The following is a 144,179-nucleotide window of genomic DNA, read 5'->3' on the forward strand; positions in this document are numbered from 1 at the left end:
GTATTGTTGTCAGTTCTTTTGGGTTGGTGACACCCTTGTTTGTCACAGCCTACCAATCGCATCTCCATAGCTACACTGACTAGCTTCACATCTAGATGCTTCTTCTATAGTGTAGCTACACAATCCACAATGACACATGGCATGTTCAACATTGAGATGTTTGGCATGCAACCATACACACCATTCTTTATGCAGTCGTCTTTCAATTGACCAGTCTTTGATCCAGGTGGACTTTACTTTTTGCATATTTCCTTCTTCTTCCCTTTGGCCTATCTTTTGGGTTTATTCCCAAAGGCAAAGGATGACTGACAACTTAAGAGGGGGAAATGCACATCATGTACAGGATTGTAAGTTGTACTCATTGAACACGCTTCCACTACATAGTCACTATGCTCACATACACACACATACCACTCTGATTTCTTTTTAGTTTTCTTTTTCAGTTTTAGATTGTATCATATACACCAAACAAAGCACAAAAGGTTTAGTACATGCACCCTCTACTTACCCAATGCAATTTAAGAGGGGGTGTCAAGGATGGTATAAATTGCACCATTTAGATAGGGCATTAGAGGCAAACCCTAACCCTAATCCTAACCCTATGGGGTTCACATGTATATATTCATGTTCATGTTCATGTTCAATACAACATAGTGTATAGGTAGCTATATTGTGTGCGCTTCTCTCTCTGTCTCTCTCTCTCTCCCCACTTTTTCATTCTCCACAACTTTATGCATTGAGTCGTAGGTTATATTCAATGATATTGAATCAAATTTGGGATGATGTATTGAAGATTTTAGTTTTTTTTTTTGAAAACTTCTCCCACAATGCTAGATCCTTCATAATCCTTCAAATATTTTTACAAGGTCTTACTCAACACTTCCAATGCCCACTTTTCTTGTACACTTCATCCATCAAACATAATCTCCTTTTACAAAAGCATGCACTCATTAGAGTATCTTTCATGTATAGTGTTTTTATTTGTAACTTTGAAGTCTCCTCATTTAATGCTGAAGTTTGCATCTGAAGTTGAGGGGTTCCTATTTAGCTTTCCGATATTGCTTTGTAATTCTTGAATCTTTTTTTCAAGATATTCATTCCATTTTTCCTTCTTAATCATCATGATATTTAGATCATGTGTTCTATGACTTTTCCTATATTTGATTTGTGCACCTTTGCTTCTTTATCAGCTTTGTGGCTTCTTGATTTGCATCAATGATATTATCCTTTTGATATTATTGCATAATTTTCTCCATATTTATTTCAATAAATGGCACAAAGGATGGATTTTTATTAAGAAACCTATCCTCCTCTATTTTAGCCACCATATCTATTCCTCTTGATTAAAGGGTCTTATGGATTTGCATAACAAATTTCTTGAAATATATTCAATTTTAGTTTCTTTTTCCCTTTTCAAATAGTCACAATTTTGCCACCATAATCTTGTTTGATTGGAACCAAGGTCTTCCTAAGAGTTGTCAAATTTTCTTCTTCCTTTTCTATCTTGAAGAACAATTATATTAACCAGATTAGGGGGTTGCATTTGGCACATTCCCACTTTAAAAGGTCCACCACCAAGCATGAGTCATGATCTAATAAAAGGTTTAAGCACACCTAGAAGATTTTAGAATCAAAGTAATTGGGGGAAGTAGAGAAGGTTTAATGATGATATGGGAGTTCCAAATTGTGATTATTGTGGTCAGGTGGGACATAAGCAAGGACCTGACTATGAGTTATGGTGCAAGCATAGAGGATAAATAGGGATGCCCACTATTAAATATTACAATAGGGAAGGCCCAAATCAACACCACCTATAGTAGAGGTAGCATCTCTTATGTTGACGATCTCTTTTCCTTGCTAATCAAATGCTTGATTGTGCAAGCTATTGTCCAAGTGCTACTATGGGTTCTAATGGGGGTGGGGGAATTGAGCATTAACATGCTACTAGGCTTATATGTGGTCGTAGATGTACCAACACATGGTGGAATCAACACTAAAGAAAACTAGAGATTGAAGGAAATGTTGAGTTGTATTAGAAAGAGGTGCTCTTGGGCCAAGTACAAATAGTTGATAGATATGTGCCACTGACTCCATCAAATGCCAGCTACCCTATGTGTTCTCTTTCCCTTTGGTATCCTTCATTAGAATGTTTCACATGCTCTTCTTCAGTGGAACTCCCAAATGCCATGTGTCCTTCCAAAGGACCTTAGTCTTCAACCCCTTTAGGAATCCCTCTATGTCCTAGGTAATCCAACAATAAAATCAATGGAGATACGTTCCCATTTGCCAAATGGATGTCCAAAGGATGTAGCAAACTGCCTACCTTAAGATATTCAACTTTATTGATCTTGAATTTTGGGCACTTCAATGCATAATCTTGGATGTGCTTGTGTATTCCAGGCCAAAATCGTTGTCTTTTTAAAAGTGCTCCTAAATTCTTGGGTGTCTTGGATTAAGGCTATCATGACAATAAAAAAGAATTTGGTGACTTATCTCTTGTAACCTTGCAAATGCACCATCTCTCACTAACTCAACCCCAACCCAACATGGTCCCACCTTTGTAGAGCACATATCCATCTTCAATACTATATTTTAACCACTTGAGTCTTATATCACCAACCTATGGCATGTCACCATTTCCATTTGACTACTCAATGAAAGCTCCTTGACATGTTGGATCCTTCCTCATAATTTTTGTCCATATTGTGAAAAAGCTAGAATCAAAATCACATTTTCCTTTTAAGCACTCTAGGAAATCATTTTGTAATTGAGTAAAACTAATTCATTAACCATTGGCATTTGGGATAGGAGTTTGCTACCACATTCTCCCCGTTCTAATATGTTAATTGGATATTACTTTTAAGCTTTGTCTAATTACAAATCCATTTGATACTTTCAATTTCATTGAGCTTTCAAATGCTACTAGTTAACTCATTTGTAAAAGTACCACCCCAACAACATAGTCATTGGCATTTGTTTCAATCACAAATGGCTTGTTAGAATCTACTGCCTTTAAGATAGGAGTTGCAACTATAACTAATTTTTAAAGAGAAGTTGACCCTTCATCAAAATAGCCATCTTTGCATACTTCCCTTAAGTTGACCCATAATCAAAATAGCTATCTTTGCATATTGTTGGATGAATCTCCTATAAAATCTAGACAAACCTGAGAATATATGTAATTTCTCTAGGTTTGTAGGATGTAAACATTCCAACATGGCCCTTAGCTTTTTGGGATCCATATAAATACCTCCTTGGGATAATGTGTCCCAAGTACTATAGTTCTTTTGCAAATAATTTGCACTTAGGAAAACAGAGCTGTCTCTAAGCAATTGGAACACTTTTCTCAAATGTTCTATTTGGCTTTTTCTTGGTTTTACTATAGATAAGGATATCTTCTAAGAATACTACAAAAAACTTTCCTAAATATGGCCTTAATACACTATTCACAAGTTTCATAAATGTTTGTCTAAACCAAATGATAGTAGTCTGAATTGATAATGCCCATACCTTGTACAAAATGATGTCTTAAGTACATCCTCTTCTCTAATCCATGTGTGGTGATATCCATATCTTGTGAGGCATAGAATATTTATTTACAATTCTAATCTTATTTGGAGCTCAATAATACATGCACAGGTGCATAGTACCATCGTTTTCCTTTACCAATTATATTGGTGAAGACCAAGGTGAGCTACTTGATTGAATTTGGCAATTCTAAGATATTCAACTAGCTACCTTTATGCCGCACATTCTTCCATTGGACTAAGTCTATATGGTGGTTTATAAACAAGGGTAGATGTAGGAAATATATCCATTCTATAGTAAACCATTAGGAAAATCAAACAGAAAGACATATTTAAATTGAACCATTAAATCATTGAAAGAAGCATTATGTTTTTCAACAAATCTAGTAAAGTTCACTTCTTTCGTATGTAGACAAAAAAATCATCAACAAAAATAAGTTTTGATTCCATCAAACAAATAAATGGAGAATTATGTACATCATGTTCTCCCTAGATCTGGAAAAATCTACCATGTTTTCCAAATAAGATGGAGCTATTTAAATAACTCCATTGCAAGCAATGCCCAAGATTATAAATAAGTGTAGAGTTGTTTTGATTCCATCAAACAAATAAATGGAGGATTATGTACATCAAGACAATAAATAAGTGTAGAGTTGTTTTAATTCCATCAAACAAATGAATGGAGAATTATATACATCATGTTCTCCCTAGATATGGAAGAATCTACCATGTTTTTCAAGTAAGATGGATCTATTTAAATAACTCCATTGCAAGAAATGCCTAAGGCTATAAATCCATTCTCAACCAAGAACAGCATCTTTTCTAACGAGATCCATAGTTTGGAAATCCAAGGCATTTTTGATAGCCTTGAATATCCCCCTCTACACCATGTATCATGGTGGCCCAAAATTTCTTATCATTGCCCTTTTAAGAGAGACCACATATTTATGGGACTCAAACTCTCAAGCAACTTCAATTTCGTATAACTGACAAGTAGTTAAGAAATAATGTATGGCACAATCATTGACCATAATCCTTACCTTTTTTCCCTTAATATTTCCATGCATCCTCATTGAATCATGAGGACAAAAGGTTTGTTGCCACATTGTCAATGTAGGCAACACATATGGGTGCTATCCCTCATGATAAACCGATACTCATATGGACTTTTCATTACCTTCAAGAAATAACACTTGCATCATGTGTGCTTGTTTTGGCGAATGTTTATTCGGGTTTTATTTACTGTCTTTGATTTCTAGGGCCATTCCAAGTAGAGTGGTCTTTTCCTAAACATTTAAAGCAAATATTTTCGTGCTGCAAATTTTCATAATCCTCTATTTTTAAAAGAGGATATCTTTTTGTTTAAGTTTCTTGGGTTGTCATGTCTAAGAAGCCCCCTTCTTAAAGTGCTCCTTCCTTTTTAAATTGGGAAATTTATTGAATCTGTGAACAAGATTAGTTCATTCCATAGTTCTAATTCTAGAGTCCCATCCTATCATCAGTTAATTCTAGATCTAGAATAAGACTAGCTCATGCGAGTCTCCCTGTCATATCATCATTTATTTGTGAACCCCTTCAAAGGTTTTGGAAGAACTTATTCTCACCTCAACCTTATAATTGTCTTTCAAACCCCTCATAAAACCTCTTATTGTTTGGACTCAGCACTGCCCTTTAATTTTAGGATTGCCTCTCTATAATTAGCTATACATTGGACTAAAGTATTTTTACCCATATTACAATTATCCCAAGATTCCCATGTCCTGTCTAGCTCATTTCTAGGTAAAGATTCTAGAATCTATTTGAACTCATCCTAATACTTTGGAATTTTATTAGTTTCACGTATTTGCACCATTTCTTTTCTTTGATCATGCTATTAAAATTGCTACCATTAGAAAATTTCCACTCCTCTCTTTGGACTTTTTCCAAGGGAAAGGTTGTCTTCCACGACTTGATTTTCAAGAGCGGTATTCTTGAGTTAATGGAAATCTTGCCATTTTTGCAAGAATGTATTTATAGCATCTTTGTTCCTTTCTTTTTCTTCCCCAGTATAAATTGGTGGCTTTAATTCCTTAAAACTATTTGAGGTTTCTCTAAGTCAAGAGGTAGATGCTTCAAATGGATGTGAAGGATTTATTGTTTTATAAGAAGAGTTACTAAATAGCATTGGATAACTTAGAGTTGAATTCATTTAGAGTTTTTATGAGTCATTAGTAGACTCCAACTGTGTTTCTACAGTAAGGGTTCAATTTTCTAATTTTTTTGAGCTTCCAATAAGGAATTCCATAATTACCATAGTCTACCTTTCCTTTCCTCACCCTTTCCTTATTTCAAAAACTACCTTTCCTTTCCTCACCCTTTCCTTATTTCTAGTAATCAATCTTTCACTTTTTGGACTCATCATCATGAAATGAGATTCTTCCAAAAAAGGTAAAGAAAAAATCTTTATCTCGGAAGGAACAATGTGATGTACACTTTGTTGTTATTTGTTCAATGTCTTAGAGGTTGTATTTGAAGTTGAACCACTATTAATTTGAAGCACAATTTGATTGCTCAAATTTTTTCTCTCACGTCAATTCACCATATTCGAATCTCCTCAATTTGATTCTCCAATCCTTTGGTTTGAAGTCAATGAAGATAGTAAGTTGGAAAGGCTAGGACATACAATGGAAGGAAAGAAAGAGAAATACTTGAAGAGGAAGAGGGGCAGAAAGGCTACCACATACATTGGAATGAAAGAGAAATTTTTGAAGAGGACAAGGGGTAGAAAGGATTGAGTAATGTGGCTTTTTTTTAATATAAAGGGCTAAGGTAACTTTGTAGACTTTGACTTTATCCATCATTACCCATGTATTCAAATGGCGTGATGATGTTTATGGCAGCAGTCAAGTGCTCACTCAACCCAAGTTTTTTGTTGGCCTTTTAACAATTGAATTTGTCTTGATTGTGACATTTCCGTATCAATTGATTTTTTACAGACTATCCCAAACCATAATGACATCTGCTTTAAAATGTAAGGCATCTAGGCAATCATCTTTCAGTTTTCGTATGAATTTATCTTTCCTTGTTTGCTAGTTTGAAAGATAAAGCCCCAAAAATTCCCTCTATTTTAACCTCCATGTCGATCTCATGCTGCCTGAGTTGACCCGTGTGGAGGCATTCTATGATGGCACTTTACTTTCTTTCTTTTTTGAGGAGATTGCAACCAACAAGTAGTTCAATTAATGAAAGACTAAGAATTAGGTTGTCCACAAACCCATGGTTTAAAATCATCGAACATCTTTGGGGATACTCCAAGCTTCTTTACATTTACGAGTACACATGCAACAATCAATGTCACAATCTTTGACTCAAATCGACTTGACAATAAGAACTAAATTTGTTTTGTGCTACAAGATCGGCTCACGCTAATGTCTGTATTGAGAAATGTGATGAAGATGAATGATCCTCTCTATCATGGACTTAGGCAAGCTGGTAGTCTAACTGAAGAGGAATCTCAAGAATACCCCCCGCACAAGATGTCAGTGGTGGCAGTGGTCTCATCAATGGATCTTCTCAAAGGCCCCCCTCACTATGAAGGGTTCATCGTCGATGAGGAGTCTACATAGAGTATGGTAGCGTCTGTTGTCTGGGAGACTCATTCGAGCCAACCCCAATGCCATGAGGAGGTTTAGCGCCAACCCTTATCTAGCATCCAAAGGTCTAGGAGGATCAAGAAGGCTTCATGCTGGGTAGCAGGCTCACCTTGGTTGGGCACAATGGGAAAGTGGCTCAACCAAATCTTTTGGAGCATGGAGTAATCTCCCTACCAAGAGGTATGTGCGTGTGCCCTCTCATCTAAGAGAGGCAAGTACACGAATGATAGACAAACTCCATCATTCCTAAGGCAACTTGGCTCATTTTGGGAGGTCACACCTTCACCATCTTATAGGATATAAGGACCAAGGGCCTTTCTAGCTGAGTACAAGACTAGAACACTCCTTCCCGACTGCGTCATGTTCCTTTAGTTGAGGATAATGTTTGGGAGACAAAAATCAATTGCCACCTATATGAAAGATGTTGGTCTTGAAACTTTCCGGTTCATTAGAAGCAAAAATTAGGACGTGCCAAACAAGAGGCTTCAGCTCATTGACATTGAAATTATGCCCTGATATTGGAGGAAAACATACAGTTTTCACATGAATGTTGTGAAAACGTACATCTCACTACCAAAACATGAGAATTGGCACTAAAAAGGAATCATTACAGACATCCCAACAATAGGGTGAAGGAACAAAGGTGAAACTGTAAAGGAATTATGGATGATCAACCCAAAACTCAAAAATCACTAAATAGCACGATTGCATCATCTAACTTGAGCAAGGATGCTTCCAAAACTGTGGCAATACGGCGGATGCGTTTAACTTGCTCGTGCTGGCTTTGAGTAAGAGTGACATGTGGTGTGTCCCCAGAAGACTTTGAATGATGAAATTGTTTCAAGACATCCAAAACCTGCACACATGAGCAGACTGATACATGATAAGGCTGCTCATGCTGCACAAACGAAGTCTTATTTTTCTGCTCTTTCTTGCTGCAAATGCATAAGGTGACAACTCTCCATTCTAAATCACTATCACTGGCACGCAACAAAATCACGGAGATACTTGTGCATCATTGACGGGGGCAACTTGTTCCATTAAGAATGATATGCATGCCCCATTGAAAGAAACAATCAGTCTATAAACACCTCTAAAATAGGACAAACTAGCTTGTTAGCTTTATATTTTTACAACAGAAGACAAAATGGCAATGAAAACAACGTTCAGAGGTGACAACAGGAAATAAGTATCTTATCTCATGCACGCCAACATTGTATTACCTTAAAGAAATATTAAGATAAAGACACAATAATGATTAAGATATACCTCTTGTTCTTGTTGCAGTTCGTGGGCAAGCCGCTGCCCAACATTAGATGCAGCTCGGAACATGTCTTCAAGAATATGTTCTACTACACAAGGATAGTTCACCCGCCACAAATAGATGGTTTTGGATGGAGCATGATCAGGTGCCTTTGCCACTTCCTGTATAGCCAATAAACAAGTGCATTATATTTCTTAGCAGAAGTATGGACAAGATAGTTTGCCCTTACTGTACATATCATGCAGAAGGTGACTAATATAAACAATCAATATATACCCTTGCACAATAGGTTTATTATGTCCATGTTACACTGATATGACACTCATAAATAGAATAAGTATTTCATATTCAGCACAACAGTTGGGCATTCATGAACTACTAGCAATACAACAAAAAGGGTATATATATTACATAATGAGGATGATAAAGATATATAGCACATTGTTACAAACACACGATAGAACTGATGAAAAGAGCCCTCTGAAATGTGAAAAGTTTTGCCTGTCACCATAGCGAAGTCAACCAGGAAAAGAAATGTTGGAGAATAACGCTCCCATTGTTCAATGTGTAAGGCCCCCATATGAGAAGAAGCTAGAGAGCACTGGGATAGGGTAAGAACTTGGCCATCTATGGATATAGCATATGGTCATGCAATAGGGGCATGGGTGGCTACAGAAAGGGCCCAACCCATAAATCTGTACATCAGTCATCTGTCGCTCTGACAGGTTGGCTGGTGACATGGAAACCAGATCAGCAGTTCACATGGCTGTACGTACACATGCCAGCTGATGATGTGGCAGCAGCCAGGGCTGATGTGGCAGTTGGCAGGGCTGATGACATGGCAGCCTGCAGATGATGTGGCTTCCTGGCGATGATATGGTGGGGGCACAACTACAACACCTAATGAAGGAAATCAATAATGTACAGACTTTGGAAGCCGCTCTATAGGCTAAAACAAACCCCAAGGGCATGGTACATAAACCAATAAGTGCTTGGTATGAACTGGTTTGTTTAGAAATCCTTGACACCAACCTACATCTCTTTGGGAAGAAGGTATAGGACTTGGGCTCATTGTTTATGTTAATGAGATAATGCTCATATGGGACCATGAGAAGTTCAAAGAAATTCAGTCATCTTAAAGAGAGTTTGAGATGAATGACCTTGGCTTATTGCATTATTTTTCCAGATTGAGGTGCATCAGTGATGGCATATTCATTTCATAGTAGAAATGTTCCAAGGAGATCGTTGAGCCTTATCAGATAAAGCATTGCAGCCCATCTGCAACTCCAATGGAGGTCCATGCAAGGCGGTCCAAGGAGGACGAATTCCCACTATTAGAAATCACGAAGTATCAGAGGTTGATTGGCAGCCTCATGTATTTGTCTAAGACAAGACCCGCCATCAGCAAATTGGTTTATTGTGTTCATTCTCCACCAATCCAAGGGACAGCTCAACAGTATGGCATCAAGTACATTGCACAAGAGGATTCTATGACTCAGATTGGGCACACCAGAAGGTCTGCTGAGGATTTTTTCTTATGCAGGTAGAAATTGTGTTTCTTCTTTGAGCGAGAAACATCAACAGTTGCACTTTCTTTTGACGGAGGCAGAGACAGAGTACCAGGCTACATGCATTGCCACATATGTGACGCCGTCCGGCCCAGATGGATATTGGATAATATGGATTCTTGTCAGGATGATGCGACCATCCTATATTGCAATAGCTAGAGTTGCATTGCCATTGCAAAGAAGCTAGTGTGCAATGTTCATACAAAAGAATTTCTAGGTTTGCTACTACTTTGTAATAGAAAAAATCATCACCAAAGAGAATACTTTCCACGTCTTCACAAAGGCACTCAGTGGTGAGACACATGAGTACTTGATGAAGCTATTTGGAGCCACTTGGAACCAGATCACTGAATAAACACAAATTGCCATTGAGAGGGAAGGGCGGGGGGAATGTCCACCTCAATGTAGATGCTCAACATGTAAGGTCCCCATATGAGCAGAATCCAAACATCATTACAATAGGTAAAAAACTAAACCATCTTTGCAGAGATATATACATTGCATATGGCCATGCAATGCATGGGTTGTGCAAACATTGCACTAATGAAAGCTGCTATTTATGCATATTTAGATCAGCCATTTGGCAACTAGATCTGGAGTCCAAGTATAACATGGCAATAGCCAAGGTTGATATGGTAGTTGGCAGATGAATAGCAGCCTTCGGATGAGTCTTGACACAGTTGCTTGCAAACGATGTGGCCACTGGCAATGCAATCAGGTTCTGACATGACAGGTTGTCTTGCATACGTGGCAGTCGGCTTGCACACACAGGCAGGCAGTCCACACATGCGGCAGGTCAATCTGCTTGCTGGTTGGTTGACCAGGAGCCCTTTCATGGACAAGGTGAGGGTGGAGGCTGATGTGAGGTGTGTGCCGGAAGCCTGGGCACTCATGGCATCCCCCTACTTCCTCAAGCGATACTGATGATGATCTATGGGAGGCCGAACACAACCTTTATGGGACCACAGCATTATAAAGATAGCAACTGCTAGGCACATGTGAAGTGCCATGCAGTTGCTCAAGAAACTTTCCGCTAGTCTTCATGACTAGGGAGAAAGGGGGGAGGGGGAATTTGCACACTTTTATCTTACATCTCAAAGGAAGAATGTTATCATTAGCATTTTAGCAATGCCCAAATCTATTTCTTGAGCTCTATGCTTTTGAACAGTCATCATTAAAGACACAGCACTCCAAAGCAAGATATGGGCTGTTTCTCAACCGTGTACACCATTTCTCATAATCAATAACCACAATGTCAAAAAAGAAAAAAAAACCTGAAGTTGCAAGTACTCCTCCTTCAACAGCCTGTACAGAATTTCCCTAGTCTCCTTCAATGCTACCAAAGCAATGTCTGAAATCTGCATTACACATATAATACACGTGCTTAAGCCTTATTCCAACACAAAACCAGAAAGCTACTGTCATTGAATTTCGATACAGTTTATATATCCTTCAGCTAAGTCGTTCCATAGGTAATTGCCTGCTTCTGCTCTAGCTGTCCCTTCATAGATAAAAGCCTGAAGATTCGGCAACTCTCCTTCCCATACCGTTGAAGAACAATACCTTCCAACTGCACAATCAGTAGGTTATACATATAGAACTCTCACACAATCCAGAGGCAAAAAGGCATTAGCATTAACATTATTGGAAACATTAATCAGAGCACACAAAAGTTCAAGTAAAGGTTTTGTACTCATGCCCACTTTCACAAGACTTTCAAACTGACCCACAGGTCAGAAACATACCTCAAATCTGCGAGCAGACTCGATAATTTTGTACATATCTGACAGTCTTTTGTAAAGGATACCATGTTGACCTCTGGATTCTTTGCGACGGCCACAGCAAAACCTAGTTATTTTCAGAACAATGCCGTAACTGAATTGACAAGGATATCAGGATACTAATTACATACTGACTGCTCAGGTCACCTTGACGACTTAGGAATCCCAAGGACTCAGCACACATCATATGAAGAGCCATCCTGATTCGCTCCATTGTCATTGTCCGCCCCTCGGGTAATGTCCTTACTGCCTGTGTAATTGCATCCATTGATAACGGTGCTGTGAACATCCAAAACACAAGAACCACTGTAAACATTATGCACAACTATTCCAGGACTTGAAATTAGTTCTGGTAAGCAGACAGGAAATGCCAGATAATCACAAAGAAGGAAGCTTCTAGATAAGGCAGGGCCTAAGCCATTTTGGCAGATGCTTTCATGAAAGTAATCGCCTAAGTCTCTGCCTAGGCCTCCTCGAGAAGAAATGGGAACCTGTAATCATCTAATGTGTCTTCCATAACCACCATTCGCGTTTTCATTTGCAATGGATCAAACCATCTCCAAAGTGGAAATGCTTATTATTATTGACTACTCCATAAAGCAACAAGCTTTTGGATTGGAAAACTCCTTGCTCCTTAAAAAGGCAACCTGCAGGCGCTCCTGCCCTAGCCCTTTAGCCCCACCCAGCCTTTCTCACAACTCTCACAAACACTCTAACACACACTCAAGCTTGCATACGGTCACTCATCACACACACACACACTCAGAAGCAAAAGCACATTTCCCCACTAACACTAACAAGAAATCACTGGTATGACCAGGACTGTAAAGACCCAAATAAAGGCTGGAAAACACCAGACACAGGAGAGAAGAAAGACAAAGCACAAACATATACACAAATGGTAAGGAGTAAGAAAAGGTTGTTTCTCAAGAACAAGCAACTTGAGAGCTGTGAGGAGCTGAAACAAAATCCCAGAAAGTTCTATCAGAAATTGCATGGCAACAAACCTCAAGAGAGGGGAGCACAATGGGATGTTATGATACGATTTTTAAACGTCTTTATGAAAGCGATGGGGAAGAGAAAGTCAACACAATTACATTACCAAAGCATCAAATGCAACTGAGGACGTGGGTAAAAGCCTGAAAAAGCTAGCCAATCGGAAAGCTCCAAACACACAAGGGCTAGTAGCGGAAATGTTGACATGGGGAGGCAAGAAGACAAAGAAAATGCTTACCAGGCTTATGAATATGGCTCTAGAAGAAGGATTCCCTTTAGAATGGCAGATTAGTAGAATTGTGCCAATTCATAAGGGGGGGACAGCAAGATGGCAAAGAACTACTAGTCCAATGGCAAAGCTATATGGCACTATCCTTGAGCAAAAAATCAGCAAAATGGGAGGAGGAACAAGGGGTCAAAGCACAATCCTAGGCAAGGTTTCGTCCCAAACACTCAACAGTTGATCATTTGGTGGCCATAAGAGCTGCAGCAGCAGGAGCCAACATTAGAAAAAGGTTGTTTATTGTTGCTTGTTGATTTCAAGAAAGCCTTTGATACAGTTCCACGTAAGCTATGGGAAAGGCTGGAAGAACTTCCAGTCCCTCTAGAACTCAGAGAAGCAACATATCGACTCTATGAGAGACTTTTAGCAGAGCTAGCACAGATGCTAGTAGATGGATCATGTTCCAAGAGAGAAGATGTCATAAGCAGTGATATAAGAGTGAAGCAAGGATGTCCCCTCTCACCAACACTTTTTGGCCTTTATATTGATGATTTGGAAGAGTGAATGAAAGCACATAGCAAGGAGGGTGAAATGAAAATACATAGCAAGGAGGGTGTGCAGATTGCACGATACGATTTGCTAATGCTTATTTATGCAGATGATGTGGTATTCTTCGCAAAGAGCAAGGAAAAGTTGCAAGCACGCTTAGATGTTTTGAGAGAATTTTGCAGACATTCAGAAATGCAGGTCAATATAGAGAAGACAGAAATAACGGTGATTGGAACATGTAATAAACAGGTGGATGTTACCTTCAAAAGAGAGACAATGTTAACAAATATATATATCTAGGGCTGAATGTCACGGACAACTACCAAATGAAATGCATCATGCATGTGTGGAGGAGAGTACTGGGAGGTTTGAAAGCGCTCTATAGCTAAGAGTTTCCAAAATAAATGAAGGAAATCACACCCGTGGAATCGGGAAATGAGAAAATTCCTATACACTATGTTGTGCAAACAGTAATCCTTTTGCACCAGTTTCCTCACACCTAGACCCTTAACACCATTGTGATTGGCAATGTCATGTCCAAGATCTACGCATCGGTGCTCAATACACAAGTTAGCCACCTTGCAGAGCTCCAAGGATTTAGGGACGAGGGACACGCAAGCTTTTGAGCCGATCATTCCCCTCTGAATCACATACTCACACTCAGAGCTGTAATTGACGAGGCCAGAGCACAGAGAGGATTTATTGCTCATTTGTGGATTTCCACAAGAAGCTTTTGACGCAATGCCAAGAGCTCACCTCATCAAACGCTTGCAAGGTCTAGGGTATGGTTTACCATCTGGGCAGTCATGGCACTCTATGAAAGGATCCAAGGTTCGAACTGGTGGCACACGGTGGACAAAGGAGAAAATGAGTATTATCGAGGTCAAACACGGTTGTCCGTTATCACCAACCCCTTTTAGCCTATACATTGACTAGCTCGTGACTTTCATCGTGACACTAGGGGGGTAGGCCGCTCTCTTGCTAGATCCTTGATCCAGATTCTCCTATGCAGTTTATGTGGTCTTACTCTCATCTTCAGCAAAGGGCCTCGAGCGACACGTCAATGCACTCCATAACTTTTGCGGGCACATGATCTGAAGGTCAACCTTGGTAAAACCAAGGTCATGATCTTCGACACATCCCAAGCAGCCATGCACAGAGAGCACTTCATGTTGGACGGATAACCGATGGAGGTTGTCGCATCCTACACATACTTGGGGACTCTTTTCTCTGGCCTTACTTTCATAATGCGACTAGCGATGTGCAAGCCCGACTAAGTAGAGGATACGCCGTGCTTGCTAGACTTGAGCAACACTGCTTCCACTCTCATTTCCAAGATCCCCATACCAAGTCTCTTCTCTTCGACTCCCTGGTCCTCCCAAGGTCATGTATGGCAGTCCTGTTGAGGGCCTGACCTATCAGAGGTACATTAAGCTGGAGAGGCTCCAGATTCTCTTATTATCATGGAAAATCCGTAATAAGTTGTCGATCCCACACTCGATCGTTTTCACTGAGTTTGACCTCCACTACAGCTTGGCACAGCGTTCCAAGTGATCACATATCTCTATAGAGTCAAAGATTATGGTTCCTTGACCTTAGGACGATGCAGACTGCAGTGGCCGATCTTATCTTCATCCATGACTTTAGCAGCTGAGGGCAATCAGAGGTGTTGGTATGCACGTACATTACCGACCTTTCAGTATAGCCTTGAGGTCCTTGCTATTCTGCCCACTTACCACCAGGCTAACCATGTTATCCGAGAGGACATCTTACACCTACACACATTCAAGACCCGATTAGCCCCCGAGTGAAGCTCAGCTTCTACAGGGACCACTGCTTGCGAATATCAAGGGAGGGCTTTATCGACCCACTAGCCTATACACGGATCCACCACCCCCATTCTTTGAGAATATCGATCGAACGGTTCTGTGTTTCATCACACAAACTATGCATTGAGAGTGGCCAAGTTGATGCATACCAAGAGAGGGTCGCATCTAGACTCTATGTGATCTGCAACAAATTAAGTGAAGAGCACACTGCTTTTAGATGCCCTGAGTACTACAAGACCCGAGATTGTTACCACTAGTTTTTCAGCAATGGGTCAGACCCCTTTCCAGCCTCCTGTATTACCCAGATCAGAGATGTTTGGGGACTTTCATTCATAAGGCCATACAACACAGAGACCATCTACTCAGGGCACATAGACGAGATCAAAGTACTCAACCAAACTCCACTCAAAGTGTAATCACTATGTTTGGCAACTTTCATCATAAGGCCGTACAACACAGAGACTACTTGCTCAAGGCACACAGATGAGATTTAGGGTACTCATCCAAATCTCACTCGGAGTGTGATCACCGAGTTTTTCCAGCCAGATACCACGAACCAATACGCCCCGAGGAGATGGCGTAGCCAAGGCCCGAAGCGAGTCGACAAACTCTTTAATGGGTTCATACACACATCAAGCTCAGGGATCTTCCCTCCATGTTCACCAGACTAGAGACACGGCCGATGGGACAATGGTATATGTCCAACAAAGGGCCCAGCTAGGAGACCACAGTAGACCACACACACTGATCATCGCCAACACTCTATCGTTGGATTTATACCCATGCAGCCTCGTACATCACCGAGGCAACTCATGGGCTTTATCCCTCTACTAGACCACCGCAGTGATGCCACACCATAGCTTTCATCCTCTCCATGGGCTCAGACATCCTTTTTGTACTAGTGTTTCAATATTTATGTTGCACCTGTCTTGGCTGTAGATGCCCAACTAGAGGCTCACTCATTCAGCTTATTGTATCTCGTTTTTCAGTCTCATAGACCCTATAGTCTTCGAAAGAATGTCAATAAACTCTCCCTCAAAGCATGATCATTGAGAATTTTCAGCCAAGCAACATGGACTAGCAGGCCCCTGAGAGATGGCAAAGCTGAGGTCCAAAGCGAGAGACACAACAGACTCACCAGTGGGTGGATGAGTAGATCAGCCTTGGGGACCTTCCCTCCATATCACCAGACTGAAGAGACGACCGACGGGGGTGACAATGGCACTTGTCCGTCATAGGGCCACAATTAGGAGACTACAACGGATCACACATACCATCCGTTGTCAATTTTATGCCACCGCAATACCGTACACCGCCGAGCTCCCCCTTGGCCTTGTCCCTCTCGCCAACTTCTAAAGGATCATTGCAATGATGCCACACACCACAATTTCCACCCCCTCCATGGGCTCAAACATTTTCATGTATTAGTGGTTCTATGATTTATGTTGTACTTGTCTAGGGTGTTGATGCCTGCTTTGAGGCTCCAGCCACTCAGCTCATTGTATCAGGTTCTCTCTCTCTCTCTCTCTCTCTCTCTCTCTCTCTCTCGTCGCCTCCCATCATCTCTCCCTCCCATCGGCCTCCTGTCGCCCGTCACCTAGCCCCCCAGCCTCCCGTACAAGCCATACAGACCGTACAGCCGCCTTCAGCCTTCATTGTACAGCTGCCGCCGCCATCCGCACAGCAGCAGAGCAGCCTTTTCGTCCAGGTCTTCCAAAGCAGAGCAAAAGGGGAGAGATCTAATAGACCTCAAACTGGGCTGATCCCCTGGCCCAGTTTGAGGGGTTAGCTTCAGCTAAGGGGTCCATAGATTGCACAAGCTACCGTTATGGAGTCCCCCTCTTTCCCTAAGATGAAGCAATTCGCCACCACACCAGTCAGCAAGCCCTCGTACTCTAATATTGCAGCCTCATCAGCGACACCCAGCCTGTATGCACTATACTTTAAGTGAGGGTTGGATCAGACCCGCAGGAGCAAATCTACTATCTACAGCAAGAAGTAACAGAGCTCAGGCTTATGGTAGCAGCTCTTAGGAAGAAAGTGAAGGAGATGGAAAATAATGGTAAGCAGAAGAACATTGCTGAAGTTCTACAGAAACGCAGCTCATCTCCACTAGCACCAACACTTGCCTCCACGGTCAAAGAGATGATTACCACTCAGGTCAGTTCAGCCAAGAAAGAGATGGCTATTATAGCCAACAACAAAATCAACAAAGCAGATCTTTATACAGAGGGTAAAAGAGCAGGAAAACATAGCAAAAAATAAGAAAATATTGCGCATTGGGGGGTTGCCAAAGGATTGCCTCGGTTGTCCGGTTGATCTCTTTACTGAGGGATACATAGAAGAAGAAAATCTCACGTGTCTCAAGAAGGAGATACCACATATAGAATGGGATGAAACTAACATCAGTTGTCTCCCTTAGCACAAGTTTATTTCACAAAGAGGGTAGGAAAAACCAAGATTCTCCGACAGACAAAGAAGCTGAAAGGTACACGGATATGGATATCTAAGGAGCTCACTCTAACTCAGCTCAAACAAAGGAATGTTAAACTTGCTAAAGTGAAGGATGCACACAAAGCTGGAAAATGGGCAGTTTATCGTGATGGACAAGCCTTGATTCGTGATTACAAATCTAAACCCAAAGACTCTCGGTCTTAAGCTGATGTTATTAGAATTAGTAGCTAGTTATGCATCTAAATAATTGGGGCTGAGTTGCCTTGAGCACTCCTTCAACTCTCTGGATACCGAGATGTATTTGCAACTTTTTAGGTGTGTACCTTGTCCCATAGACCGGTGAGGTCTCCCATGGATGTTAATAGATATTTCTTTTCTCTCTCTCTCTCTCTCATTGCAGTGATCCTTTGAAAATGGCAAGAGCCCAGAGCACCCCTTACCAATTGTCAATGGATACACTTGGGAGTCAGCCTATAGGGAGGAGATGAGGGAGACAGGTGGAGTACGTGGCTCAGGAGGAGTGGCAGTCCTGTATAGATCATCTCTCATTGGGGCGATCTTAGTGGAGAGGAGAGACCCACACTCTAGGTTCCTTTGGATCCGATTACGATGCACGACTAGCGATCTGCTACTTTCCATCGAAGACATCACACTTCGCCAGGGCAGTGCGAGAGGAGGCTAAGACATCACCATACAGACCTCTCCACCAGGATATCATGGATTTTTCGAGCCGCAGAGAGGTTCTCCTAGTTGGGGACTTTAACACGAGGACGGGAGCACATCAGGTGCCATTGGTAGATTTTCTAGAGGATGTTATTTCACTTCCCCCGACATAGATCTCGTTGACGCTAGCATTTCACGAGTGTCCATTGATAGACGGGCCCCTGTTACCTCCTATGGACATGCGCTCCTGGATCTGGGTACGGCCCATGATCTCATTATCTATAAGGGTCTTGAGTGATGGCACTCCTCTAGTGGCTTCACCTACTTTCCACATGGAGGGGGGTCTAGCGTGGTTGATTATATCTTGGTATCCCCTAGGAGCATTCACATGCACTTCTCACCACCTCCCCTTGGGGCTGATCATACATATCTCTTCTTTAGTATCACTACTCCTCGTCTTGCTACACACCTACCACACCACCTAGTTACTCTACTTATCACGACATATACTTCGATCACATCCTCTCACCGAGATATTCTGCACGACTCTACACTCTACTCACATATATTGACTACACACTCTCCTAGAGGATCGGGCCGCTTTGATTAGCCGATCGTTGAAGCAGTTTATCTCGGTTTCCCAGGCACATGGATCCTCAACACTATCACACCTATCCACAAGGCAGGGGATCCCATGAGTCCAAGTAGCTATAGGTGGAGGTCAGCCGCTATGCAAAGATGCAAGGGCTCAAAGTAGAGAGACAGGCACGCTTATGGCGCGATCATGGGACCATGGACCATATACTTACACTCAGGAGTGTCATAGAGGAGGCCAGAGCACAGAGACAGAGGGTCTAGTGCTGCTTTGTGGATTTCCGCAAACCGTTCGAGCATGTCTCATCAAGTGTTTGCAGGAGCTGGGCTATTGCCAGGAGATGGTTTGGGCTGTTATGGCACTTTACGAGAGGGTTTCCGACAAAGTTCGTATGAGGGGGGATGGACAAATGAGATCATGAACACCATCGGGGTCAAACAAAGTTGCCCACTTTCTCTAACCTTGTTTGGCCTTTATATAGACGAGCTTGAGCCTTTTATGAGGACCTTGGGAGGAGCTGGTTGCTCTCTCGCCAACTACATGCTCCAGATTCTATTGTACGCTGATGATGTGGTACTCTTATTATCGTCTGCTGAGGGGCTCCAGAGACATCTAGATGCACTAATGGCTTTTTGCGATTCCCATGACCTGGGTAAAACCAAGGTTATGATCTTCAACACCTCCAAGGCAGCTGCACACAGAGAGTAGTTCATGTTTGATGGGGCACCAGTTGAGATTGTCTCACCATACACTTACCTTGGGGTTCTATTCTCTGGACCTATCTTCACGATGAGGCCGGCGATGCAGGCCTCATCTAAGTAGAGGATACACCTCCCTTGCCCGACTGGAGAGACAGTGCTTCCATTCACATTTTCAGGGCCCATGGACCAAGGTTCTCCTTTTTCCATCCTTTGGGCATGTACAGCAGCACTTGCTGGGAGCCAGATCTATCCGACACAGTGTGGACTCGAGTGGACAGATTACAGGTTCTCTTGTTGTCACGGATGATCCACACAATGCCATTTGTTCCTCATAAGATCATTCAGACTGAGTTCGGGGCTTCCCCCCGCTCCTGTCTCCATGATTTAATGAGACACTCCCTATGTCAGACCGCCTCATGAATGAAAGCAGCCAGGCATCTCTGATCTAGGTATGAGAGGAGTCTGGAGAGGCCTTCAAATCCATCTCTGAAAAGGAAGTGGTATCGTCCATGGATCTCATAGTAAATTGAACAACGAAAGACGAAGTGCTCCTCTAATTCCACCTTGTGCCGATCACATAATGTGCCAATATGACTCTCTTTGGGGATCTCATTTGCTCGCCCACTCTCGATACGGAGTCGATGCAATGACACGTGGAACTATCCAATGGCAATCCTTAGTGAGTGTGGTAGGTGAATTTGAATGTACCCTGGTGGGATAATGAAACCCTCGTCAGAACTGCGCAGGTAGTAGTCCCGATAGAAACTGAGCTTCACAGGAAGCTCTGTCTATGCCAACCAGGTCCTGAATGTGTGTAGTTGTAAGAGATCCTCCCGGATGATAAGGTTGAACTCGTTCCCCCGAAACGGGACAAACGGGGCATCAATGTTGTACTGAAAGGGTGGCAACCTGTCTATATGGAAATCCAATCTCTCAAAACATTTGCATGTGTGAGCATACCAACATCTCTGATCACCCTAAGTTGCCAATGCCATAGAAGATGCTAATGCCAACTAAGGTAGCCTGCGTCGCCCTACAGTACAGGAGCCATATACTCGTACAGGGTATAGATAAGTGATAGTATGAAATGCCGCATCTAGCTGCAAGCTTACCTGGTCCATCCCAGAGTATGATCACAGAAATCTTCTAGTCAAAGCATGTTGTCCCCCCAGCCACAGATAGCAGGAGAGGCAGGGACCTTGAGATCAAGATGCAGCACACTCGACAGAGACAGATGCACAGATCACACTCACCGATATTTCTTCCATTTTCAGACCTGGAGTACGCCGACTCGAGTTACCGTGGCACTCGTCAAGCATCAGATAGCTACCAAGAGGGCACGACGGACCACTCATCTAGATAGCAGACAACGATCTATCGCGGGCTTCGTGCCTACACTACCTAGTCCATCATCGGATGCATCTTCACGTTTGATCAGACTCCATCTTCCATGGGGGCGATGATGCTAGGGATGTTTTATGACTAGGGTGACATGTATGATGATATCATTGACTATGTTTATACAATTTTCTCTAGCATGGGTTAGGATGCTTGCTTAGTAGCTCCACCCTTTTGCTCATTGTATCAAGTTTTCTATCAGTCTCATAGACCCATCGGTCTTTAGCAGACTTCAATAAACTCTCTCTCTCTCTCTCTCTCATGAGGAATTGAATACGCTTAAGGAAGGCACTAGAGGAGAAGGGGACTACTGCATGCAAGGCACTAGAGGAATTTAAAGCAGAGAACGCAAAGCTTAAGAAGGATATGGCAGCCCTACAAGTCACCATGCAAGGGAAACACGAAGGAATCTCTCAGCAAATAAGTGCAGGAAAAGCAACGATGAAAGAGTGGACTGAAGTGGTCAAGAAAGTCTCATCAGCCCCTAAAAAGGAATTCATCTCTGATGCATTAGAGGAGGCGAAAAGAAGACACCATAGATCAATAAATGTCCGTGTTAGAGGCCTACCAATGGGAGACACCCGATGGTAGACGCCAAGGCACTAATAAACAAAATGGGCATCAACCTCACCTTTTAAGGGGCATGAAGAGTAGGCAAGGATGATGCACCGTCGACGCAAACGATTGTGAGATTCAGGACAGCAGCAGATAGGTCCACTTTTATGAGCATCAGAGCAGCACTGAAGGGGACAAGGACATATCTAGATGATGATCTCACGCTTTTACAACAAGAACACCACAGAGAAGGGATGTTCCGGGTTATGGCAGCAAGACAGGAAGGGAAATGGGCTGTTTATAGAGATGAGGTAAGCACATGACGGTGTCGGTCTTTGCACTTAGTTTCCTTCCCATTACCCTTATAACCCTCATTTTGACCTGGTTCTCACATGGACCAGAAATACTCAATCTTCACCACTTGATTTCCTGGCCTTCCCAAATGGTATTCAAGCTCCTGAAAACTGTTAGGGGGGCACTCAGCAGGTCCTCGAGATTCCCCAACTTCCAAACCCCCCTTCCTCTGCAGCAGCAGGAATTACCTTAGAGAGAGATGGTGTGCCGAGAGTTCATGTCATGATCTAGAACTCTGAGGTTTTAGATGATCATGTATTTCTCAACCCCCTGATGGGTCCCCTTATAGGCAAAGGATGGAGGTCACTAATTACCAGGCCAGTTGCATGTTGCATACAATTGCATAACCTTGCACAAAACTACCCCAGGGGTGACCAGACACACAAAGAGACGCCCAGACTACAGTTTCTTGGAGGAAACTCTACAAAGTATGGGCTGCTGTAAGCAGTGGATTTTAGGCATTTCTTCACGGTACCACCGAACTTAGAACCAAATTTCCAATCAGAGTGGCAGAGGAGACAAGTTTCAATATCGAAATAAGTTTGCCAGGGCTGCCCGCTTGCTCCCTTTCTCTATCTTCTAGTAACCAAGGGAATGAGTCACTTCCTCCATTCCCAGACACACATTACTGGACTTCATCTTGCCACCAAGAATGACAAAGACCTTCTTGATTGCGAGTTTGAGGATGACAGCCATATTCATTGAGTTCTTTCTCAAGAATTCATGAAGCTTCGAAGCAACATTGATGGATTTTTGCCTTTCAACCATGCACACATCATGTGGCGCAAATCCATTCGATCTTGGGTCAATTATATAGACATGCCAAGATGGGAGACTATGCTTGTGGTTTCAGATAGATAGAGAGTCATAAATCCATTGGATTTTGGGTCAGTCGTGCTGCAGACACACCAGGATGGAGACCCGAGCTTGGTTTATTTGGGATGCCATGTAGAACTTGGAGAATATCAGGGGGAAGCTACTCTATTGGAGCTCCACTACCTAGACTTAGCCTCCAGAGCCTTTGTGGTGAACCAAGTTTTATTAGCTTATGCATGGTATATCATGTCCGATGGCGCGCATGATACGAGAGCCAGGGTGGCTTGCAGCACTATCATCTTACTTAGACATGAGGAAGGCCTCAACATTATCAATCCTAACATCTAGTTCAAAGCCTCGCTAGGTAAGTTTGTCATAAAAGGACTCCTGCTTGGCAATGAATGTCAGAAGGGTTCCTCACTCAGTATATTCAGGTATGCACTTCCCATTGGCTTCCCACTACCAGGGATACGTGCCCCCATGGTTCCTCACTCTAATGTTAGCCCTTCTAAGCTGTGCTCCACCACTAAGGACTTGGCTTACAACTCTCACGTTAACTTTTTTAACCATACTTCTATCCATTATGAGCTTAGTAAAAGGCTATTGTCCCCACATTATGTGATATGACAAGAGGTACCCCTTCTCTCCTCCAATATTGGACAGGTTTAATGCAAAAGAAACTATTAACGCTGCCCAATCCAGTGCATTTGGAATATAGATACATTGCAGTAGCTAGTCATGCTTAATAAATCGAACATGGATGGATGCTACTTAATGGTAGAAAGTTCATACATTGTGTACATTCCCTAGTAAAACGTTTTGTATGCTCTGTCTTGTTTTAACACCTACCATAAACCCATTCAAGAGACAATTTCAGGCCAAGCCATTTACAAAAATGTTGTAGATATACTTCTAAACTTCATCAGTTATGTGTAACTAGACCTCCCTTAATTTCAGACTGTGAGGCCAATATTAAGAGTACAGCAAGTTCCCCCAAAATGTTACTCTCACCTGAAATTCTTTGTTTGGCATTGCTCTCTGTGTTTCGTGTTGCTTCCAGCATGGCTTGAAGTATAGCTCCCGCACCAATGTCTAGCCTTGATCTCACGTGATTGACACAGGCCTGGGACTCCAACCACAATCAGGGAAAAGCCTTCAGCCTTGAGATACATTAAATAAAACAATACTGGAATCCCACCTTTCAGAAAGAGCTCGATGAGGTACTTGTTGCCGTCTTTAGTCATTCAGTTTCATGGAGAGTAGCTTTTCAGGAAAATAACAACATGGCAGACAGTGATGAACGCCAACAAGGAAGAATTGCACGGGGGAAAGAGGCGGGGGGGGGATCTCTCCTTGGCATTTGGTGAGAGGCATCCATATATCATATTGAGACAGATACCCAGAGCAGCACCTCTACAAAGGCATAAATTCAATATGGAACATCCAGAAAAGTTTTCTGTTCACCTGATGTCTTAGCCTCCTCATAAACTCTTCATAGTTGACCCGCCACAGGACCTCTTTTTCATCAATTGTGGCCATTGTCTTCCCATCCATTGCCAAAGCATCCCTTTTGCGCTGTCAATAAATAAATGTTCAATTCAATTGCAAGTACAGATTGTGCATAGAGTAAGAAAAAGACAAAAAATAACTAATTTGTTGAAGCAAGCACCTTTCTTACCCCTCTCACTTAGAGGATACTGGATTCACATGAAACATGGCCATGATCCTTCATGTAAAGGCAAAAACAATGCGGCAGTCCTAAATTTCAGTCACAAGGCTATGAACCATTGACTTCTTTATGTACAGCATGAACTAGTTACTATCACATCTCCCCGCCGGTAATTCTCCAATTGAAGACTTTCTTGTCTGTCTGAGGCATTGCAGAAAGGCACAGAAGGCCACTTCAGCACCTACAGGTGTAGATAACATACAGTAGCAACAAAGGGTATAGAAGATTGAAGCAAGATCTAGTTTATATTGCTCTGGACTTGCATATGCCTCTACGGACATCGATATAAGAAACAATAAGGACAACATTTGGACAATCCAGAGGACTGAAAATATGATGCATGAAAACTAGTTGAGAGAAACAGGTAAGACTGCACAGAAAATAGTTGAGGAAGAGCCACTCATACCGGTATGTATGCAGATAAAGAGCTTTATAACATAGAAGTAATACAATACTCAGTCAAACTAGAAACTCTACAAGATTTGATAGGCCAAATGTATTAATCACCTCCATGGGACTTCAGGAAATTATTTAAGATGACAAGACCGTTAAGAGCGACAATCCTATAGCTACATATATCCTGTGATTGAGATCAAAGAGAAAAAGCGCTACGTTCTGAGGTACCTCAGTGCAATGGGTGTGTGAGGCCTGTAATGCCTGAATCAGTCTCATAAAGGGCACTGTAAACCAGCTAGCCCAGTTAATTGGTGATGTCTGCAGCCATGGTATTCAAGCCCAGGGCAGCCAAGATGTGTCTTGTCCCCTATCTGTATTTAAATCCTAACAGCCCTCATTTCACTCATTGTGGGCCCCTTTTGTTTAAGGAAGAGGAAGAAGTAAAAGATCATGCGTTGACTTTGTTGCAAACATTTCTGATCTTGCTAAATGGTGCCTGCAGCATGCCAACATACGTCTCACTCAAACTCAACCCCTCAGGCTACATCATAGAGTCAATGGTACATTGTTCCACTAGGCATTTCCCGCAACAACAGATTTATATATATCCTCTGAGGCATATGGAATAGATTATATAAGAGCATGTTAACTTAGAGCATTTCTGGAGCTTGTAGGTATTTGGAACAGGTTATGTTATAGGATGTCTCAAGCAGCCGAGGAGCACCAGCTTGCTTTTCTACATATCTCTCTCTTCTCTATTTAAAAGCGAGAACTGGAGTTGCCTTACAAAGACTTGCCTCGCTGCTCCGCTAACCAGGTTCTTCCGCATAGCCACAGCTTATCTCAACTGTATTGTTCATATTTCTCGTTATGCTTTTTGTCTTCAAATGTCAGGAATTTTCCTTGACTTTGGTATAGGTTAACAAACTACGTTCTAGCCATGAAAATGTGATAAGCACAATAATCACTCAAAGGTTTCCTTCTGCATCATAGAATTACCAAATGCTGACCAAATTTTGGAGAGAAGGTGACTAGGATTAGAATATTACAGCGAAGGGCATATTCCAATACATTCCTGGAAAGCAAATTCACTGCAAGGTATATTAGCTCCTCTTCTTTCCTCAGCCTTAGGGTTGATACATCAAGCATGGCAAATTATGTTTTCCCCCCTTATGCACTTCGAGTGTGTCAAGATATACTCTGTCTCTATTTGAGATTGCTGCATCCAGATCTATGTTGTGTTTCCTTGCACAAACAATAGTAAATGATAAAAAGTACGTCAACCAGTGTATCTAACCTTGTGTCCACTTTTTCCATCTGTAGCAGAGTTTCTTTTATGTGAATCTGCTTCTGAGCTGTTTGCAATTGATGGAGCCAAGAGAAAGCGTTCTGCGTCCATAGGAGCGGCAGCAGCCAGTACTCGGTTCTCTTCTGTCTCAATGGCCAGCTCCATTCGAGCCCGCTGAAAATTCAAGTCACCCCAGATAGTCTATTATAACACATTTATGAACCTGTGTCTGGTCTTCATCATCTTTCGACCATTCAACAGAGAAATATTTATATTTTTAAGAACAAAAAGCTCAGTTTATCCCATAAACAGCATGTATCTAGCCTTTACAATACACCACCAAACAAAGTCTGAAAAGCAAGCAACCAAGACATGAAATCTCTATTATTTCTCAAAGGATAAGGGTAGTGTCAGCCATGGTGAAAGTAGCCTTGATTATGCATCCATGAGTATACCCATGTTGCGACATAAGACAACAAGAGGGAATGACTCTCTAAACCTCAACCGATTCATACAATTTTTATACAAAATGAATATCATGCCAAGATGCAATTTCGGCACATACTGTTATTATTACTGCAGAAGAAGCCTGTATTCTAAAAGATAAGCCTGAGCAGTTGGCTTCTTTTCCGTCAGCGAAGCCAGAATATTAATAGCTCAGAAATCTAAGAGCTGGAACATTCAAACAGATCGTGAGTAATGCATCTCTCACCACAGTCAAAACATTCAAAAACAGGTTCGTATTTTGAAAGACCTGAAAACATGAAGCTGAAGGCTATCTATTGAGGTCAAATTCCAGGCCGAGGAGGTTGCAAAGGAGGCCGCAATGTCATATTAAGATTCAAAGTAAAAAGTTCCTGGATTTTTGTCATGTTCACAACAATAAAAACCCCAAAACATTGGCAAAATCTTCCTGTCAGGATCCTTTCTCTGCAAATATCTTTCCAGAATCAATGGAAACGGCTTATAATCTCTTTGTCTACCTCGCTAATAGAGGGAAGCAGAATTTTCAGCACAAATCTGTTTCATCTCTCTCCATAAAGGGGGTTACGTGTAGTTCTGTATAGCTTAAGAGCAAATATGCTACCACATCCGCCTCTATCCATGAGTATATAGGAAGGTGGAAGACATAGGGTAGGTTTGCATGCAGGCAAGGCACCACACAGCATCTGAAGTTCATATGGGGCAGCAAGGATTGCCAAGAGGCCATATGGCTGCCACCAGCCCCAGAACAGCCATGTGGTTTTTTTCCTTTCAAGACAGCCAGCGGTCCATGAAAGGCCCCTCAAGCAAGAAAGGCAGATCCATGCAGGTCAGGGTCATGGAGAGGACAACACATTAGGTGCAACCACTCTGCAGCTGCCAGGTGGAAACAGACTGATGTCAGCAATGGCAGGACCTGCAGCAAAGTCGGGTGTGGGGGCCAATTTCCAGGTCACCCTGGGCAGCAGCAAAGTTGGGCTGATTGGTATAGCCTCAGCCCCATATAAGTCTGGTTGGAAAGGAGGGGTTGTACACTATAAAAGCAGGTCCTCACTCTTGATCTCGCACCTTCAACCTCCTATGAGAAGACTTCAGCATTAAAAGGATTACATTCCATTTCTCCAGAGTTATTCCTATCATGTGTCCTTCAGTAATTTGAGCTTTGTGAGGGCCCCACTAGAATTTCACTGGGAGTCTTGGTAGCTTTGATGTCATGAGGCAGCCTAGCACTTTGATCTAGCAATAAAGGTGCTGTAAATGGGACGGAAGACGCTTGCTGGGCCTATATCCAATCTCATACTGACATGATGCGTCTGAAGGTTAGGCTCAGGAGCCTGAGCTCGACGGCCCCAACTCACTGTGTGATCTTCCCTTCTGAAGTAGTAGTATGTGATCTCCTGCTATAAAGGCCATGTCCAACAATGGACCTCATGAGCCTGGATTGGAAGTTGGTGATCTCATGTACAAAGAGAGCACGAATCGTTGTGTAGGCCATCTCCTGGTGGTTCTAGTGATGCCCTATAGGCCATGGTATGTGCCTTGTAGGCATAAATATAGGCACTTGTAGTGTTAGTGCCTTTTAGGCCACATAGGACACTTAGTCCTATGTGACACCTAGGACACTTAGTCCTAGGTCTAGGTACTTGTACCTTGTACTCCTTTTTTTTTCATTATCCTAGTTGACGTGACAGCTAAGACTCGTGCGACTCTTTGCTACCTGCACTCTCTCTTTCATTCAATCCTTCAGTGGTATCAAAGCCAAGGTCTACACTTGTCTTCCAGCTCTCCTCAGCCCCTTGAGCCCTCCATCACTCATTGGAAGTCTGCTCCTTTGCTGGTCGTTCCTGCTCCAGCCCCTGTTCGAGGCTCTCCAGCTGCTATCCAAGGCTCCCAGAGTCTTTTCGCCTCCATTTTTTGTGCTGCAGATCCAGGCGCCCAGCTCCCTGGACCTACATTGCTCCTTGTGCCTCCCTTCCGTACAGTCCGTACGACTGTATGGACGTTCGTACAGATACGTACGGATCTCACGTCAGATCCCGTACGTCTTCTACAAGTGCCTGCGCCGTATGTTGTACTTGTTCCACACCTACTTCTTACTACGCTCCATACTTGCATTCCGTACAGCCACATACTTGTGCCGTACCTACGTTGTACTTGCATCATAACTCCGTACAATCGTACTTGCAGCTGTTCCGCACAAGATACCTGCTATATTCCGTATGGGTATTTGCAGTGTTGGGGCTTTTGCAAGACATTGACAGATTTGGGGTTTTCAATACCTTTCATTTCCTCTAGTTGCAACTTCTTGCAAGAACACTAGAGTTTTGGGATTTGGTGTGCAATTCCTTGTTTGATTGCGGTACATTGGGTCAAGTTGCGGGACATTGAGTCACATTTGCAGGACATTGGGTCAGTTTACAGGACATTGAGTCACATTTGCAAGACATTGAGTCAAATTCGCATACATTGGGTCACATTTGCAAAAATTTCAGCAAATTTTGGGACTTTTCTGCATTTGCCCTCTTTTTGGCCTATTTGCCCTCATTAAATTTGGGGCTTTTGCCAGATTTGCTGTTTTTGCAGTGAACATTGCCTGCCACAGTCACATTTGGGTCAGATCTGCATTTGCCCTTTGTTTTGGGTTGGAAATTTGCAGATATTTGCTGTCATTTTTGGACAGCCAGCTTTTGCAGTGATAGCCTTGAGGTTTTTGGGTTTTTAGGTCTCTTTCAGGGTATCACATTTGCTATGGCTGGGAACAATCAAGATCTATTTGGTGTTCTTCGTGAAGATGATAAGTTGGATGGCACCAACTATCCAACTCTCTCTAACCAACTCGAAGCCTCCGCCAGGGAAATACTGTAGAAGCCCGCTACCTCTAAGGTCCTCCAAGGGCGGAGCCCTTCCGCGTAGATCCACTCCAGAGGCGGTCGAATGATGACCAAAAGGCGGAATCGTTTGGCGCTGTGGCGCCATCTTAGACGAACACGTCACCCTCCTTCCACTGCTGCTGAAGAAGCTCCGCTGCTCTACTACTGATCCAGTCCTGTACCTGCTCCTAGGACTGATCACGAATCGTCTCCCAAACATTTTCATTCGTCCATTGCTCATTCCCGTCACTGGTGATATTGAAGGAATACCTAGGACCATCATGGGGGGCAAGGATGGATACCTTACCCTCCGCCCCCTTTCGGAGGAAGAAGATGCTGATGTCTAGGCATGCAGGGAAGGAGCCAATACCAATTGCATCCAAGTAATCCCAAGGTCCTGCTCGGTAAAACTCCAAAGGTAGAGCTCTAGGAGTTGCCCTTGGGTGGGAGGACAAAGATGAGGAGTCAGAACCAGAAAGAGGGGTGATGGCTGTCGAAAGAGTTGGAGTGGTGCTGGCCGTCTGCGGGGAAAGGCCTCTCCCCTCCATCGGTCCAAGGGAGATAGGTGCGGAGGAGCTCTGTGCTGGCTTCGGGGCCGCAGGCGGCACAGGCGGATGGGGAGGTTCCCACGGGATCATGCTCGAGGGAGAGGGGGGGGATGAAACCAAAGGTGCCGGGGGGGATCCCGTAGGGGGGGGAGGTAGGGGAACCGAGGAGGAGGGGGGAGGAAGGGGGGGGCGGGGTGAAGGATGAGGGGGAGGCTGGCTGACCTTCTCCTTCCCTTTCTCCTTCCCCTTACCGGGCTGCTGCTGACTGGTGACCACAGGGGTCTCTTGCTAGAGAGGGGAAGGCTTTTTTGTTACTGTTTTGTTTCCTTTCCGTTTCCTTTTGACCCCAATCCAGCCTTCCCCTTCGAAGGGGGTGTCAATGCCTAGCGAGGGGGATCCTGAGTTGCCTGGATGGGGGCCATCTGAGGTTCTGTCCTCGTGAAGCGAGGGCAAGAGCACGCCTGGTGCCCGAAGCCGTGTCATCTCAGACACTGATCTGGGCGACCAGTGACCATAATGCGCTGCGTCACCACACCTGTGTCCGTCTCAATCTCGAACTCCGAGGGGATACTCTACGGATCTAGGACTGCCACTTTGACACGTGGCACCCCTTGGGCTGCCGCCGCATCGACGAAGGTGTCCTGCATGAGCCAGCCAAAGTGCGCCCCCAAGTCCTTGATGATCGGGCGAAGCTCTGTTGCGAGGCCTGGGAAGATGAGGATAACTGGATGGCGGGGAATGCGGAAGCAGGCATCGAAGTCCGCTACACTGAAACCCCTATACCATGGGACCATAAGGATGATCTTCCCAACCACAGAGGTAGGGGACCGTCTGATCATATCGCTCGCAGCCTGTGCTGAGGAGAGCTTGAGCCAGAAGATACCACGTCCCATGAGTGCGACCTCCTCAATGTGGCTGTCCTCAAGGTAAAGGGTGGACTGCAACCATAAACGGACGTCTGGGAAAAGTTAGTCGCGGCCTGCTTCACTAAGGAGACCTAATGCTCTGTCAGTGTTATGCGGTAGGCTGAAGGAGGGGGGGTCCGTCTGGGCCACCGGTTCCGGACTTACGGCCGCCATACCGCACCGACAAACTATGAAAGCTCCAAAAGGCGGAGGAAAGGAAGTGGCGGAGGCGAGGGAGGGAGGAATGGGACGGAGGTGGGGGGGGAAAGCGCGAGGGATGGAGATGTACGAGGAAGCAGGGGGAGGAGAGGCGGTAGAGTGGGGAGAGAATGGCGAGGGAGGGGAGGAAAGGAGGAGGGAGGGGGGGTGGCAGCGCGGCGCAGGACGGGGAAGGGGAGGGAGGAGAGGCGAGGGTGTGGCAACGCAGCGCGAGGGAGGGCGGGGAAGCAAGGAGAAGAGGAGGGAGGGGACGGGCGGGGGGGGTGGCAGCGTGGCGCAAAGGTGGGGAAGGGGGAGGAAAGGGGCGGGGGGGTGGTAGCGCAACGCGAGGGGGGGGAGGCGAGGAAGGATGGAGGGGCCGAGAAGGAAGGAGAGGGGGGGCGGATGGCGGGTGGAGAAGGAGGAGAGGGGGACGGAGGGAGGCGCGGCGGCTGCGAGCAGAGAGGCGACAGAGAGGGAGGAAGGGAAGGGGGGAGGGGGCTGCACGGCGCGAGGGAGGTAGACGGGAGCGGGGGGTGGGGGGGTGGGAGCATTCGCAGGAGCGACACTTTCCTGCACGTAGGAAGCCTTCACTTTCACACACGAGAGTGTTTGTGTCTCTTGCATATGTTCATGTACCATCTCAGCTGAGACATAAGCTTGATGGCAAGGCAATCAAATGCATATTTATTGGTTACAGCCAGGAGAGCAGAGGGTATCGGTCATACCAACCAAATACTGGGAAGATTATTGTCAGTAGAGATGTAATCTTTGCTGAACATTCAGCTTCTCCTCTTGTGGACTGCAAAGCTAAGCCAGATGTTGACATGTTTGATGCCTTTGAATCTTGGTTACCTCTGCGTTCCTCAAAAGAGGACTTTGACCAGCAACATGAGCCTCCTGCAGGCCCTCCACCAAGCAATAATCAGCCACTACCCCATGCTGATTTGCAGGTTTCTCTTCCAGCACAAAATGATCCCACTATTCATGATGCAGTCATTGAAGAAAGAGCTGTCAATAGACAGCAAAGGCAAGTTCCCAGATGGCTTCTTGATACATTGAGGGACAGAAAACAAGATCAGCCTTTTGCTGCCCGGACAAGATCAAGGAATAGAAAGCATGGTCACTTTCTTGAGTTTGCACTCCTTGCTACAGCTTGCAATGAAGAGCCTCTGTGCCATAAAGATGCTTTTGACAGCAAAGAGTGGATGGATGCAATGAGAGCTGAGTCACATTCCATTGCTAAAAATGACACATGGGAATTAGAAGATCTCCCTCCCGGCAAGCATGCCATTGGTACCCGGTGGGTCTACAAATTAAAAAGAAAATCTGATGGCAGCATAGATTGATACAAAGCTCGTCTTGTTGCAAAAGGGTATGCCCAACAACAAGGCATTGACTTTGAGGAGACATTTGCTCCCACATCCAGGATTACTACCATTAGATGTGTCATTGCCATTGCAACCCATCATCATTGGCAAGTGCACCAACTTGACATCAAGACTGCTGGGGATCTGCAGGAAGAAGTATATGTCACACAACCTCCTGGCTTTGAGGTTGTTAATTCTGAAAATAAGGTATGCCAACTTAGAAAAGCCCTTAATGGTTTGAAGCAGGCACCCAGGGCATGGTATGCCCAAATTCATGCACACTTACTATCCCTTGGTTTTCAAAATAGCCCCACAGAACCCACTCTTTATGTCCGCAGGAGTGGATCTGATTTTTTAGTGCTGATTTTATATGTGGATGATATGCTCATCATGGGCCCAGATACTCAGCAAATTGCAGCTTTCAAGGCTGATTTGCAGCAGATTTTTGACATGTCAGACATGGGACAGCTCCATTATTATTTGGGCATTCAGTTTGCTCATGTTGAGGGGGGTATCATGATGTCTCAGTCCAAGTATATTGGACAGCTCCTTGATCGTTTTTAGTTCGAGGATTGCAAACCAATCTCTACTCCAGTGGACCCTAGCTTCAAATTCTCAGCTCATGATGGGAGCCCACCATGTGATATCACTCTTTATCAGCAGGCTGTTGGATGCCTTATTTATTTATGTCACACCAGACCTGACTTACAATATGCAGTATCTCAGCTCAGAAGATTCATGCACATGCCCAGTTCACAGCATTGGCAGACAGTGAAGAGAGTCTTCAGATATCTTAGAGGCACTCAGGATTTAGCCCTCTTCTATGGTGATCAGGGTTCACTTACCATGCATGCTTACACGGATAGTGACTGAGCAGGATGTTCCGACACCAGAGTGTCACATACTGGCAATTGTTTTTTGCTTGGCAATTCATGTATCTCTTGGGTCAGCAAGAAGCAACCAACAGTTACCACATCGGGCAGTTTTCACCGCTACAGTAGAGTGTGTTTGGCTTCGACAGTTATTTACAGATCTTGGTATTCGCCAGACATCCTCCACTATTGTCTACACTGACAGCCAGAGTGCTTTGGCCATTGCGCGTAACCCAGTGTTTCATGCGCGTACCAAGCATATTGAAGTTCACTATCATTATGTTCGGGAGTGGTTGTCAGCAAGAGACATAGAGTTGTCCTATCTTCCCACAGAGGACAACATAGCAGATATGTTTACAAAGGCACTTCCTCGTCCCAAGTTCGAAGTCTTCCGACAGGCTTTACACTTGGTTCCCTTTGTTACATGATCTGACATCCCTTATACATTCATAGGTGGCTATATTCTTTTGGATGAACATGTGCCACCATGACCAGAAAATACAAAGTATTCTGAGACGTTTCCAGAATACTTCAGCCCATCCCATGGAGGGGGGTTTGTAGGCCATCTCCTGGTGGTTCTAGTGATGCCCTATAGGCCATGGTATGTGCCTTGTAGGCATAAATATAGGCACTTGTAGTGTTAGTGCCTTTTAGGCCACATAGGACACTTAGTCCTATGTGACACCTAGGACACTTAGTCCTAGGTCTAGGTACTTGTACCTTGTACTCCCTTTTTTTTCATTATCCTCGTTGACGTGACGGCCAAGACTCGTGCGACTCTTTGCTACCTGCACCTCTCTTTCATTCGATCCTTCACGTTGGTCCTGGTAGTCAATACTTGACTCATGTATAACTGAAATCACCTTCAAATCTCGCAGTATTTTGGGCCACACATCAGTATGCATTCCTCTGTCCCCACCTTATGCACACGTCAGTCTCATAACTCAGCAGTTCTGGGTCACGGCACTCTCATACCTTGCCTAAGTACGAAACCTATGGGATGAGATTTAAAGGTGACCCATGGTGCTCCTTACCACATGCAAGAGGCGGATTTGTGTGTACCTTGGAATCCATTGAGCAATGTAAGTTTCTGTCTACTTCTGGGACACAGTAATTTGCAAATAATCCAAAACACTTGTGACTTTTCCGGTTGAAAGTTAACACCATTGAATGCTAGCTTTTGACTTTTTATGACTGGTGCTTGTAGATTTTCATTTAGATGTAGGGACGAAATTAGGTTTTAAGGACCCATGAGAAAGTACAGGCTGACACCCTTTGTATGTTAGCATACAAGTACTTGTTTCATTCGTGTGGCAACATAGCAAAATAGGGCAGTGTTAAAAAAGATTTGTTCAGTTGTAACTGCCAACATATCTCAAATGGGGTCTCTCAATTGTAAATATTTGCATAAAATTTGCTCTTTAGCACCTGGGGTAATGGATATGTCTAAATATTCTTTTTCGCAGCTGAGTATATGAAATGCATCACTTGACCTTATATGTACATGTTACTTTGTAGTTGCATGTCATGTAGGTCCTATTAGGCACTAGATTTTGTGCATCTTTGAGATGGCCCCTCGTCTCTTTATGGCCTTTTCTCACTAAGATAAAATAAATTTCCAACAATTTTTCTTTACATTTTAATCAGTCTGATCATGTCAGTATTGTGTCACTTCATGAAATGGATGTTTACCTGCTTTTAGTAAATTTCATAAGATGAAGGCACACAAACAGCCTTTATTTCTTTACTGTGGATTAAAGAGGGATAGTGACATCACATTTATGCAGCCAGGGGGTGAAAGGTTGGTTTCTTAAGGTCATTAATTATATAGTTTTTGTATATCAACCAAAGGTTTTTACACTGTGATGCCTTCAAGAAACCACATACCGTTTGAGAGTGTTAGTGAGGAGGCATACACAAGAAAATTGCCATTCTTATATAGTATCTGGAAAAAGATGGGAGCAACAAAAGCTTTGTGCATTTTAATCAGTCTGATTTTCAAGTAGCATGCATTTTAATGAGTCTGATTCACAAGTAGCATGCACTTTCACACTTCAACAATAGGAGTACACTTTCCATGTTACACAATCCAAACATGACAATATATTTTTTGAATTAATCATTGTTTACCACAGAACTGCGGCCACGCTTTGTCTCAGCAAGAGGTTTTGGTGCAATCACTGGCTCTGGTGCAGGACAACGTTCAATATAGTGTGAACGCACAAGATTTGCGAATGTATCTTTTAATGGCTTTTCCACTTCAGCCGCACCTACGAATAACCAAAAACAGACAATTGACTGGAAGTCAAATTCCAGGGTTGAAACCTGAAAAGCTTTTGTTATTTAAACAAGGCTTGAAACAAAATACTTCCAATTAATAGCAAATGATATTGGATTGGATGTAATACCTTCTGCATTGCTTTGAGCTTCTTAAACTTCCTTAATTACAAGATAGCAGGAAACTTGTGCTTAGAAGTTTGGTGTCAAAAGAAAGTCTTCACAAGCTATCCGATATTGAAGCAGGTTTGGAAGGTAATGCATTAAACGGATTATCTTTTTTTTTTTTTTGGGCAAAAAGAGACTTCTATTAAGTATTAAAGAAAACCGTTAGAGCAAGCTCCATACGGGATACACCATGCAATGCATGAAAAGATCAAGAGCCAAAAAGAAAGAATTGGGGCTGATAGTGCCATCTCAATCCGGTAGAAACCTCCGAGAAAAAGGGAGAACCCCTCCAAACTCGAAGAAATACAGTCCTTCTAGAAGAGGCTGCCCGTGAAGGGCCCTGCATGCTAGCCCATATGGCTATCAAAGTGTGAACCGTGTCAGTCCAAATACCCGTGAACACCTGTGATGGGTGTATCTGGGTGCCATCCAAGGCATCTGTACATCTGGCTCTCCAAATGTGCCAAGAGGAAATGCTAGCCAAAATCTCCCAAGAGGTGTCCACTGAAGCATGAGAAGCTCTGAAGGGAGTAAGTGGTACATCCTGAAGAGAGCAGGGCTCTATCACCTACCGGCCGACCGAGAGTGCCCAAGAAGAAGGCTCACCCTCATAAAACACCTGGGGCCCCAGTAAGGGATAACCATGCGACCGAGCCCCAAGCCATGAAGAAAGGGGAAGTATGAAAAATGCTGAGTATCCAAGCAACCCCTTTCCAAACAGTCCTCGTCTGTCTGCAGTCCCAAAGGCAATGTCGCACTGACTCCTCTGCAGAATGATAGCGAGGGCAAGTGGAATCAGCCCCAAATCATGATCTCCACAGGTTCACTGCAATCCCTCCATGAATAGAAAGCCAAAAAGAAAAGAGTGATCTTTCTATTTCTGAGGGATTTCCAAAGCCTCCTCTAGAAATTCATACACAAATCTGCGGTGATGAATTAGCTATCCCAATGGGGGGCTCTGGAGGGAATCCAATCCCTACTATTCAGCTGAAATCTCCTGGCATTACCAACCGTGAAATGAAATAAGGGAATCCCCCTCTCGGTGCCCATGATCTATTCACTCCCACTCTCTTGGGTCCCACTGCAAGTACCTGATAGGTGCATCTCCATAAGCACAATCTGCAGGATCCCAGGGCCAAGAGCAGAGGGTCGGGGTCTAAGTACCACTGAGAGCCCGCTCCATGGTCCACAAAACCAACAATCCTGACAGGCTGAAAGGCAAACTCTAGAAGAATATCATCCGTGGATCTAGAGAGTATACCTCCATCCCCAACGTCAAAGACCAGTGCATCTTCCCTGAGACCTTGAAGAGCGATCACCTCTAGAGGAACTGCTGTCCTAAAAAAAGCTCCCATCCAAGTGGTGGAAGTAATAGGCAACTCAACTGTCCATTCCACTGGGATGGCTGCATCTATCTGCTGAATCCTGCGTGCTACCCCTTTGACGTGACTCACGGACTACAGTCTCTGATCCTCAGGTAGCCTGATAAATGTCTTCCAAGTGCCTACTGTGCAGGCGGGGCCTCTCTCCCATCTAGACCACTGCATGTAATGGGAAGTGCCCAATGGTCTGCCATGCTCATCAAGTATACTATCGTTCCAAATGATTGGCTGCCTATCAATCTCTTCGAGGGTAGAGAGCGGAACCCTTCGAAGAGTGTTCCTGAAGCTCCCCCAAGCTTTCAGGATGGCAGTGATGAGAGGAGAGGCAGGAGATCTGAGAGGGGCGGAAGTAAAAATCCAGTGAGGGCTGTCCACCCAATCATCTCCCAAGGTTGGTGTGCAAGCCTGAATGCGTCCAAAAAAGAAATCCTTCCAAGGTTCTTGCCTAGGCATGAGTCCCCTCACCACCACCTTACAAAGCAATGCCTTGCACTACAAGTCCGGGTCAATGATATTAAGGCCCCCTTCACATGTAGGGAGAATAATGGTCTCCCACGCCACCCTCGCTGCAACATCTGCCGTGCCATCAAGTCCACTCCATAAAAAATTCCTGACTAGTCTAATGAGCTGAGTATTGCAACCCCTACACTAGCACCAGTAAGAACACACAAACCATTGACTGTAATAGATTACAAGAACACACAAATGGATTATCATTGACTGTAATAGATTGCAATATCTCGCTCATAATGTGATTTTCCATGCAATTTGATTATCGTCAAGACCAAGCACCAACTATATAGCCATACATAAACCTTACTTGGAGGCATTGTAAAACATATGGCTGATTGTATCAAGGCCTGGCTCTCATTTGTACCAAAAACCATTGTGCTGTATTTATCCATGATTTCTTCCCGAAGATGAGTTTCTATTAAATAACAAAAGAGCAAAGGCATGGGCAGGATCATATTAGATATCCCAGTGCTTGTGACATACCCGTGCTACTTCCTTTCCCATTGAGTGCACCATCAAGTACTAGTCCCTTTAAGGTGGAACTGGAACCCTCATGAGTTGTGTAACCCATGCATACATCATCAGACATCTCACCCTCTGTTCAGGTCCTCCACCCTTGTTGATGTAGGCTAGTCTCACTGGACCACCAAGTAGATATATTTTAATTTTGTGGCTAACGAGCTAAGATATTCTATATGCTGGGTATGCCACATCATCACCTTAAGGAGTCACGATCTCTGTGTAACAGTTATTGTTAGTGGCTCAATTGTATTTCAACCTTCACTCTCCTTTCACGTGTGCTCTCTTCTCACCTTCAAACTGTTATGAGAGGCAGTTTAACCTACCAGTTTGCACCATCTCCTTCAGTATTTGCAATTTCGGCCATAACCAGCTTCTACATCCTAGATCAATTTACAATACATCTCCATGCAGCAAAATTATCCTCTAAGATCGAGCACACCAATTTGATGCCAAATTAAAAAAATTGGGGCTTTATTTTGTCAAACACTAAATCAACAGAGCCTGGTTCTCATTTTCATTTATTGAACACTAGGATAATAGTGTACACATTATGGCACACCTCTCGAAGATTTCATCCAAAGCTAAAATTTCGTATCAACTAGTAAAAGTATGAAGGCATGAAGAACTGCACAAGTCATTACAATTGCTGCCACCCTTTGGTACCTCTCCTAAAAAATAAAGAAGAATCTTCATTAGATTGACTCCCGTCAAAGAATGTTAACTTTGGTTAACTAAAATAAGTTTTGTCGTTTTACTTTTGCTTTGCATTGGTAAAAGAGAACTGTGGGGACGCCCACAAGGGACTGGACTAGTCCATGAACTAGGAATGCATACATTTCGCTAACCTTTAATGGGTTGAACTGTTGGTGTTTGTGTAGGACTTGGAAGATGCTAAAAGGCTGATAAATGATGGAGCAAGTGCCAAAAAGCAGGTCCCACAAGGGAAAAAGCACCAAGAAGATGGCCCCTATTAATGAAGGCCCCACAGGGTTCTAAAAGGCCTATAAAAGCTGCCTTAAGGTAGGCAAAAGCACAAAAGCTCAGCTTTTGTAAAAAGTAGCTTTAGAAATGCGGGTCTAGTTTTTTTCTTGGCCAAATTTATTTCAGGAGAGCCTCAAAGCTCCAATGTCATTCAAGAGTTGTACTTAGCTTCATGCTCTTCTCAGAGCCAGTTGTGCAAAGCTATTCTCTCTTACAATAAAGACCTGTGGGGAGCGGGCCCATCTTTCTAGCCCCTAGTGCTGTGTATTGTCTTCTTCTCACTCTCCCAGTCTCCTTCCTCTGCTGCAAATCACTTCGCCTGTTCTTCCATGCCTTCATAACTGTGATACGATTGATTCCAGCACAAGAATCCTTTTCTGTTTCCACGTATGAGCTGTCTAGAGAGAGAGAGCTTGCTGCCAATTGTGTTCCAGCCATCAGAGTGCTGCCTACCTGCTGCGATTAGGCTTTCCCGCCTTCGAAAGTGCTCCAGGTCTGCTGTGAATGGATCCAGGAGGTCAAGGCCCTGCTGCAAAGGCCCAAACTATGCTGTGAATTGATCTAGGAGGTCCAAACTTAGCTGTTTCAGTTGTATCAAAGCCTAGGCTTTGCTGTTTTCCTTAACAGCAACGATTCTAGGAAGGCCCAGCCCATCAACTACTTTAAGGAAGGTTGCAGTTATCCAGCACAAGGCAAGTTTATTCATGAGCAGCCCCAGTTATGGCTATGGTGGAAGGCAGTTGAAACGTACACTAACTAATCTCTCTGGTTTCTGTCGATTCACGGATGAAATTCACAGGCGCTGGCATCGTATTTTTCCTCCCAGCCTATCTTGTGGATTGCATGCATCACAAAGATACGTAACTTTATTTCCTTCATGCCTATCCACAAGCCCTCAGTTCCCTAGATGGTTCCCTCCGCCACATGTCATCATTCTAGACCTTTAGCTTGGTACACCATTTACCCCTCTCTTGGGGCACAATTAAAACATTTGCCCCTTGGCATTTTTACACATTTAGGTGCACCTAGGCCTGAGCACTCAGAACCACCTAGTCGATGCCAATACACCCTCACCTAGGACCTTGGCAGTTACTTCCCTTGACCATTTTATTTACGCACATAAAATATTACAAAAGTCGGTCATCTAAGAGAAAATGCCCACCGATCTTTCCGAGGTCATGCTATCTCGGCTAGAGCATAACATTCCTTCCCTCTTCAAGCATCAGCGTCCTCGATGATGAAATCTGGGAACACTCTCCGTAACTCGTATACGGATTCCCAGGTAGCTTCTGATAGAGGTAGACCATGCCATGCAACCAACACCGTGGGTATCTTCCGATTGCGCACTTGCATTGTTCCTCGGTCCAGGATTCTTGTTGGTTTGCGTCTTGCATTGTTCTCTATCTCCTGAAACAAAACAACACCTTCGATTAGTGAGTCACCTGTATGCAAAAATTTCTTTAAACGAGAAACATGAAACACTGGGTGCACCTTACACCCCGGTGGCAATTCTAATTTATAGGCTACCTTGCCTATTCTTTTTAGAATTAACCATGGCCCACAATATCGAGGTGATAACTTAGCACACTCTCCTGCAGTCAAAGACTTAGAGTGCGAAGGAACTCCGAGAAAAACTTTTTCTCCTTCCTTAAATTCTCTAGTGGATCGGCTTACATCCGCATACGCCTTAGCTCTATCCATAGCTTGGCGGATGTTTGCTCTCGCAAGTGCTAACATCTCCCACATCTGAACCACAAAGTTCGCGGCACTAGGCACTTTCTGAGGTATTCCAACTATAGTTGGATTCGCTGGCCTATAACCATAGTTCAATTCAAACGGACTGAACCCTGTAGAGGAATGTTTTCTATCATTGTAAGCAAACTCCAACAATGGCAACCACTTGTCCCATGTATGTTGCCTCAATGACACATATGCTCTAAGCATATCCTCTAAAATTTAGTTGATTCTTTCTGTCGTTTCTGGATGATCCCCACTACTCATTCCCAACTCAGTCCTTAGTGTCTCAAATACCGCAGTCCAAAAATGACCGGTAAATTTGACATCTCTGTCTGACACTATGGATTTAGGTAATCCATGCAGACCAAATATATGTCTAATAAACAAATCCGCCACTTGCGGGGCACTAACAGATTCTCTAGTTGGAATGAAGTGAGCCATCTTGGTAAGACGATCAACCACCACAAGGATAGAATCATATCCACCTTGTGTCGTAGGCAGCCCTACAATAAAGTCCATGGAAATGCTCTCCCACTTACTTAATGGTATCTCCAAGAGCTGTAAAAGTCCGGGTGGCTTCACCCGCTCTGCCTTACATACTTGACACGAAAAACAACGTGTCACATATTCATGAATATGCTTTTTCATCTTTGGCCAAAAGAAATCTCGCTTTACGTGATCATATGTCTTCTCGACTCCTAGATGTCCCGCACATGGGCTATCATGGCACTGTCGAATGACTCTCTGCCTGAGATCATTCTGATTAGGTACTACTACCTTGCCATTTCTTTTCAGCATACCATCCCTTATGGCATATCTTACATAAGTTTGGCCTTTTCTGGATGCCAGGTCATCCTTTTCCCCGGGTTTCAATACATGAACCTTAGGCCATAGGCTCTGGACGAACTCGTCCACCTTTTGAGTTTCTCTAATCTCGGCCATTAGAGCACTCTCTAACACCGTGAAACTCATGTTATGCATAATGCGTGACAACGCATCAGCAACTTTATTATCCTTCTCTCTTCTGTACCGAATCGTCAAATTAAACTCCTGCATGAGCTCTGCCCACCTAGCTTGGCGGCCTCTCAAGTCAGGTTGTTTACAAAAATGTTTCAGAGTATCATGATCAACATCCACATAAAACTCTGATCCATACAAATAATGTCTCCATGTTTTCAAAGCATGGACAATAGCATACAACTCTAATTCATGAGTTGGCCAATTTCTTTGAGAGGGAGAAAGCTTCTTGCTTTCAAAGGCTACTCGCCTTCCCTCTTGGAGGAGAACTGCTCCTACCGCAATGCCACTTGCATCGGTTTCCAGGAACAATGGTTTCTGGGGATCAACTATTTTTAACACCGGTCCTGTGACCACAGCTTATTTTATGGTGTTAAAACTTTCTTGTTGATTTTGTCCCCATTGAAAGGTACTTTATCTGAGGTCAGATTAGTCAATGGCGATACTATTTCAGAATATCCTTTGATATGCCTTCGATAAAATTGGACAAATCCCAAGAATGATCGCAAAGCGGTCAAACTCTAAGGGATTGGCCAAGTCAGTATCGCAGCCACTTTCTTTGGATCCATTTCTACCCCCTCGAGTAATTATGAATCCTAAATATTCAAGTCTAACCATACACAATATAGTTTTCTTCTTATTTACATAAAGACTGGCTTTCCTCAAAGTACTAAACACTATTCTTAAGTGTTCGCGATGCTCAGTAATACTTTTACTGAATACCAGAATATCGTCAATAGAATGTACTACAAACTTTCCGATATACGGACGTAGCAAATCGTTCATAAGCATGACGAATGTAGCTGGAGCATTGGTAAGTCCAAAGGGCATTACCAAAAACTCATAATGACCAAACCAGCTTCTGAAAGCGGTTTTATGCACATCCTCGGCTCTAATACGGATCTGATGGTAGCCACACTTAAGATCTATCTTACTGAAAATTACGGCCCCATGTAATGCATCTAGCAAATCATCGATCCGAGCCATCGGATACTTGTGCTTAATAGTGATATTATTCAATGCTCTGTAATCTATACAGAGGCGAAAAGTATCATCTTTCTTCCTCTTTAATATCACTGGCGAAGCAAAAGGTGAAAAACTGGGTTGAATCTGCCCCAGCTTGTATTCTTCCAGTTGTCTTCGCACCTCAGCTTCTTCTGTAAAGCTTAATCTATAGGGAGGTCTATTTACAGGTTCTGCCCCCGGGATCAGCTCAATTTTATGTTGAACATTCCGCTCTGGAGGTAACCCATAAGGTAACTCATCCCTAAAAGAATCAGAGAACTTCTCCGATCTCTCTTTAGCCAACTCGGCCATTTCCCCATCTTGGGTAGCCTCAGTGCTAGCTGATGCATCATCAATCGTACAGACACATAAACTCTTTCGGAGTCTTCCGAATTTCCATGGCTGAAATCAATGGTCCTCGAGGTAAATCCTTTTCACCTCACAAAACATATTCTACCCTGTTCATCTTGAACTGGTAAATATGCTTTTTCCAATCAATGGCTGGATTTTTCCAAAAATGCCAAGCCATGCCTAGGGCTATATCTACGTGAGCAAGCCTGGTCAACTCAAAGTACAGCTTCTCAACATAGTCCTGTATTCGAAGTTCCAACTGGGTAACCCTTTGGTCCCATACTTCAGTTGAACTTCCATCCGCCATCCTGACTGTATAAGCATAGTCAGACGGACTAGTTTTCAACTTGAGCCTCTTAATAAGCTTCGAGTTAATTACATTGTGCGTTGACGCTGAGTCAAACAACACAATCACATCATGATTGACTACTTGCCCTTTCATTTTAATCAACTCGAGCTCATCGAAAACCGTATACCCCGTTGCTGCGGGCTTTGAAAGAATATTATCACGTGCACCACTTACTAACTTAGTAACAGACACACTTAACAACACAGGTACTAACCTCTGAGAAGGTCCCGCCAATTGCATCTGCATATATTCCGCATTGGAACTCTCCTGCATTTCCGCGTCGCATTCAGATATTATCATATTGGCCGTGCGACGGCCTTTGTTTAGTGGACAATCTTTCCACTGATGTCGCTAAAGGCAGCCAAAGCACAATCCTTCTTTTCTAGCTTTCTCTTTTTGCTCAGGGGTCAACGAGGACTTTGACCACAAGCTCAGGCTGCCATTGGAGTTACTTTTCTTTTCACCCCAACGGTGGTACTTGTCTTTGCTTGTCCCTCAACTGGCTTCACCTGCTTGGTTTGGCCACTTGGCTGCGAGACACTTGTCTTTGAAGTCCATTTCCTCTGAAATCTCCCTTTTTTCAGGTACTCATGCTGAGTCCCTGCCTGCACAAACCCACTAGGTCTGCATCTAGCATCCTCATAGTTCAGGGCTACTGCAATAGATTCATCTAATGTAGTCACATATGTAGCCCGAACTTCCATTTTAATCTTGTCGTTCAGTCCATAGATATAGTCTTTCAACTGAACCGACATAGGGAGAGGGTCTGTTATTTTCATAACACATTCCCTGAACTTGTCAGTGTACTCTGCCACCGACAAATTCCTCTGGCGAAGGTTTCTATAAGCATCCCAAGCTCGGGACTCTTCGTCAGGTGGAAGGAAGTGTTTCTTAAATTCAGCCTTAAACCCTTCCCAGGTGGTAGGGGCAACTTGATCTTTCTGTTGCTTTATCCACCATCTATCCGTTGCCTCAATAAACAGGTGAGTGGTCTCGCGGATTTTCTTTAGATCAGATCTGATTTCACAAATGGCGAAGGCTTCTTCCCACTTGTGTAACCAAACCTCGATCACATCAGAACTGCGCTCAGTCATCCGACCAGCGTACTTCTCCGGTCTATAGTTGGCAATATTAGGTACCTTGACCTTCGCACGTTTTGATGAGTGTATACTGGGCTCTCGCTCTGCTGGAGCTTTGCCCTTTTCATTTCTAGATGGTCTAGCCGACAAGGCTTGCACCATCTCTCTAATTTCATTTTGATCAGCGTTCACTTGAAGCTGCTGGTTCATGATCTGTTGTAAGGCATCTTCTAGTACAGAAATCCTACCCACCAAAGTAGGTGTTGTGTGATGGGACACTTGTTGCGTAGATCGTGCTCTAGATTCACCAGGATTTACCCTGGAATCCTGTCCCTCTGTTACCATTGTTTCAAAAGGGAAAATAGTTTTTTTTTTTTTCACTTCGAATTTCCTTCAGCTGTACAGGAATAAATCGATTGCAAACTCTGATGTACAAGAATAAATCGACTGCAAACTGGAAACTAAAATTTATATCAAAGGAAAAAATAATGCTCCCTGGAAACTCCACGTAACGTAGATGTCCCAAAAACCTGCTCCCTATTTCGGAATGATACGCTATTTACTGCTTTGAGGAGCTGCCTCCAATCTGATACGAACAAGAGATTTTCGGTCGGCGTCAGACAATTGAGACTACTCAGCAGCAGCTCCTTCAGTTTCTCGACAAGGTCACTAGAGGTGGGTCTTGGAGGGAGCTCCAAATATATTGCTCTACCCGAAAACTCAACCCAAAAATTGATCGCCAAGGCTCTTACAACGGGTAGATTTCCCAGTCCCGGCTAAGCCATACATTCCAAAGACGGAGACTCGAGACGGGCTGTTGTGTTCTGATGTTTGGGATATCGATTCTAACTAGCTACAGATCAGCCGTAAAAGTCGATCTTTTCCCTAGCCGTTTGCAGGTTTGCACGCTTTAACACCAGTCCGCCCCAGCTGTCGAGGAGTTTCACAACTTCACAACATTTGCCAACATCAACGTGCCCGTACGTCGCCCATCACCATGCCTTCTCTAATTTCCCAAATCTCTCAGACGTAGTCCCACGCAACGGAATCAGCCTGCTCTTCTATCACCTGCCTACGGGAACCTTGCCCTGTGACAGCTGTACCCGCTCCTGCTCTCCTGTAGCGAATCCATCAACGGAAGCCCGCACAAACAGAGCCACCTAAAACACACGTCGTTCGCCTCACACGCCCAATACGTCCTGCGCCTTCTTGATACGTAACTCGTATGAGTCCCCTCGTCCAGCCTGAACGCTAACCTGCTTTGATACCAAATGAAACGTACACTAACTAATCTCTCTGGTTTCTGTCGATTCACGGATGAAATTCACAGGCGCTAGCATCATATTTTTCCTCCCAACCTATCTTGTGGATTGCATGCATCACAAAGATACGTAACTTTATTTCCTTCATGCCTATCCACAAGCCCTCAGTTCCCTAGATGGTTCCCTCCGCCACATGTCATCATTCTAGACCTTTAGCTTGGTACACCATTTACCCCTCTCTTGGGGCACAATTAAAACATTTGCCCCTTGGCATTTTTACACATTTAGGTGCACCTAGGCCTCAGCACTCAGAACCACCTAGTCGATGCCAATACACCCTCACCCAGGACCTTGGCAGTTACTTCCCTTGACCATTTTATCTACGCACATAAAATATTACAAAAGTCGGTCATCTAAGAGAAAATGCCCACTGATCTTTCCGAGGTCATGCTATCTCGACTAGAGCATAACAGCAGTTCAGCCTCCAGTCGACCCAATATGAGGCATCCTTTTGGACTCGATGAAGATCGTAATGAAGAATTTGTGAACGCCTGAAGCAAATGCCTTAATTTCAGCACTTGTTCGAGGAGATGGTGACAAAACAAGTTTCTTCTTCCCACAAAGAAGAATTTGCTCGTAAGCTTCTCCTGTTTCTAAAGAATCTCCTAGGCAATATCATGCTTCAGGTCAAAGTTCCCCTTCAGTTTAAAGATGCTCTAATTCGAAGAAAAGAGGAAGGAGCCCAAAGCCCCATAAGAGACAGAGCAGAAAGCGCTGATGGAGATCCCCCAGTTCCAGCCCGTCCTCTTCTTCTTCTTCTTCTTCTTCTTCTTCTTCTTCCTCTACATCCAAAGAGGGTTCTACTGATGGAAGAAAAAGAAGGAGATCTAGTCCAGAAGAAGGAACTTTAAAAGAGGCAAGTCCATCAAATTTATGACATTTGATGGAAAGTATGGGGCAAGTGTGAAAGAAAGAGAGAAATAAAGAAAGTTTATTAAATTCTACTAAAGACCGATGGGTCTATGAGATTGATAGAAAACTTCATACAATGAGCAAAAGGGTGGAGCTACTTAGCGAGCATCCTAACCCATGCTAGAGAAAACTATGCAGACACAGTCACTGAATCATCATACATGTCACCCTAGTCAGACATCCCCGGCAGCATCATTCCATGGAAGACGCAGTGCATGAAAATGTCGAGATACACCCGATGACGGACTAGGCAGTTGTAGGCAAAGAAGCCTGTAATAGATCAATGACTGCTATTTGGATGAGTAGTATGTCACGCCCTCCTGGTGGCTACCCAACGCCTAATGAGCGACATAGTAACCCCTGTCGGCCGTATCCCATGTCTGATAATAGAAGAAATGTCAGTGAGTGTGACCTGTGTGTCTCTATCCTCTGTCGAGTGTGCCACATCTCAATATCGGGGTCTCTACCTCTCCTGCTATCTGTGGTCAAGGGGGCAACATGCTCTGACTGGAAGAACTCTGTAATCATACTCTCGGATGGACCAGGCAAGGCCTCCCGCTCCTGTCTCCGTGATCTGATGAGACACTTTCTATGTCGGACTGCCTCATGAACGAAAGCGGCCAGGCACCTCTGATTTGAGTATAAGAAGAGTCTAGAGAGGCTCTCGAATCCGTCTCTGAAAAGGAAGTGGTATCGTCCACGGATCTCATAGAAGACTGGGTAAAGAAAAGCGAAGTGCTCCTCTGATTCCACCTCATGCCGCTCACATAATATGCAAATACAGCTCTCTCTTGGGATCCCATATGTGTGCCCGCTCTCAATATGGACTTCATTTGACAGTTCGACATAGCTTTTCAAACAAGTCACTATCACGAATAGTCAAAATTGAAGATTGTAAGCCTCTGCCTTGGGCAAGCAGTTCTTCGAGCACGTCTTGGCAAAGAATATTTTTATGATAACGTCCAACATCTTGGGAAAGTATGTCCATGACAGCTTCGGACACAATCGAGACTTAGAATCAGAAGTTGGTTTCAACTTATCTCTAGTCAGAGGCTTAACAGTCGGAGACACCCCCATGTCAGATGTCAAGATTTTACTCACCAAAATGGGAGTCAACCTCACATGCAAGACAGCATGGAGGGTTGGTAAAGTTGAGGCCCCAACAAGACCCCTTGAAATGAAACTCCGAACAACTATGGACAAGTCTACCCTCATGAGCATGAGGGCAACCTTGAAGGGGAATAGAATATAATTGGATGATGACCTGTCACCTCACACTGCTACAGTAGGAACATCGGAGAGAGGGAATGGTTCCGGTTATGGCAGCAAGAGACGCAAGTAAATGGGCTGCCTACAGGGATGGAAAAGTGATTATCAGAGAGAGAGCGGACAAGGGAGAAAGGGAAGGAAGAGAAGAAGGAGAAATAGACAGCACATGATAGTGTCAGACCCACGTACCTAGGGGCAGTATTCATGGGACCACGCTTCACGATGACCCATGCCGCCAGAGCACGACTCACACGAGGGAAGTATGCCCTTGCCTGATTAGAGAGATAGTGCTTCCAAGCACATTTCCTGACTAAGGGCTGGCTTTTTTACACTCTCGTGAGACCGACTTCCAAGTATGCAACACCTTTTAGGGGGAGTGACCTTTCAGCTACTGACTGGAAGGAATTTGAGAGGCTACAACTGATCATGGGATCTAGGATGATTCGGAGTAACCCCTCAATTCCCCATCAGATCATACAGGCAAAGTTCACCATGACACCTCTCTAGGTGGACGCCCTCCGTGAAGTTTCTCCACGGAGTTTGGGCCCTACCTCAATGGAGACTATCGAGACTAGCACTGGAGTCATCCTGACGCCTGGCAGAGAGAGGCTTTGATACAGCATGGTATGCGCAGGATCCACATGCTTTGATAGCCACGGTATCAAAATGGATAGGATCCCCCCCTTTCAGTACAGCATGGATGCACCACCGGAGCTCCTTCCACATGATGAGATTAGTCATAGACATGGTGCAAGAAATATACTCAAAGTGTCGTGAAGATCACTGTCTGAATCAACTGCAAAACACTAACTATGACAAGTGAAATCTGAACTATTAGTGAAGGTAGAACTGCAATATATATAATCCGATCTGAATTACAAGGCCTATGGCAAATGATGCCGGGAATAGCCAAGAGGCTTTACAAGGCTGAAATGATGTGAACAATGCCGTGAAATAGCCAAATAGGCTCTACAATGATGGCAAGTGTGTGTGAAATCAAATCATGTGCTATCTGCCCACTGAACAATCGACAATGCCTCTGAAGTCTGCTCGTTGAGCTGATGAATGTCAGGTTTCAAGTAATGTGATGATGTGAAACCATATGTGAGCGTAGGGATTGACTCCAAGTAGGAACTAGTCGAGAATTTTGGGCATGGCTCAGATTGGCAACTTGGGAAAATTCAAAGTGTCCCCTCTATCTAGTCTACTCTGATCTAGATCTATACCAACCGTCAATCGATGAAAGAACAGCAAATAATTTCTTTTCTTTGGTTCTTTTTATGTGCTAGGTCAGATGCGTTGATGTAGAGACTGATGTGTGTGTACGAAGTGGATTTGTTAGCGAGGCTCAAAAGTGAGTGATACTTGCGCCGAAATGTGCGTGTGATGTGACGAGCACGTAGAGCATGAAAAATCGATCGTTTCACCTTTTTGTAGCACCCTCAAATTCCTCTTGGATCAAGAGATACGGCTTGATCTAGGTGGAGGGGCAAAAAAGAGTGAAAATGCACAGTGATGATGTGGCACTATGAGTCACATGCAGTGATGATGTGGCACTGTGCTTAGCAAGGGGTGTGCCAATGGAGCACTGTGGTGATGTGGCAATCACGTGCACATGAATGGAGCACGTGCTTTTTATCTTGCCATGTGTCGTGACGTGGGCAGCCGAAATCTTGAGGATTCCGACAAGAATCTTCGGGATCCCGTCGTCTTCCGTGAAGCTTGGTGGCTGTGCCTTTGGAGTCGCATTGCATGTACTCGTTTGCAGCGTGGAGGCATCCTTGTTTTGTTGAAATGGCGAGCTATGGAGCTTGGTCGTTGGCTTCTGCTATGAGAGCCTTTGTAGGCTGTGTGTCGAGGTCGTGCACTCGGGATGGAGCCTTGGATCCCTAGAGCCGCAGTTGGTTGGTCGATGCAGTGCAGTCCACAAGGGATCTTTACTTCAACCACAGCTCTCTATGAGAAGGAGAAACGCTCGTAGGAGGAGCCTTAGTTACTGTAGGCAGTTGAGTCAGACGGAGCTGTGGAGAGCCAGGTAGCCATGGTCACGGGCGTTGGTGGAGCGCAGGGCTTTTGAAGGCTTTTTAAGGTCGTTGTGGTAGATGGCGATGTGCAGAGGCCTGACGCATACGGCTGCCAATGAAGTTTGCCTGAGAGGTTCTTGGAGGAGCTTGTAGTTGAGGCTCTTTGGAGCAGGTATGGAGCTCGTTGGCATACCCGTTGATGAAGCGTTGTATGAGGCTTGTGTTTTGTAGGTTGTAGGTATCGCCGATGGCATTGGAGCTCCTATAGATGGTCACGGGCATGGAAGGAGCAGCGAATTGGCTGGCGATGAGAGCTATGAGTCGGTTGGTTGCGCAACCGTGCCAAGACCTCCAAGAGCTATGAGTCTGGAGCCTTAAGCTCTCAAGCTTGCTGTCGTGCGAGGGAGTCCGACGGCCGTGAGCTGTTTAAAGGCGTTGTTTGTTTGAGGAGCTATTGCTTAGCCACAAGCAGCCATAGAGGTCGTTGGCGAATACCAAGGTCGTCGTAGACGGATACCTTAGTTGCTATAGAGACTGGCTATTGAGGGCGTATGCCTTTGGAGTAGAAGGAACCACTCGTTGGGTCGAGGTGCTGAGAGCTACGGGCTAGAGGTAGGTCGTAGGAGGCAGTAGGCTTGTTGTAGAAGCGGTCTCAAAAGCCTTGATGTAGATCGCTATGACGTTGAGGCGCAGTCCGAGTTTGATGGAGAAGAAGCTCTCCCTATCTTTTTCTCTCACACATTCTTAGCTCTCTTCCTCGCAAAAATAACTCTCTCTCTCTCTCACACAGTTAAGGGATCTCTTTCTCAAGATAACTTGCTCTCAATGAAGCCTATCTTTCTCTCACACAATGAAATCTTTCAAACAAATCGACGAAAATTTCTCAAATGAGTAGATGGAAAATTCTCTCTTTTAAAATGAACAGAAACTTTTCTCTACGGAAGTGAACTCTCACAAGAACACTCGAGAAGCTCTCAATCTCTCAATCACTCACACTCTCTCAAGAATCGCAATGCCTCAGCGGAAGGCAAGGGAGCTCTGATACCATGACAAAATATGAAGAGCAGAGAGGAGAAGAGTAGAGATGAGGAGAGAGGACACAGCTAGAGAGCACACCACAAATGACTAATTGTACACTAGATTTAGTTGAAAATGTAGAATATATACAAACCCATTTAGGGTTAGGGTTAGGGTTAGGGCATCTAACCTTTTCCTTGATAGCACTCTATTGGGTTAGTGCTATGCACATATGATCACATGATGTTGAGCGTGATCTCTCAACAAGCTCATCTTTTGTAAAAAGTAGCTCTAGAAAAGCGGGTCTAGTTTTTTTCTAGGCCAAGTCTATAAGAGATATCTCCAAGATCATTCAAGAGGTGTACTCAGCTTTATGCTCTTCTCAGAGCCAGTTGTGCAAAGCTATTCTCTATTACAATAAAGGGGGGGGGGAGGGGGCTGCAGCCCTTCTTTCTAGCCCCTAGTGTTGTGTATTGTCTTCTTCTCTCTCTCCCAGTCTCCTTCCTCTGCTGCAAATCAATTCTCTTGTTCTTCCACACCTTCATAACTATGGTACGATTGATTCCAACACAAGAAAGAAAGAAAGAGAGAAAGAAATTTTATTAGAGTCTTCAGAAGACCGATGGGTCTATGAGACTGAAAGAAAACCTAATACAAATCATAGTAAGGATGCAGCTATTGAAACGAGCATCATCACCCGTGCTGAACCCTAAGTCTGATCATACATAATCGAATACATCTGGATGTAACAATGAAAAGAAAAGAAAAGGACTGGAGCAGAGCGGAATCCTCCGTATGTCATGTTGCCCTGGCTGGTGCATAGCCGGTGATGGGGCGTTGGCGCCCGTCAAGCGAGGCTCGACACAAGACCAGAGCCACCGTGACTCCCATGGGACGTATCCCGAGTCTACACAATCACGAGAGGTCCCCCAGAGTGATCTGTGTCTCCCCTCGATGTCTCGTGTGTCGTGCTACGATCGTCGGGTCGGGGTCTCTGTCACGTCTGCGGCTAGAGACTGGACGATCAATGTCACTCGATGGGAAGAACTCTGTCATCCTGCTTTGAGAGATGTCTGATGATGTGGCCAAGCCTCGTCGCCTGAGTAAGTACTCTCTGTGTCGGACCCCCTCGTGAATGAAGGCCGCGAGGCATCTCTGATCTGGGTAGGCGAGGAATCTGGAAAGGAGTCCGGAGCCGTCTCTGAAGAGGCAATGGTAGCGACCTCGGGTCTCGTGGTACACTGGGTACCTGAAAATAAAATGCTCCTCCGACTCAACCTCCTAACAGTCGCACAATATGCATAAGTGATACTCCCTAGGAATCCCCTCTGCTCTGCCGCTCTCTATGCAGAGGCAGTGTGATGATTCCCGAAACTGTCCGATGGAGATCCATAGTGAGTGAGGCATATGAAGCTCAGTGTACCCCAGTGGTGTGATGAATCCCTCCTTCGAAATACGAAGACAGTAATCTCTGTAGAAACTCAGCTTCACTAGGAGCTCCCTCGGCTCCAACCAGGTCCTAAAGGTGTGTAGCTGCAGGAGATCCTCTCGAATCGACCTGGTTGGTGTGTGGCCCAATCGGGATGGTGGGTGGGAGTGCCGGAGGGGCATCTAAACTGTACTGAAAAGGAGGTATCCTATCGATGTGGAACCCTAGTCTCACAAACCATCTGTGAGTCCATGCATACCAGCATCGCTCGTCTCCCTCTGCTGCCAACCTCATGGAGGAATCGAGAGCCAACCATGGCAACCTCTGTCTCCCTGATGTGCAGTCCCCATATGATCTAACCCGGTGTAGATATGTGATGGTCTGAAAGGCTGCATCTAGCTGTCCAGAGAAAGAGAACTTGCTGCCAATTGTGTTCCAACCACCAAAGTGCTGCCTACCTGCTGTGATTAGGGTTTCCAGCCTTCCTAAGAGGCCAAGGCCCTAATGTGAACTTATCCAAGAGGCCCAAACTCTGCTATGAATTGATCCAAGAGGTTCTCTCTCTCTCTCTCACACACACATATAGACCCTTTGGTCTTCCGACGACTTTTAGTAGATTTTCTTTTGTTTCTCTCTCTTCACTTCTCCAGCTACCTAGCTCTCGTGTTGCTACTCCATCCACTTAACAGGTCGCGGCTCCAGCCACATAGCTCTCCCATCGCTGCTCCAGCCCCCTAGCCCGTCAATGCTCTAGCCTTCTAGTGTCACTTGCTTCAGCCACTTAGACGTTCTACTAGGACAATCTAGTTTGTCGCTTGCTTCGTCCCTGTCGCTTGCTTCGTCCGCCTAGTCGTTCTATCAGGCTTAACTCTAGCGACACAACTCCTGCACCAGCAACTTTTAGGTCACACCCCGCCAGTAGATTCCAGTTCAATGAAAGCAATAGTGTTGTTAGTCAGCAGCTTCTCTAGATTGAGGGTTAGCCCAACAGTTTTAGTCGCAGATCAACCCCAACAACTAGGGTCCCAATTAGGGTTCGCAGGTCCAAACTCACAATTCCATCTCGAGTTCACAAGCAGTAGCAACAGCAGCCCCTCTTTCCTTCTTTTTCTGAACCCCGAGTTGGGTTGAACCCCTAGCCCAGCCTGGGAGCTAGTCTCAGCCAAGGGTTAACCCACAAATGGCTAAAATGGAAAAGCCAATCTCCTCGAGTTCTAGGTCCTTTGTCTCCTCTCCTATGACTTCAACCCCAGCTAGCAAGATCCTCTATTCCACAATTGCAGCCTTGACACCTTCTCCACATGGAAGGAGATACAAACAAGGGGGGCTTAACCGACCCATCGTTGGCCCTCAAGAACATCTACAGCAGGAGGTGCACAAGTTAAAGTTACAGTTGGCAGCTATGAAAGCCAGACTACAGGTTACTTAAAGGATCTGGTAAGCAAGCAATGGAAGATGAGGATATGCAAACTTGCAATGCTTCCCCTCCTACGCCTCAGCTACTCTCTACTGTCAACGACCTTGTACCCCGCAGCTACTCTCAACTATGAAGGAGCTTGTTCAAACTTGAGTGCAAACAAACAAGAACGAAGTGATGGACACAAAGGCAAGTAAAATTGATATTCAGGAAGAGATTAAAAAGCACGAAGCCAGATGTGAGAATGCACTGAAGGTTCGAATAGTGGGCTCCCTAAAGGCTGGTACAAAGAGGACTCATTTAGTGAGACTTTAGCACATATCAAAGCAGCCATTCCTAGCTTTTTTGAACGGTTGACGATGATGAGGATACTAGAAAGAAAGAGATATATTAACGTCCACAAGAGACCTCACGGGCCTATGGGACAAAGTGCACAGAAAAGCGAACTCATACAAGCCTCAGAGGGCTGAAGCAAAGGGTATGCTAGGACCCTTGCTCAATACTAGTCTATGCTAACAGAATCATAATCATAGTCATAAACATAATCATAAACACCAAAAGTCAACTACAGCTGCAGAGTGGGTCATATCAATCAATCTATCCAGGCGCTGGGACGAAACCGAAGCCTGGTACAGTGATGACTCTCTGGTGGGCTGCGAAGATGTCTCGTATCTGTGTCTATCAAGCTGTCTCGCGCTGCGGTGGGGGATGCAATCTCCTCACTCTCTGGACTCTCTAGGCTATGTCTAGAGTGACCCCTCGTCTCTGTCGGTCTCCCCTAAGGAAAGCTGTGATAGGTCAGACCTCAATAGAGTGTACTCTGGGGGCTCTCTGTCGCACATGTAGCCTCTGCGTCCCTCTCCCGGTGGTACTGTGCCAGTTGCTCATCCAGACTGCTCTCATATCGGCTAGCTCCTCTTCCTCAAATCCACTATGTCCGCGGGCTGACTCAAATGTATAAAAGTCTGTGACATGCCACTGTGTCCGGTCACCCTCTATGTCCTGTAGTGGTCTGACCATCTCTGATTTGTCGTAGAAGCGTCTCCCTGTGTCGCTGCATCTCCATCAAATAAAGCCCGATACAAACCTGGTCATGGAAATGGATCAGTCGTGACAAAGTACCAAAACCACTCCCCTCTAGGTAGAGACAGTGGTAGCATCCCCGAACCTCGTAGTAGGTTGGGCAAACACAAAGAAAATGCTCCTACGTCTCAACCGCCCCCAACGTACATAGCGTGCAGATCCGCTGCTCTCTAGGTATACCCGCTGCTCTCCCTGCCTCGATCCTCAGCTGATGGGACGAAACCCGCATCTGACCAATGGCAATCCTTAGTGCATGAGAGACGACTCTATCCTCGAGATACTAGGGTCTGATAATGAATCCCTCCTCTGATACTCTCAGGAAGTGGTCACAATAAAACTGGGTCTTGGTGGGGAGCTCTTGGCCCGCCCCCAAGTCCGGGATGTGTGAAGCTGGAGGAGGTCTAGCCGTATGATACGATTCATCTCATCTCGTGGGATCGACTCAAGAGGTGCATCCATGCTATGTCCATCTGGATACCGTGCCTGGCAAGCCATGTAGATACGCATGCATACCATGTGTCTACCCCCCTCTCTGCGAGTCGTCTGGATGACTCTAGGGCCAACCTGGGAAGTCTCCAATGGGGTAAGTCCAAGAGAAGATCATAACCTTAGTTTCCCAAGGTTGACCGTCAGATCTCTCTCTCGAACGGTCTAGAGTAGAGTGTTGCCTCCTAACTCCTGCCTGCCCTAGTGCTCGCTGCCCCCGTGCCTCTATATGACTGCTGATCTCTCTCTCTAGTACCGATCCATAGATCTTGGCCAGTGTGTGGCCAATCACGAGGATGCAATAGTTCCCGGTGTCCATGAGTTCTCTTGCCTTGTGTATCGGTACGATAGTAGTGGTGGTGCTCCATGCTGGTGGGAAGCCGTGACAAACTGCAAGGTTAAACATATGTGCAAGGACCGGTGCTAGAACCTCCTGCCCATGTGTGAAGTGCTATGTCCGAAGGCCTTTGTGATCTTGTGCTTTAAGGTTGTGGAGTCAGTGAAGTGCAGCCCGCACATTCTGCGTAGTAAATAGATGATAGATAGTGGGCCTGGGCATAGAGGACATGTCTGGCGGTGTTTGCCTCGGGACATCATATAAGGATCATCCATAAGTGTGCCACACGCCCGGATCAATGATGGGGATGGGTGGCTTCCCCTCCGAGAGGAATCCCCACCCAGTGGTTGGGTCTCCCCCTCAAAATGATCCGATGATCTCATCCATCCTATGTGTGAGGAAGGCTCGTCTCTTGTAGCATGTCAACTGCTGAAAGATCATGTGTGCCCCATGTGACGTCAGCTGACCCAAGGCTCGCTCCCGTTTGAGGTGGGCTCGCATCTCTCTGCACTCATCATCAAACCAGGGGTTTTGAGACATCTTTCCATCTCGTACCTATCACGAGGACGTGAAATTATGGGACTTTTGATTTGCGACTCCCGTAATTTGCACGTGACTGCCTTGAGCCTCTAGGGCGCGAGGGTCCGGCCATGGAAATAGGTAATGTGCGCCCAGTTACTAGGCAATTAATTCCTAGGGCCAAAGTAAGCAACAGGGGGCCAAAAGAGTGGTGCAATTTAAAAACTGCTTTTAGGGGCCAAAAGAGTGGTGCAATTAAAAAAACACTGCTTTTTGGAGCCTAGGGCTTTAAAAGGGAGGAGGAGCCCTTCTTTTAGATTCAGTTGGCCAAATCACTTTCAAAGGAGCTAGATCATCAGTTTGGAGCTTCCAGAGCCTGCCAGGGAAATTCGTTTTTACCCAGGGGCCAGTTTTAGGTGATCTAGAGCCTGCCAGGCAAATTCGTTTTTACCTACGAGCCAGTTTCAGGTGATCGAGGGCCTGCCAGGGAAATTCGTTTTTACCCAGGGGCCAGTTCCAAGTGATCCAAGGCCTACCAAGCAAATTGCAATTGATCCAGGAGCCTGTTGCAGGTGGCGATTTCTGCCAAGGTGTCTGTTTTAGTTTGCGATTTGCTTTTGGGCTCTTCTAGGCTGTTCCAGGTGCCTGCGATTGGTTCTCGGGCTGTTTCAGGAGTTCATGACTTGACCAGGCTGCTCCATGTGAAATGCGACTTGCCTTTTCAAGCTTTCAGACTCTGCAGGAGATTTCGACCTGATTTTCTAGAGCTTTCTGGGTGTTGTGACTGGTTCTGGTAACTCTCCAAGCATGGGTGTTCGCTTCTAAGCTGCTCTTGGGACTATGCCAGAGCAGAATCAGCTTCTCTCCGCACGATCTTGGTTTTCTAGCCAGGGTGACCTTTCTTCTGTGGATTCCAGGTAGAAGAAGGCTTGTCTTTGCCTGCTTTTGCCGTTCCCAAGTTGGTTGCTGGCTAGTTATTGCGTTTGGGTTTCTTTCCTTGCGAAGAAGGGTTGATTTATGCTGTTGGGCAGTGGCCAGCGAGGCTATAGACTGTGGCAACCCGCTCGGAAGTGTTTGGTTGTTTGATTGCACCAGAGTTCAGTTGTTGAGGGCTTTGTCTTGCAGTTGTTCAGCCGTGTTTGGCTGGTTGGGCACTTGGATGTGCGATTGCAGAGGTGGTTCAAACAGTGGATGTTATTGGGGTCTCTGTTGCATGCTTTGGTTGGCTGAGGATACAGGATTGCCTAGGGATTGGATGCCGTTCACCATTTGAAGTTGAGCAAGGAATTACAGGGTGGGCTGGACGGGAAGTCTAAGGGCATTGGTTTGCCTGTGGAGCAGCTTCCCAAAGACTTTGTAATCAGCCTCTTGGCTTCAAATGAATGTTAAATAAATACCGCAAGGGGCGCCAGCATTTGGGGCCAATCGGTGTCTTTGTTTCTGAGTAGGAGCGCTCTAGCTCCCCTGTGATTTGTGGTGTGTTGCAAATTTGCTTGTCTATTTACTGTATATGCTGTATTTGTGTCAATCCTACCACCCTTTACGTTGTTGAGGCTGGTTTCAGTGGTTCCATTGCCGGGTGGATTTCAAGAGGGGAGCCTGTGGTTGGCTTGGTGCAAGTCCGATGAAGAAGACAACATACTATTCAGTAAATATGTCACACAGGGAGAGATCTGTGAGCCTTACTGAGGAGCAGATGTCTCAGTCTCTTGGAGGGGACCAGGGTATAGGAGAGGAGACCTAGCATGTTGTAGAGCATCAGGATGATCGGACAGATGCAGAGGATGTGGAGCTATTCAAGGCACAGATGCAGAGCTTTGGGAGTGCTTTCACACAGTTCACACAGGATCCTCGCTTCCAGAAGATGATGAACTCAGACATGCAGCTGAACAAAAGGAGGCCTGATGATGGGGATAGGGATGTTGAAGCTAACAAGCGACCCCATGTCACTTTTCAGGATCAGCCCTCTCACATCCCTTATGGTCAGCAGCAATAGTCCAACACGGTTCCGGGACTGTCTCAAGGTAAACAGGCATGCAAATGTTGGAGCAGCCCCAGGGATGCAAACAAGTATGCCAAACGCAGCAACAGGTAACGTTGCTTTGGGAAATATGCAAAATTCGGGTGTTGGTCTGAATAGTACAATTTTTCCTAATGATGGTAGTGTGGGGGATAGAGTGAGTGCTGCTGTCTCGTTTGCTCAGGCACCAGTTTATGACAATTTGGCACCTCAGGCGAAGCTGAAGGACTTTAAGGAGGCAGGTGCAGCCGTGAAATTTGAGACATTCAGTGGGGTGCAAGACAAACTCAAGGCTTTGACCTTTTTGCAGCAGTTCGATGCAGCTTATACAAGAGGGAATTTCATAGAGTCATCTAAGATACGCCGGGCTGCTAGATTTCTAAAGGGGAATGCACTTCAGTGGTGGACCACTATGCTCATGCAAAACACTGCACCAAACACGTGGGTAGGTTTCAAGCAGGTGTTTTCAGCCGTGTGGCTTACCACGACTTTTGAAGTTGACATTATGACTGCTTGGCATGAGCTGAATTCCATTAATTGCCGCAATTTAGAGGAGTATAACAAGAAGTTTTGGGCGGCTCTGTTGCCTGTTAGCTCCTACCGGCTTGTTCCTTTCAATGAGCAGGTTGAGAAATATTGTTGCGGGCTGCCTAAGGAGTTGGGAGACTATTGCACGAAGACCAAGTTTCTAATATGTCTTAGCTTATCGAGAATGCTAGCACGGCTTATGCTTTGATGCAGGGGAAGACTTCGGGGTTTAAAGTTGGACAGAAGCAGGAAGCTAAGAAAGATGACACAGATAAGAAAACAGGGTTCCGATTTTCCAAAATAGAGAAGAAGGCCGATCATCAAAAGGCTGTGTTTGTTGCAGGGAGGCGACAAAATAATAAAAAAGCATCCGAGTATTTGAGTAAAGAGGAGCGGAGAACTCTCTTTGAGGAAAAGAAGTGTTTCAAATGCAAAGAACCAGGTCATATATCTCGGGATTGCCCACAGTGGAAAGAGGAGAAGGCAGGCAAGCAAAGGTGATCAGAAGGGGAAGAAACAGAAGACCATGGCTGGGTTGATGCCTGATGTAATCAGTGAGCAGCCCCAAGGTGAGGAAACTGAGTTATGCAGTGCTTGGGGTAAGGTTCGAGATCAAACAGTCCTTATTTTCTTTGATCCAGGTGCAAAGGCCAATTTTCTTTCTCCTGAGATGGCAGCGAGATTAGGCATTTGAGCTGAGGAGATCGGACCGAGTTGTGAAGCTGGCATGGCTAACCCGGAGTTCACTACTCCTGTCACACCTATTATAGGAAAGTTGCGCATACATATCCAGTCTTTTGTGGACAGCGAATATTTTTACATTATGCCACTTGTAGGTTGTGACGTTTTGTTGGGTATGCCATGGATGCATCGTTGTGATGCGGTGATCGAAGCCAAGAAGAAAAATTACAGTTTTGCATAAGGGGAAGACCCATGTAATTGACACGAAATTAAAAGGGGAGTCTGTCCCAGTTGTAATGGCTTCTGCCATTAATTTTGTAAATGAAAAGTCATATTTCTGCGTACATGGTTTTTGCTCGAGACATACCACCTGTAAATGAAGAGCATATTGTTTCCCATTTAGAAAAGCAAAGGGCTGTTTTTCTACCTGAATTTTCAGATTGCTTTTCTAATGAGTTGCCTAGTGAGCTTCCACCAGAAAAGCCAGAGGACCATGGGATTGACATCATACCTGGCAGTAGTCCACCCAATAGACCACCTTACAGAGTTAGTGCGGCGCAACAGGAGGAGATCATGAGTTAGGTAAATGAACTTTTGGAGACGGGGTTGATTCAGCCAAGTTCATCGCCTTATTGCTCTCCAGTTCTGTTGGTTCAAAAGAAGGATTGTTCTTGGCGAATGTGTATTGATTACCAGGCCCTGAATAAAATCACCATTAAGAATCGCTTCCCTATACCTAGAATTGATGATATTCTGGATAGGTTGATTTGAAGAGTGGGTACCATCAGGTTCGCATACGACCAGAGGATGTCCATAAGACGGCGTTCAGGACTTCTTTTGGGTTGTTTGAGTTTTTGGTTATGCCTTTCGGACTCACTCATGCTCCTGCCACCTTCAATCGTATGATGGACAGGATCTTTCGAAACCACAGAGCCTTTGTGGATACTTTCTTTGATGACATGATTGTATTTTCAAAAGATGAGGACGAGCATCGGGAGCATCTCACGAGTGTGTTCGCTGAGCTCAGGAATCAGAGGTTGCTCATAAACCCCAAGAAGAGTGAGTTTTTCATGGCTGAGATTTGTTTTCTGGGGCATATTGTTTCTAAGGATGGGATTCGTATGGATACAGCTAAAGTGGAAGCAATACAAAGTTAGCCACAACCAAAGAATTTGCGCGAGGTTCGTAGTTTCTTGGGCTTGTGTTACTACTACCGTCGTTTTATCCGTCACTTTGTAGAAATTGCAGACCCTATGCATGCGCTTTCCAAGAAGGAGAGACCTTTCCAGTGGGCACAAGCGAAGAATGACTCTTTCGAGGAGTTGAAGCGCAAGCTTACAACAGATCCGGTGCTGATTTTACCAGACTTGAGGAAGTCTTTTCATGTGCATGCAGATGCTTCCGGTAAAAATGGTATTGGAGCTGTTCTCACACAAGATGGGCATCATGTGGCTTATGAGAGTCGCATTCTACAGCCAACTGAGTTGCATTTACAGATTTATGAGAAGCAGATGTTGGCTGTCCTTCATGCTTTATCCACTTGGAAGCATTATTTATTGGGAGCTGATTTTACAGTACAGACAGATCATCAGTCTTTGCGCTACTTCTTGACTCAGTCTAAGCTCTCCGAGAAGCACATGAGGTGGGCAAACTTCTTGTCAATGTTTCATTTTCAGATTGTTCATGTTGAGGGCAAGAAGAATGTGGTTGCAGATGCCTTGTCCAGGAAGCCACAAGTTTCAGCTGTGACAATTGCTTATCACAATGGGTTGGATGAAATGAAGGATTATTATGTGGAAGATGAGCAATTTGCTGAAATCTATGACCAGCTTATTAATGGACAACGGCACGAGCATTATGTGCTTAAGGATGGGTTTATGATGATGCATGGCAGGTTATGTGTAACTAAGCAGCTAAGGGAAAAGGTCATGCGGGAATGTCATGATCCATCGTATGCAGGACATCGAGGTATTGATGCTACGGTTAAGGCGGTGGAGCATTTCTTTTATTGGCCTATGTTGCGTCGCGATGTTGATGAGTATGTCCGCACATGCCTAGCCTGTCAAAAGGTGAAGTATGATCACAGGAAGAAACGTAGACTGTTACGTCCATTGCCCATACCCAATGGACCATGAGAGAGCATAGCCATGGATTTTATTTTTGATTTGCCGAGGACACCTACCGGTAATGATGGAATATGGACGATCGTTGATCGCTTTAGTAAGCAGGCGCACTTCATTCCTGTACGGAAGAAGATTGGGGCAGATCATATGACGAAGTTGTTCATGCAGAATATCTTCAAGTATCATGGTATGCCTAAGTCCATTCTGAGTGATAGAGACCCGCACATGACTAGCTTGTTTTGGCGGGGAATTTTTGAGAATATGGGCACTACTCTCCTATTTTCTTCTGCTTTTCATCCACAAACTAATGGGCAATTGGAGGCGGCTAATTCCACAGCTCTAGATTTGCTGAAATGTTATGTTTCAGAGCACTAGTCACAGTGGGAGAAGTTCTTACCTTTCGTGGAGTATGCTTACAATAATACGGTACATTCTTCCACAGGTAAGGTTCCATTTGAGATAGTGGAAGGCCGACGTAAGATTCCACCCATCTTGCAGACAAAAGATAAGATTTTTGAGGCTGATAAGTATGTGGAAATCTTGGGCATAGCCTATCAGAAGGTGAAGCAAACTTTGCAGAAGTCACAGGAGAAGCAGAAAAAGGCAGCAGACAAGCATAGGTGTGACGTTGTCATCAAGGAAGGTGATTATGTCTTGCTGCATTTTCAGAAAGCAAGGCTGAAAAGTACACGTGGTCATACTCAGCTATTCCCTAAGCTAAGTATGAGGTACTATGGGCCTTTCAAGGTAACTCAGAAGACTAATGATGTACCATTTCGGGCTTACAGTTACCTGATCATTGGAGAATTCACAATGCTTTTCATGGGAGTCTCCTTAAGCCTTTTCAAGGTGATGTGCCTATGGATTTGCCTTCGGAGATTCAGCCAGAGGTGGAGGACTTGGATGAGCAGATCCTAGCACATCAGGAAAGGAAGGTAAAAGGTAAAGTTGTCCGACGCTATTTGGTGAAGTTTTGTAACTATTCATCATTGCATGCGAAGTGGATGGAGGAGGACGAGTTGGTAGATACTCCTCAGGTGTTATAGCTTTATCTTGAGGCTTTCCCGTTGGAGCCCACTTTACGTGGTACTCATTCAGGTTCAGCAAAGCGTCAGGTGTCTGTAGCATTACCTGATGCACAAGGGGGGAGTTAGCGCTTCCATTCTTGTTGTACAAACCCGCTCATGTATCTTAGAGGACACTTGGTGTTGCATTTTGTTTCACCCGAGGTACTGGTTGCTGTGACAGTATCTTCGCCGTGACGGCCTCTATGATTGTTGTGCTAGCCACTTGGTTTTGATGCATCTTATGTGCAATATATATGTATTTGTTACCATGGCTCTACACATACATATTCATTGCTGGTTGACCTGTTGGCAGCATTGGTACGCTGTCCTTTCACGTTTGGTTGGTCTGTTGGGTCGCTCCCATTTCAGACTTGGTTAATCTGTTGATGGTATTGTTGGCTGTCTTTCAGAGTTGGTTTGTTTTGTTATTTTTCTATTTCAGCTTTGGTTATTTCATTTGCTTTTGATTTTTCCATTGCTACTCTTTCTTTTAGTTTTGGTTTGCAGGCAATCGAGGACGTTTGCCTTCTTTCAAGAGGGGGGTCTGTCACGAGGACGTGAAATTATGGGACTTTTGATTTGCAACTCCCGTAATTTGCACGTGACGGCCTTGAGCCTCTGGGACGCGAGGGTCCAGCCATGGGGCGGGACTTGGGGAATTAAAATTCCTAGTGGGCCCTTGGAAATAGTGAATGTGCGCCCAGTTACTAGGCAACTAATTCCTAGGGCCAAAGTGTGTAAGGGGGCCAAAAGAGTGGTGCAATTAAAAAAACACTACTTTTTGGAGCCTAGGGCTTCAAAAGAGAGGAGGAGCCCTTCTTTCAGATTCAATTGGCCAAATCAGTTTCAGAGGAGCCAGATCATCAGTTTAGAGCTTCCAGAGCTTGCCAAGGAAATTTGTTTTTACCCAGAGGCCAGTTTCAGGTGATCCAGAGCTTGCCAAGGAAATTCGTTTATACCTAGGGGCCAGTTTCAGGTGATCCAGGGCCTGCCAGGGAAATTCGTTTTTACCAAGGGGCTAGTTCCAGGTGATCCAGGGCTTGCCAAAGCAAATTGCAATTGATCTAGGAGCCTGTTGCAGGTGGCGATTTCTGCCAGGGTGTCTGTTCCAGTTTGCGATTTGCTTTTGGGCTCTTCCAGGCTGTTCCAGGTGCCTGCGATTGGTTCTAGGGCTGTTTCAAGAGTTCATAACTTGACCACGCTGCTCCAAGTGAAGTGCGACTTGCCTTTTCAGGCTTTCAGGCTCTGCAGGAGATTTCGACCTAATTTTCTGGAGCTTTCTAGGTGTTGTGATTGGTTTTGGTAACTCTCCAGGCGTGGGTGTTCGCTTCTAAGCTGCTCTTGGGGCTGTGCCAGAGCAGAATCAGCTTATCTCCACAGGATCTTGCTTTTCTAGCCAGGGTGACCTTTCTTCTGTGGATTCCAGGTAGAAGAAGGCTTGTCTTTGCCTGCTTTTGCCGTTCCCAGGTTGGTTGCTGGCTAGTTATTGCATTTGGGTTTCTTTCCTCATGAAGAAGGGTTGATTTATGATGTTGGGCAGTGGCCAGGGAGGCTATAGACTGTGGCAACCCACTCGGAAGTGTTTGGTTGTTTGATTGCACCAGAGTTCAGTTGTTGAGGGCTTTGTCTTGCAGTTGTTCAGCCGTGTTTGGCTGGTTGGGCACTTGGATGTGCGATTGCAGGAGTGGTTCAGATAGTGGATGCTATTGGGGTCTCTGTTGCATGCTTTGGTTGGCTGAGGATACAGGATTGCCTAGGGATTGGATGCCGTTCACCGTTTGAAGTTGAGTAGGGAATTACAGGGTGGGCTGGGCGGGAAGTCTGAGGGCGTTGGTTTGCTTGCGGAGCAGCTTCCCTGAGACCTTTGTGATCAGTCTCTTGGCTTCAAATGAATGTTAAATAAATACCGCAAGGGGTGCCAGCGTTTGGGGCCAATCAGTGTCTTTGTTTCTGAGTAGGAGCGCTCTAGCTCCCCTGTGATTTGTGGTGTGTTGCAAATTTGCTTGTCTATTTACTGTATATGCTGTATTTGCGTCGATTCTACCACCCTTTATGTTGTTGAGGCTGGTTTCAGTACCCGTGAAGATTGGGTCGTACGAAAGGATTTGGTGGCAGCATCCTGTATCACTGTGACAAGGGTGGCTGAGGCGTGGGCGAGGTCCAAATCAGCGTCCAATTAGGCTGGAAGCTCTCTGGCTAAGTGACACACATACACTGGATCAAGGGCACGATCAAAGTGGATATGGGTACGGGTAGCGGTAGGAACTCTCCATGTGCCTGGTGTAGTAGCAAGAACATCGAAGGCCAGATATCAGTGCTCAGCTCCTAGTGGGGGGGGGGGGGGTATGGTGAGGTCATGTATCCGTGAGACAAAAGCCAATGGGCCTAGGTAGTCCACTGTGCTAGTTCCGCCTCCATGTGGGAAGCATGTGAGACCCTCAAATGATGGCCATCTCTGAAGGCCATTGTAGATGATGAGGTTGTGGACAGCTCCCAACTCAAGCAGGTGTCGTTCGTATGCTGTCACATGTGAAGTATCTGCACTCTTTAGGTTCCTCACACTCCTCCTCAGATTCTGAAACCTCAATGATCATGCTCAGCTTACATGAGGCTGACTTTGCCTTCCATGATTTGTTGTGGACAACACTCCACTTTTCTCCACACCTAAAGCATAGTCCCTTCTTTCTCCTCTCATCCGTTAGAGATTGGGGAAACTATTTTTGAACCTCCCTCTTGTCAAGGTCTAGATATCTTCCATCAGCTTTGAACTCTTTGGCAACATGATTAGTCTTTGAAGCATTGATGATGGGATATTTGGGAATTGTTCTACCTGGTACACCATAAACTGAGGCTGGTTCAGAAGGCTTACACTCCATTTGAAATTTCTGTTCACCCATAGACTTCCTCACACCATAATCCATTGTGCTAGGCTTTTGGAAAGTACCAATCCCAATTACCTTCTCCCTTGGATTATACTTGGGCTCATACAATTCTGCCAGATGCATGGCTTCATCCCATGACTTGGGTCCAGAGGCGAGGTCATCATCCAAGTAGATCTTGGTCCCCTTCAAGGATGCTCACATGCTCATGAGGTTGGACCTATCAATTGCAATCCGAAGTTTCAGCACTAACGGTCCTGTTTGTATCTCTGTCTTCCTAACCCTCCAAGCTGCCTCACATGCTAGAGGACATGCTAACATTGCATTTAACTCACGAGATCTATGGATCAAGCTTCTTTGACAATCATACAAGTTGAAAGGGACCAAGGTATGGATAGCCGAGTCGCACAAGCTCAATTGAACAAGAAGGCAATGAATTAACTAAGGTAGAAAGGATGAAAAATGTGCAATATATCGTGAGGGCGTAGCCCTCGTCAAGGAGTTTAAATCCAAACTAAAAGACTCTCAATCTTAACTGACACAGTACCACTGAGAGAGGGACACAGAGTCCATATGTGCAACAGAGTCCCCAGAGTACACTCTATTGAGGTCCGACCTATCATAGCTTTCCTCGGGGGAGACTAACAGACGCAAGGGGTCACTCTTGACATAGCTTAGAGAGTTCAGAGAGCGATGAGACCGTGTCCCCCACCACAGCACAAGACAGCTCAACAAACATAGATACGAGACATCTTCGCAGCCCACCAAAGAGCCATCACTCTAACCGGGCTTTGAATTTGGAATTTATTTCTGAGTCCCAGCGCCCAAACTAACTTGTTTTTCAGTTCGTACCTAATATTGGATAGATTGATCTGGTCCACTATGAAGTTGCAGTTGACTATTTCTATTCATTATTATGATTTTGTTAGCATAGATTAGTACTCTGCAAGGGCCCTATCGTGCCCTTTGCTTCAGCCCACGGAGGCTCGTATGAGTTCACTTTCTATATACTTTGTCCCATAGGCCCACAAGGCCTCCCGTGGACGTTAACACATCTCTCTCTCTCTCTCTCTCTCTCTCTCTCTCTCTCTCTCTCTCTCTCTCTCTCTCATGGATGCCATCTTCCAAACCATGACTTTCCTTCACAGAGGATGGGCCTTACCTCACTAGAGACTACGAGGCTAGCACTAGAGGATTCCATACGACTAGCAGAGAGCGGAGCCGATACATGGTATGCATGCATATCCACATCGATTGCCAAATACGGCATCCAGATGGATCGGTTGCCCCCCTTCCAGTACAGCATGGACACACCACCTGAGTCGATCCCTCGAGATGAGATTAACCATATCATATGGTCAGACCTCCTCTAACTCTCTACATCTCACACTTGGGGGGGGGGGGGGGGGGGTAGGAGTTCCCCACCATGATCCAATTCTATCGTGATCATTTCCTTAGAGTATCGGAGGACGGAAAACCCCAGTACCTCGAGGACAAAGGAGTCTCACATGCACTGAGGATTGCCATTGGACAGATGAGGGTGTCGTCACATCAACTGGGGATCGAGATTCGAGGCAGGGAGAGCTGCAGGCATACCTAGACAGCCGCATATCTAGAGGTTGAGATGGGCAAGACAAAGGAGTGTTCCTTGTGTATATGCCCAGCATAACTATGAGATTCGGGGACACTATCACTACCTCTTTCAAGAGGGGCATGGCTTTGGCCCATGTCAAGTAGTGTCACATGCACCCCTGCACTTGGGTGCAAGGTGACACACTGGTTATATCGACAAGTGCATTTTAGTTCCCAAATAAGAGATTTTATCGTATGTTGTGACCCCTTTGTGAGCCCTTGTCCAGGGACAGTCAGGCACAAGCTACGTAGGTCAGTCTCTCAGCCTTAGGTCAAGTCAGTAATTCACTTCTTGCTCACTAGTACCCACTAGAGAACAGTAGGTTAAGTGTTTCCATCTTATAGGTTAGGTCTTAGCCTAGGTTAGGAGCCCCTTTAGGGCCCCCAAAGGCTGGACAGGTAAGCAGGGAACGAAGCCTGCAAAGGCTGCCCAAAAACTCCCCCGGCAAATGAGCCAGGGAGGGCTTTAATAGGCTGGTTGTAGGCCAACCAGTCTGTAAAACAGACCAACTCAGTCGGCTGTTTACAGACTGGGTTGGCTCAGTTCCAGCCCTATAAAAGGGCCCCTTGGCTGCCCTCTTTCCTCACTCATCTGCTCCTGCCTTCAGCTCCACTTCAGCCTCCTTGTACAGCCCCTGAACACCTCAGATCTGGCCCTGCTCTAGCCTCAGTCCCTTGGCCATCAGTTCAGCCTGATCTGAAGGGGTCCACGCAGCACAACAGTCGGAGGTTTGGACCAGCAAACGGAGAGAGGTTTGGACACTGTTTCATCAGCTTTCTTTTACAGGCTACACAGCCTACTTCTTAGCTCTTTTCTCTTAGTCATATCTCAGCTCTCTCTCAATATCTATTACTCTCAGCTTTCACTCTCTCACTCACGCAGTAACCCTACATTCCGATGGACAGCACAAGCCTCTTCCTTGCCTTGCAAAAGCATCCTACATCGTCAGTGTGGACAGCATCAAGGTCTCGGTATTGGTTGGCATTGCCTCTCATGTCTTTGGGTCTGCTATACGTGTGCACAATGAGCTCTTATGAGGTCCGTTCCGTGCTCTCTCAAAGAGTGTTCTTTGTATTTCTCAGTTCTCCAAGTATAAAGCAAATTCTCCCCTGATTAGGGGAGGGGGCCCTCAATGGGTACACGGACCCAATCAGTTGTCAACTCTACTCTCTCTCTCTACCCTCATCTCCTTTCTCTCTCTATGGTAAACAACGCTAATTCCTCGCTAAAGGTTTTAAGAAGATCTTACTGTGAATTACACGATCAGATTACCGTTGCATGTTACATTGGTGTCAGAGCTATCCATCTTGACTACCGCGAGTGTATGGTTGTGTTGAGATCCAGAAAGGACACACAATCAAGCGCCATGGAAGGGTCAGGAAAAGATTTCAACTTCGAAGACTTTGAAGAGGAGAAAGACTACCAACAAGATATGCTTCTGCCAAATGCTAAAGAAGTGATTGCGAACCTTCTAGAGCAAAATCGGGTCCTCATGCAGCAACTCAAAGAACATTCATCCCAACTGGAAGAAAGCAGAGACAGCTGGACCAGACAAAACAACATCTGGAGGAAAAAGAAGCAGAAAAGCCGCTTAAAGAAAGAGGACCACAAATTTTGAAAAACTGCTCTTGTTGATGCGTGAGGAACGCAAAAATGAGGAGGCACTGCGACGCGCAGAGCTCGCCCAGACAGAGAGGCAACAAAAGTTAGACCGAGAGGCGATGCTTCTCCAACACAAACAGATGTTAGCCGCTATGCAGGCAAGTTTGAGCGTAGCAGCCCCGTCTCCGCCACAGCTTCGCCATCGACAAAGACCACTCACTCGGTCCACTCCAAATTTTGTTAAGTATGATGGTAAGTGTGACCATTCAGCAATTTTGCAATTTATTCATCAATTTGTAGCTCATTTTCCGTTAGCACAGATTCAAGATGAGCAAGATAAAGTCCACCTTGCAGCCCCTCATCTTACAGGTGAGGCGGTGACTTGGTGGCAGCATTGGGCTAGTAAGCATACTGACCCAAAAACGTTTAAGACGAATTTCATTTGGACAACGTTTGTGGCCGACCTCAAAGCCCGTTTCCTCCCACCCCAATATATACTTAACTTGGAGGATGATTTCGCTTCTCTCCGAGAATGGTTTGCTTGTGTTGACATACAGTAACAAGGTCATCATGCTGGCGCAACAGTTCGGCGTGACAGAGAGTGTCAAAATGAAGCAATTCATTAGAGGATTGGACATGAACATACGTTTTACCATTCGGAACTTGGACCCGCCAACTTACAAGCGGGCGCTGACTCTCACACAGAATCAGGAGATGACGCTGAACAGGGGAAAGCCCAAGCAGGTCCAGAAAGATTCCAAAGCCCCGCAGCAGTCAAACAACACAGAGGGTAAGGATCAAAAGAAAGACAACCAGTTCCAAAAGAAGACGGCCAAGCTTCTAGTCAAAAGAAGGAGTCCAAGCCAAAGATGACTCCGGATGAGAAGGTTAAAGCGGGTATTACGAGAGGCTATCTACGGCCCGACAAGCGGAAGCATTACCACCAAGAACATCGCTGCTTTCATTGCCACCACATCGCTTGGCATGGCAAGAAGGATTGTCCGAAGTGGCTTGTTGAAAAGGCTACGAAAGCACTTACTTCGTCCGTCGCCAATGTATTGGCCCTTCCAGCCCCGCCTCCATCCTCAGCTTCAAAAGAAGGCGCTCATTTGAGCAAATGGCGCAGCTAATGGGCATCAGTTTATTATCCTATTTGATATGGGGAGTTCAAAAGATGCCATCTCTCCTCAACTTGCCAAGATAGTGGGGTGCACCTTGGTGCCTCATGAGCTTGCAGTGGATGGGTTTACGCCCGGCTTGCGCACACACATCACGCATAAGGCCATCCATTTCACTTTTTCAGTTCAGAAGGCCATGTTTAGGCTGGATTTTATATTGACTCCTTTGATGGGGTGCGACATGATCCTCAGGATTCACTGGTTCCGTGGGCATGTTCTAACACCTGATTGGCGGCGGGACACCTTCATGATTGTGGAAGGTTTACCTGAGCCCGCCGTGATATGCGATGATCGAAGCATACCAGGGATTCCATTAATCTCTCATATTCAAGCAGGTCGCGCCGCCTGTAAGGATGCCATGTGTGCACTTGTCTATGTCCAGTGCCAAATCACTGCAGTTCAAGCCCCTTCTCCGATGGGGCAAGCAATGGTGGATCTACTCCAAGAGTTCAAAGGCATCACGCTCCGGGAGAATCTGCCACCCCAGCTGCCTCCCAACTGACCGGAAGACCATCGCATCGATCTACTTCCGGACTCGACACCTCCAAGTAAGTTCCCTTATCGACTTTCAAAGTCTATGGAGGGGGAGTTGGAGCAATAATTGTCTCAATTACTGCGCGCAGGGTTTATTAAACCTTCTTCTTCGCCTTTTGCTGCACCTATTCTATTTGTGGCAAAGAAGGGTAAGTTCGCACGACTATGTGTCGACTACAGAGCACTCAACAAGCTTAGGGTAAGCAACAAGTTTCCTATGCCCCGCATCGAATAACTTGGAAAGACTCAATGGTGCAAGATTTTTTTCAAAGATTGACCTCAAGCTCAAGAGTGGCTACCATCAAGTCCGTATTTTTGAAGCTGACATCCCAAAGACAGCTTTCCAAACTAAGCGAGCTCATTACGAGTTCGTCGTCATGCCCTTTGGTCTGAAGAATGCACCACCAACATTCAACAAGATGATGTCCCGGGTATTTGCAGAGTATATTGGGAAGTGCCTGTTCATCTTTCTCGATGATATCCTTATCTTTTCCGCGACAGCCGAGCAGCATATTAAGGATGTGCGATGTGCCCTACAGTTATTACGTGATAACCAGCTATATCTCAATGCAAAGAAAAGTGAATTCGGATTGCTGGAAATTCAATATTTGGGCTACATCATTAGTGCTCAAGGGATTCGATTGGACCCTGAGAAGATCCAAGCTATCACAAGTTGGGCTGTCCCCCCGACAGCCCAGGACATCCGATCCTTTGAGGGTTTGTGTCAAGCATACAGCTCGCACATGAAGGGTTTCTCAACATACGCAGCCCCTCTTACAAATTTACTCAAGGGAGTAAAGATACGCAGACAAAAACTTCAAGTCACAGGAAAAGCTTTGCAGGCCTTCCACGACTTGCAACGGTTAGCGACAACAGCACCAATTATGAAGATCACTCTTGGGATGATCCATTTCTGGTAATCACAAACGCTAGCAATGTTGCCATAGGGAGAGTTTTACAGCAAGAGAATAGGCCCGTGGCATACTACAGCAAAAAGCTTAACGATGTAAGGGGAGAGAGATGGAAGGTGGGGGAAGGGCATGCATACACATGCATGACAAATGGCACCTCCTCCTTGCCATTTGCCCCTTCATTAAAGCCCTAACCCCCATACCAAGGACAACGTTGGTTGTCCTTGGGCCCAACTTTTAGACCCCTCTTTTAAAGCCTTTGCCTTGCCCCTAGGACCTAGTGGTGCACCTAGACTTTGCCCTTAGGAACTTCTAGGAAGTGTGCACTTCCTCTAGCCAATCCCTCACGGCCAAACCATTACAACACTTAACCATGGTTAACCCTGGGTTAAGCGACCCTCCTCTTGAGCACAAGGCAATGCTCCAGATCTCTGCTGAGCTGAACCTGTAGGAGCCTGTACCGTAGTTAGCGCAAGCTGAAACGCGTCGAGGTAGAGCTGCAAAATCAAAGGTGAGTCTACCAGGTCACCCTCCTCCATCCACCTCGCATCCAGTGCAGGATAATTCCTGAACTTCACCAGGCACCGACAGGAAACTCTACCTTTCACTTTTCTTTCCATATGTGCCAAAATCTGTTCCGGAACCAAGACTTCATCCAACTCTTCCACCTCGGGCTGATCCTCATGCAGCAAGTCAGCAGGCACATCACCCAAGAAAGGCTTCAATAAACTTACATGAAAGGCATTGTGTATGGTCCAAGTGGCAGGTAGCTGCAGCCTGTAAGCTACATCATTAATGCGCTCAAAAACCTGAAAAGGACCATAATACCGCATCTTCAGCTTTGTGTACACTTTCGTCTTACCTTTCAGCTTCCTGAGTCGTGCTTTTTGAAAACGCAGCAGCACCCAATTGCCCTCTTTCAAGAGTAACTCGCGGCGATGCTTATCGGCCGCCCGTTTGTGCTTCTCTTGGCTATTCTGGAGGGCTGTTTGACCTTCTGGTAAGCAACATCCAAACTTTCCACAAATCTGTCTGCTTCAAAAATCTTCTCTTTCATATGCAGAATGGGAGGTACCTTCCGTTCTCCTACCACAATTTCAAAGGGGGCTTTCCCCGTGGATGAGTGTACGGTGTTGTTGTACACGAACTCAACAAGTCGCAAAAATTGCTCCCATTTTGATTGCTGATCCAAAACATAGCATTTGAGAAGATCAAGGGCAGTGGAATTGGCTTCTTCATACTGCCCATCAAATTCAGGATGCAAAGAGGATGAGAAATTCAGCGTGTTACCCATATTCTCAAAGATACCTCTCCTGAAAAGACTTGTCATCCGCGGGTCTCTGTCACTGACAATTAATTGAGGCATCCCGTGATGTTTAAACACATGAGACATAAAGAGTCTCGCCATCTGGTGTACTGTAATTTTCTTTCTGACGGGAATGAAGTGGGCCTGCTTGCTGAATCTGCAAATAATGGTCCATATCCCATCATGTCCAGATGGTGTACGAGGAAGATCAAAGATAAAATCCATGGCAATGCTCTCCCAAGGTCGATCGGGAATAGGTAGAGGCTGCAGCAGTCCAGCCGGCTTCTGCCTGTCATATTTCACCTTTTGGTAGGTAATGCATGTCCTGACATATGCCTCGACATCTTTCCTCAATGATGGCCAAAAGAAATAGTGCTCCACAGCTTTGATGGTGGCATCAATGCCTCTGTGTCCTGCATAGGGTGGAGCATGACTCTCTGTCAACACTTTGGGTCTCAACTGTTTCGTGACACACAATCTACCACGCATCATCAAAAATCCGTCTTTGAGAGTATAGTGCTCATGCCTCTGTCCATCAACCAACTGATCATAAATCCATGAAAAATCAGCATCATTGGCATATTGATTCTTCATGGCATCAAGCTCATCATGACATGCAATGGTCACTGCTGAAACTTGTGGCTTAACTGGCTTAACAGACACTGCATCTAGAGTGGGCTTGCATGAGAGTGCATCTGCAACAACATTCTTCTTCCCAAGCACATGCACAATCTGAAAATGAAACATAGAAAGAAAATTTGCCCATCTCATATGCTTCTCAGACAACTTTCTTTGAGTGAGAAAGTACCGCAGTGATTGATGATCGGTCTGAACATGAAAATCAGCACCCAAAAGATAATGCTTTCAGGTCGAAAGAGCATGTATGATAGCCAACATCTCTTTCTCATAGATGCCGAAATTCATTTCAGCATCCTGGAGCACTCTACTCTCGTATGCCACGACTCTTCCATCCTACATAAGTACCCCTCCTACGCTATTCCCACATGCATCTGCTTGGACAGCGAAGGGTTTGCAAAGATCTGGCAAAATAATCACAAGATCTGAGCAAAGTCTCTCCTTCAGTAGGTCAAAAGCTGCAATTTCTTTGGGACCCCATCTGAAAGTGACCCCTTTCTTCTGTAAGGCATATAAAGGAGATGCAATCTCTGCAAAATACCGAATGAACCTCCTGTAGTACGAGCACAAGCCCAGAAAGCTGTGTACTTCATGGATGTTCTTCGAGTGTGGCCAATTCCTGATGGCATCTACCTTGGCAGGGTCCATCCTAACTCCATCCTTGGAAACAATGTGCCCGAGAAAATGGATCTCATGCATGAAGAATTCACTTTTTTTGGCATCGACAAGCAGCTTATGCTTCCGTAGCTCCTCAAGAACAATTGCCAGGTGCTTCCTATGTTCAGCCTCATCCTGAGATAACACGATGGTGTCATCGAAGAAAGTGCCAACAAAGGCTCGTTGCTCTCTAAAAATCCTGTCCATCATTCTGTTGAAGGTGGCAGGTGCATTGGTTAACCCAAATGGCATGACAAGAAACTCGTACAAACCAAATGTGGTACGAAATGCTGTTTTGTGAACATCCTCCAGCTGAATTCTGATCTGGTGATAACCACTCTTCAGATCAATGCGGCTGAACATTCCAGACCCCTGTAACCTATCCAAAAAATCATCTATCCAAGGTATAGGGAATCTGTTCTTAATGGTAATCTTAATGAGGGCTCTATAGTCAATGCACATCCGCCAAGATCCATCCTTCTTCTAGACCAAGAGCACGGGTTAGCAGTAAGGTGAAGAGCTGGGCTGAAAAAGCCCCTTCTCCATCACGTCCTTGACCTGGTTCATAATTTCCTCTTGCTGGGCTGCACTGACCCTGTAAGGAGATCGGTTAGGAGGACTGCTACCAGGGATTATATCTATCGTGTGGTCTTCTGACCTTTCAGGGGGCAACTCCTGTGGAAGTGAGTCAGAAAAACAGTCCCTAAATTGAAAAAGAAAATTTGTCCACTGTTTTTCCAGCTTAGAAAAATGAGACTCTTCTTCTACTGACTTCTTTTCAAATGCAAACACCAAGTACGCTGAAAGATGTTTTTTCATTACGTTGCCGATGGCAGAAGCAGATACAACAGAGATGGATTCTCCCTTTGACCTTGATGTCTCATGTGAGCTTCCTTTGAGCCCAGAAACTTTCCCTTGCATTAGAGCATAAGCTGTAGTGGCATTCTCAACCAACTGAGACATATTGGAAACCCTTGTCTTCGTGCAGTAGTCCCGAATCTCCTTTGGCAACCCGCAGCAATATCTTTCAATTTGCTCGGACAGTGGTACATGTCTGTAAGAATTCACTAGTGGTAGGGCTTCCCAAAACTTCTTATTGTAGTCCTCCAAATTTCTGCGATTTGCAGCATCCAACCTATACCAGACGGTCATGATATCCACCACAAAAGTGGTAGTGAGCCATGCTGCTGAGAAGACCTGCTTGAATTGGACCCAAGTGGTAGGTGCTCTGCCTTGCAAGAGGAGGTTGGTCCACAATTGGAGCGCATTGCCCTTCAAAAAAATGGCTGCCTTTCGGACTTTGGAGGGTTCTATGGAGTGTCCACCTAAGTAGGCAGCATCAAACTGTTGCACGAATGTCAAAGCCTTCAATCTGTCCTGCAACCCATTGGAAGTCTCAAACTTGACAGTTGCCCCTCCCTCCTTATAATCTTTCAATTTGCCTTTAGGGGTGAGATTGTCATAAAAAGGGAGCTGTAAAAACGGTGGGGGCATCATTGCTCCTACATTCTGAGCCATTCCAACCGTACCCATGGTGGGTTTTGGCATTCCGGGTCCCACTCCCTGCATCTATGGCATATTCCAAGTATTGCCCATTGTCCCAAGCATTCCTATATGCATTCCAGGCTGCATCTCAATGTTTGAGTACATCATATTGGCATTTGTAGGGGGCATTCCACCCATCATAGGTTGCTGGAAATTCTGCATTCCAGGCTGCGTGCTGCCCATAAAGCTACCTAGCATTGCGAGTGCCTCTACGGATGGTGCCACCATTGCCTGAAAAACTGATCCCCCTCCAAAATATCATGGATGCATCATGGGCTGAGGAAGGGTTTGCTGTCCCTGATTGACTGAATGAAAGTTATTGGCATTACCTGCTACAAGGGTGATCGAGGGCATCTCTGACGGCTGTCCACCGAAAGAAACATGCCTAGGAGTCTTCTTATGCTTCTTATGTATCTTCTGAGATGACTTTTTGCTTCCTAGGGAAGCAAGCATAGGGAGAGGAGCTTGCATAATCTCCGTGACAGCATGTTGCAACTGTGACAGGGCTCCCGCTACACTTTGCATTCGTAGCTGAAAAAGTGCATTGGCATCAAGCTCCTCTGCCTCATCTACCTCATCCTATGAGTCCTCCGTCGCATGCTCAGGAGAGACTGGATGTGCCCCACTGTCCTGCTGGTCATCACCCTCGCTGGTACTGTGCACCTCTTCAAAGCTCTCTGATGCTCTGTCTTCGTCCTGCCCCTCCTACTCTGAAATGGTCAATGACCTCTCACGGTGTGACATGCTTGCTAAGATTGATGGCTATAGCAACAATTGCACTAAAGGTGTCCTTCACCCAACACTACCAAGGTTCCCCTCTATAGGAAGATGATGACGATCCCAACAATGGAACCACTGAAACCGGCCTTCGATAAACACAATCATCTTCTTCTACTCAGTCATAAACTTCATAAATGGCCACAATGCAAGCTTCAGTCACTTCAATCACTTAGCACAACTTAGAAACAAGCTTCAACCACAACAAAGGTGAGGCTAGAATGCCCCTGCTCAAGGAAAATAGTACACAGTGCACCCACTGGCCCCAAATGTTGAGAGTTGTGGTGCCATGAGCACATGTAGAGCAAAGGTATGAGTAAAGGGAAAGCTGCCACATGGCATGGAGGAGATATCCCACATGTGAGCAAGCAAATGGATGTAAGTACCCTCACCTATAAAAGGGAGGTTCATTTGAAGTAATATCAATCAAGCAGTTTGCACTATCTCAAGATTCTCTTTATGAGTCCAAGCTAATCTATCTTGGAACCTAATTGACTTGAGGTACATGTCATGAGCACTCTCTTCATCATGTTTCCACACAGGTTTCATCCACCTTAGAGTGCTCCATAGATCCTGAGGCACACGTGTTTTGTCATGGTATCAGAGCATAGGTTTAGCTCTCCTAGTTTAGCTCATTAGTAGTTCACTAGGATTGCTCCCATTCCTAGATTAGTTTCAGAATGTTAGATTAGTTTTAGATCTAGATAGTTCTTCAGAGTGTTTCTTGAGTTGTGAGAGAGATCTAGATTCATTCTTCTTGTGAAAGAATTCCGTCCATTGAATGAAAATTCCGTTCATTGCTTTGAGATATTTCCGTCATTCTTGATGAGAGAGAGAGAGAGAGAATTCATTTCTTTTAGAGATCGATTTTGTGAGGAGTTCTTCTTCTTCTTCTTCTTAGAGAGAGCTTGTGAGAAAGAGAGTCTCTGATTGTTCAGTTTGTTGAAAGCTTTGAGAAAAAATTTCCTATCTATTGTCATTCTAGTGCTCCAAATTGACTAGTCGACGGGTCGGCTTCCAGCCTTGAAGCCACCAAGAGCTATCTCTACAAGCTCAATCTTCACAGACTAGCCTCCATGGTCGTCTAGCCCCAGTAGCGACTTCTATTGTAGCGCACATCCACGAGCTACTGCAGAAGGTTGACTCCAACCTCCAAAGGCCAGCAGAAGAATCCTTCTAAAAGCCAACGCAACCCCAGCCCGAATTTGTAGCAACAGCAGCGACCACAGCTTCCGCACCATCCAAGAGCCCTCGACAAGCCTCTACAGACGCTACAAGCCACCTACACAAACAGCCAGCCGCATGGCTCACTGGCCTGCTCCAGCTTCAGCACACGCACGTCGACTGTCTTCAACGAACGTAGCGCGCCATCTACGACCCTCACGAACTCCAGCAAGGTGCAGCACTATAGCCTCCTTCAGTGCCAACGCTGTCGCCAAAGCCTCACGAGCTTCAACGGCCTCTACAAACTATGGCTATAACGATAGCCGACTGCAGCTTCTCCAGCAACGCTCCTACAAGGCCAGCCTAAGGCACCTCTATAGCCTCGGCTCACACACAAAGCAACGCAAATAGCGCTGAGCCAACCTCCTGCAAACTCTACCAGTTCCGACACTCCAGCATCCACCGACCACACGGCTCCCAGACGCCAACGCCAAGCTCCAGAGAGTCGCCTCCTACGTGCTCTCTAGCTTTTCCGGTCGAATCCGTCGCTTCGATGCCATCTTCGCTTGCAGCTGCGACGCCTCTGCTTCTCATCTTCTCCAAGGTCTCAGAAAAGACACATGGAGGATAAGAATGAACCTTGGTTAAGTTCATCTGACCCAGGGTGTGTAGAGGATAAGGACACGTGGCAGATAAGGGCTTTGCAACCTTGACTTCAAAGAGCTTGGTTGAATTTCAGGTTTGGTCAAAGTTTTGCCACATGGCATAGTAAGCACAGTCCCTTTGTAAGAACAGTTTGGAATTCAGCATGTGAATCCCTGTGCCACATCATCAAGACCCCCTCTTCTTCACAAAAATTCAACAAGCCGTAACTTGCAATCCAAGAAGAATTTGGACACGCTCCAAAAAGGAAAAGTGATCGTCTTTTCGAGCTCTACGCGCCTGTCATGTCAGAATCATTGTATGCAATTAGACACTGCCAATATTGAAAGTAATCAATTGGTAAGACCTTTGCAACAAATGGTAAAGCAACGCATGAATGCAATAAGCATGCCAAAAGCACAAGTGCATGAGATGACCATAGCACAGAGCATGGCATCCACACATAAAGCATCAAGGCACATGGAAGAACAAAGCATCATGCATGAAGCTACATAAGGAAGAAGATTGCAGATTGAAGAACCAGCGGGTCAACTACGTGGAGTCATCATCAAGCCATGAGCCAAAGGGACATCAATGGAATGTATTGAGAAACAAAAACCTTGCCAACCTTGCCTATATTCTGTTAATCAAGCCTGACCACCTGAGAGTAGCTATGAAAGCACCCAGGGGAGGTATTGACATGTAAAAGCCACACTTGACCACCTTAAGTAGCAATGCATGCACTAAGGGGAGGTGATGGAATGTAACTCACATCTGACCACCTTGCAGTAGCCAAAGGATTATGGCACCAAGGGGAGTGTTGAGAGTTGTGGTGCCATGAGCACATGTAGAGCAAAGGTATGAGTAAAGGGAAAGCTGCCACATGGCATGGAGGAGATATCCCACATGTGAGCAAGCAAATGGATGTAAGTACCCTCACCTATAAAAGGGAGGTTCATTTAAAGTAATATCAATCAAGCACTTTGTACTATCTCAAGATTCTCTTTATGAGTCCAAGCTAATCTATCTTGGAACCTAATTGACTTGAGGTACATGTCATGAGCACTCTCTTCATCATGTTTCCACACAGGTTTCATCCACCTTAGAGTGCTCCATAGATCCTGAGGCACACATGTTTTGTCACCAAATGCCTTGGCCCCCCTTACGGTATTTATTTAATGCTTCTGAATGGAGTTGCTTTACAACAGGGGTTCAACCCTACACTGTTCCTCTCTGCAAATCCTCTACTCGTCTTCAAGGCATCCAATCCAAGTGCACCACTAGAATTCCCACTAGCAAGGCATACTCAGGCATTCACTTCTGATCTGACCTAACTTAGAGGCATTCAGGCATCCAAACCACTAGCAAACTAAGCTCAAGGCAGCCTCAAGGCTATCACATGCATCCACACTGTCCTTAGGCCTTCCACATGATCACCCTTGCCTTTGGGTGCTTGCTAGAGCCAATAGGAGTCCTCAAAGGACTGCAAACAACACACATGCACTGCAAAAAGCTGCAAAGCAACAAAGAACAAGGAAAAACAGAACCTGGAACAAACTCTCACTGTCTATGGCAGAGGGGTGAGCTCCTTCCCCGCACCTATCCTCTGTACAGGCTCCCCGCAGGGTGCAAGTGTCTTCCAGCAATCAAGAGAAGAGAGAAATGAAGGTAGAGAGCGGAGGATGACAAGAAAGAGCTGTAGAGGAAAGATGGTTCACAGATCTGCCCCGAAATGATTGCCTCGGGATCTGTGCCTGAGTCCTCCTAAGAGAGGGTGCCAAAAGCAGCAGGGAAAGTTCCTCTTGCAGCCTGCACTGGTCCAAAACAGCTCCAGAAGCCACCACGCAGCCAGAAACATGTGCACAAAGGTCCAGCACAGCAAAAGACAACCCCGAGCACCTACTCGACCCGTACAGTCTATACAAAAATTTTCAAAAAGCTCAAAAATGACTTTTGGCACTTCGTAGAAGTGCGTACTAGCCTTGGAACAGTCAAAACAGACTGAAAACAGCTGAAAACAGGCTTGAAACAGCTCAAACAGCTCAAAAACTGCACAAGAACAACTGAAAACGTCCAACACTCCCGAGAGAGTGAGGGGAGAGAGATGGAAGGTGCACCTAGACTTTGCCCTTAGGAACTTCTAGGAAGTGTGCACTTCCTCTAGCCAGTCCCTCACGGCCAAACCATTACAACACTTAACCGTGCTTAACCCCAGGTTAAGCGTGGGTTGAGTTACGAAGATACTTTACATCACTTTTCACGTCCTCGTGACATACGCAATGGAGCGATCGGCAGCAGTGGTGGAGCCAATTATAGAGTACGTTCCCGGCAAAAACAACCCTGTTCCAGATGCTCTGAATCAGAAAGGTTCCATCCAAACCATTGAGCAGGCCATTGTGCTTGAAATCAAAGGAAAGGATCTTGATAGCATGAAGGCACAGTACGTGGAGTCAGCAGAGTTTGGCACGCAGTTCCAGTTAGCAACGACGCTTGCTCCCGGCCATTACTCATTAGAGGATGGTTGGCTTTTCTATAAGAAAAGATTATGTGTACTCAAAGACAAATGGCAGTTGCTTCTTCATGATGCCCATGATGCCCTTACCGGTGGCCACAGAGGTATCAATGGGACTTTGGAGAAGTTAGACCGCTATTTCTACAGTTCTATTTTTTCGTAGCTCCTGCGAGCTTCCCCTCCCCCCCTCGCCGTTAGCCCCTACCTCCCCCCTCGCTCCCCCCCCCCCCCCCCCTCGCCGCGACCACCTCCACCCCTCCCGTCCGCCCTCGACCCCCGTCCCCTCTCCTCCCCCCCCGCCGGCACCCCGCTACCCCTCGCCTCACCTCCGCTCCAGCCGCCCCTCGCTCCATCCCGCCCCCTCGCTCCATCCCGCCCCCTTGCCTCCGCTCCATCCCGCCCCCTCGCTCCAACCCGCCCCTCGCCCCCTCGCTCCAACCCGCCCCCTCGCTCCAACCCGCCCCTCGTCCCTCGCCCCCTCGCTCCAACCCGCCCCCTCGCTCCATCCCGCCCCCTTACCTCCGCTCCATCCCGCCCCTCGCCCCCGCTCCAACCCCCCCCTCGCCGCCGCTCCATCCCGCCTCGCCTCGCCTCGTCCTTTTTTTTTTTTTTTTTTCCAGCCCGCCTCGCCCTCGCCCCGCCTCCGCTCCATTCCGCCCCTCGCTGCTCCCTCGCCATCCACCCCGCTCCAACCCGCCCCCTCGCTGCTCCTTCACCCCCTCGCTTCACCCGCCTCCGCCTCATTCCGCTCCCCTCGCCCCCCCGCTTCACCCCTCCACCCCCGCCATTCCAACTTCACCCCCCCCCGCCCTCTCGCCCCCTTCCGTACTCCCCGCATCCCGCAGCCTTCGCCCCGCCCTCCGCTTCGACCCCTCCGACCCTTCATTTCGCCTCGCCCGCCTCACCCCCAGGCTCCACCGCCGCTTCATCCCCTTCTTGGGTGGCAGCCTGTTTTTCTTCATCGGAAGCTTGCAGTTAGTCTTGGCGGTATGGCGGCCCCCAGCCCGGATCCGGAGGCCCAGTCGGACCCTCCCTCTCCAGATGCCTACCGCGTTATCCTGACAGAGCAACAATCATCCCGTGTTCAGGCGGTAGCCAGTGACTTTGCTCGTACCTCTGTTTACGGTAGAGTCATTGGACACTCCCCCTCCAGGTCTACCATCAGGGACTGGCTCCAGTCCACTCTCTTGCTAGAGGATGGCCACATTGAGGAGGTGGCCCTTATGGGAAGGGGCATCTTCTGGCTCAAACTCTCCAGTGAGAAAGCTGCGAGCAATCTGATTGCCGGTTCCCCCACATCGGTGGATGGGAAGATCATCATGATAGTCCCGTGGTACCGTGGTTTCAGCGCAGCGGATTTCGATACTCGGTTCCGTATACCTCGCCACCCAGTGACACTAGTTTTTCCAGGGCTTGCTACTGAGCTGCGGCCGATTGTCAGGGACTTGGGCTCCCATTTTGGCTGGGTTATGCACGACACCTTTGCCGACGCGGTGACCACGGCAGGAGCTCCCCGAGTCCGTGTGGCTGTGGCGGATCCTGCGACTCTCCCTGCAGTGATCGAGATCGTGACAGGTGCCGGCAGTATCACCCAGAGCATGATAGTCACCGGACAGCCAGGTCAGTGCCTGCGGTGCCATGGCTTTGGTCACTTGGCGGCTGCTTGTCCACGCTTTGCCAGCTCGTCTCGACCCTCCCCGCCCCCGCCCCCTCCGCCCCCACCTCCCCCCCCCGGACAGCCACGTCAGGAGGAGCCGAGGCAGTCGGAGCCTGGGCCAGAGGTAGTGGGCGGTTGGACCGAGGTTCGAAGGAAAAGAGGAAAGAATAAGAAGATTTCGGATAAAGGCAAGGAGGCAGAGGTCACCCTTCCTGCAGCAGCACTCCAGAGACCTGACAGGCAGATGCCCCAGGGACCTGGGAGAGCTTCTTCTTCGACGGCAGCCCGCCCTCCACAGCCTCAGATCCTCCTCTCTCCCACCCCCCCGCCTTCTCCCCCGTTTCCCCCCCCTTCGCCCGCCCCGCAGTTTCAGCCCCCGCCTCCTTTCCCTCAGTCCCCTCCCCCTCCCCCTCCCCCTCAGCCCCAGTTCCAGATGCACCCCCATCCCCCTCCCCCCCCTGCTCCCCTCGCCCCTCCTACAGAGTTAGCTGCACCGTCGCCTTCCCAGCCGAGTGCAGCCTCCGTTCCACCTCCTCCACCTTCTCCGCCAGTCGCCTCCGTGGAGCCCGAGTCGCCTATCCCGCAGCCTCCTCCCCCTCCCCCCCCGCTTGTAGGACACCCGGAGTCTGTACCACCAGTGGAGCAGGTTTCCCTTCCCGCTAGCCCCTCAGTGGCAGACTCAGCTGGGTCTCAGCTCTAGGAGAGAGAGCTCCCTCGAGACTTTTACAGATCTGGCCCCTGGGACTACCTGGATGTGGCCGACCTTGGGACCTTCCCGGCTTGTCTCGACATTAGTATCTTCATGCTCCGCAAAGGGGCGGATGGGAAGATTGCTGCCTTGGCTCCCAGGGATGGCCCTAGCTTCGCCTTCACGTTCCTCAGCGATGGCACCGAGACCTGGACAGACGACTCGGTGTGGGAGGCTCTCAGAGAGCAGACACACGCCCAAATTTGCTCCTGGATAGGCCCGTCCGGTGGGCAGCTCCTCGAGACTCAGTGGTCCGAGGGCGATGTGCGCTTGCGGTGGCGTTGCGCTGCCAAACGTTTCCGATTGATCGTGATCCTCAGACCCCCCCTGGCATGGCCTCTTCCCCAGGATGTCAGAGCTTGGTCCCAACAGAAACTCCGAACCTTCTACGGGATGACCACTTCAGAGATCTCGAGCTGGCTCGAGAAAGCATTTGCTCATGGCACTAGAGGCCTCTCGCCATTGCTGAAGGTGTTGAAGAACGGGCAGGACGACCCCGTCTCCCCCTCCAAACCTTCTCACAAGCGGCAGCGCCTCCACTCCGATATGTCTGATTCTTCTTCGACTTCGACTGCGAGCAGACAGCTGTTCGCAGCCCCCCATCCCTCTCCATGAGCCTACACCTCGTATCCTGGAATGTGAACGGGTTTCACTCTTCGAGCACCCGTGGTCCCAGGAAGCTCATTTTGCGTCAGGAACTTCAGCCTGCAGTGATTGGTCGATTGGATGTACTGCTGCTCCAGGAGCACAAGCTTTCTGCGGCTCATGCCCGCAGCTGCGGGAAGGTTCTCCCTGGACGCTCCTACACTTATTGGGAGCCTTCGATCGGCGCACAGGGGAGGAGCGGGGGGGTCTGTACCTCCGTGTGCGAGCAGTTAGCTCAGATAGTTTTCGGTCACGGCACGTTGATCCCAGGCCGAGCCCTTTGGGTAGGCCTGAATTTGGAGGGATCCAAGATAGGAATCCTCAACATTTATGCTCCCACAGACCTCCGTTGCAGAGCCACCTTCTGGAGGACACTTACAGGGATTCTTCCAGACATGGATTCCTGGATTGTTGGAGGAGACTTCAACAACCTGGAGACCTTGGAGGACCAGCAGGGTAGAGATCCGGAGTTCACAGGTATGGCTCAGGCAGAGCAGTCAGCTTGGGACTCTTTCATCTTCGCGACAGGAGGGAGGGACAGTTGGAGAGACCCGTCCTTCCGGCGTTGGCACGGGAGCCTGGACTTCTCTTGGGGCTTCCGCAGGGAAGGAGGCAGACTCCTGGAGCGGCTTGATAGGTTTTATGTCAGTGATTGGGCCATCAGCAGAGGTGGCCAGGCGGGCATTGTTCCAGGGACGACACTCTCCGACCATGCGCCTGTGCTCCTTTCATTAGATTCGGCAGCCCAGACTCTCCCCCCCCGATCATGCAGGATTCCCGATTCCATCTTCTCGAGGGTGGACGTCCGTAGCAGCATTTGCAGTCTTTGGGACAGAGACTGGGGGGAGGGCGTGGATCTGGTAGACTCGGTCGCGCAGGCTCTGCAGGAGTCCAGCCAGATCTGCCAGCTCGCAGCCCTACAGGTTCGACAGGATTGGTGGGGCAGAGAGAGAGCTCTTCGGAGGGACCTCGCCTCCATTCAGCGACTTCAGCAGTCTTCCCCGGGCTCGGAGGAGCTTCGGATCCAGGCCCTTCGAGCCAGAGCCCTCTTGGAGGAGACCCTCCAGCGTCGCTCCGAGTTCTCCTATCACGCCTCTCTCTCCTTCTGGGCCCGGAAGGGTGACCGGATGTGCAGGGAGTTCTTCAGGACACACGGCCAGAGAGCTGCAGGGGATCAGCTACGGAGTCTCAGGACAGCGGATGGTCACATTGTTACGGACCCGGGGGAGGTCCTGGGGTTGGCCACTGACTTCTACAGGACCCTCTTCCAGCAGGAGCCACTTGCCCCTCGTGCTAGTCGTGACCGTGAGGAGGTGTGGAGGCACATTCCATCCCTTGTCCAGCCTAGCATGCAGGCGACGTTGTTGGCGCCGTTCACCTCGGATGAGATGTTGGAGGCCTTGATGGCCATTGATGGGCAGAAATGCCCAGGTGAGGATGGGCTATCCCGAGCTTTCTTCACCTCCTTCTGGGACCAGATCCATCAGCCCCTCCTTGCAGCTCTGCAGGGGATTTTCAGCAGCGGTCAGATGCCAGAGAGCCTTTCCTCGGGACTGATTTGCCTCATCCCGAAGGGAGGAGATAGACAGGAGATCCGCCAGTGGCGTCCGATCACTCTCCTTACCACTGCCTACAAAATCCTCGCCAAGATGATCAGTGCCAGAGTTCGACCTCTACTTCCAGACCTCGTCCATGACACTCAGACAGGCTTTGTCCAGGATCGCAGTATCCTGGATAATGTCTTCACCTTTTCAGAGGCGGCGGAGTGGGCTCAGTACAGCGGATCACACCTTGCCATTTTACTTCTCGACTTCGAGAAGGCCTACGATCGCGTGGATTGGTCCTTTTTGGAGGGGACTCTGGAGCGGCTAGGTTTCCCAGCAGGCTGGATTCAGGGTATCTCAGCTTTGTACAGGACAGCGTCCAGCAGAGTCATCATTGGAGGCAGGATGGGTGAGCGATTCAGCTTGGAGAGATCAGTACGTCAAGGCTGTCCCCTGGCTCCTTATCTGTTTCTCTTCTTCGCCGAGGCCATGACTTACTACCTTCGGGCGAGGTCCACAGGGCTCAGGGGTGTTCGCCTTCCACTCCGGGAGGACACGGAGCTTCTGGACTCAGAGTACGCAGATGATACAGCCCTTTATGTCCAGGACGATGAGAGGATGCTAGAGAGGGTGCGGATGGCCCTGGAGGTTTTCTGCTCGGCCGCTGGTGCGAAAATCAACTGGAACAAATCAGTTGGTTTTCTCACAGACCCGGGGGCGTGTTCTCAGTGGGGGCGATTTCTGGGCTTCAGATGGATTCCACGTGGACAGACAGCTAGATACCTTGGCTTCCAGGTTGGCCTAGACATTACGCCAGCTCAGCAGTTTCTCCCGGTGCTAGATTCCATCCGACGGAAGCTGGCTTTCTGGAGCACTGCTAAGCTTTCCCTTGCAGGTCGTGCTTTGGTAGTTAACCAGGTCCTTCTAGCCACGGCTTGGTATGTGGCTTCCTGTTGGTGCTTCTCGAGATCCAGCGTGGCACAGCTCAGGAGGTTGGTTCGGAACTTTCTTTGGTCTGGGGAGGATGGGCATAGAGATACCAGAGCCAGGGTTGCTTGGCAGACAGTCATTCTTCCGCAGGCTGAGGGTGGTCTGGGGGTCATTGATCCAGAGCTTCAGAGTCAGGCCTTGTTAGGCAAGCTTATCATCCGCGGTTTGACCCCAGGGGGGCAGACGTGGAAGATGTTACTTCAGCAGGGAGTCGGCTCTTGTGTCCCGCGCCGAGGTGGAGAGTGGCTACCGTCCTTCAGGTGGATCTTCACTTCCGCCCCGCTCACTCAGCCCCGCTCCCCACTCGTTCGTAGCCTCCTCATGGTTTGGAGGCGGCTCCGTCTCAGTCTCATTCAGTCCCAGCCCAGCTGTCAGGAGGAGATCGATCGCCAGCCGCTCGTCTGGAATGGGCAGGTCAGAGACGCCGAGGGCCTTCAGTTGGGGGAGAGATCACATATCAGGTGGGACGGCTGGATGAGGGGGCCAGCCCGGTCCCTTCGAGTTTGGAGGGATACGTACAGACATCTGGAGATGGCCGATCTTGCAGACGCAGCTGGAGGTGCACGCGGAGTCCAGGCGAGACGCACGGAGATCGACGATGCGATCCCAGCCGCTTGGTTGGCTCCACCTGAGCCTCAGGTCCTCATGCCTGGAGACACCCACTGGCTGGGACAGTTCACCCCCCGTGGCATCCCACTGGTGGTCGCAGGACGTTTGGATGACTCCTCTATCGCCTTCTTCGCGGTTTCAGGGGATGGACGACTCAGGAGAGAGGATGCGCTCATCGACCCCCTACTCCCGTGGCAGAGGGTTAGGGTCGTAGGCCTTCTGGGGAAGGTCTGGCATACCGACCCTAGTATCGAGCAGGACCAGTTGCAGCTTTGGCGTCTTTGGCTCTGGGAGGGGCGGGCCTTGTCAGAACTTGAGTGGGACCCAGGAGAGTGGTGGTGGCCAGAGATTGTGACAGGACAGGGGCCGACTTCCTTCTTCGCTTACAGCACGACTCTGGGCAGGCGAGTTCTCGGGAGGATGCAGAGCCGCCCCCCCACCCAGCGTCCTAGCTGGTACGCACAGGGTATTTCCAAGTTCTTTTTGCAGGCATTCTGGAAGGCCTTGTGGGAGAGCTGGCGGCCGCGGAAGATCTCATACTTCCTGTGGCTTCTTACCCACAAAGGTCTTCCAGTGGGGAGCTGGTTGAGGCAGATAGGCCAGGACGGTTGCTGTCAGATTTGCCATGCGGATGAGGAGTCACCAAAACACTGCCTGTGGAGCTGCACGCGCGCCCAGGAAGTGTGGAGGTGGACTTTCGGGCTTCTTGCTCGTGCAGCACCAGAGCTAGGAGTGATCACTTGGGGCGCGTTCTGTTGGTGCAGCACCGCACCTGGTCTTCATCACTTGTTCGAGGCATGCCAGCAGGACCCCACTTTCCTTATCACACAGGGGACGTGGGGGCCGCTCGAGGGTATCCCACAGCACCTAGCAGAGGCTGATGCAGGAGTTCGGGAGCGGCAGCCAGTCTGGGAGATTATCAGTAGCATTACAGGATGGCACATCTGGACCTCGCGCTGCGCGCAGATCCTCGGTGGCACCTCCTTATCGACTGCCCAGATCATGGCGGAGATTTGGAGTGAGATTATTCATACCCTCAGAGGCCAGTGGGACCAGATTCAGGGAGACTCCCGGGCCGGTCAGGAGAAGCGGAGACGCTTCCTCCAGGCTTGGGACACACAGAGCCTCTTCTTCGAGCAGACTACGCAGGGCCTTCGGTGGCACTACTCACCACCCCGATGGCTGTTCATTCACACTCAGCATATCCCTCCGTGAGAGTATGATCTATTATGCTACCTTTTGGGCTGCGTCCGGTTTGTGAACGCAGCCCGTCAGCTATAAGCTGACCTCTTGTATCTTGTTCTCGAAGTAATATAATTAGCACTGTTTTTTCGGCAAAAAAAAAAAAGACCGCTATTTCTACTGGCCAAAGATGCAGAAGGACGTATATAGCTATGTGCAGAATTGTCAAATATGCCAAAAGGTCAAGGCTTCCCACAAGAAAGCGGCAGGCTTGCTTATGCCATAACCAATCCCCGACGGTCCTTTTCAGGACATAGGTATGGATTTCGTGGGGCCACTTCCAGCATCCGCAGGTACGCGTAATACTCAATGTCTTACTATTGTTTGTTGCTTTAGTAAATATGGTATGCTTATTCCCTACAAACAAATGGCCAGCGCTCAAGATGTAGCTCATTTGTTTATCAAGTATTGGTATCCCAGTGGAGGGTGGGCAAAGACCATCACATCCGACAGCGACTCAAAGTTTACGTCTAACTTTTGGCGAGCCTTGTTTGATAATTTTGGTACTAAGCTGTAGATGTCCAGCGCTTTCCATCCACAGTCGAACGACGAGACGGAAAATTACAATGGTATGGCATTTGATATTTTGAAATCATATTGTCATGATGCTCAGGGAAAGTGGGAGCAGTTTCTTCCACTTGTGCAGGCCATTCTAAACGATACCTATTCTTCAAGTCTTGGTCGCACACCTTATGAAGCGGTGTTTGGATGCCGGTTTACCTCACTCCTCACCCAGATGGTGTCTCCATCTCTTGAAGCCGACAAAACCACCGAATCAATGGCAAAGATTACAAAGTCTGTGAAAAGCTGCATCACCAAAGCTCAAGCATCGTATACGCGCCAGGCTAACAAGTCCAGACGAGATGTCCAGTATAAAGAGGGTCAATGGGTGTCTTTATGCATCATCAAGCAAAGATTGAAGTGGGTGGGCAAGCGATGCCCTAAGCTATACTTCAGGAGCTTTGGACCATTGCCTATTATTCAAAAGATCAGTGATGCCTCAATGAAGTTACGCCTATACAGACAACTGGACTATGCACAACGTGTTCCATGGAGGAAAGAGGGCAGCCAAGGGGCCCTTTTATAGGGCTGGAACTGAGCCAACCCAGTCTGTAAACAGCCGACTGAGTTGGTCTGTTTTACAGACTGGTTGGCCTACAACCAGCCTATAAAAGCCCTCCCGGGCTCATTTGCCAGGGGAGTTTTTGGGCAGCCTTTGCAGGCTGCCTTCCGTGCTTACCTGTCCAGCCTTTGGGGGCCCTAAAGGGGCTCCTAACCTAGGCTAAGACCTAACCTACAAGATGGAAACAACCTACTGTTCTCCAGTGGGTACTAGTGAACAAGAAGTGAACTACTGACTTGACCTAAGGCTGAGAGATTGACCTACGTAGCTTGTGCCTGACTGTCCCTGGACAAGGGCTCACAAAGGGGTCACAACATACGACAAAATCTCCTATCTGGGAACTATAATGCACTTGTCGATGTAGCCAATGTGTCACCTTGCACCCAAGTGCAGGGGTGCATGTGACATTTTCTCCTTAACTTGGTGGTAGGTTCATTGCTTCCAAGTAGTCCACCAATATCTGGGGAAACTCCTGGAAAAAATCATCATCCAACCACATTGCTTCATGGGTACCTCGATCACGGAACTTGGTGTAAAACTCACTGATCCTGCGTCTTGACCCATGCTTGAATTTATGAAAAGGATCTGTTCTGGCTTCAAAACTTCGGCTTCATCGTCGGAAATCTCTGAAAGATGAGGTCCAAAATATGGCTTCAACCAAGCTAACTCAGCTGCTCCTGCCTTCAGCTCTCCTACAGCTCCACTTCAGCCTCCTTGTACAGCCCCTGAACACCTCAGATCTGGCCCTGCTCTAGCCTCAATCCCTTGGCCATCAGTTCAGCCTGATCTGAAGGGGTCCACGCAGCACAACAGTCGTAGGTTTGGACCAGCAAACGGAGAGAGGTTTGGACACTATTTCATCAGCTTTCTTTTAGAGGCTACACAGCCTACTTCTTAGCTCTTTTCTCTCCATCATATCTCAGCTCTCTCTCAGTATCTATTACTCTCAGCTCTCACTCTCTCACTCACGCAGTAACCCTACATTCCGGTGGATAGCACAAGCCTCTTCCTTGCCTTGCAAAAGCATCCTACATCGTCAGTGTGGACAGCATCAAGGTCTCGGTATTGGTCGGCGTTGCCTCTCAGGTCTTTGGGTCTGCTATACGTGTGCACAGTGAGCTCTTCAGAAGTGCGTTCCGTGCTCTCTCGAAGAGTGTTCTTTGTATTGCTCAGTTCTCCAAGTATAAAGCAAATTCTCCCCTGATTGGTGGAGGGGGCCCTCAGTGGGTACAGGGACCCAATCGGTTGTCGACTTTGCTCTCTCTCTACCCTCATCTCCTTTCTCTCTCTATGGTAAACAATGCTAATTCCTCGCTAAAGGTTTAAAGAAGGTCTTGCTGTGAATTACACGATCAGATTACCGTTGCATGTTACAAGCAGGGTGCATTTGCGAATATCCAATCTATCCCCTCTCTTCGAATCCAACCTCTGCTCAAAGAGAGCGGAAAGGAGCTTGAATCGAAAGCTAACCTGAGCGGGGTAAGGATGTGCTCCCAGAAGCACCTAAAGAAACCCGGGGTTAGACCATCCTCCCCGGGGCACTTCTAGGACGGTAGGGCTTGCCAGGCCTCCCAAATCTCCTCATCTCTCAAAGGCGCCTCTAGCCGTCTGCTCAAGCTCTGCGTGACTACTGAAGGAACCTGCTCCCACACTGCCTAACGAGCTAAGAGAGTCGTAAGTGACTCCTCCAATTGAAACAACTGTCGATAAAAGTCTGTGTTCAGCTCCAGGATCTCCTATGGATCCATTTGCATCTGTCCCTGCGAGTCCTGAAATCGCTGGAGCTGGGTCCCTGCAAACCGTGGCCCTGTGGTCTGAAAGAACTCGTCATCCTGTCCCCCTGCTGGAGCCATCCGGCCCAGGAAGAGTTGTACGACGAGAACTGAGCTCTACAAACCTCCATATCCTATAGCTCCAACCTCACACACTCCAAGCGGTCCCTAAGCCACGAATCCTGCTCCCTGAGTCTCTCTATGGATGCTAGATGATGACAAAGAGCTCTTTCCCACTCTTGAAAAGCCTATCTCCAATTGGAGCTCCTACCTACTCCACTAAATCGCCTCTACCACCCACGTAGCCCAGTCCTCTCTGAGTCCCTGTCCTCTAGCTACCTCCAGATTGCACCTCCACCTCTTGTAGGAGATCATCTAGTATGTGGATCCACTTTTAAGGAAGTCCACGGCGAGGCTGTTCCAAATGAAGTACAACTGGAGAGTGATCCGACATTGTGGTGCCTACTAGAATTCCCATAGAGCTGCCTCTGAGTAGCGCCCAATCCCCTACGTAGAATTTGTCAAGACGTTCCAGCAGCCCATCATGCCTCCACTATTCGAAAGAAAACTGTAGGCTACCAGGGAGTCTAGTAGAACTCTGGGTCCCTCCATGGATCTCTACCACTGATTGCAAAGATGAACTGCTCCCAGCTGCTCCTCTCTACAGCCGGCATTTCTACAAAAGAAGCTCCTCCATGCTTGTCCACCATAAACTCTAGGATGTTGAAGTCGCCTCCAATAAATCCAAGAGTCAACCTCCACGAGCCACTCGGTGAGCCAGCACAACACGGCAGTGCTACTTGCAGGCGGGTGCGTACACATTCACGATACCAATCTAGACCTCACCTGCCCGAACACCCATCCAAATTGCTCGACTTGGGATGAGCTCATCCTAAGCAAAGAGCTCTAAGGCCAATGCCTGTGAGACCAAAATGCACACCCCACCACTCCTACCGATTGCAGGGGACCAAATCTCTAGGGCCCTCCCTTGGAGGAGGTAATGACAGTGTGCAATGTCCACTGCTGAGAACATATGCTCATGAATCAAGAGAAAGTCGACTGCCCACCCTACCAATGCCCACTGTAGCTCTTGTCAAAAAATCAAATATTAAGGCTGATTTTGCGCACGGTCGTGAAGCCCACGCACATTCCAACTCACCATTGTCCAGCTCATGAGGATGGGGAAGTAGAGAACAAGGCTCGTCTATGTGTGGGAACCTGCTCTAGGAAACCAAACTTCTGTGACTTCGAAGGAGGTTTGGAGGGAGAGTAATCCGTGTTCCCAACCTTCAGAACTCTCTCGGCAAAGGAAGCCCAGCTCGTAGGCAATGACTTGGAGGCTGACAAGACGCTCCCCTTCCCTTGAGGGTTGCGAGGAGGCAATGTCCTCAAAGCGAGGGAAGCTAACCTTCTGTCGTGGGGAAGAGGTCGGCAAGGCGGGCTAAGCTTTGCCCTTGCTCGAGGGCAAGGGTTCAAGGGCCGGATCCAAAAGAAGCACGTGAGGAAGACGAGGTGGGCCAGCCTGCTACTACGAGGGGGAATAAAACGGTAGGAGGGGGGGGGCACCAGGGTAATCACAACCGGGGGGAGGGGGCAAGGGTAATCACAGCGGAAGTCTCTGTCGAAGCGTACCTCCATCGAGCGTCTCCAAGAGAATCATCTCTAGTAGGGATTCCGGGCTCTCTACAACCAATCGGAGATGTGGGACCCCATCATCTGCCACGACGGAAATTGCCAACTCCAAAGGAGACTCTAGTACTTTACAAAATGCCCATCCAATGGAGAGGAGGATGGCCCTGTATTCCCTCGAGGGAGCCCCGAGAAGCGGAGCATCACCGGGAAGCGAGGAACATGGGGAGTCAAGTCCATGTCCTCCACCGTAAAGCCATAGTACCAAGGGAAAGGGTACACCAGATGAGGACCCAGAAGAATAGGACTCCCCTCCACAAGAGCCAAGGTGTTATCTGGGGAGCTCAGCTGGAGGAGGAACACGCCACGTCATAGATGGTGACCTCCTGGATGTGTTCATGTATTGTCAAGCTGACCTGGATCCAACCTCTAACCTATCTCCTCGAGGGAGTGAGGCCGACTATTCTACCCACAACTGCCATGTCCTGTAGTGGTTCCAGTGCTTGCTGTACCTAGTGCTTGTCAGCTGGTGAAAGGAGAACTTTGACGGTCAAGGGTGCTGCCATGGAGCCCCTCTAGCCAGACCAAGGGTCGCCACCAAGAGTCTCTATCACCAAAAATAGTGAAAAATGCTGCACCCCAAACGGAGATAAGGGTGGAAGAAAGTGGCGGGAAAGAAGGAACTGAAAGAAGGGAAGAAACAGCCACAAGGGGCGAGCCAAGACTAAAGAGTTCCCTCTTTCAGGAGGGGCCTAAAAGGTCCCTAAACTCAGCAAAGAGAGAGGTCGTCCCTTGGGAGAACATCCCCCAAGAACTCTCGAACAATGGACTGGCGAGCGTGAGGGAAACTCGTGGAAATGCGTGCTGAAAGGAGCGGACCAAGGAAGCTGTTGGCTGCCACTGTTCAGCCACAATTTCAATATGTAAGGAGTGTTTTGAAGCCCAGTTCCCAAGAGGTCTGTCGCTAGCAGAGGTGTATCCTTGAAGGGACTATCCCAACCAAAAAACTGGCTGCCCATTCGCAAATAGAGCAGCCCAGTGCTGCACAGAGAAAGCTGCAATCACCTGTCCTTTCTGCCAGTAGAAGATTCTAGTTGTTGCAGGCTGGTTAAAGGGCTCGCAAGGCAGAGGTCACATATTCTGGGTCCCAAAGGACACAAGGACGATGAGGGAGCTCACAAGGGCCAGCGTGTGTTGGCCAGAGAGCTGCTGTGCTGGAAGGAAGGCACACAGGTGCCCTGGATACCACGAATGCAGCCCCGCGGACTGTGCTTGCTGTTCATGAGCCCCCAAGCAAGGCTAAAGCTCAGGAAAGAGGCGGCCAAGATTCGCGACGGGGGTGAGAATGATAGGCACAGAGGTGAGGCGGAAAGAGAGAAGGCTATGGCATGTGAGAGCTCGACCGCCCGGCAGAAAGGGGGGGGGGGGGGGCACGCACGGCAGCGTTGGAGCAGGAGAAGCTGTTGCAAACCCATTTCTTCAAACACTTCCCAAAGCTCAACAGATGGGCAAAGAAAATTCGATCAAAGAAGTTTTTCTTATAAGAACATGAGGCATACATGTATCCTGTGGAAAAGAGACTTGTCATTGTTGTAACCAATAGAGTGCACATGTGACACTATGGTAAAGCACATTTCAAAAAACTAATTTGAAAGGCCACCTCGCCAACATTGACGAGGGTGTCCCATCAATTTGAACTGCTTGCTCCTTCACTTGAGTATCACCCAAATAATGTGACATGTTAATATAGTTGCCCAATGCTACCTAAGCATCATCCAGCACAATAGAATTTTCACTTAACAAGACACCTCTATCGTAGTCTTACATGTTTTTGCACTTTGTTTCTGAGTCTCAGGGTACCTGAAACTCTGTTAAACTTTGAACTAACTTTGAACTATTATCCTTGAGGAGGAGTGTCTGCATCCCATCGACGAAAATATATTCCTAACATATGCACACTTTATTTCCCTTCTTCGGGCCTTGATTCACGATGATTGGTCATATCAATTCATAATGAAATCTCCCTTCAAGGGAGAGGGAGAATTTTAGGTGTATCCCTTTAAGTCTTCGTCCAAAAAAACTTTTTAAATGTATTTCTCCTTAGAGATGCTGTTACACACCATACTTGTTCTTTACAATAGGATATACCATATACTAGATGTTGAAGCTTTTATTAATAGTGGACTTCTTTGCAGACCCTTTGGTCCTTTCAATAAATGTAAAAAATGAGAGAGAAAAGGAGAGAGGGTGGAAAGGGAACGAAGAAGGAAGGTGTGAAGGACGAAGGGGTGAAGGGAGGGAAGCAGGAAAGGGGAGAAAGAGGGGAAGGGGGGTTACCTTTTCCAGATCTAGCTGCTGACCGTTGAATTAATTGCTCCAAACTAAGTCTACCGTGCTCCAACAACCCCTCGATGACTCCTTCAGCCTATTTAAGACACCACAAAAAAACAGAGTCATAAATATTAAAAACACAAGCTTACAATCCATAGTATACATAGCATACAAAGCATTTGTGTAGAATATATGTGTATGTCTGTGTGTGTGCGTGTGTATGTGTGTACTTAAAAAAAAAGTGTGTGCGCGCGCGTGCGTGCATGCGTGTGTGTGTGTTTGTGTGGAACATTCAACTTCCTCTCAAGCAACAGGTGTTCTTGTGGCGCTGTTTGGTGGGTGCGCATTATCAGTGGGCCCTTTGTTGGCTGCTAGGCGTATTGCCTCCTCAGTTTGTCCTACATGTTTACATCCAAGGGAGACTGGTGCTGGATCTTCACTGGACTTACGCTACTGCTCGTGATCTCTTTTCCAGATTAGCACCTTTTATGCGTGCCCATCTTCCCAAGATTACATTTGGCAGGCATTTCTGGTTGTTTGGGAGATATGCCTCCAGACCAGATTATGATCAGTTCTTTTCTGGTGTTGGTACTAAACTCTATGGCCACTCATTTCCTTGGAAATCTTCCTCTCACCCAGCGTCCACCAGCGGCTACCATATCGAAGCCACTGCCCAATGTACCCCCTCTTGTAGGGGGCTATCAGGGATGCGGATCCCCTTATGGGGAAGTCTCGTGTGGGGCTGCTCTAGGAAAAGTACCGCCAGGGAGTGATCTAACATGGTGGTACCTGCTAAGATGCCGGTAGAGCCGCCCCTGTGCAGCGCCCAGTCCCCTACATAGAATCTCTATAGGCGCTCCAGCAGCCCATCTTGTCTCCACTGACCAAAAGAAAACTGCAAGCTGCCTGAGGCCCTCATGGACTCCGCCTCTCGCCAGGGGTCCCTCCCTCTGACCGCAAAGATGAACCGCTTCGAGGTGCTCCACACTGTTGCGGGCATCTCTAAGAAGGAAGCACCTCCTCCCCATGCTCTAGATTGTTGAAGTCTCCTCCAACAATCCAAGAGTCCACCTCCAGAAGAACTCGAAAAGTCGCCTCCAAAAACCGGGCTGGTGTTGAAGACAAGCGGGTGCGTATACATTCAGGATCCCAATCCTAGACTCACCTGCCCGGGCTCCCATCCGGACTGCACAACCTGCAATGAGCTCCCCCTAAATTAAAACCTCAGGGGCAACTGCCTGCGAGACCGAGATGCAGACCCCTCCGCTCGTGCCTACTGTTGGGGACCAAACCTCTGCGCCTCTGCCTGGCAGGAGACGATGACAGCATCCAATGTCCACCCCACTGAGAACATATACTCCTGAATCAAAAGAAAATCCACTATCCGACCAACCCCTGCCCTCTGCAACTCCTGGCAAAGTATCAAGTACTGTGGCTGACAAGGCTCGCCTATGAGTGGGAGCTTGTTCCTGGAAAACTTCATTTTGCGACTTCGACAGTGATTTGGAAGGTGAATAGTACGTATCTATCTGCCGGTGTACCAAAGTTGCAACCGGCTCTATGCCTACCTCCCATGCCCACTGCAACATAAAAGAGACCTCCACCCCAAACATCTCAACACACTTCTGGAGTGGCCAACAGTGTGACTCATCAAGCTTTGCCTCATGTGGCAGTCTGATCACTCCTACTGCCAGGCCACAGACCGACTTCTCATATGCAAAGCCCAGCTGAAAATTAACTTCGGCACCATGGGTGAGCCATAGATCCAATCCCTACAGATCCATCCACTCGTCCATCATGCGCGATAACTGATCACCCAGCATGGCGTCAGACATCGCTCGAGTCCACTTCTCCACCCTTGTGGAAGCGAACTGGGACCTCAAAGATGGATGCATATGGGAGCCCACTTCACTAATCAAATCCCCTTTCCGAGGCTGCAAGACCAAAAGCATCACCTCCAGAGGCAAAGGATAGGAATCCGGGATCTCTAGGTAATTCCATGGCCCCAACCTCCGAAAATCCCTCAAAAGAGGGCACCCAGGCTAGAGTTGGGGAGCTGAGGACTGGGAGGACGAGCCACTTCTTCCTAAGGCCCGTCTAGAGGCTGAGGGGTGAGACGAGGGGGGGGGGTCGCTTGCTGAGACAGAGGCGTGTTCTGAGAAGCTATTGGGCTAGAATTCTGAGAGGAGGAAGAAGCCCTTGCCTGCGGGGTCCCACCCTTGCCCAAGGGCAGAGAGTCATGAACAGTCTGAGATGGGGCTCCGGATTCTAAAGGGATAGGGAGGGGGACTGCCGGGATGAGGGAGGGGGGCCGGTGGTGAGGGTGATCACAGCTAAATGAGTGGGCGGGGGGGAGGGAGAACGGAAGTGGGAGGTGGGGCGGAGGAGAGGGGTCCGGGGGGGAAGAAGAAGCGTGGGATGGGGGTTGAGCCGGTCTCTAGGGTCTAGCCTGAGAACACGGGGTCTCCTCCTCTACCAATGCAAAGAGTTAGAGGGCATGTTGAGTGGCGCCCGGCACACATCCTAGGCCCTGCTGTTGCTGAGTGGATGCCTGCGTGCCCTAGTCTCTTCTCCAACGGGATTTGCCAGGGGAACGGACTCTTCGATGATTTGATCTCCTTTGTGACTAAGAGGCTGTCTCGTGCTCTGCATTCGCCTCCACTTTCCACCTAGGGGGTCTGGGACTACTGCTGCTGCCTACGAAGGTGACTCTGCCTATCCACCTAAGGCTCTCGCTAACGGTCCTGCGACAGCTGGGGGGGTCATGTCTGGCCTCGAGGACAATCCCGGACTAGGTGTCCATGCTATCTGCATCGAAGGCACTGGCCCGGTAATCCTGAGATCTCAATTCTCTGACGAAGCTCACCCCCCTCGAGAGTCTCGAGAAGGATCCACTCCGAGATGGACTCTGGGTCCTCTATCACCGATCTTAATCTAGGGACTCCCTCATCTGCCACCACCGAAGCGGCCGACTCTGGGGGAAGGGATTCCAGTACGGGGGGGGGGATTCCAGTACTGGGCCAAATGCTCTGCCAATGGAGGGGAGGATGGGCCTATACTCCCTTGGGAGTCCTGGAAAACGAAGCGTCACCGGAAAGCGAGGCACATGATGGGACGAGTCCATGTCCTGTATAGTAAAGCCGTGATACAAGGGAAAAGGAAAACCAGATGCAAGCCAAGATAAATGGGGCTCTGCTCAAGTAGTGCCTCGATCGTGTCAGGTGAGCGAAGTTGGAGAAGGAAGCCTCCTCGTCCACAGATGGTGGCCTCCAAGATGTGGCCTCTAACGCTAAACTCGCCTCTAACCAGTATCGGATCCAGCTCTTGGAAGGGGTGAGCCCTACTATCCGGCCCACTACTGCTCTGTCCGTAAGGGATTGAATTGCTTGCTTGACCTGTTGTTTGTCCTAGGGAGAGAGAATAACCTTGACGGTTGCGGGATTCGAAGGTGCTACCATTTGAGCCCTTTTGGCCAGACAGAAGTTGCCACCACGTTCTCTTTCTTCCAAGTGTCAACAATTAACCCGAAGCTTCAAAAAAGAAAGGAAAAAGGCCACGCTAGCGCTGCAGTAGGGCTGACACTAGAAGTGAGCAAACTCGAGCAGTGTGCAAGCAGCCCGGGGTACCAAGACACTTCCAAGCTTCTCAAGAAGCGCACCCGCTCAAAACCCACTCCAAGGGGCTCAAAAGGAGGCCCTCGAAGCTCGGCTTAGCCCCAAACGAGTGGCTGGTCGGCCTTACTGCAGCTGCTCCAATCAAGGGGCTGGAAAAGGAGGCGGGGAAGAGAAGACAGCGCAGGGGGGCGGAGAAGGACCCTACGGGGGGGGGGGGGGGGGGGGGGGGGGGGGGGGATTAAGCAAAGGAAGAAGCGGGGAGGAAAGGAGGGAAGGGGCGGGGAACAGTGCGCGGAGGGGAGCAGAAGGATGGTGGGGGGCAGGAGCAGCCTGCACACGAGGGGGGAGAAGAGAAGCGGAAGGGGGGAAGAAGTCGCGGGGGGGAGGAGAATCGCACGGGGGAAGGAGAAGGTGCGGGGGGGCATGGAGGGGGAGAGCAGCGACGGAAGGGGGGCAAGGAAGGAGAGGCGGGGTAGGATGGGCGAAGGGAGAGGCAGAAGAAGGGCGGGTGAGCAAGGAGGGAGCTATGGCGAGGAGGAGAGAGGAGGGAGCTTCAGGAGCAGGGAGCAGCTCCGAAAGGCAGGTCTTATCCGCTCTCATAATTTCAAATAGCGAAGCTTTAACAAGGCAATCAACAATAGAACTAAGCTTTAACAAGGCAATCAAGCATATGCAAGGTGGTTTTGTGTATCAAAGCAATTGATAGTGATCCCAAGACTCTATCTTTTCTTAGTTCATGATTGGGTAAGAGAGCCCTAAAAGCGCTAAAACGAGGAACTTGGAACGAAGAATTCTATCTTCCAACAAACATCATTTTCAATATATTGCTACTGCTTTCTTGGAGAGCTATGTTTCCAAATAAGAAAAGCTAATTATTAAAAAGATGCTCATTTGGCAAGAGCGAATCCAAACAACTGCCATCTAGGGAAACCTAAAGAATCAAGAGAGAGAACATTAAGAGGTCCTTCTATACCAAAATCATAGCAAAGCCTAAACAAGTGGTAGAAAGGCTCCCCCTATAAATTACTCAAGAAAACTTTAAACTATGTGGTCTATGCTTTTGTTTTCTAAGTCCCCTAGCCAACACAATCATGATTCAATCCAACACATATAACATCTACACACAAGAAGGAGGTTAGCAATATTCACTTTTTACTTTGTAAGCTTGACTATTCTTTTAAAATACATAATTATGAATGCCCTAAACCTTTGAAAATTGACCTTTTACATAAAACAAAAGGGGAAGTGCTCATACCTCTTCTCCTATATCTTCATGCACTATCATAAGAAACTTAGGAAACCGCATCCTATGAAGAATATTGCTCACAATGGCAATATATGAAGTAAAAGCTCTTGATGGCACTAAATTGGTACCTATATCACAAAGGGTAACCTAACATGTCAATATAATACATGAATACTTTGAAGTTTAACAAAATTGTGATCTCTCTCTCTCTCTCTCTCTCTCTCTCTCTCTCTCTCTCTCTCTCTCCCCCTCCCTCCTACTCGCCCCTCCGCTCCTGCTCGCAACTCCGCCTCCCTGCTCGTATCCCACTCACCCCTCCACCTCACTGCTCGCCCTTCAGCCCCCACCTCCCTGCTGGCTCCCCCACTTGGCCTCCTGCTCGCCCCCCGGCTCAGACTACCCACCGCTTGGCCTCCGGCTTGCCCCCGCCACCGCTGCTCCAGCCCCATTTGCTCCTTCTTGCCTGCTCCACCCCTCCTTCTCGCCCCCCGCTGCTGCTCCATGCCTTCTACCTACAGTTCTGCCTTGCAGGCCCCCTGCCTGCACCTATAGCTCCGCCCGGCAGTCCTCCACCTCCGCCTACAGCCCTCCACCTCCACTCAGTCCCCCTCACCCTCTGCCCTCAACCCTCCCTCTCCACTCCCCACTCTTAGCTTCCCCGTTCCTAGCCCCTCCACTTTCAAAGATGAAGAGTGCGTGGGTCGATGGGCCCACATGAGGGGCTGCAGCTGCCCTACGTACCTGCCAACAAAAAAAATAGAGAGAGAATTTTGAATTAGCATCACAAGATGGGGAAAGGCGAGCGAGAGAATGAGAAAGAAAAGGATAAAGGAAGAAACAAAAAAGATAACAGGATTCCAAAGCAAGTGACGCTAGAGGACGTGAACACGCGCGTCAACAAGAGTGGACTCAGTGTGGACAGCAAAGCAATCACGAAGACTGGTACAGTACCTACCTCGGTGGGGACACCATCCTCATCATCATCACCACCTGCCTCCACCTTGGGATCCTCATCATCGACTTCGACAATTACAGCGGGAGCCTCAACCTCTACCTCTACCTCAACATCCATATCAACTGCTACTCTGACACCCATTCCATCACCCCCTTCACAGTCCCCAGATACGCATACTGATTTACAATACTCTTTCTCTTCCCTCTCCCCTCTCCGTTTGAGCCAGCCCTCTTTCCAGTACTCTACTGGAATCCCCTCATCATTGATATCCCCACTCTCTGCTCCCATTACCAGCTCACCAATCCACTATCCAGCCCCACCTCTCTACCTTTGCACCAGGCCTCTACTGATCCGAGATCCTGAGAGGTCCAAACTACTCATTGGCGGACACGCTAGATCTATGGGAGTCTCTCCTCAAAGAAGTACGTAGCATTCGGGCACATGAGGCGGAGTTGACCCGGTTTGCACAGGAGCAGGCAATGGTTATTCAGCAGTAGGCTAGTCTCATTCAAGAGCTCAGACAGGACATCCTAGAGCTGAAGAAAGAGTTTTCTTCCTTGAACGTGGCCTCCTTCGAGGTGACCACACTAGGGGTTCCAGACCATGCCATTGTGGAGCTCAAGAAGGATCCCACGGACAGAGACTGCACCGATAGGTGACGCGACCACCTTCGTGGTGACCACACTAGGGGTTCCAAACCATGCCATTGTGGAAGCATGGCGAGTGGGGAGAGATCCCAACAGAGAGCAGCCTCTTGCTATACGTTTCAGGGACACTCGGGCACGCCTAGCAGCTTTACGTCGTAGATCAGCTCTACGTGATCACCCCACTATATCTATGGATGAGGACCTGACTCCTTTACAGATAGAGAAGAGACATGCTCTTTTGCAGCTACGTGATGTGGCTCACAAAGAGGGGAAGTGGGCAGTAATGCGGGATGGACGCCTCATCACCGGACCCAATCGACCACCTGACCGCTCCTCCACATAGGGGGACGGGGTCTATGAGACTCAGGATATTGAGACCCTTGCTTGCACCATTTGGAACTGTCATGGTACCCTCTGGTCCAAGCCTGGGAATTTCTCGAAGTCATACAGAGGAAAAGACATAGTCTTCTACACAGAGACACATCAAAGCCCAAAGCGCCCCTTGCTGGTGCTCAGTGGATACACTTGGGAGTTAGCCTTCAGGAAGGAGACGAGGGAGACAGGTGGAGTAAGTGGATCAGGAGGAGTAGCAGTCTTATATAGATCATCTCTTATTGGGGTGATATCAGTGGAGAGGAGAGATCCACATTCTAAGTTTCTTTGGATCCGACTATGACGCATCACTTGCCGTAATCTCTTCATAGCAATCTGCTACTTCCCACCAGAGAGCTCACACTTTGCCAGGGTAGTACAGGAGGAGGCTGAGACATCACCATATACATCCCTCTACCATGATATCATGGATTTCTCAAGCCGTGGAGATGTTCTCCTAGTGGGGGACTTCAAAGAAGGACAGGAGCACGCTAGGTGCCACTATTGGATTTTTGAGAGGAGGATGTTTTACTTCCCGATATAGATCTTGTTGACGCTAACATGTCACAAGTGTCTACTGACAGACGGGCCCCTATGACTTCTTACGGACATGCACTATTGGATCTAGGTATGACACACGATCTCATTATCTATAATGGTCTTGAGCGATGGCCCTCCTCCAGCAGCTTCATTTGCTTTCCGCATGGAGGGGGGTCTAGCATAGTTGATTATATCTTGGGATCCCCTGCCTTCACATCACACATCATAGACTTCTCCATTTCACCACCACCACCTAGGGTTGATCACGCATATCTCTTCTTCAATATCACCACTCCCCACCTTGCTCTACCACTCACCACACCACCCACCTACACTACCTATCATGACATACTCTTTGACCACAGCCTCTCACCCGTATACTCTGCACGGCTCTACACTCTACTCACCTATATTGACCATATACTTCTCCTAGAGGACCGGGCCACATTGATTAGCCGATCACTGCACGAAGCTGCCCTTCATGCCTTCCCGTACACCACACGTTCTAACAGTCCGTCGCCTTTGGGGTCCGTGCCATGTAATAGGTGGTACGATGCTGAGTGTAAGGCGACAACTCCAATTCGAATCCCAACATGGCCTACCAAGCGCACTGGACACGTTACACGAGTATCACCGTCTAGTTTGCCAAAAGAAACGAAACTTTGTCCTCCAAAACAAGGATGAATTATTTAACATTCTTTTCAGTAATAATTCCAAAGACTTTTAGCAACAGTTTCTTGAACGGCGGTCCCCCTCACCACTCACAGACACTCAAGTTTGGCACAACTATGCCCACACACTTTATGACATCCCCGACCAGCCCACACCTGGTCTCTCGCACACACCACGACCTACCTCTTGCACTCTCTTCACTAAGGGAGGCATCAAAGATGCGGTCATGAAGCTTCATAATGGCCGAGCGAAGGATCATAAGGGATTATGCACCGAATTTGTTGCATACGGGATTGATATCCTAGCCCCCTATCCTTGCAAAGCTATTTAATGAAGCAATTTGCCTCGGCTTCCCACGCACTTGACCCTCAACACTATCACACCTATGCACAAGGCAAGGGATCCCATGGATCCAAGCAACTACATGATCATTATGATCGGGCATGTCATGTCCAAGATATATGCTTCGGTGCTAGATATGGAGGTTAGTCGCTATGCAGAGATGCAGGGACTCAGAGCAGACGGACAGGCAGGATTTCGACGTGACCACGGGACCATGGATCATATCCTGACACTTAGGAGTGTCATAGAGGAGGCCAGGACACGAAAACAAAGGGTATATTGTTGCTTTGTGGATTTTCGCAAAGCCTTCGATACAATGCCTCGAGCACGCCTCATCAAGCGGGGCGGTTATGGCACTTTATGAGAGGGTTTTTGGCAAGGTTCGGACAAGGGGAGATGGACAGATGAGATCCTGAGCACCATTGGGGTCAAACAAGGTTGCCCACTCTCACCAACCATGTTTGGCCTCTACATAACGAGCTTGAGTCTTTTATGAGGACACTAGGAGGTGATGGTTGCTCTCTTGACAGTTATTTGCTCCAAATCATTATGTACATTGATGATGTGGTGCTCCTATCCTTGTCCGCTAAGGGGCTCCAGAGACATCTAGATGCACTACTGGCTTTTTGCGAGTCTGGGTAAAACCAAGATTATGATCTTCAACACCTCTAGAGTAGTTGAGCACAAAAAGCAGTTTACTTTTGACAGGGCACCAATTGAGATCGTTTCATCATACACATATTTGGGGGTTCTATTTTCAGGACCTATCTTCCAATGAGACCGGCGATGCAAGCACACCTGAGTAGAGGTTATGCCTCCTTAGACCTACTGGAGAGACAGTGCTTCCACTCGCACTTTCAGGACCCGCGGACCAAGGTTCTCCTTTTCGACTCCTTTGTCCAACCTGCGGGCATGTATGGTAGCACTTATTGGCGATCCGACCTCTTTGACACAGAGTGGACTCGAGTGGAAAGATTACAGGTTCTTCTACTATCACGGATGATACGCAGCAAACCATCTATCCCTCATCAGATCATTCAAGCTGAGTTCGGAGCGTCCCCACTGTAGCTAGATGCGGCATTCCAAACTCTCACATCGCACCGACTCCATATCGAGAGCAGGCGAGCAAAGGGAATTCCTAGGGAGAGTTGTATCTGAGCATTGTGTGAGCGACATGAGGTGGAATCACAGGAGCACTTCCTCTTCCGTTGCCCATTCTACTATGAGATTCATAGACAATACTATTGCCTTTTCAGAGACGGATTCGAGGGCCTCTCCAGACAACTCCTATACCCAGATCGGAGATGCCTGGCAGCTTTTATTCACGAGGCAGTCCGACATAGAGAACGTCTCATCAGATCGAGGAGACAGGAGCAGGGGACCGCCGTGCCCGGCCCGGCCCAGCCCGGCCCATCCCAGAGTACGATCACAAATTTCTTCTAGGCAGAGCACATTGCTATCCCAGCCATTGTCAGTAGGAAAGGGAGAGACCCTGAGACCAAGACACAACACACCCGGCAGAGGACAAACATACAAATCACACTCACTGATATCTCCTCCATTTTCAGACCTGGGGTGCAACCGACTGGGGTTACACTGGCGCTCGTCAGACGTCGAGCAGCGCAAGTTACTCATCCAGATAGCAAACTGCGATCCATTACGGGCTTCTTGTCTACATAGCCCAGTCCACCGTTGGGCATAGCTTGATGTTCTATATGCCTATTGTATTGTATTGGATCAGACTGTGTCTCCACATGAGGACTTTTGCTCATTGTATCACGTTTTTCTTCAATCTCATAGACCCATCGGTGGTCTTTAGCACACTTTAATAAACTCTCTCTCTCTCTCTCTCTCTCTCTCTCTCTCACCTACATATATATACTGTATCTCCCCCCTCTGCCCCATTTTTGGTGCCCCCCCCTTCTTTTTTGTATCATCTGGAGGTAGACACATATTTTTTGTATCAGGACTAGACACACCGTCCTTCATAACCTCTTTTTTGTAGAAACGGTTGGCTGGCCCGTTTTGAGACCGCCACCGTTATGCTCATTGTATCAGTTATCTTTAGTCTCATAGACCTTCACGGTCTCCCGAAGACTTTAATAAACTTTCTTTCTCAACAAGGGTCCTAGCGCACCCATTGCTTCAGCCCACTGAGGCTTGTATGAGTTCATTTTCCGTGGACGTTAATCTCTCTCTCTCTCTCTCTCTCTCTCTCTCTCTCTCTCTCTCTCTCTCTCTCTCTCTATATATATATATATATATATATATATCGACGACTGAAGCACCGTAAGAGACGGGCTTTCCTCACACATGGGATGGATGAGATTGTCAGATCGTTCCAAGGAGAAGACCTGACCACTGGATGGGGATTTCAATCAAAGGGAAAGCCACCTATCCCCATTTCTGACCCAAATGTGTGGCACACCTATGCATGCTCCCTCTATGATGCCCAAATGCAGACACCGCCAGATATGTCCTCCACTCCTAGGCCCACCACTTGTCATCTGTTCACCACACACAGAACGTACGGGCTGCACTTCGCCGACTACACAATGGGAGAGCACAGGACTACGAGGGCCTCGGGACTGAGCACTTTGCACATGGACAGGAGGTCCAAGCCCCAATCCTAGCAAAGATGTTCAACCGGGCTGTTTGTAACAGATTTCCAGCTTCTTGGAGTACCACCACTATTGTACGGATACATAAAGCCGGGGACCCTATGGAGACGGGGAACTATCAGACCCTTATGATTGGCCACACTCTGGCCAAGATTTATAGATCAATTCTAGAAAGGGAACTCGGCAGTCATACAAAGGCTCACAGGCAGCGGGCACTAGGACAGGCAGGATTCCGAAGACAGCACTCTACCCTAGATCACATCTTCACTCTGAGGGCTATCATTGAAGAGGCGAGGTCTAGACACCAGAAAGTCTACACATGCTTTATAGACTTTCGGGAAGGCTTTTGACACTGTTGCATGATCCCGTATGATCAGGAGGTTACAGGAAATGCAAATTCCAGAGACACTAATATGGGGGTGATAGCCTATATGAGTCAGTCAGAGGCCGAGTTCGTGCCCCAGGTGGCCTGTTGGATTGGGTCGAGAGTATGATCGGAGTGAAGCTCTCACCGACTCTCTTCGGGCTGTACATGTTGGAATATGAAGCCAAAGTGAGTTAAAAATGTGTGTTCTAGGTGGTCTAGGTGGTGTTTTATAGTCTAGTGAGTCCTAGAGATGCCACGTGTCATATTGGGAGATATCCCATAGACATTGTCACTTTCTAGAGTCTAGTGTCACACTATATAGTGTTGTACTTGTCTATTGTCTATTATATCAGTCAGCATCAAGCTATCAATACATTGTGAGTATTCTGGTTATTGCCTTGCACTTGTACTTTCTTTCCTTTCCATTTTGCCTTTCATTATGCTTTCCATATTTCGATTCCGTTCCTAGCTAGCTACCATGTCCTTCCCCGCCTTTGCTGCCTTACCACAAAGCTGCCCACGCAGCTCTTGCTGGCCCTACCACGCAGCTCTTGCTGCCCTACCACAAAGCTCTTGCTGACCCAAAGCTGCCCACGCAACTGCTGCTCTACACTGCAAGTCCTGCCCACGCTGCTGCTGCGCTCTCTGCCCACACTGCTGCTCCTGCAACAGTCGCCAAATCTGCCACCATTTCTCTGCTAAGTGCCTGCAATGAGCTGCCCAAACTGCCCGCATTCTTCTACAGCTCATATGTGCCTCTGAATTCTCTCTCCCTCGCATTCCCGGCATTGGCATCGGTCTTCTACTTCCTGACATTGCTCTCTCACTTGGCCTGGTGACATTGTCCTCTCTCACTTGGCCCGGAGAGATTGATGTAAGCTCCCGATCATGACACGACCCGGCATCCACCTATGATTGCCCGTACTGATCGATGTGAGCTCTGGATATTTCCCGACTATCGACGATTGCTTCTCTGAGTTCTCGCGGTGCCCGAGCTTCACATTGATTGACTCATCGAGTGCTCGTGACTTCCCCGATATTACTTATCTGATTGGTGCTTGAGGTTCTTCGCATTGATCGACTTTCCAATTGCTCGTGGTACCCCAGGCCTCTACATCGACTTTTGGGTGACTCTCCATCTTCTATTTTGGGAGTCATGCCATAACCGCTCCATGTAGCTACCCCATGGACTTCACCGACACATATTTTGTGGCATCCATGCCTAGTGCTTCATCGACTAGCAGGGATGTGCACATATGTGCAGTGGCTACTTGGAGGACATCTCTTACTCCTAAGAGATCTATTTTTTATTATTCCTACAGCTTGATGTATTTTGGGGTCCTCTGCCCTGGGTAGTCCCCCTAAAACGATATGTATTGAGTATTTTGTTTTCATTGATTCTATAAGGTACTCAACCTTGGAATGTCCTCCTAAACTGATGTTATTTCTTTTATGAGTGGTGTGTGACTTCATCCCGGTTTCCCGTTATGAAGCCACAGGGGGGATGTACTGTGGAAGCCATGTATTAGCATTGATAGGGTCTAGTTATCAGGCCTGGCATATGAGTTCCAAGATGTTGGTGCATTGGTCTCCTAGACCTCTGAGTTGATCATGCATCCATGCATGATGAGCCTCTGAGCCATGCTAGATGAGCTTTCTATGTTATGCTCACTAGCCTCTGAGCCATGCTCACTTGCCTCTGAGATTGTGTGGGAGCCATGTCTAGTTCTAGACCGGCATGCACAGTTCTGATGACTGTCATTGTCATGTTCTATTCTTGGTTCCATTCCAGTAGTCTCTCACCTTGCCTTCATGGGGGGGTGTTGGAATATGAAGCCAAAGTGAGTCAAAAATGTGTGTTCTAGGTCGTCTAGGTGGTGTTTTATAGTCTAATGAGTCCTAGACATGCCACGTGTCATATTGGGAGATATCCCATAGACATTGTGACTTTCTAGAGTCTAGTGTCACACTATATAGTGTTGTACTTGTCTATTATATCAGTCAACATCAAGCTATCAATACATTGTGAGTATTCTGGTTATTGCCTTGCACTTGTACTTTCTTTCCTTTCCATTTTGCCTGTCATTATGCTTTCCATACCGTTCCTAGCTAGCTACCATGTCTCTTCAGTACATTGATGAGATCACCTCTTTCATAGACCGCCTAGGAGGAAAAGGATCACTACTGTCCAATCTCATGATACAGATATTGCTATACGCTGATGACATAGTCCTTATCTCATGCTCAGCGGAGGGGCTACAGAGACACTTGGAGGCCCTAGAGGTGTTCTGTTGAGAGAGCAGCCTTCACAGGACTCCTTTTTACTATGACACATGCAGCCCTAGCACAACTCACACGGGGACGAGGTGTTTCCAAGTACACCTCCAGGAAGTGATGGCTTTTCGATACACTAGTGTGACTGACTGCCATGTATGCAGCACCCTTCTGAGGATGTGACCTACCGATAGCAGAGTGGAGGAGATTCGAGCGGCTACAGGTGACTATCGGATCTAGGATGATTCGGAGTAAGCCCTCAATCCCGCATGAGATAGTACATGCAGAGTTCCAAAGAATATTTTGGTCGTGCTCCAAGTGGTCTATCAGATTGGGTCGAGAGTACCATCGGAGTGAAGCAGGGTTGCCCCCTCTCACCGACCCTCTTTGGGCTTTACATTGATGAGATCACTTCCTTCATAGACCGCCTGGGAGGCAAAAGATCACTACTGGCCAATCTCATGATACAGATATTGCTATACACTGATGACATAGTCCTTATCTCATCCTTAGCGAAGGGGCTGCAGAGACATTTGGAGGCCTTAGAGGTGTTCTGCAGAGAAAGAGACCTGACAGTCAACCTTGGGAAGACCAAGGTTATGGTCTTCAACACCTCACATGTAATGCTCCGTCGACTCAGCTTCACTTATCAAGAAGAGCCAGTGGAGATAGTGCAGTCTTACACCTATCGAGGAGCATTCTTCACTGAACCCCTCTTCACTATGACACATGCAGCCCATGCACGACTCACACGGGGGCGAGGTGCTCTAGCCCGATTAGAGAGACAATGCTTCCAAGCACACTTTCAGGATCCATCGACAAAGTGCTGGCTCTTTGATATGCTAGTGCGGCCGGCTGCCATGTACGCAGCACCCTTCTGGGCATTTGACCTACCGATAGCAAAGTGAAGGAGATTTGAGCGGCTACTGGTGACTATGGAATCTAGGATGATTCGGAGCAAGCCCTCAGTCACATATGAGATAGTACAAGCAGAGTTCACCAAGACACCACTACAGACTGATGCCAGCTTCCAGACAGTGACTTTCATTCACAGAGTCTAGGACTTACCCCAGTGGAGGATACCGAGGCTGGTTCTGGAGTCATCCAGATGACTAGCTGAGGGTGGGGCAGACACATGGTATGCACGTATATCCACATGGTTTGCCAGACACGGGATTCAGATGGACAAGCTCCCCCCCCTTTCAGTATAGTTTGGATGCACCCCCTAAGTCGATCCCGCGAGATGAGATTAACCGTATCATACGGTTAGATCTTCTTCAGTTCCACATGTCTTGGGCTTGGGGGGGAGATCAGGAGCTCCCCACCAAGACACAATTCTATCGTGACAATTTCCTAAATGTCTCAAAGGAGGCATTCATCGTCAGACCCCTATATCTTGAGGACAGAAGAGTCTCACATGCACTGAGGATCGCCATTGGGCAAATGCAGGTTTCATCCCATCAGCTGAAGATTGAGAAAGGGAGAGCAGCACGTATACCTAGAGAGCAACGGACCTACACGCTATGCACACTGGGGGTGGTTGAGAAAGAGGAACACTTTCTTTGCACCTGCCCAGCCTACTACGAGATCTCGGGAGGATACCACTGTCTCTATGAGGATGGGAGTGGCTTCGGACCACTATCACGATTGATCCATTTCCATGACCAGGTCTGCATTGGGCTCTATGTGCTTGAGATGTGCCGACACACGGAGACCCTGCTACAACAGATCAGAGAGCAGCAAGAGGCCATCACACCACAGGATGCAGAGGCTGACCACACACAGCGGCACATCACAGATTTTTATGCATTCGAGTCAACTCCAAGACACAGTGGGAAGGAGGAGGAGGAGCCAGCTGCTTGCGAGTCTGGATTACCGAGAGAGGACTGCAGAGGCCACCCACGACACGGAGAGCGCACAGAGCACACTCGATTGAGGTTCACCCTATCATAGCTTTCCTCATAGGGGACCGCCCGAGAGGAGGGGTCACTCTGAACATAGCTCAACGGGTTCAGAGATCGAGGAGACCACGCCAACCTCCGACACCGCAATATGAGACAGCCAGGCAAACTCAGATTTGAGACATTTTCACCGCTAATAGTCACCACAGTGCCGGGTTTCGGTTTTTGAGTTTCTAGTTCCAGTTCAAGTTCTCAACCTGCTCCAGATAGCAGATAGCACATGATATCATATAATTTTTTTGTACTCGATTTTGCTTGAGCCATTGAGCTCTCTTTATTTCAGCACAGTATTCAGAAAAGGGTCTTAGCACGCCCTTTGCCTCAGCCCCTTGTGGCTTTGTATGAGTTTTTCTCTTTGGTGTCACTTTGTCCCATACGCCCGCGAGGCCTCCCATGGACGTTATAATCTCTCTCTCGTAAGGAGATGAGAGCTCACCTCACACGCGAGTAGGCCCTGGGACACCTGACCTCATCTGAGGCGCATCGCATCTCACGTCAGATGAAATGACGTAAGAAGCGGACTTTTCTCACTCATGAGGTGATCGGATCCTTTCCAGGGAGAGACCTAACTATCAGCTGGGGACTCCTATCGGAGGGGAAACGGCCCATTCCCATCATAGACCCAGAGATTTAGCACAGATATGCATGCTCCTTATACGATATCCCAGGTCAGACGCCACCAGATATGTGTAGCTCCATACCATCATTGGGATTTACAAGAGCTATCGGTCAAATGAACATGTGCTTAAACCACACATCAGAAAGGGAGTGACAAACTTGAGCAATAATCGCTTCTCACTTGAATATAAAAAAAGTGCCACACCTTTATCTTATTGGATCTTGAACCTCGACTCTAACACCCTCCCTGCAGCTCGTGGTGTATAATGATCTGAGGGAGCCGACCGATGAAGATGCCACCATGAACTCTCCCGCAGGAAATGTCCTGAAAGATAGCTCCAATGCAGCTGGTACCTAGAAGAAATATCATCTGGTGCTCCAAAGAAGTCATGTGTTCTGTAATATCCCAAGCCAGTCGCTATGGGTACCCAATGGAAGAATATGAACTGTGGAACACACAACGTCCACTAACCTGTCAATGAACTCATCACAACAGAAACCCCGTACAATGAACTTGAGCTCCTTAGTCCATAGTTACTGCAACTTGAAACAATGAACCCCGAACACATCTGGTCCATAGCTCCACACTACTACTATGCCTGCCAGACTGTCACAATTGTTCTATACGCACATGACGTGGTCCTACTCTCCTCCTCACCAAAGGGCTCCAACGGCACTTGGATGCACTCCATACTTTCCGCAAGACACATGACTTGAAGACTTTGGGTAAAACCAAGGTCATGATCTTCAGCCATGCATAGAGAGCACTTCACACTAGATGGGTTACTGGTGGAGCTGGTTGCATCCTATACACACTTGGGGGTTCTGTTCACTGGCCCGATCTTTACAATGCGACCTACAATACAAGCCTGACTAAGCAGGGGATACGCCGCACTTGCTAGACTCGAGCGGCAATGCTTTCACTCTCATTCCAGGATCGCCATACCAACAGGGATGTATGGCAGTCCTTGTTGTGAGGCAGACCTATCAGAGAGAGATTGGGCTCGAGTCGAGAGGCTTTAGGTCATCATGCTTTCACCGATGATCCATACCCTCACTCACGCATCAAACAGTCCTAGCTAAGTTCAGAGCATCCCCACTATCGCTCGATGCAGTGTTCCACATTATCACGTATCTCTACCGCATCAAGGAGTATGGATCCTACACTACACAGCAACATGGGCTACCCTGGTTGGCCCTATCCTCATCCATGGCTTTGGCAGCTGAGGATGACCAGAGGTGCTGATATTCATGTACATTCAGGTGGTTTGGGGGCTCACATAGACAGATTACCCCCCTTTCAGTAAAGTATCGAGGCCTCTTCCATCCCACTCACGTATCATAAGGTGAACCAAGTTATCCAAGAGCATCTCTTATAGCTACACATTCAGAACCTGGTTGGTGCCAGCGAGCTTCCTGTGAAGCTCAGGTTTTACGGAGACCATTGCTGCGGATCTCGACAGAGGGCTTCATTAATCCACCCGAATACACAGATCCATCTCCCCCACTCCTTGAGAATATCGATCGAGCAATTTTGCATTTCATCACACCAACTCCACATTGAGAGTGGACAAGCAAAGGGCATACCTAGAGAGGGTCACATCTACACTTAGTGGGAGGGGCACTTTGCTTTCACATCCCCTCTATACGATCAGATCAAAGGTCCCTATCGTCTCCCTTCAGGGAGGGTTTCGGATGCCTATCCAGTTTCTTGTCCTACCCACATTAGAGATGCCTAACAACTTTCATCCATAATGCCGCCTAACACAAGGAACATTTGCTCAGGGCACATAGATGGGATTAGGGCGTACAACTAGACACCTCTAAGAGCATGATTATTGAGTTCTTCCAGCCAGACGACATTAACCGGCTTTCTCTCCATGCTTACCAGGTTTCTACAAAAACAATAGCCATATATCACAAGAAGACCCTCTCATGCATTTGGGGAAGGACATAGCCAGGTTCTCTATTCTCGCACAGGATTTCAATGCACAAATGGGCTCAATGCAAGGCATCATTATCACGAGGAAAAAGACCCCCTATGGATGGAAGAACTGAAAGAGACAATGAGGAAAGAAGAGGTTGGAAAGGGACATCAAGAGACACGTAGAAATCACCACCATGGTGCAACAACTCCTCACACTATGTGGATGTTTTGAATTGCAAATATGCAATGGCACTTCATTCTTCAAAGGCAAGGAAGACTATCTTGGAATGGTCACCTCCCCATCTGTAAGCCCCCATATGAGGAGAGCATGGGGGGGATGAACCTGGGTCCTGAGGGATGGCCACATGGGCAGCAAGCTGGCTGCCATGGGGGCAGAGATCAGAGAAAGAAAGAAGAACCTGGAGGAGCCATGGTAGCTGCAACAAATGGACGGAAAGTTGGCTATGGAGGTCTAGCTTGGATCCGGCCTGTCATAGGCTTGTTTGGAGCAGCACCAAATAGCAGAGAATACCCACGAGAAAGGCGAGCCACGTGACATTGCTTGTGGGCAGGTATATGACCTGCAACAGAGCTTGCAAGTGGCGAAGCAGAGATGGCGGGTGGACAGTAGACGAGAAGGCCTGACTAGACAGGCTGGTTGGGCTGGATACAGCCAGCCAACCAGGCCTGGTTGAAGGGCCAAACCAAGGCTAGAACCTGCATGAAGATATGGGGCAGCCAGCCCTAGTTTTGGAGCCCTTAAAGGGCTGGTTTTGCAGCAGACTGGTCGACCTGTTTGGGTCGACCAGAATGATGCTGCTGGTCGGTTTTTTGCAGCCCTTGAAGGGCCTATAAAGGGAGGGCCTCCAGCCCTCATTCATCATCACTTGGAGCAGCAATTCAGGGAGCAGAAAGAGCAGCAGAACAGCCACCTGTGGGCCTCTATCCAGGAGGATTCAAGTGGGCTGTAGAGCTGCAGACCTAGCTCAGAGTGCTGCCCACCTAGGCTGGTGCAAAGACAGCAAGGTGGAAGGGATCTGGACGGATAGTCTACAGAAGCTCGAGGTGGAGCACGCGGGCTTGAGTCTAGAGATAGCCAGCAGATAGGTGTGGTAAGATCAGAGGACCACACCATTGGTGGGACTCTGGATCTATCTCTTTTGTATTGTGTCCATAGCTTTGGACGGAAATATATTATTTTGGTGGTTTCTCTATCTGGCTCGTTCATTGTCTATTGATGAGTCTGCACATCTAATTTATGCACATAAGTTAAGAAGTTTGTGATTCCACACCCCACACGCACACTATGTGAGCTCCTGGGCAATACTATCAGTCTTCCGCTGTGCGTACCCTCTGTTGGGTCATTTCTAACAGACTATACATGCAAAAACCCCTCAAGGCTCAAGTGTAATCAGCTAGGTGATCATAAGCCGAGCTGCAAGACACAGGATTGAATATCTCAAGATTGAGGAGACTCTGGAGTCTGACCACATAGCAATGTCACTAGGCCTCATAGGGACAAAGATTGCTGCAGAAAAACAGGAAATCACTGTGCGCCCTACGCTGAAAATGGGCTACAAAAAGGCCCACATCTACGAGAAGGAACTAGAGACAGCAATATCACAATGCCATATGCCTTTTACATATCAAGCAATGAATAAATGCATAGCAGAAATACTCTAGGGAACAGCCCAGAGATGCTTTATAAAAAGCAGCATAAACATTGGACGACCAGAAGTGCAAAAAGCAAATAAGGCTTGGAAAACAGCAGACAGTGTTGGATGGGGTGCAATGGAAGGGAAGATGGAATGCAAGAGAGCATGGAGTGTACTTGCAAATGGGTAATGGGAAAGTACAATAGCGGCCAATATATGACCCAATAAATTTAGGACTAAATATACTAACTAGGACTAGGACAAACTATGACTAAGACTAGTACAAACATTTAGTACTAACTAAATGTTTTAAGTGTACTAACTAGGACTAGTACAAACTGTACTAATTCGTCCTAACTCGCCTACAAGGCTCATACTACGGAAATGTGGCAACAAACCCCCCTTCATGGGATGGTTGAAGTATTCTTGGAAACGTCACAAGAAAACCTGGAAGCTAAATCATGTGGTTGCACATGTTCAACCATGATGGATATAGCAACCCATAATAGTACAAGGACAGTAGAATCATGTAACAAAAGGTACCAAGTGTAAAGCTTGTCAAAAAGCTTCAAACTTGGGTTGCGGTAGACCTTCGTGAAAAGATATGCTAAGGTATCCTCTGTCGGAACTTAGGACGACTGTATGTCTCCAGTTGACGGTCGCTCTCAAACATAGTGATAGTGAACCTTGATGTACTTGGTGTGCGCACGAAACACAGGATTACGCGCAATGGCCAAAGCACTCTGTCTGTCTGTCTAGATGGAAGTAGAAGATGTCTAGCTTACGAACCCAGACGCAATCCATAGTAGCTATTTACAGCTGCCCTATACTCAAGTCTAACAACAAGATGTAGCAACAGTAGGCTACTTCTTGCTGAACCAAGAAATGCATGAAGCACCAAAGCTTGAAACAGTTGCCACTGTGAGACACCCTCAAGTCAAACCAGCCAAGTCATTGAGCGCATAACTAGTGGAGAGTTATCATCATATAGAAGCCCGTGCTTGTCAAATAGCAGAAGAGATGTTTCACCGCCTGCTGAACTGGGTTTGTGCATGAACCTACTTAACTGAGAAACTGCATACTGCAGATCAGGCCTAGCATGACACAAATAGATCAGGCAGCCGATAGCCTGTTTGAGAGTGGCATCAAAAGGATCACTCCTATTCTCCGAGGAGAAACAGAAGCTAGGCTCCAAATGTGTCAAAACTGGCTCACAATCCTTGAACTAAAAGCGAAGCAAGAGCTGTCCAATGTACTTAGACTAGCTCATCATAATGCCCCCCTCAAAATGAGCAAACTGGAAGCCAAGATAATACTGCAACTGGCCCATATCTGAAATGGCAAAAGATTCCCACACAAAACAGCCTTGAAGGCTGCAATTCATTGAGTCGACATAAGAATCAAAAAGAGCACATCTGCTCCACTCTTTCGGACATAAAAAGTTGCTCGTGGGGCTGCTCTAAAGAACAAAGGCTTATCAAATGTGTGAATTTCAGCATACCATGCCAAGGGTGCCTCCTGCTTCAGTCCATAAAGAGCCTTATGCAGCCGACATAGCTTATTTTCAGACCCCTCAACATCAAAACTATAGGTTGGCTGACATAGACTTCCTCAAGCAAGTCACCATGAAGAAGAGTAGTCTTAATGTCAAGTTGATGAACCTCCCAAAGGCTACTTCATTTTCAGTAGAGGCAATTTGAGAGGTAGAGGTCTCATCAACTCTGCTAGTCTTTATTTCAATTCCACTTGTACTGGCCCCGTCGACTCTTAAAGAAACGCCTTTTTCAGAAGCGGCGTACGTGGCTTGACAAGGATGACTAAGCTGGCACGCCAAAGTTGGCACAGGGGGGTGCCCTATCGCAGGTGGTTCACCGTTAAATACTCCTGGGTGACCGATAGCGAAGCAGTACCATGAGGGAAAGGTGAAATGAAACCCCATCCGGGAGCTTACACATATGGGGGAAAGGCCTTCCAAAGAGCACTAAAAAGGCAGGGCTACACTCTGCAGGTGTACTCTAGCCACCCATATGGTGAATCTACCGCTTCTCCCCCCGACGTGGAAATGATTATGCATCATTCACAATGCTTGTGTCATGCAATGGCAATGACACGCCGAATGGTATTGATGCATGATGTGGGGGCAAATGTTTCTCCTTGCTGCTGCTAAGCATAGACCTTGGCAACAAGACGGGCTTTGTAGAGGTCTACACTGCTTTCAGCCTTCCGTTTTAACTTGTAAACCCACTTAATGCCAATGGCACGCTTGCCATGAGGAAAGTCACACACCATGTGCCACTCTGGTGAAAGGAATCCAATTCATCTTTCATAGCGTCCATCGACTCTCTGTTGTCAAATGCATCCTTATGGCATAAAGGTACCTCATTGCAGGCTGTGGCAATCAAAACAACATCCAAAAAATTGTCATGCATGTGTCTCTGGGCACCTCTAGTGCGGGCAGCCAATATTTCAGCATGCTTGCTGTCCCTAAGGGTAGCCAACAGTCACCTGGGGACTTTTTCCTGCTCTCTAATGGCAGTCCTCTGCAACTGCCTATTCAATAGCATGATCATCAAGCTGAGCCAAAGGAGGCTGAGAACTGCTAGAACCTGAGGGATTTGAACCCTGCAAGTGCTGCATAGAATCTGTATTAGATCGAAAGAGGGGCGGCAATGGATCAAACACATGACAAGCATTTACAGAAGGCTATTTTTGACAGTCCAGCCAAGGCAAAGCTGCATGATCAGCCTCTCTGCTAGCAATAAATAACCTTCCCCGTTCTAGGCTGATACAATCTATAGCCTTTACTTTGTGAGCTGTGGCCAATGAATATCCACTTTCCTGCTTTGTCTTCCAACTAGTGAACACGTGCATATGCCATATACCCAAATGCCCGCACATGTGAAATCGCTGGCTTCCGGCCTGTCCATGCTTCGTAGGGAGTTATTGTCTTCATGCCCGTGTCAGTACTCTATTCAGCACCTACTTGGCGCACATGATTGCATCCAACCAAAACTTGTTGGACAAAGACTTACCCTTAAGCATATAACTGGCCATTTCCATCAAGGTACAATTCTTCCGCTCTGCAACTCCATTTTGTCGCGGAGGCATTGTGCACTAATGTATAATGCGCCGGCCCGCCCTGCTAAAAAATCAGAAAATTCACAAGACATGTATCCCCCCCCTGTCAGTGCAAAGAGCCAGGAGCTTTGTCCGCTCCAAGGAACGATTGTTTCTTTCACCATACCAAGCATCAATACTCTTTCGAGGTACATCTGTCTAGATGTCCTTGTTTCATCTTGGTTGCCTAAGCAGTCTCCATTCTATGATCATACCAACCATTATTTGGGAAAGACCCTACATGTGGTATTTCCATTGTTTCAATTGTGTACATGAATGAGTGCCATGATGCTACATGGATGAAATTAGTGAGGAGAAAAGCTTTGGCACCGTTCATCTATGTGCTCTACGACGGTAGAGAGACAGCTACCATAGATGAGGTCCATGGAGTGAATCAAAATCATACTGGTAGTAAGAGATTGGCATGTGTGTCCCTCTCTCTAATACCATATGCCTCTCTTGGGACTTCAGCGGCTCTCGAGTGGTTCGGACCTTATTTGCAGAGGCAGACAAGGTGATGTTGTGTCCCCTCTTCCCTGCTGGCCAACCCACAAGCAGAGATGGTCAACCTGCTACATGGGTCAACCTAGATCCTCCAAAAGTGCCCAAACTGGCTGATCCAGGCCCATAAGAGACCCATATGCCCTGCCATTCAGCCCTTTCTCCAGGGCATGCCAGCCATCAATAAGCACGGACAACAGAGTACAAGAAATAGCCAGTTTCAAGGGCTTCCAGGCGTCCAAACGGATGCAAGTGTAGACAGCCTAAATATTAGCAAATTGATGTCCCAAGGATTCACAGACGAAAAAACTGCCCTTTGGACGTGCTGGTACTTTCAGTTCCACAATTTGAGTGTAGATAAAGGAAGTATATACCTTCGTAAGACTAGAATATATCCAATCCTACAAATTCAGATTTGAATGTCACGCAGAATAAACTCAAAAACAACCCACATGGACAATCTTGAGGAAACTTTATTTGATTCTCTTAATAGAAATATATACCTTAATAAGACAATAATATATCCAATCTGAAACTTGAAAAAGAACAAAGGAAATAAGGGAGTTTGTAAGCGACTTGGGGAACGCTTTTACTTCTAAGTATTCATATCCTTGTGATGTATATTTACAAGATTGACGATATCGAGATCACAAATTTGGCCATTTTCAGTTTTTGATAGATTGTTAGTTTTAGTATCAACTTAACACACATGCATAAGCCTCTTATAGTAGGAATATTTTGATTGAAGTTCTCAAGGTGAGGCACATTTTGAAATAGCAAGATGCTGACCTTCAACCTCAACTTTGAAACCCTGAATGCAGTTATGTTGAACGAGAACTAACAGGCAATTGCGAAGCTGTGGAATTGTCATCTCTGAAAACCTCGCTATCTCTGGCACAGACAGATGTCCCCTGAAGAGAAGACAGCGACAAACTTTCTGCAATAAAAGTAAAGCATGTTTGAGAAAAGATTGAGAGATGCAGGGCCAAATGTCCTTATATATTTCTTCTTTTCCTGAAAATGTAGTGCACTAGAAAGCATACCCCCACGAGCTCTCCAAACTGATTGTGTATGAGCTCGTATGCCAGCTTGCGCCCGTGTTGGCCAACCATCTCTTTTATCGGTCCTCTTCAATCTAACTTTAGTTCAACAGACCAAGTTTGCCAATGCGACAACCATGCACTTTTTCCCAGCTTTAAGGAGACTCAATGAGCTTGGAGCTAATCCAAGTCCAATGGGTTGAATCCAATTCAACAGAAAGGGGCATGAGCACTGCCTTTTGTTGGGGAAACTTTTATTTTAGATGAAAACCAAGCAGCAGACATCGGCAGCTCAGTCTGCTTGAACGTAAACTCGCCTAGAGCGAAATTAGACTGTGTTGCGTTTGAAACTCGATGCTCTCACACCTTGACGTACAACACCCTTTGATGTTTATTCGTTTGTGTGTGTGTGTGTGAGAGAGAGAGTGTGTGTGTTATTAAAACGAGGCGAATGATAACAAATCATTCATAAGGCCTGGGCAGATCCAAATTGTGAAAGAGGGCTGAGATGATGAATTGATAGCGATGATGATGAGGGAGACAAAGAAAGAATGATGTTGTTTACACGCTCGGCCCACCTTGGGCATGCCCAAGGTTCATGGACGGGCAAGATTGCCCACCCACAGTGGAGATGCATTCAATGAACGTTGAGAACCAAAATAGAAGAAAAAACGTGTGTGGGACACTTTTTAACAAAAGTGTAACTAGAGCGCTGCCTGGAAGGCCGTGCTAACAAATAGTTCCTTTCCAAATAGGGGGGCTATGAGAGAAAAAATTCCATTAGTGCCTTTTGAGAGAACTCAAACTATTTTTAAATAGGCCTTGGGCAACTTAATTAAGTGCTCAATGTCTATGTCGGGGATAGGTTGTCTATGAAACGTTCCGTTCATGTATGACGTCATCTCCTGTTTGTTGGCCAATCCTTATTCTAATTAATGTGTCGATAAATGTCATGTCTCTTTGATGCACTATTGTTGTTAGTTCATAGCATCAAATCTTATCTTGCCATAATGCTTGCTTGATCCAAGCTAGTGAAATGTTTTGGCCTCTTGAATATCCATCCTTGACTAGACTTGCTTGACAAAATGTCACCACAAAAGATGACGTCTAGCCCGCCAAATTCAATTGAGTGTATGTGCTTTTGATAGTGAGGAGATGTGTCAATCAGGGCTAGCATGCTTTGGCCAATAAGGGAAGCTTTATCAAAAACATCGAGTCTTAAGTTTTTGTATTGAGCACTTAGATTGTTAAGCTTTTCTCCTGCTAGATTTGTTTGTGCATTTGTCACTAGTGGGAGATGCATGGCCAAATAGATTGTTGTCCTACCTATGATGAAAGTAACTCTGCATGTGTATGCCATTAGTAGGGGTTGTTGGTAGCTCAACATTTCAACAATGCTGCTTTGTGCATAACGTTGGACTAGGCCTTGTATTATTCTCAACAACGTGAACGTCTTGCCTGTGCTAGCACCACCAATTGAGAATATATGGATAGGTTTATTGGTCTGCAGTCTCTTCCGTAGCATGATGTCGTCATGCACCAACCACTACTTGTTATTTAGCTTCCTGACTTTCTCTAGGCACTCTACGTTTGACATGAGTTTGTATGTTGTATGTGTTGTGACGTCGGTCGATGGCCGTGGTTGCTGCTTTGGCAAATTTAGTGCAAGGTCATACTCTTGCCGACTGCCTGTTTCTGTGTTGCTACTTTCCATTGAGCTATTGGTGTTTGTATTTTGAATCACTGCCTTCATGAATCTACCTCTATTTTGCTTAATGGTTTCAACATTTCATGGCATGCATCTACCCCTTCTTGCCCTCTCGCATAATGAATTCTTCCATCCCACTAAAAGGATTTTAGGGAATGTATTTTTCATGGTAAAACCGCATTGGGTCTTTATGCTGATTGAAGTGCACAAAGTGAAATATGTGTGGCCTTTTTAGTTTCTTTTCTCTACCATTGGTTGACTTGAAATTGTTTGCATAGTGAGCCAAGTGAATTGCACATAAAGATGGTTGGTAATTGATGTACTTTTGGATGATACCTTCATAAAAGATGTTTGTATCATTGTCAGTCAATGTTTGCAAACCTACTTTGCACTTCAATAGTAGTGTCCTATCTTGTTTGTGTTGATGAATGTAAATTGTCTTGAGAGCTCATCCAGCATGAGTGATAGAGCAATGTATGTAGCTTGTTGCAAGATAAGCTCTTGGGTGTTTATCATTGCATTTTCAATCTAGCATAGCTGCTCGATTGTGCTTAAGTTTTTCTTCATACTGTATTCAAATGCTTCTTTCATTGCTCTTGTTGTTGTATTGTCTGACTTTGATATGTATGACACGCGATACAGAGCTGCACTGTGTGCATTTAGGATGATTTGTATGTCTATATTTACATCCCATAGAGTCAAAAGTGTGAGATTGAAGTTGTTTGTGTATGTATTGTTTTGCTCTCGCTTCAGTAGGATGGTTGGCTTTGTTCTAGTGTATCTCAACATGTCGAGGTACTCACTTTCTGTTGCACCCAACTGCTCTAAATATTCACCAAACATTATTCTTATGCCTTGTTTGAGATCCAACAAAGCTTTGGTAATTTGCTTCATGAGGTTTTGGTGGGCTTGTTGCTACAGCTCAAGTTCTTTATCGATTGGTTATAGGGCACACATAGATCGGTTTTGGGAATCCATATTTGTATGTCCTTCCATTTGTCTTGCAACATTTTTTATGATGGTGCTTTTGCACACTACGCGGTGTGTCTTCTAGCAAGTCATTGTCGATATTTATGTATGATTCAATGAAGGAGAGCACATTTGCAATTGTTAATTGACCCATCGTTGGGTGCGCCTGTGACCCATATTAATCCATGACCATGTTGGCTGCCTCTGTGTTGGAACTTTGTGACAAAGAAGAAGTCAACTACTTTGCCAAGAATTGTGATGTCTTCCCTCGATCATTATTTCAATGCCTAGAAGCGATGAACATAGGACCTGGATTTGAGCAAAAGAGGTGGCAAATTCAGGATGCAGCATTGTCACCTTGTAGTTGCCACAAGTTTGGATATTGTTTTTGCAGATAATCGAAGAGCTTGGGCCAATGTTTTTTGCCGCATGAGAATGTGACAAAGAATGTAGGTGGTCTAAGTTGGCGAATCATTGCAAAGACATTCTTTCTTAGTTTGTCTGTGTAGTCAATCAAAGTATGCAATGCCTCAAAGTCTCTATATCCTATCCTTGAATTCAAGAATTTCTCAATGTTTGTATCTTGCTAGATATCTTTAGCATATAGTTGCTCTTTTTGGAGGCAGACCCAAGTTGACGACAAGATTTTGAGGACCATTATCTTCATTGTTTTGAAGAATAGGTTTTAAATGTTCCTTGTAAATCTCCTATCTTCATTGATCAATTCCCATCTTGCAATTTTTTGGTAGCTTTGGGAACATAGGTTGTGACAAGATCTTTGTCTGCCATAGAACTCTGTTGGTAATGACATTCCTTTAGAGAATGTATCTATAAGTAGGCTTAATGGTGAACTTCATTTGCATGGTGCGACATGCATGATGTAGTCATTGGTGAATTGGAGCTAGTTTGGAGGACTCTTGCAACGACGGCAACAATTCATCCTGCATCCATTGGAGGAGCAACATTCAAGAAGTAAGGTCACCAAACTATGGCAACATCGAGCTTGCTTCCCAACTATGTGTTCCAGCATTGTTGTGTTGTATTGTATTATATGTCAATGAAATGTGCAAGTGCTAAGAAACAATTCTTTTATTTGGGAAGAGTTGGAAGAGTTCTAGTTCAATTTCCAAACTACTAGCATTTTCTAAACTTATCATTGCCATGTGTTTGGTTGAAATTAAATGTACCTCTCCTTTAGCCTACTAGCTTGCCTTCCAAGTTTCTAACTAGATCTTCCACAGTCTACAAATGCAAGATGATGCTTCCAATTCACAATAACTTTGTTTCTAATACATGTTCTCAAATCCAATCTTATGCATTAATCCCCAAAAAAATGATAGAATTGTTTAATTCTTTTTAGCTAAGACATATGAATCAAAAGCTTATGTACATTCATTTAGAAATTGAATAGAATTCAAAATATCATGAAGACAAATTTTTTACATATATTGCATAAAGATATTAATTACAACTAAAATGATTGTTCCATATAGGAACAATGGAGTCAAAAGATTTGAACAAGTCTCAAACAGTACTTACATATGAAAGTTTGAATTATATTTATTGGTAGCTAATAGTTCACTGTTGTCATTGCAAAACAAAATCTGTCAAGACATTATTGTAGAAAAGCTATAAAGGCATCCATGTGGAGTCAAAGTGCATGTTGACAGACTATCAACAATTCATAACAGCATTGAAATATCACTCCCTAGCATCTCTTTCAACAACTCAAGATAGTCAACATAGGTGAAGTTGGGCATCCAATCCAATTAAAAGATCTGTAGCTATGAATGATAGTTCTACCAAGACATTTGAAGTAACTTGATGCAACCTTCCAATACCCAATTGCATGTGGACCCTGGAATGTTCCCATCATGTTCTAAGCACAAGAAGTAACAATAATCCATGTTGCAGATTCAACGAACCACTGTCAACAAACAATCCATAGAGAAGTTTCTCTGCTAGTCAAAAGTATCAGAGAAGAAGGTCGAGATCCAATCAATTTATACTGACAACTACACATCACTTTTAGTATTAAACTCAACAGATGTGCAATAAAAGTCTTTGCCAGTCCAAAGTCTTAAAGAAGAAGGTCCAGATCCAATCAGCTTTATACTAATAGGTGCACATCACTTTCAATAAAATTCTCAACGAATGTGCAATAAAAGTCTACCATGATGCATTTCCATGTAAGACTCAAACTAATAGCATTGAAGACTGTGTGCTAACACAACAACACAAAGCAACTATAGACCCACTTGATAGATGCGCAAAATAGCGGGCGCGTCTATAGGCATTGCTTGAATAGAGAAATTACGGGCACGTCTAACAGCACGTCTATTTACGCGTGTATTATTGCATCTACACTGAGAAAATACAGGCCCGTCTATCACTACGTTTAACAGTGCATCTATTAGCGCGTGTATTAGCGTGTCTATTAGTGCGTCTACACTAAGAATTAGACGCATATTTAGATGCAAAATAGAGAGTATAGAAAGTGAGATTTTGGTGTACATCACTGCTTTCCAAACATTGCCCATGATTACCAAAGCACATAATTTTAACAAAAACATCAATGCTTTTTTGCAAACCCACATATACAAAAATTAAGTGAGGTGAGGAGAATGAGACAATATGTAAAATAGCTTTGCCAATATTAATGATGGGCTGCGGTTCAATCTCATCCTCAATGAGATCAACCCTTGCCAAACTATCTACTTCAAAATCCAAACAAGTGTTTAGATCTACAAATACATTCAACCGACTACTACTTGTGCTACTCATGTGCTCATCAAAATCAGCATCACCAATGGTAGGCTCGTCCTCACGGGTAATGGCCTCAATATCTGTATCTCCTATCTCATGATTTTCCTCCTCTCTCGTATCACGGTCATCATCACGTCCATGGCCATGATCATCCTCCATATGCTCCATATTAGCAAATGTACTATACATCACTTTGGAACGTGGCATAATAGGTATGACATGCCACCATCTATTATTATCCACCATTGGTTGATAGACAACCTAATTCAAACACAAATACAATCATGTTATTTTCCTTGCATCGAAGGTATCAAATATTTAAAAGTGAGTATTTTTATATGTGTGTACAGTACCTGTTCACATTGTTGCGGTAGTACTAGTGTGTTCTTCTTACTTTGCCAAAACTTTGTGGAGTCAATAGTTACAAAGCCACTTGCATGGCATTTGATTGTTGCATTAGGGCCTCTTTCCACCATGTCCTTAAACCACTTTACATCCAAAACATACACTAAGAAGCGTCAAAAGTCAAGCTTAATAATATTTTGGATTATGCCACAATAATCATCCATGGCTCCATTGGCTCCCTCAAAGCTAGCAATGACGCCACAATCTTGTGTGTTTCTCTTATCATCAATCCGGTGTGTTCGAAAATGCTTGCCCTCACACCATATAGCATTGAACATAGTGCACTACACCAAGACAAAATCAATTAAATAAGCAATCTAAATTATTGAAAGCTCCTAACTTATGCATAACATTCTAAATATCGACCTTGCTCATGCATCCCTTAGCATACTCCCATTCTTCCATTGTGATATGCATCCCCTCGTCTTTCTCTGCTTTCTCCATTTCGTCAAGTAGCAAATCCACATGAATATCCTTTGGAAGTGCTCTTAGATACTGAGGGTATGGCACACGAGATCCGTGGTGTGTACGAAAGAGGGCCCTTTCTTCTTGTCTTCTTGCCTTTGCATCCTCATATCTTGTCACCCATCTTTTCATCACATCACTATTAAGCACGCAATAGAGGTTGATATTATTAAGCAACTCCGTGTTTATTACTTTGTTGCGTCCTTTCCCTTGAGGCACAATAGAGGTCATCCTTAGGTCTTCATCATCTCTCCATAATCGTGGGAGAGAGCTATCCACATCAACAAGAAACTCAGAAATATATACAAGTGGCTCTTGTACCAACCAACCCTCGGCCATGCTACCTTTGGATCTTGCATTTTGTCTCACAAAACCCTTCAAGGTCTTCATGAAGCGCTCGAGGAAGAACAACCATCATGCATGTATAGTACCACATATAGCAATCTCATCCACCAAATGCACTATGAGATGTAGTTGGCTTGTGAGAATAGAACATGGAAATGTATCCTCCACTAAACAAACCACCTCCACTGACATAACTCGAGCATTCTTAAGCGTGGTGGGATCTATTTCCTTTGATTAGTGGTTGATTAGTTGCTTCTAATTCACTCACAAATTTGAAAGGAAAAAGATATTATGCACATAAAATACTTACTTGGAGCATCTTGTGCCAATCATGAGATTTCAAGCCATATAATTGCTCTACATCTCTTTTCTTACTCTTTGTAAAGGCCCCTTTCAAACACCTCATGCATCCAGTGGGAGTACGAATTGTAGTAATAGCATGCTTCACTACCACCATCTCTAGCTTTGATAACCTCCACGGTGCACGAGGTAAAAAACACGCCCATTTGGTCTCTCTTGTGGCCAAGCTTCACACATCCTCCCTGTGGTACGTAGATCCTCCCTTATGCCTGCGGAATCTCGTGTCCCATTCAAATGTTCCCTAATGGTAGATGCCACATTCTTGAAGATATGCATGGGATCAAGCAGGTGATTGATCTTGAGGTGGGACCAATATCGTTTGCTCCAACCACATTTCACGATGGTGGATATGGAGCGATTCATCCTCACTGGAGCTAGTTGTTGAAGATGAAGACTACCTACAAATAAACAACCCAAAAAATTTGCTCTTGTATCAAATATTTAATCTTAAAACTCTATGGCGCGTCTAATATTGCGTCTAAAACCACGTCTGTCTATTCTGTGGTACATGTCTATAGGCGCATCTAAACCGTGTTGTAGACGCATAATTAAACGTGCATTTAGACGTGTATATAGATGCGCAATTAGACGCACCTATATATGCGCTTATAGACGCGATTTTCAAACCTACTTTTAGCATGCTTGCTTTTCTTCACATACTTTTAGCATCGCGCGGCTTGCTTTGCTATTAATAGATAGTTCCGAGCATCCACACTTATCTCCAAGCACCCACACTTATCTCCAAGCTTACACAATCATCTCCAAGCACACAAGAGAAGAGGGTGAACAAGGAAGAGAAGAAAGAGAAGCAAAGGATGAACAAGGAAGAGTAGAAAGAGAAGAAGCTTTGAAGAAGGACAAGAAGCTTCCATACCTCTATCCAAGGTAAGTCTCTTTACGGTTGATCTTCTTTAAAAGTTGCTCTCTTTGGATTCGTCCTTTGTCGTATCCAAGAAACGAATGTTTTTGGTACTAGTGTTGTGCATTTGTGTCGGGCGCATGTCCTTTTCGAGTTTTTAGAATAGTCCGTCTGTCGGAGCACGTCTAAGAGCGCGTCTAAAAGCGCGTCTATAGACATGTCTACTCTATTTTTGAAAACAAATAGCCGCGTCTATAGACGCGTTGTTAAACGCGAAGATAGACGCGCTTTGTTATTTTTCCCTGGCCTGGCCTTTCCTTTCCTTCCCTTCCCTTCCCTTTCCTTTCTCTTTCCTCTTCCCTTTCCCTTTCCACTTCCACTTCCAAGAAAAGGATTGCATATTGAATGATGGAAATAAGTGATTGCATGAATGAAGAAAGGGATTGCATGAATGATGGAAAGGGATTGCATGATCAAGAAGGGGATTGCATGAATGATGGAAAGGGAAAGCATGATTGAAAAAAGGGATGGCACTCTATATTTTCCTCTCTTTTTCCTTCTCTCTTTTATCTTCTCTTTCCTTCTCTTTTCGTCTCTCTTTTTCTCTCTTATCTCCTCTCTTTTTCTCTCTTTTTTTCTCCTCTTTTTTCCTCTATTTTCCTCTCTTTCCTTCTCTCTTTTATCCTCTCTTTCTCTTTTCATGGTAATTTTTCTCTCTTATCTCCTCTCTTTTTCTCTCTTTTTTTCTCCTCTCTTTTCCTCTCTTTCCCTCTCCTTTCTCCTCTCTTTTATCCCCACTTTTTCTCTCTTTTTCTCCTCTCTTTTCCTCTCCTTTCTCCTCTCTGTTATTCCCACTTTTTCTCTCTTTTTCTCCTCTCTTATCCTCTCCTTTCTCCTCTCTTTTATCCCCACTTTTCCTCTCTTTTCTACTCTCTTTCCTTCTCTCTTTTTGTCTCTTTTTCTCTTCTCAGCTCATCAGTAATCTTCTTTTTTCTTTTTTCCAGTTCATCATGTGGCCAGGAAGCTCTTCAGGCTCACCTGATCTTCGAGAGACCATCTTTCGAGAGTTATATAACCTTTTGGGGCACCCTCCTAGTCCTGAGGAGTTATACGACTACATGATGGGTACTCTAAACACCCCCCAGGAGTCGGCACTATAGACTCCAAACCACCCCAACCCCACACCACCAGTTGAGATGACCCCAGCGGAGTCAACACAGCCCAGCCGGTTACACAGTCGAGCCCCTTCCCCCATGCCATCCTATGCCCCTTCCCCCATGCCATCAGGAGGCCCTTCTGCCTCGCAGAGCTGTCGGCATACTCCCGTGCAGTCGAGACTCGGTTCTCTAGCTACGAGTGGTCGATGTAGTCCCGTGCAATCGAGAGTCGCTTCTCCAGCTACGAGTGGCCAGCGTACTAGCTCGACACGACACAGTAGCAGGCGTAGTAGGGAGAGCGGTGGGGGATGCATGGCACAGTGCTTTGGGAGGGGTGGTGGTGGGGATGAGGATGATTCAAATGATTTAGACATGCCTCCGGGTGATGATACGATCTACTATGACATCACTCAGACAGGAGGCATTTTGATGGATGCATGGGGAAAGGACATCATGGCCTTCATGCGCTCTGTAATTGCTAACAATTATAGAGATTGCTTTATTCACTACAAAGACCATCCAAAGAGGTTGGCTGATGAGACCCTCGCTGCTGTTCGCTTTAGGTATCCTAACCCCCCCAATGTTCAGTTCACAGATAAATGGGCCAAGTCAAAGATTGTTGTTAAGATACTTGGCAATAAAAGATCTTTGCTTAAGAGGCAGGCACTAGCGGAGATTGCCAGGCTCGAGGGAGGTCAACCACCAAGGGGCCCGCCCCACACCGCTCACAAGCGTGAGTGGAAGAAAGCAATGAAGTTAGCAAAGGAGGAACTCAGTTTACAGCATGTGGAGGCACGAAGGAATGGAGCAATATGGAAGCATGCATTTTGAAGCATGGGGTGTTGAATCATGGGAGGCCCAATTTGTAAGTATCGATCTCAAATTATATTGTTTATGTAGTTTATTAGGAGGTTGTTTCTTTGTACTAACCCCTCTACAAATTGTGTCATCTTGCAGCTTGATATCATGGGCAGGTATCCTACTCCTATCGAGATAGCCTACCACCGCCACCATCACAGAGGAGATACATGGAGGCACTTCCATAATGATGGGTTGATTACTGAGGAGTAGTATATTCGGGCTACTAGAGCGCCCCTCGAGGTATTTGAAAGTAATTAAATAATGTCAATATTATAAGTAAAGATTTGATTTTTCATACATTGATATATGTTGTCCCTTGCTTATAGGACCTTGCACAAGAAGACGAGGAAGAAGACGAGGAAGAAGATGAGGAAGAAGGAGGCAGAGAAGGGACTGCAGAAGGGAGCGAGGACGTGGAGAACTTAGATTAGTCATAGAAGTAGTGCTAGCTACTCTTTTTTGTACTTAAAGCCACTGGCTTGGCTTCGTGCCTCTTCTATATACACTCCTCTTATTTTTGGTACTTGAAGCCATAGGACGTGGCTCAGCTTTGTGCTATATGTACATACAAGCACTTTTTGAGCTATGAATTAATATACACTCTTTTTATTTTTTTGGCTTTTAATTTCTTGTGCAACGTTTTATCAAATAATGCCTTGTGAACTAAACATTTTAGAGTTGTAATGCTTTATTTGGAATTGTTATTGTCGGCTATAGACGTCCTTGCAAGAGTGCTAATTAAAATGCGGTTGGCCGTAAGAATTGAATTACACAATGTGGAAATGGGATTCCTATAGCTACATAAGATACATAACATACACAACATTCTATTCAAGCACACAAAATTTAAAAAATATTATGTAGCGCATCTATAAACGCATCTATATACGCGTCTGTCTATTCGAGAGGCATCTATTTGTGCGTCTACAAATGCGTCTATATACGCGTCTATAAATGCGTCTATAAAAGCGTTTAAGAATGCTTCTGTCTATTTTTTAAATTTTCTAGCAGAGCGTTTATTTACGTGTCTATATGCGTGTCTGTCTGCTATATAGACGCGCCTTTAGATGCGGGTCTGTAGATGCACGAATAGACGTGTAAATAGACGCGTCTGTAAGTTTTTTTTTAGTTGAGTAAACGCGTCTGTAGGTGCTTTGTCTTGTTGTGCAACATATGTTTCTGGGTCAAAGTACTACAAAAGTGAAGTATGTTTTTGAAGAAATTTGGGGCAATGCAAGGTAGAGATTGGTCAACAGCCTTCCAAGAAAATAAGGCAATGGCTTTTTAGAGATAGCAAAATAAGCTGAGAAGTTTATCAATACCACAATCGCATAGCAATATTTTAGCTTTAAGCTTCCCCAAAAAAGAGAGGGCTTTGAATCATTCTAGTTGTTCTTTTCAGGTTGGAAGTCAACAACATGACCACAATGATTTACAGAAAAGGTTCCAACACTCCTAACATTAGCAAGAACAATCTTTGCACTCATAGAACTCTTCTACTACAAAGATAGAAAGCTTTCCTGCAAAGCAAGCACTTTATCAATGTTTGTCCTATGTAGCAAACAACAATCTAACTTCAATCACGTTGTTTGACGTTTGCATGCAATGTCACCACATTGATGACCCCACTAATCTATGAACATTCCAAACAAATTTGGCTGCAACCATGCCAACCAACTTGATAACCTGCAATGTCCCAAACACCTGTAGTACAAGAATGCACTTAGTTAATAAGAAAGCCAACTAATCTTGAAGCTAGGTCTTTAGAAATCAAGACAATGCATTTAAACAATAGCAAAGTCAATTAATTGTGTGTAACTAAAGGCGGATTGCTGTGCAATATGGTCCCTACGAATCGCTGAAAAAGCAATCATGTCTAGGACAATACCTTCTTGCCATAACCAAATCATAAAAGAGGAAAGGCGGATTGCTGTGCAAGATGGTCCCTACGAATCGCTGAAAAAGCAATCATGTCTAGGACAATACCTTCTTGCCATAACCAAATCAGAAACGTACCTAGCAAAGGACTCCATCAGTTCTTTTTTCTTTTGCAATATTAGAATTGGTGTAAGGATTGCTCCATCCAAAATGGAAAGTGTATTACTTTTGTATTTCCAAATCCCTATATTCCGTGCCACATACCCTTTTCTTGGAATTCACTTACCATATGATGGTAGTCCCCAAGATGCTTTGGAACAAAAGATAATTGTAGCAAACATACAAATATATCACTGATCAAGAAATCAAAGAAAAATAGAGATACGCCCGCAGTCAAAAGTGTAAGTAGTTCGTTACAGTTGTTTTGTCTATTGGCAAAGGTCCATCAACAACTGTTAGTTGTTCAAGCTACCCACCAGCAACTCATGAAACAGTGTCAACATTGACGACAACAAATGCAATAGTTGCAATGTCGGTGGATGGACCAGCTAGTTGTGGAGGGAATGCAACCTCAAGTAATAAATTACTTATTAACTTCTCGAGGAAAAATGAAATCTCACAAGGGAAAGCTTCAGCCTTGTTAATTGTAGTCGTTGCATCAACATGCATTGTAGCTGTTTAGGTCCACAATTTAGCAAACCTTTGCAAGGAAAAACTTGACAATCACTAATCTAATGGGCTACTCTACAGAATGGTCTATTACGTCAGCTCTCATAAGCTTTGGCCCAGGACTTCTTGTTGCACATCTCTTACATATCTTACATGTGGGGCTTGTCCCATATCTTACAAGGACTTTCCCTTCAAATGCAAACCTAACACAACTGTCATAAAGTTGACTAATGGCTAGTAGGGGACAATTATTAGCATGACCCACCAACTAGCTGCATGGCATAATCAAAGCGTCTTTGCACTCATTAGTAGCCTCAATCTTGCGTTTGCCACGTGTGACACCCCTCTCCATTAAATGGCTTGATATGACCAAAAGAATTTCCCTTTGTCGCCATTTTTAAGATGAATACAATTGCTTAATTGTTAAATATATGCAGAAAAGGAAGGCAATAGCAACTAGTACGTACCTCAAAACACAGCTCCTCAAATGCCTTGAAAAGGGTGAAAGAAAGGTTCAATCAACTACAAAGTTAACTTGTTGAAATGAACCTTTGGGGAGGACTTTATGGGCAAAATTTTGAAATACCACATGTCAAAACTAGAGCCATCCTTGAACTTTTGAAGGAACCTTTGGAATTAGAAAATGTTCTGCAGAGAAATAGAGATGTCATCGAGGTCGTGGCTTGGGTGGAAGAGTGCAATGAGCAAAGACAATATTTTGCTTGTTTCTCTACAGCTTTGTCTGCCAATCGGAATCTACAGAGACTAGCCACATATTTTTTGAGAAGCCACAATGAAGTATACAGATCAAGAACGTCAGTAAGAAGTTGCCATTGCTAAAATGTAGAGGAGAAGTTGTTACTGAGGACAACCAGTCGAGTCACACAACCAACTAAAATCAGCCTCTGGAAACATCTCAGCTTGCTAAAATTTACTGAGGAGTCACTGGAATGAAGGAAAAGTGCATGATGCTTCAAGCCACCTCAATGGAAAGAATGCATTAGGAGACAGCAAGGAATAATAAAGCCTTTCGAGCTTTCAACAAGATTCCTATTAGTTAAGAAGAGATACATTTTGTGAGGCAGAGGCAATGGACTGCTGATGACGACACAGTGGACAGCAACAACAACAACAAGGTGAGGATCCCACTATGGCCCTGCCTTTTGGACTATCATTATAAGTCCAAGTGTAAGTAGCTCGATAAATATTTTGAATAACTTGTGAAAGGAAACGATACGTGTAAATTGGAAGGAAAGGAAAAGAGAAAAAACAAGTGAAGGTGAAGGAATATCAAGAAAGGTAGATGAGTGAAAGAGAGGAGAGAAAAGAGGTGAAAAGTGTATGTGTGTGTGTGTGTGTGCGTGGTGGATGGGCCATTAAATAAAAGTGGGGACATGCCTATTTTGGCAAGAGTAATATAAATGTGCTGTCATATAAGAGACAAAGAGAGTCTCCATCTTTAGAGAGAAATACCTAACAAAAGACAAAAGCTTTAGGATAAAAGACAAAAACATTTAGGACCTCCACAAGCAAACAAAAAGCTTAAACCCTAAACACATTAGAAGCCCTTAAACTTCTACTAACCTACCTTTAAGCCTCATACTAACCATAATTTGCAAGGCCAAATCGACCAAATGAACTAACTTCAAAACTATGGCCCTTGATTAGCAACTCACTAACCATCATCCCTTAGGACCCTTGCAGGGCCAAAAAAGGTGCTTCTCTACAATGTCTAGCCATAGTACTACAATGACCAAACCGAGAAGGAATTGGAGCATTTTTTTGATGCATTAGACACAAAGAAAAATAAAATCCTCCTTTAGACTTGTAGTCAACACTGTGGCTCATTGCGGCTCCACACAATTAGAAAGCAGTTTGCGCTTTGATAAAAACTGCCTTGAACACACATAAGAAAAGCTCCCAATGAGGAACTTAAAGTAAAGTCAAAGTCTACTGCAAATTGCTACTCCAGGATTGAAATGCCTCCTTGTAATATCCTTTTAGCCTCCATGAAGTGCAATTGGCTCAGATACCATGCTATAAAACATGGATTGGGATACTCAAGAGAAGAAATATGGTGGAAGCTCTAGGAAGGAAGCTCACAAAAGAGAAAATGTGGAAGTGAGAGAGCAAGAGGCAAGAGCTATCCAACTCCTAGGTTTGGATTTCCATTCCACACCACACACTTAACTTATACAAAGATTAGGATTAGGGTCCTCATCCCCAATCCACAAGCCTGCATCCCATTGGCTTGCTAATTATCACCCACTCACCCATGCACTCTCTTGCTCTACTAGGAAGAGATTTCAACATGGATGACCACTCCACTACATCCTCTCTGAGGAGAAACATGACCTACATTCTTTGTTTATAATGATTTTGAACGTCCTTGGTGTCTGTGATTCTCCGTTTGTTCAGTGGCTTGTTAAAGATAGTGTAAATTGCACTATTATCTATGTAGGGCATAAGGGCAAACCCTAACCCTAACCTTAAGGGGTTCACATGTATATCTTCATGTTCATTGCCAATACACTTAGTGTAGAGGTAGCTAGATCATGTGCACTCCTCTCTCTCTCTCTCTCCCTCTCTCATTTCCACTATCATGGTATCAAAGCACCAGGTGCTCCCACTCCCTTCGTGAGTGTCAAGCCCTCCTTGCATGAGGCATCTTCCATTGAGAGAGATTTCCGTCAGAGAGAGTGAAAGCCCTTGCTTCCACCAAGGCGTTAAGCCCTTGCTTCTGTCAAGGCACAAGCCCTCTCCTTGAGGCATCTTCATGACTTCTCAAGCTCATCTTGTAGAGCCCTTCTCACCTTCATTTCGATTCAAAAAGCTCAAGAATCTGCTTCCTGGAGCTCAAGTTACACTCTCTTGACTAATTCCGTTCATTCTTGAAGTTCATTTCACGATTGTGTTCATTTGAGGCAGCCTTGGCATACACCATCTACCTATAGCGAGAGGAGCAATAGCTCCAAGCTCTCTACACAGCAACGACAATAACCGCGAGCTCAACGCTCAATGCTGCATACAACAACGCGACCGACACATGGACTATGAGGCTTCACGGTGTATCAAGCCACAGCCTCTACTCCAACTTCTGCTCCTCATCAACATAGCTTCAACGGCCGGCGGTCAGCTCTATCTCGCTTCCAGCATTCTCAGTCACGCTAAGTGACTGTCTCGATCGCCAACAATGACCTAAGATAGGAACGAGTTGCAACACTGTAACTACGACGGCCTCCCAGCGGTGCGGCTGGTGGCTCAAGCAAGTCGGCCTCCTCAACGTCAATGAATGACAAGCAGCAAACGACTGCTGCTTCTACGACCACATCAGCTCCACAACAGGCTCATCAACGAGCACCTCCAGCAGCAACCGGCTTTTCATGCAAGCTACGACTATCCTCATCATCTTCTTCATGAGCGGCTCCGGATTGTCTTTACTTCTGTCTTTAGCTTCAACGACCTCTCACGGCTCCATCAACCCATAGCCTAGACTGAAGTAGCTCGAAAGGACGTCTTCTCCAACAACACTCCAGCTCCAAAACTCCAGCGCCTTCCTATGCAGTGGCGGCCTGCAGTGCAAAGCAACGCCCAGCAAGACTCAACGCCTCCATCTACGTCCACAACAGTGTCGCCCTCTAAGTCACGCAAGCGTCTCAGCCACCGGACAGCCAGGAAGCCTTCAAGCAGAGGAGATACCAGCAAGTGATCCAAAGTAGCACCTTGTCCTCCACAAGTGCCAACCATTTGAGGATATGCATAGTTTAGTACCATTTGAGGATATGCATAGTTTAGTGGGAATCTTGGAGGGAACTCTCCACATGTTGACTCCACATGCCCCTATCATGGCCACGTGGTGGATTGCTGTGTAGGAAGGGTCGAACCACGTTAACTCACTCAAAAAAGCATGTCCATGGACAATGCTCATTTTGGCTTTGTTTGTAAGTGAGCATAATGTTAATTGGCAATTACACTCAACCCATATGTGGAGTGTCTCTCTTTTGAATTTGAATTGCACTTATAGCTCACTCTTTTTCCCTCTCTCTCTCTAGTTCTCACTCTCACACGCACAAAGGTGCAATCTTCGTCCTGCCTGCTCCGTCACCAGCTCTCTCTCTAACATAGGTGCAATCTTCATCCTACTTGTTTCGTCACCATGAATTGTTGTCCTCCCTCTCACTCACTCTATTGCTGTTACATGCGACATTGCAGCGCCTATACTGCCTCTCTCTCACACACTCACACATAGGTGCAGGCTTTCTCTTGCCTGCTCCATCACCAAGAATCGTTATTGAGGCAGAATATTCTCTCATGTGGACTCTCTCTCTCTCTCTCTCTCTCTCCAACACCACATATCATTTTAGACTATATTAAAGAAGCTACCACAATCTTGTCAGATCTCTTTGCAATTTTAGACTTCGCAGTATGGAGCTGGTGTAGAAAGTTGTATGGATTCTTGGTTCAGAGCATTGCTTAGTTCTAGCCTGCACTGAATTGCAGGTTTGAGGTTTACATTTGAGCTACTAACAAGGTGAGCCAATGCAAGGAAATATGGGAAGATCCATTGAACCAACAGTACAAGACAATGTCATAAGGGATTATGAAGCTAGAAAGAAAAGAGAGTAGCGTGCAAGAGACAAACACAGGAGGGAGGTTGCTATACATGGAATTGATGACTTGCAGAAGTGGAGGATAGTTAACAAAACTGTGAAATTTTTTGATAGCATGATGACTAGTATGGGTGCAAAACTCAGAACTAAACTTTTCAATTCAATATTACAATATCCTCGGGTCCAATGCCTTTGTGACATTTCATCAAGAGAAAAAGGTGACATTCAAGCATGCCTCATTGACAGTGTTCGCAGTACACTAACAATTGTAAAGCAACCAGCTTCTAAAGATGAGTTGTTTTTGAAGAAAAGTGCATTAACTATGTTGACGAACTCCAATCAATGCATTCCCTTGGCAAAGGTCTCAAGAGTACTTCAAGCTCCTAGGCGTAGATTTTATGAGGCAAGATCCAGAGTTTATACATGGGCTGATGATGGTAATGGACTATTCTCATTGGTTGCATGTTGGAAGCAACACTGCACTAGCCCAATTAATGATGAAATAAAGAAACTTGTACAATCATTTTGGGAGGCCGAGATGCTTGTTTCCCCTAATAAGGACGTGTGTCGAGAAAGAGCTGGCAAAAAAATTTACACCAAGCGTTGGCTGCATGTTGGAAGCAACATCGCACTAGCGCAATTAGTGATGAAATAAAGAAACTTGTACAATCATTTTGGGAGGCCGAGATGCTTGTTTCCCTCAACAAGGACGATCTACCACTGCGAGATGCTAGTTAGCAAGTGCATTGCTTGCTTTTGCATATGCTGGCAAGAAACGCCAGTGGTTTGGGTTTAAGCACATACACTTCTTGCTAGCACCACCTGTATTTCCTAGCACCTGCAATCCTTGTTAGCATTGTGAACAAGCACACTAAATGCAATAGACTCTATAAAAGAGATGGGTTAAGATGCAACCTATTAAGGCACAACCTATGAGCTTGTCGAGGGAACCTATTAAGGCACATCTTGTAAACATGCACACTAAATGGAAAAGTGAAATCATGGGGTACCTTAGAAAACCCTAGCATCTATATGATTTGACCCTAAGGTAATTCAACGTCCTCGATGAACGAAGACTCTCTACATGGCACCTCTTCAAGCAAGCTCCATTGACATAATGAATCATCTTTGTCTCTATGCCTTAATCATTTCTCATTTTCATTACACCTAATGAACTCCCTTATATGGCATTCCCATGTACACTTATAGGCATAAGTTTTCAACTTATTGTCCTCATATGCTAGATTATCCCTACTCAAATCATATGGTTTGAATCTACCACCACCTCCTTTACATCCATTGTTTTTCTCACCACTCTCAAACCAAACCATTTTTCTATATTGCTAGACTTTGCAATTGGCATAGGTTGTGGTCTTTCAGCTAGGGTTGCACTGTCCTTTTGACTTGACTTCCTTTGATGAGATTGAGATTGGTTCTCATCCATACTAGCATTGGTGAGTCTCATGGAGTTCATAGCAGTAGTGGAGATGCCAACTACAAAGACATTACACACTTGCATTGCTACTCAGAGTTCAAAGAAACTTGAAAATTTCCAGTCATTACGGATGGCCTCCACTGTGCACGTCATTGCGTAGCACAAGGTTTATTTGAGCTCTCGGCTTGTCCATCGGCTCATGGGTAGTAAGGTGTGGATTTCCTGTGGATGATGAGGAACTCTCATCAGTATGCAAATTGTATAATCAACAAAGTGTGTCACTCGATCACTGACAAATTCTCGTGGGAGGCCGAGTTGTCTTTGTAAAATAACAGGTGACCACGATAATATATCGGGCCTGAGTTCCATAAGTCCACCCATTACCACTACACCACTACATTATTAATTCCAAGAAACATCATCAATAGGAAGCGTAGAGGATGTATTGAGAGAATTATCATTAATAGTCCAAATTCCTAGCTTCTTTCTTGGCATTCATTTGAAAATGGATGGGGGCCACCATATTCTATGGCTAAACCCTTGTTGATCACTAAAGACAATCAATTGTATGGATAGTCTTTGATGGACATAGTCTTTGAATGTGACCCTTCACTTTGTAAGTATGCACAAGCATGAGACTTGTAAAAAATTACTGCGATTCGCATTATAGGTTACTAGAATTCACATTATAAATTCAATTTAGTAATAGAGATTTGGTCATTGCAAATTATATTGCATGAAAGAAAGGGCTTGTTAGAAGTTTATGCTCAATTGGGTTAGACAAGTATCAAATTACTAATTTGTTAACATGGTGCTTATGTTTAAAACTCTGTGTTCTTGCCCAATGAATTGATACAATAACTTGCTTGGATCATATTTTACATATTGTTCTTTTTCCAAGGGGAAGACTCATAATGTGATCACTTTGGCAACTATACACGAGTGGCTCCTATGATGACATACAAAAGACATGTCCTTGAACTACCATCACTAAATTGATATTGCAACTTTTGATAATAATGCATGGTCATTTTATTATTTTGTTGAGACAATACGCATTTTCTAGCATGAATTGGATATGCTTTGTTAAGGAAACACCTATCTAATACTACATAATGCCATTCTCCATGACACTAATTGTAGTGGGTTTCTAATTTCCAAAGAGAAATCACATAAATAAATTACCAATAGGAAGAATATACAATTACATGCACTATGACAAAAATGGCATACCACAAAACGATAATCAACTTAAGGAAATGGCAACAATTGACATGAGCAAGGGCATGGAAAAATCCATTGATTCAAATACATACATACATACGTGTGTGTGTGTGTGCACGCGTGTGCGGTGTGTGGAGAGAGAGAGAGAGAGATGGGGAGAGAGAGAGAGAGAGAGAGAGAGAGAGAGAGAGAGAGAGAGAGAGATTTTCCCATATTACCTTGTAATTATGTACCCATGAAGGACTCTTGAATATGCATGCTACTTGCCATCATCACAAGCTGTATACAACCCTTTCTATTGAAGAGGGATGTGACTAGTTTTCCTCCTCAGCATAGGTGCTCCAAAGGGGGCATAATTGCTTTCGCTCCTCAATGTTGGCAGTAGATGGTTTGTGATGCACTCCTTGTAATGGCTGTCATCATGTCCTGTATGGGCCAGTTTTGATTTGCTACGTTGGGTCAGGTACATATATGTGCGTGAACAACATCTTGATGAGGAGGATATCGAAGGCATGCAAGCTGCCCAACTTCATGCAAGAAGAGCTTTGCATGCGAGCGCTAGTAGAGCTCATAGATGGAGAGGCATCATGAATAGGGAAGCAACCCCCAAATGGTGATTTGCAATAGCAAGGAGCCATTTGATGGTGGATCTAGGGAGTCATATCCCTTCTCTCACATGGAAGGCCTAGGGAGTGGCCACTTTAGCAAATGGAAGGGTATTTGTGAACCCTATGTTTTAGCTTTGCAAGTCAAAAGTGATGTGTTAGGCTTTCACAAGGGTTGAGTGCCAATCAATAGCAATGGGCATTGTAAATTTGAGAGAGATTCCTTTAAGTGTGGTGAAGAAAAAGAGAGAGATCAAAGTCCTCTAGAGACCTTGAGGATCTATGGGATTTGTGTCCACTATCAAATGATACTGGTCTATTATATCCAAAAAACTGAGTAGACTTTATATATTGCTCAGTGGCTCGTTACGTCCAAAAATCTATATCGATGGTTATGCGATGTTGCAAGCATGTATTGAGCTAATTGTTGAACCTTGTCGAGGACTTTGTTGCGATGTCCTGGGATTTCCTTTATGTAGGCGCCTAGCTACTGGGTTGGCATCCCCATGAGGGTTTTTAGGCTGGCGTCATACTTTTTTTTCGAAACAAGAAATATAATGAGGTAGGGAAGAAATCAAAATATAAAACAGCCTTGAGAGAATCTCCAAAAGGCTATGGTGTACATAAAGCGATTGTCTCTGTCTTGCCAAAGTACGCAAGTATTTGAGTATTTTCTTCTTCTTTTTATTATTTTTTAAATATTTTAAAACAAAGCGCCAGATATATTAGAGGGGTATTTTCTTCTTTAGCAATCTCTGGGCAGCTCTATGGTGCCAAACATAATGTGGATGGAGTATTAGGATATATATACACACATATGTTCAAAGGAAAGGCACGAAGAATAATGGCATTATGATATATATATATACACATATGTTCAAAGGAAAGGCATGAAGAATAATGGCAGAGTCCCTAGGAAGTCGGATTTGCATAAAATGGGCCACAAAACTAGCCAAAGAAGGGATAGATGCCTTCTTTACTTGGCCAGCACTAGAGAGTTTTATGAAACTCTCAAATCCTACGAAGCCATGTGGCACATTCTAAGCCGTTAGATCAAGCCTATTATTAGCTACTTTCAATATACTTAGCAGCTGCTGGCCAAGCATTCTAGTTTTTTTAAACATTTATGAATGTATGGGGGGACATACTAGCAATGTGTAAGGTAGTCTAAAACGGACTAGGCAATGAACTTGAAGCATGTGAATGGAGATGTTGGTAAGAGGACTTCCCCACGCAAGCTAGCAGGGCTATGCCAACCCCACTAGCAGCAGGATTCCACGTCCCCATTGTTGCTAGCAATGCTGGAGATCAGTTTTTCTGGCATTGGACTGCTGGCCCAGCAAGGGTGTTTGCAGGGATGCTGGTTCAGCGGTCCAATGCCCAAAGACTCTGATTGGCCCATCTCCTTCCATCCTCCATGCCATTTGCTGAAACAGTCTGCATGATGTAACACTCATTGCAGAAGCAGATTTGGCCTCCTATGTGGGGACGGGACCTCCTCGAATGCTGAACCAACAACCTTCGCGGGGAGGCCCTCTAAGGGTGGTACAAGCTTGTGGGAGGGAAGAGGGGAGAGGAGAGAAATTTGCAAAATGGCCCCAACTAGGGTTTAAGGTCTGAGTGTGTGTGTGAGAGGACTGTGTATGGTGCTGCATTTCCTGTGTGTGAGTGAGAGAGTGTTTGTAAACAAAGCTGTGTAGGGTTTTAGCTTGTGAGCTTGAGCAGCTTCTTCTTCTTCTTCATCTTCATCTTCCTTGAACAAAACAAAAGATGAAAGGCATTCTGGAGCTCCAATGAAAGATGGAACTCCATCACCATCGCCATAGCCACACCTCCGACCTTCCTCTTCCTCCTCCCTTAGCTTCTTCCATGCCTTCCTCCTCTCCTCCCCCCCCCCCCTCCGCTTGCTCCTCTTGCGGTCGCCTCAGTCCCTCCCTCACCCTCCACCGTTTGAAGCTTGGCTCCGCCTTTCGTCGCCATTGTAGCTCCTGTGTTCTCTTCCACCATAAGGGCATGTACTGCGCTCAGTGCTTTCACGTCTACCGTGACTCCACCCAGCTCGGAGATCCGGCTCTCTGGCTCACCTGCTCCAAGTGCCAGCGCTTGAGTCACCTCGAATGTGCTCTCAGTCGTGGCCTGCGCGCGGACTCCTCTTGCTTCACCTGCCAGGTGTGTTGCAATCCCACCCCCCCGAAGGAAGCTGCAACTACTAAGCTCAACGAAGGCTTGCATCCCAGCGCCTCGGCCGACAGCACAGGGCCGCCGTGCACGGACTTGCCAAACCTCTTGCTTCCTGGTCAGGAGATCCTTCCAACCAACGGTGATTTTGTTAAAGGCAGCTCCTTTATCCCTGATTCCGCAGTCACCGTTCCCGGGGATGCCTTGGTTTGCAGCTCGTCCGCACTTGGTGGAGTTTGCCCAAAGCCGTCTGCCTTTGATCAAGAGGCCTTGGCTGCTGCGAACATTGTCGCTGCGCTAGCAGCGAACGAGGCTAAGGACGCCAAGGCCAAAGCCAGAAGTATGGCTGCCGCTGCGGTGAAGGCCACAGCTCGAGCTAAATCTGCTCTCGATGCCGCGTATCGGGCTGGACGCGAGGAAGCCAGGTTCAGAGTGGAAGCGTCGAAAAACTTCCCGGGACTGGCCGCAGTTCCGCCCGTTGGACAGGCTATGGGCGCAATGCAAAGTATGGGATTGAACATATCCGACAAACGGAAGCTGGAAATGGTGGCGGGCAGTGATAATTACTCTCCTCAGGTGATGCGGGTACCTTCTAGCGAGGAAGAGTTGGCGAGGAACCGCATTAATGTTTCTGGTGTCCCCAGAAGTCCTAGAACCGCTGTTCCCAGCCACAAAAGGAGGGCGCTGTCGGCCATTGCTGCTGCTGAAGCAACTCGTGCGAATTCCGGTGTGGCTTTTCATCAAGAAGCGGCCCTTGTTGAGCAGCAGCGACAAAGGCTCCAGATGGGGGATTCTACGGGAACTGGACATGATGGATCCTTCATTTCTGGTCCAAAAGTTACTAATCAAGTACAGGAACATGGTTTGCATGCAGGTCCTTTTGCTAGCTCTGAGGGTCTTGTAGTGAGTGCTTCTCCAGCAAACATATTAGAGGGTGAAACCCTTTTGGGGACTCCTAAGTCCAGTGCGTTGGCATTACGAACTATTTCTATGGTTGGTACTGATGTTGTTGGGCATGCTCCTCCTTCCATGTTCTTGCCAGGAAGGGAATTGCACGAAACAACTGAAGTTCCTGTTTCAGGGAATGACTTGGTGGTCCTTCAGGAAGGAGTTTTGAGAGCAGATTGCGCGGAGCCTGTGCTGTCTCCAACTATTGGCAGTCCTATCACTGATACGCATGAAGTTGTCCAAAAGTTGACTAATCAACCTGAACTGGAAAATTTGCCTCCAAGAACAGGTGAAACGGAAACCGATGATTGTATGGATCTAGGGGCCTTGTTACCTCAAGAGAGTGAGGGAGAAGCAAGGATTCCAAGTGGATTTGTTGGAGGTGAAGGGGACCTGGCTCCTTCTGGGATTGCTTTAGACAGTGCTGTAGACAATGAGAAGACAAGACACTGCGCCACTGGAAGTGTGGCTACAGGGAACTCAGAGGAAAATGCAGGTTTTGGAGCGGTCAACCATCAGCTTAGTTTTTCATCAGTAATGACTTCGTGCTCAGAACAGCAAAACGTTACACTAGTTGCAGGTGAGCAAGGTATCTTTGATGAAAGCTGTTTTTTTGCTACGAAAGCTTTCATGCAGAAGAATCAGAGACCAATTGTACTTCATATGCCAGTGTCTAACCATGGTGAAAAGCCCTTACAGTATAGTATGGCTAAGGCATCTGTAAGTGCAACCTGCTCGGTCCCTTTACAGTCAACAGCTTTGACGGGTGTTCCAACTGGCCAGCATTCTTGATTCGTGTGTGCTGTCTCTGCAGCACTGCTGT

At 46.2% G+C, this 144,179-nt stretch overlaps 2 protein-coding genes across 2 annotated transcripts in view; one reads left to right on the plus strand and one right to left on the minus strand.

The window, feature by feature from the left end:
• Positions 1-7,559: 7,559 nt before the first annotated feature.
• Positions 7,560-120,459, minus strand: LOC147898368 (RNA polymerase III subunit RPC82 family protein). The gene is made up of 14 exons (XM_087378765.1): positions 119,918-120,459; positions 119,664-119,811; positions 100,315-100,433; positions 95,452-95,539; positions 35,695-35,834; positions 26,328-26,492; positions 24,370-24,480; positions 23,917-24,028; positions 11,893-12,051; positions 11,737-11,774; positions 11,472-11,561; positions 11,266-11,349; positions 8,429-8,584; positions 7,560-8,015 (listed from the first exon to the last, which is right to left on the minus strand). The coding sequence occupies exons 1-14, from the start codon at positions 119,984-119,986 to the stop codon at positions 7,842-7,844; spliced, it is 1,653 nt and encodes a 550-aa protein (XP_087234891.1). The 5' UTR covers positions 119,987-120,459; the 3' UTR covers positions 7,560-7,841.
• Positions 120,460-141,821: 21,362 nt separating this feature from the next.
• Positions 141,822-144,179, plus strand: part of LOC147898369 (uncharacterized) — a 2,917-nt gene continuing 559 nt past the window's right edge. The window contains exon 1 of the mRNA XM_087379870.1: positions 141,822-144,179. This exon is cut by the window's right edge and continues 559 nt beyond it. Within this exon, the coding sequence (XP_087235996.1) occupies positions 142,031-144,148 (2,118 nt within the window). The 5' untranslated portion in view covers positions 141,822-142,030 and the 3' untranslated portion in view covers positions 144,149-144,179.

Source organism: Dipteris shenzhenensis, chromosome 9, assembly GCF_047967505.1.
Source record: "Dipteris shenzhenensis isolate YYH24624 ecotype China chromosome 9, Dip_SZ_1.0, whole genome shotgun sequence".
In the NCBI taxonomy this organism is placed as follows: Eukaryota; Viridiplantae; Streptophyta; class Polypodiopsida; order Gleicheniales; family Dipteridaceae; genus Dipteris; species Dipteris shenzhenensis.

Coding starts and splice junctions, on each gene's coding strand:
- LOC147898368 (XM_087378765.1), bottom strand. CDS start 119,986: ATGGTTGGCCAACACGGGCGCAAGCTGGCATACGAGCTCATACACAAT. Junction 11,350..11,471: donor GACAGCTAGAGCAGAAGCAG/GCAATTACCTAT, acceptor TGTGTAATGCAG/ATTTCAGACATTGCTTTGGT. Junction 8,016..8,428: donor AACTGCAACAAGAACAAGAG/GTATATCTTAAT, acceptor TCATGTGTGCAG/GTTTTGGATGTCTTGAAACA.